Source organism: Onychostoma macrolepis, chromosome 25, assembly GCF_012432095.1.
Source record: "Onychostoma macrolepis isolate SWU-2019 chromosome 25, ASM1243209v1, whole genome shotgun sequence".
Taxonomy (NCBI): domain Eukaryota; kingdom Metazoa; phylum Chordata; class Actinopteri; order Cypriniformes; family Cyprinidae; genus Onychostoma; species Onychostoma macrolepis.
In genome coordinates this window covers 18,874,751-19,018,929 of record NC_081179.1, presented here as the reverse complement: position 1 = coordinate 19,018,929, position 144,179 = coordinate 18,874,751, and the positions used below count along the sequence as shown (strand labels likewise).

At 34.6% G+C, this 144,179-nt stretch overlaps 8 protein-coding genes and 1 long non-coding RNA gene across 11 annotated transcripts; 4 read left to right on the top strand and 5 right to left on the bottom strand.

Annotated features, from left to right (window-relative positions):
* The first annotated feature begins 47,545 nt into the window (after positions 1-47,545).
* zgc:172145 (Ferritin light chain, oocyte isoform-like) lies at positions 47,546-52,225 on the top strand. The gene is made up of 3 exons (XM_058767523.1): positions 47,546-47,949; positions 49,105-49,251; positions 51,321-52,225. The coding sequence occupies exons 1-3, from the start codon at positions 47,782-47,784 to the stop codon at positions 51,612-51,614; spliced, it is 609 nt and encodes a 202-aa protein (XP_058623506.1). The 5' UTR covers positions 47,546-47,781; the 3' UTR covers positions 51,615-52,225.
* A 1,532-nt stretch (positions 52,226-53,757) lies between these two features.
* Positions 53,758-55,738, top strand: myod1 (myogenic differentiation 1). Its single transcript, XM_058767769.1, has 3 exons — positions 53,758-54,272; positions 54,586-54,664; positions 54,843-55,738. The coding sequence occupies exons 1-3, from the start codon at positions 53,766-53,768 to the stop codon at positions 55,079-55,081; spliced, it is 825 nt and encodes a 274-aa protein (XP_058623752.1). The 5' UTR covers positions 53,758-53,765; the 3' UTR covers positions 55,082-55,738.
* Positions 55,739-57,338: 1,600 nt separating this feature from the next.
* tnnt3a (troponin T type 3a (skeletal, fast)) lies at positions 57,339-65,748 on the bottom strand. Its single transcript, XM_058766809.1, has 13 exons — positions 65,695-65,748; positions 64,410-64,584; positions 63,218-63,263; positions 63,084-63,097; positions 61,414-61,432; positions 61,280-61,325; positions 61,067-61,183; positions 60,891-60,968; positions 59,717-59,830; positions 59,515-59,627; positions 59,342-59,432; positions 59,168-59,208; positions 57,339-57,502 (listed from the first exon to the last, which is right to left on the bottom strand). The coding sequence occupies exons 1-13, from the start codon at positions 65,746-65,748 to the stop codon at positions 57,466-57,468; spliced, it is 945 nt and encodes a 314-aa protein (XP_058622792.1). The 3' UTR covers positions 57,339-57,465.
* A 9-nt stretch (positions 65,749-65,757) lies between these two features.
* prr33 (proline rich 33) lies at positions 65,758-70,647 on the top strand. Its single transcript, XM_058767729.1, has 3 exons — positions 65,758-65,916; positions 66,213-66,263; positions 68,473-70,647. The coding sequence occupies exon 3, from the start codon at positions 68,488-68,490 to the stop codon at positions 70,645-70,647; it is 2,160 nt and encodes a 719-aa protein (XP_058623712.1). The 5' UTR covers positions 65,758-65,916; positions 66,213-66,263; positions 68,473-68,487.
* On the bottom strand, positions 67,001-101,366 carry lsp1a (lymphocyte specific protein 1 a). Of its 2 annotated transcripts, none has more exons than XM_058767731.1 (13): positions 101,180-101,366; positions 92,883-93,029; positions 86,497-86,866; positions 86,266-86,405; positions 84,287-84,545; positions 83,546-83,686; positions 76,619-76,662; positions 75,706-75,787; positions 75,234-75,374; positions 74,477-74,575; positions 73,625-73,717; positions 73,380-73,485; positions 67,001-68,310 (listed from the first exon to the last, which is right to left on the bottom strand). In XM_058767731.1, the coding sequence occupies exons 1-13, from the start codon at positions 101,236-101,238 to the stop codon at positions 68,285-68,287; spliced, it is 1,707 nt and encodes a 568-aa protein (XP_058623714.1). In that variant the 5' UTR covers positions 101,239-101,366; the 3' UTR covers positions 67,001-68,284. The 2 variants fall into 2 exon arrangements, with proteins under 2 accessions (XP_058623714.1, XP_058623713.1); XM_058767730.1 differs by having other exon boundaries at positions 67,005-68,310; positions 84,287-84,548.
* Positions 101,367-112,775: 11,409 nt separating this feature from the next.
* LOC131533922 (uncharacterized) lies at positions 112,776-113,749 on the top strand. The gene is made up of 3 exons (XR_009269240.1): positions 112,776-112,931; positions 113,329-113,393; positions 113,483-113,749. It is a non-coding gene; the product is annotated as an uncharacterized LOC131533922 (long non-coding RNA).
* A 4,231-nt stretch (positions 113,750-117,980) lies between these two features.
* On the bottom strand, positions 117,981-121,341 carry LOC131534689 (troponin I, fast skeletal muscle-like). Of its 2 annotated transcripts, XM_058767710.1 has the most exons (7): positions 121,253-121,341; positions 120,582-120,614; positions 120,464-120,500; positions 120,208-120,336; positions 118,648-118,737; positions 118,345-118,521; positions 117,981-118,235 (listed from the first exon to the last, which is right to left on the bottom strand). In XM_058767710.1, the coding sequence occupies exons 2-7, from the start codon at positions 120,587-120,589 to the stop codon at positions 118,146-118,148; spliced, it is 531 nt and encodes a 176-aa protein (XP_058623693.1). In that variant the 5' UTR covers positions 120,590-120,614; positions 121,253-121,341; the 3' UTR covers positions 117,981-118,145. The 2 variants fall into 2 exon arrangements, with proteins under 2 accessions (XP_058623693.1, XP_058623694.1); XM_058767711.1 differs by lacking the exons at positions 120,582-120,614; positions 121,253-121,341 and having other exon boundaries at positions 120,464-120,508.
* A 553-nt stretch (positions 121,342-121,894) lies between these two features.
* LOC131534690 (troponin I, fast skeletal muscle-like) lies at positions 121,895-129,198 on the bottom strand. Its single transcript, XM_058767712.1, has 7 exons — positions 129,108-129,198; positions 128,209-128,240; positions 128,058-128,094; positions 126,110-126,238; positions 124,169-124,258; positions 123,881-124,057; positions 121,895-122,289 (listed from the first exon to the last, which is right to left on the bottom strand). Exons 2-7 carry the CDS (start codon positions 128,214-128,216, stop codon positions 122,203-122,205), a joined length of 528 nt encoding a protein of 175 aa, XP_058623695.1. The 5' UTR covers positions 128,217-128,240; positions 129,108-129,198; the 3' UTR covers positions 121,895-122,202.
* A 7,384-nt stretch (positions 129,199-136,582) lies between these two features.
* Positions 136,583-138,222, bottom strand: tnni2a.2 (troponin I type 2a (skeletal, fast), tandem duplicate 2). Its single transcript, XM_058767359.1, has 6 exons — positions 138,146-138,222; positions 137,629-137,665; positions 137,404-137,532; positions 137,235-137,324; positions 136,979-137,155; positions 136,583-136,900 (listed from the first exon to the last, which is right to left on the bottom strand). The coding sequence occupies exons 2-6, from the start codon at positions 137,656-137,658 to the stop codon at positions 136,805-136,807; spliced, it is 522 nt and encodes a 173-aa protein (XP_058623342.1). The 5' UTR covers positions 137,659-137,665; positions 138,146-138,222; the 3' UTR covers positions 136,583-136,804.
* Between the last annotated feature and the right edge of the window lie 5,957 nt (positions 138,223-144,179).

The following is a 144,179-nucleotide window of genomic DNA, read 5'->3' as shown; positions in this document are numbered from 1 at the left end:
TTTTCCTCTCATGTAGTAGTCATGACTCTCCTCATACTTCAGGCATAGAGTCATATCTAATGAAAGTGTGGATTACCTCACTCGATTTTGCATGGTGAGCAAAGCAGTGCTTGACGGAGACATTCTTTCCAGTTTAGTCTTCAGAAGATATTGAGCCCACCATCAAATGGAACATCTATGCCTCAACCTGCTATTATTCGCTTCACGTTGGCTTATGTCATTTATGATTGGTTATCCCTTATTCAGGGACACAAGATACATTTTCTCTGTGTAATGATAGCGCTAGAAATAGTGCGAAATTTGCAAACATAGTAGTAGTATTAGTATTGGTGTTAGTCTCAAAACTGCTAATACTAATTTTAAAACTTTAAATTAATGGGTAACAAAATCTCAAAAGAAAACATTGCTCTGGATTCACAAAAACATCAGTCTGTGACAATTTTTGCTTTGTTTCGGAGAATGTTAGGCCTTTTTTATTTTTGACTTAATTTAGGATGATTTAGTTATCTTTCAATGTCTTTGTCAACATTAGTCAGTAAAAACAAAAACAAAAAAGTTACTTTTAAAAGCAATACATTACAATATTGTGTTACTCCCTAAGTAACTAATGACTAACTTATTATGGAAAGTAATGTATTACGTCACTTTTGCGTTACTTTTTCTCATCTGGGCTGGGCTTGCTTGTATGTTTTTTGGAAAACATAAAAGGCCTTTTACAAAGATAAATGAATAAGCCTCAGGCTGAAGAAAATGTAAATTCATTTTGGATTGCATTATGAGTAGAACGCTGGAGAATAACGTTGAACACTACGAACAAAAGTGTTTATCTACAGTCATTTTTGCTTAGTATAGTTGAATTGGATCATCAACAGTTAGCAGTAAAGACATTGGTTAATAAAATTGGATTAAATACATAAAGGATATTTACATTATTTAACATATTTAACATCAAAACCTGTATGACTTTCTTTCATATGCATAACACAAAAGAAGATAAATCGAAAAATGTTTCAGTATTTATTTTTTTTGTCAGGACAATGAAAGTCAAAAACAGTTGAAACACTTGTCTGCAGAAGAAAGGAACTGATAAAAGTTTGAAACAACATGAGGGTGAATAAATAATAATAAAAAAAATCACCTTTGGGTGAACTATCCCACATTACTGTTGACTTATTCATTTTTGTCATACTGTATCAAGTACTTTTGCTTGCTTTGGAGTTACCATGCATGTTTCATAATGCATTTGAAACCAATATTGATATTGCTTTTCTACCAGCTTGCATATTCTATATGATTCAAACATGTGATAACATTTGAAAATAACCGAAACTTTAAAGAAACCAAGTTAATACATTCAATAAGTGTTAATTTAGCAGTGCACATTAATAAAAAAATAAAAAATAAAAAATAAAAAATCACAACAGCTATGTTTTGTTTGAGAAAATGAGCTCATTAGTGACAAAGTAATTGCTTCTCATGAGTGATGCAATCAGTGACAGATAAAACCACACCCAATGGCTTTAGACTGTTATTACTATACTATTACATGCTATTACATATTAATTACTGTATATCATAATTCAAACTAGTCATAAAAACAATGAAATGAGCTAAACGAGTGAGAAGCGAGCTAAGAGGACAGAAGTGGAGACTGTAGCAGATAATTGTGCTGCTGGGCTCACGCAGAGAGCTGTCTGTTTAGACCAGCGATTATTTATGAAAGCCATCCGGCTCCTGGGCCACAGTTGCCATTGGGCTGAAGGGGGATGAAAAGTTGGTCATCAGGTCAAGGGCCAAGGGGAGCATGCAGTGAACAGGTGGGGCATACAGAGGCTTCTGGAACTGACTCAGGATGGCCCACACCTGCCCTGACTGTCAATCAATGGCTGCCGAATGAAAAGAGACACTGAAGTATACAGTACTCGTACATGGTGTCCTCTAGAGTTTAGAAAGAACTTCTGTGGATTATACCTTTCTGCTGGTAAGTCTGACAGACTGAGAAAATGGATCCTTCTTAGATATTTTTATGGTCGGCGCAGCCTTGTCTGGTTATCTTGGAAAAGTATATCTAATGGCTAACATCCAGAGACTTAAAATGAAATAAGACTTGGCTAATATTGTGTTAAAAATGGCTTCCAAAACTTGGAAGCTGCCAACATTACAGGCTGCAGTTAGTTTCCAAAACTTGGAAAATTGGAAACTGACAATATTTGTGCCTGCAAACTTGATTTTTGGAGATTGCCTTTGAGGAAACACCTAGTGGTCAGAGAATATAACGTTGTGTTTTGATCAACAATGATATAAGTACTAACAAATCTACTAAAAACAATTGAACTCTACAAGAAATGAATCTGTTTCTGAAATTTATTTCAAAAATACTTGAAAAAAAATGCTCCAGTATGTGACCTAAAAAGGCCATTTAGAAATGATTATTATAACAAAATAAGACATGAAAAAAATTCATCAAGAAACCAATGACAATGTCAAAAAAAATCCTAAAAATGATGTTCAAGTGCCATTTTCATACAAGCATATCTTTAAAAACACAAATCCCTCATGGATCCTTTGGGCTACAAAGAGGTTATCACTTCATTAGTTGAATTTCCTCTCATTTCCCTTCCTTCTGCATCCTGTAAATCACTCATACATCCATGTATCATCCATCCATCAATGTGGGACATCCAGTCCAGGCCACGGTAGCAGTTCCCATTGGTTTCGGACAGCTAATGGCCCTTGTGAAACGGCACCAGCTCTTATAGCGTTGCGTTAGCAGCCGGCCGGACCCGTGTGTGCTGGGTGGGCAGCAGGTGCGAGCGTGAAGGACAGCTCAACTGCTGCACTGTACGACACACATACATACTGTACACACAACACACATACTGACTCTCAGTCGAAACAAACTTTCTAAGAATCTACTTTTACAATATCTAGGTAAATTATATTGTCTAAGACACACCGTTTAAAAGGAAATCAGACTGGAATCAAGAACACACTAATATGTTGGTATTCATATCATCACTGGCTAATATATATATTGTTGATGCACATTTTAAAATATTAAAAACTAAATCAGATTGGTTGTGGAATCTGATTTTATTCATTCATACATACATACCAGATCTTGGTTTGCAAGTGGAAAAAGCTCATATTTGTATTCTTAATGTACATATATACAAATTTATATATATTTAATATTTTATTAATATTACATTGATGTTGATGTTTTAATTAGTATATACAAATTATGTACAGTTATTACAATAATTGTACATAATGAGCATATATATATATATATATGAATAAATATATTCATATTTTAATGAATATATACAAATGATCTACAAAATATATCATTGTTAATTAAACATTGATATCAATGCAATGTTAATATTAATATTAATAAAAATATCAAATCTAAATACAGTTTTAAAAGTGAAATATTAGCATGTTTACACAGTATACTACTGTAATAATTATTAATAATGTTCTAATAATTGTAGATCATTTGTATATACAAAATATTAATGTTAATACTACATTTTGAGTATATACATTTTAAAATATTACATTTTTGTGTTAAAGTACATTTTAAAATGTATTTCACAATATCTAATTAATGTCAATATTATATTAATATTAATATACACAAATTATCTACTATTACGGTAATAAACTATATATGCGCTCGTGTGTGTGTGTGCAGTATATTATTTTAATAATTGCACATTATGTGTATATATGCAAATTAAATATTTTAAAATATGAATTACACTGCAAAAAAAATGCTTTTCTTACTTCGATTTTTTGTCGTGTTTCCAGCCAAAATATCTAAAAATTCTTAAATCAGTTAAAATTCTTAAATCAAAATTAAGTACATTTTTGCTTAGAACAAGCAAAATAATCCGCCAGTGGGGTAAGCTAAATAATCTTATTTCAAACAGAAAACAAGATTATTTTGCTTACCCCATTGACAGATTATTTTGCTTGTTTTTTTTCTGAAATCAAGACAATAATTTTTACTTGTCTAGAAAATCCTTCTTGATTTAAGATTTTTTAAATATTTTGACTGGAAACAAGACAAAAAAAAATCTAAATAATTTTTTTTTTTTTTTTTTGCAGTGTATCTTTAAAAACATTACAAATAAAAATATAATACTGTTAAAATATTTGTATACACACACACACACACCAATTACCATTCTCTACATATTATCAGCATAATATATATATATATATATATATATATATATTAAAAGTTAAACTAAACATGATTAGATTATTGCAGAACTCATTAAATTATTTATGTACATTTTATTCATTTTCTGTAAAAACCTTTTAGATGTTGTTAAATAAAACAAAATACTTTATATTCCCTATTTATGTCTTATTTATCTAAATGTATTATGTATCTAAACTACACACCCCTAGAGGGCGCCGTTCCTTATTTGTGTTGGCTGGTTTGAAGTCAGTTTGTGGTGTGGAGGCCATGAGGGACTTTGGGATTCTCCAATTGCAGGCAGGCAGACTGGCTGGCACCCCAAATGTAGCTTCTTCATCCTGGAGACAGCTGTTGTCTCTGTGACGACACTAGCGGCCAATGAAGTTTGGGTCCGATCTGGGGGTGGTGGGCTGGAGAGGAGGCTTATGGGTCTGAACACGATCAACTGCTGCAGAATCGGAGGGGGCAGTTGGCCGTGGACAGTAAACACCATTCCAAACCCTGCCGCGCACTGGAGCGCAACTTCACCCGATGCAAATATACATCTTGACACTTCCTCCTATGAGAATACACTCTATATTTTATCTATTCTCATCTTGTCAACGGGTGGTCCGGGAAGTTCCTGTCAACTCCTCACACTCTAAAGGCATACTTTGCTATATTTGTCAGTTACTTAGATGGGACTTCACATAGACTGACTAATAATAGGCTACCATTGAGGGATGACATTAATACAGATGGATATTTTCCATGTGAAAATGTATACGTCTTCATAAAGGTATAGTATTTTTTATAAATGTGTTTAAAATGATGGATACATGAGATCATATTCACAGCTCAAAAAAGCTAGTTTATTCTACATAAAGTGGGTAGCCCACTCATGGCAGTGGCCATTTTGAGATCACATGACCAGGCATGTCCTGAATGATTCCTGGTGTCTTGAGTTTAGGGATTAGTTTGGCATATTATGCTCAATAACCGATAAATGCAACACTAAAAAACTGCAATCTATCTGCCTTAAATTTGAAATGCTATTACATGAATTCAGGCATGTATGAACAATCGATTTTCATTTACATCCAATTAAATATCCAATATCAGCTCACACTGATAAATAAAAAAATCTCCAATAAATAGGCTGATAAGCAATAAGGTATCAATAATCAATATTGTGAATCCTACTTAAGTTAAGAAACACATACTAACGTGAAAATGTACTGAGGCTATCCAAGCTGTAGATGAGTTTGTTTCTTCATCAGAACAGATTTGGAGAAATGTATCATTCCATTACTTGCTCACCAATGATCCTCTGCAGTGAATGGGTGCCGTCAGAATGAGAGTCCAAACAGCTGATAAAAACATCACAGTAATCCACACCACTCCAGTCCATTAACGTCTTTGTGAATCCAAAAGCTGTCTGTTTATAAGAAACAAATCCATTATTAAGATGTTTTTTTTAACTTCAAACCATCACTTCTGGACAAAAAGTCCAGAAGTCCATCTGCTGTTGTCCTTCATATCAAAATCAGTTCAGAACTGTTTTGGACTGTTTTCACTTCTAAATGATGCTTGATATGTGCATATTTCTGATTTTTTAGATATCCAGACATTTTTTTAAAGACTTTACATGCCAAAGCGTTCTGAATTTGATAATATAATAATGTCATACAGAAGTCAGTCTGCAGTAACATGAAATTTAAGGAATGGATGCTCCAGGCCTGATGGGAGCAGCAGAGAGGCTGATTATGTGCCTCTTTTTTTTGTCAGAAAAAGAGAGAGAGAGAGAAAAAAAAGCAAATGTGAATATGTGAATGAGTTTGACTGGTAATGTGTCAAAAATCCTGCATCAGTGTGCAAAATTAAATAAACACACAGTGACACACAGTGACACACACACCGGTAAAGTCACTGAAACAATTAAATGTAATCAGTTGGATGTAGTGAATGAATTGTATAAATATGAGCGCATGTTTATGTGATTTATGAGGACACAAATATGTATAATGACATGGGTATTACACTGGTATAACAACATAACCATGTTTTATGAGGATATTTCCTGAGTCCTCATAATTAAAACAGCTTTACAAACATACTAAACAAAGTTTTATTAATAATGTAAAAATGCAGAAAGTTTTGTATGAGGGGTAAGTTTAGGGGTGATAAAAGATACAGTCTGTACAGTATAAAAACCATTACGCCTATTTCGAGTCCCCATAAAACATAAAAAACAATGTGTGTGTATGTATGTTGTTAAAGTTTTCTGGATAACATTTTCATAATTTGCCAATTATTTACTTTGGTAAGCAACATCTCTTTATAATATCACATTTATGAGTAAACATAAATATATTCAGCTGCCTTTATAATTTGGAGATAAGGATAAAGTGATATTTGGGGATTCATGGCATTAAAATGTTCAAACCCCCTTAAAATAAACCATTAATTATAAATAATCCGAAAGCAGTTCCAATGATGTTCTGAGATGAAATGCAGAGCTTGTTCCAGGGAACAGATCGAATGTGTGATCACCCAAGCAGCAGGTCCTGAGCTGCACCTGCCTAAACGACGAGGGCAGCGCTCTCCCGCACTCACGGCTGATGCAGTCCACAGACGCTCACTGTGCTCAGGAGTCCACACTGTGACTATAACAGCAGCTGCCTCAAAAACCTCAGAAATCTCATCACTGCAGTCTATCCACACAAAAAGAACTATATGATCTTCCTCTGATATGTACAATAACAACCCAGCATTCAACAGTTTACTGTCAAACCATCTTTACATAGTTTTACATATATAGCTTGGCACCAGCTTTACATACATGTAATGGCAGTCTATATTATAGATAATGATTTATTGGATATCTGTCATGATTAAAGGTGTGTGTGTGTGTGTGTGTGTTAATATAATATATAATATATAATATATATAATATAATATTAAGTATATAAAGTTGACAAAGGATGCTCTCCAACTCAAGGCTAGTAAGAAATTATGCAATTAATGAGAGAAAGAATTAAAGTTCTGTGAACAGTTTATTGCCCTTTATATAACTACATTACACACAATTACAAGTTATTTAGTTATAGTTGTAATTTAATAAAACACATGGCATAATGTATATTTTTGTATATATACTTTTGTATATATCATTTTGTTTTCTGTATATTATTATTATTATTATTATTATACCACCAGCATTAACAAACATAATTAAATTAATAATAAAATCTATAAAAATAATAAAATATAACATTAAATCATAATTATGTAATTCACATTTAAATGATATATATGTAAAAAAACCTAATAACAATAGATCTGAAAAAACAAAAACACTTATTATGGATATATTAACATAAGGGTTTATTATCAATAATAACAGAATAATGACCACGATAAAATTATTATACCACCAGCATTAACAGACATAATTAAATTAATAATAAAATAATCTATAAAAATAGTTAAAATATCAAATTAAATCATAATTATGTAATTCACATTGAATAATAAAAACAATAATTTACATTGATATTTACAGTACATATCAACTTTTTTAACATTCTCAAACAGTAAAAACAGGAAAATTATGAAATATCAATACAATTTACAATAACTATTTTCTTTTTAATATATATTTTGCTGCTCAAGAAATTATTATTATTATTACATATATTATAAAATGATTATTATCAATGCTGAAAACAGTAGTGCTGCTTTATATTTTTGTGGAAACAGTCACATGTTTCAGGATTCGATACAATGAATAGAACAGCATTTATTGGAAACAGAAAAGCTTGGTAACATTTTAAATGTCTATACTGTCATTTATTGGACTAATCAACGTGAATAACTGCATAATTAAATACCACAGCACATGCATAAACGTTCATGAAGTTTAGTTTGTTGTCCATGTAAAGCCAACAAGTGAAAAATCCCCTCAATGACAAGTCACTTATCAAAGGCCGCTTTCACAGACCCTAAAAGTGCGTGATTGGGGTCGTTTCCAGACGGGGGGAGGAGGGCTCAAGCGTGGGAACACATGCTAATGTTAGAATCAGGTGTAGCGGCTGCTTTAATGAGCTGAGCATGGACAGGCCTGCTGCTGTCGGGCCAGAGAAATGGACTGACCATGTGACAGGAAGGAGAGAGCATGACATCTGTCCCCCGTACACCTCTGAGGAAGTGACCTGCCACCTCTCACACACCCACAGGACAAGCTCCTTTTTGTGGAGGTCATCTTTAACGCACTATTTTGACAGCAGGAGAGGCAATGATGATCTGTGAGGATGGCCGTGGGCTTTTGATCTCCACGAGCTTTGTTTGAAGGCAAGTGGAAATCTGAAGGCCGCTGGACTGCTAGCGGCTATGCTAAAGTGGCTATGACATAAAAAAATAAAAGTGTGTGGATATGAGACAAAAAAAAAAGAAAAACATTCCCAGAAGTCTCTACATGACACATTATAATGAGTTTTGTTTCCCCTTATTTTTGTTATCAGCAATAATTTTGGTTAATGAAATATACTGTGCTAATACGCCTTCCTGTAATGCCTAAAACATTGTCACATTTTAATATTTGAATGTATTTGTTTTTTGTTTTGTTTATTTTTCTTCTTTTTACCTTTTCTTTATTTGTTTGTTTTGTGCTTCTGATATAACGACAAAAAATATCTAAATTAATTTTAATTGTCATTAAATGATTTGCAGGTCAAAGTTCACCAGACTTAGGGCCAGTTTTAATAAACAGGGCAAATTAGCTTTAGTGCGCAATTCCAAAACAGCGCTGATGGGTGTGGAAATTTCTGCGTGCGATTTACTGACTACATGCAAATTTAAGAACACAGACACAACTTCTAATTTCCATAATGACCAATGCAATACAGGTGCTGGTCATATAATTAGAATATCGTCAAAAAGTTGATTTCACTAATTCCATTCAAAAAGTGAAACTTTTATATTATATTCATTCATTACACACAGACTGATATATTTCAAATGTTTATTTTTTTAATTTTGATGATTATAACTGACAACTAAGGAAAATCCCAAATTCAGTATCTCAGAAAATTAGAATATTACTTAAGACCAATACAAAGAAAGGAGTTTTAGAAATCTTGGCCAACTGAAAAGTATGAACATGAAAAGTATGAGCATGTACAGCACTCAATACTTAGTTGGGGCTCCTTTTGCCTGAATTACTGCAGCAATGCGGCGTGGCATGGAGTCGATCAGTCTGTGGCACTGCTCAGGTGTTATGAGAGCCCAGGTTGCTCTGATAGTGGCCTTCAGCTCTTCTGCATTGTTGGGTCTGCATCTTCCTCTTCACAATACTCCATAGATTTTCTATGGGGTTAAGGTCAGGTGAGTTTGCTGGCCAATTAAGAACAGGGATACCATGGTCCTTAAACCAGATACTGGTTGCTTTGGCACTGTGTGCAGGTGCCAAGTCCTGTTGGAAAATGAAATCTGCATCTCCATAAAGTTGGTCAGCAGCAGGAAGCATGAAGTGCTCTAAAACTTCCTGGTATACGGCTGCGTTGACCTTGGACCTCAGAAAACACAGTGGACCAACACCAGCAGATGACATGGCACCCCAAACCATCACTGACTGTGGAAACTTTACACTGGACCTCAAGCAACGTGGATTGTGTGCCTCTCATCTCTTCCTCCAGACTCTGGGACCCTGATTTCCAAAGGAAATGCAAAATTTACTTTCAGAGAACATAACTTTGGACCACTCAGCAGCAGTCCAGTCCTTTTTGTCTTTAGCCCAGGCGAGACGCTTCTGACGCCGTCTGTTGTTCAAGAGTGGCTTGACACAAGGAATGCGACAGCTGAAACCCATGTCTTGCATACGTCTGTGCATAGTGGTTCTTGAAGCACTGACTCCAGCTGCAGTCCACTCTTTGTGAATCTCCCCCACATTTTTGAATGGCTTTTGTTTCACAATCCTCTCCAGGGTGTGGTTATCCCTATTGCTTGTACACTTTTTTCTACCACATATTTTCCTTCCCTTCGCCTCTCTATTAATGTGCTTGGACACAGAGCTCTGTGAACAGCCAGCCTCTTTTGCAATGACCTTTTGTGTCTTGCCCTCCTTGTGCAACGTGTCAATGGTCGTCTTTTGGACAACTGTCAAGTCAGCAGTCTTCCCCATGATTGTGTAGCCTACAGAACTAAACTGAGAGACCATTTAAAGGCCTTTGCAGGTGTTTTGAGTTAATTAGCTGATTAGAGTGTGGCACCAGGTGTCTTCAATATTGAACCTTTTCACAATATTCTAATTTTCTGAGATACTGAATTTGGGATTTTCCTTAGTTGTCAGTTATAATCATCCAAATTAAAAGAAATAAACATTTGAAATATATCAGTCTGTGTGTAATGAATGAATATAATATACAAGTTTCACTTTTTGATGATATTCTAATTATATGACCAGCACCTGTATACCAAACGCAGTGCAAATTAGCGTAGGGATATGTTCGGATATTCTAAATTTTACATCTGAAAGGGAAACTCCAACAAATGCATATTCAATGACGTCAGGCGCAAAAATAACTGTATCCGCGCCTTTTCAGCGCTAATTCTTCACTGCGCGTCTTTAGTAAATCCTGACAGTACTATTTTAACGCCAAAAGACAGTTTGCACTGTCACAAGCCGTTAGTAAATCTGTCCCCTTCAATTTTTAGTAACAGAAGACTACATTTTTTACTAATATTTATTAATATCCACTCTATTTGCACTGGTTTAAATTCTACATTGATGCCTTTTTCACTGTGATAATTCAGTTTTTACTATTTATTGAAGATTAGTATTTTTTATCCTATTGTAGCTTTTACTGTTATGGAAACAAATCTATTGAAGCTCACTTTACTGTGGTAAAACCACTGTAACACACAACCTTGTAGCAAATTGCATTAGCAAACAAAAATTGGCAAGTGTAAACCTTTAGCTTAGCATGAAACATTTCTCAGCTTCTGATAAAGTTCGATTTGGGATTTGAGAAACCCACACGGCCTAAAATGCTACAAATGTATCCTTTCATCTCGTAGAAACATATTTGTTGATATTCCAGAGGGCAAATCCCAGATCCATTTGCAGGAGGTCACAGCGTCCTGCTGTATGTGTTTCTGATGATTTGTGCAATTAGCTCACTGTCAGTGTTGACAGGCCTATGACAGACCCTGTCACTATACGCCCCGTACAGAGCTTTTCAAGAGCAGAGCGGTACAGGAGCACTTTAGCTGCTCCATCTGGTCCGTCTCCAACATCACAGGGAGTGTTTGCTTAAATTGTTAGTCCATTAAGGGAGCAGAAGAGAGAAATTTGAAACTAATGATGTAGGATGAACACTATGAAACGCTGGAGGCCACCAGGCAATATTTACAGATAATAAATAGAAAATCATGTATTTGATTAGCTGTATTAAGCATATTGTGCACTGAATTTGCTCTGCCCGGTACCATGCATGAGGCAATGAATGTCCTCGATAAAGAAAAAAAGTTTTTAAAAATCTATTTAAATATCAGTCTTAGAAATATACTATTTGTATTCATGTTGGTTTCATCAAGTTTAGATTTTCATCAAAACACATATTCCATACAATAATATCAATCCAGGACAAAGGGTGAACAGAAACTGATGGCTTATAAAGACAGGCAAACAAAAGGAGCAAACGAGATGATTAATCAACACAGGTGAAACAGAACTAATGATGATTAACTAATAATTAGAACAGGAACTAAACCAAATAAGGAAAAACAGGAACTAAACGGGAACATACATGTGACTGTAACATGGTGTAACCACATGTTACAAATAAGATGCATTATTAATTGATTAGTATAATTTTTAGAAAGTCACACCACATGACATTTGAAATATTACAACATAAAATATAATAAGCCTTGAAGCCTTTTTCCTAATAAATAATATGAAAGATATTATAATATGCTGTAATATAAAATATATTGGTAAACTACTTAATTACAGTAATTAAAATCTTGTAATGATTTTTTTAATTAATTAATTTTTTTTTTTTTTTTAAAAGACATAATTGTTTTTATCTGAGGATTAAAATTAGGATGAAAAATATCAAAATGATTATTTTAGTATATGTAAATACTATAATAGTATTTATTAATATTTTGAATTCTTACATCTTCATTGATTTTTATGTTTTTGTCTATTTATTTTTATTTTTAATACATTTCTATTAGCTATAATACATTTTTACTTCAGTAATTTGTATATTCAAATTTAAATAGTTTGTTTCCAAAAAAAAACATTTATTTCATCTGATATTTATATTTCATTTTATTTCTGTTAAATTTCAATTATTTATTTATAGTTGTAGTCTACGGTAACAGCAGTGGTTTAAATTTAAAAAAATTTAAATTGCGCTATTTAAGTCATCAATAGCGAGTTTATGAATAAGGAAAAAAGTGTGGGATATAAACTCATGACTCTGAACCGAGGGGAAAAGAGAGAATGATGAATTGTGATAAAATCTTGGAATTGCGAAAATAAAGTCAGAATCTTCAAATATAAACTCAATATAAGAACCAATATATTTGATGTTACTGACATTAAAAATGGTGTGATGCATCTAAATGCACCATATTTTACAAACATGAATGAGATTTTAGTTTATAATGAGTGATATGTCAGACAAAGTTATCATGTGGCTTCAGAAGCCATGGAATATTGAACACGAGTTGAATGAAGTACTTTCAAGTACTTTTTTTGTGGTTTTTGTTCCCATTCACTTCCATTATACGGAACAGAGCAGCCAAGACATTCTTCTAAATATCTCCATAAAATATGTTTGTATTAACTGCTCCTTAAACTTCTTTTCATGTGTTTAACTACCTCTGTAAAATTATTTCTTGCAAAAAAAAAAAAAAAAAGCTACAAATTTTACAATTTACACAAGGAATCCCAGTCTTTTGATTTTTTTTTTAACAGCAGTGGTTTAAATTGCATTTTTCATGTATTTGTGGATAAATTAATATAAAGGAAGGAAGAAAGAAAGAAAGAAAGAAAGAAAGTCACATCACTGACTCAAAAACATGATGAAATTAGTATGGACATTTTATATAAAGTATTTATTTAAAAGAAAAAATGTAAGACTTAGCATGTATTGTATTAAAAAGTACTGCATTTGTACAGTGAATAATGCAAGTTAACCAGTGATTAATTAGTGTAATGTTCTTTCTACACCAGTCTAAATCCAGATTTCTCCCTCATAACCCTCTGTACCCACAGCCAAACTGATCTCAGGTCAGTGTAACGGTTTAAGTGTTTGATGCTCAGCACATTTAAGCATGTAATGCATGCATCATGCAGAGATGCTAAACAGACTGTAGTGTTGGCTTTGGACCATCTACACCACACTGGATGTGATCTCACCTTAATCAGCATGACAAGATCTGAAGCCCTAAACCAGAACAAAACTCTAGCTTTAATGTATTTCACAGCAGTTTTAAAACTGGCTTTACAGTTGCACACTTCACAGTGCTATTCCTAAACATCAAAGAAAATATCAGAGGGTGCAAAGACAGCATGAATTCATCTGTACAGAATCTGTGACGTGATACCTTAATGTACTAGCTATTAAAGACTTTAATTGGAGTTTTAATTTTAGGCAGAGAAAAGTCTTAATGAAATCCACGACAGCTGAAATAATACCGTCACTGACCAAGATCGGATTTAGATCTAATAGAGTCATTAACGGATTCCCATTACTAATAAACAGGATTAAACAATAATGAATTTCAGCTTGTTTAAGCAAAATAACTGTTATGGAAAGTATGACCGAAGTGAGGCCTTAAAGAGACAGTTCACCCAAAAATTACAGTTGAGGTCAAAAGTTTCAGAATCTGCAAAATGTTAATTATTTTACCAAAATAAGAGGGATCATACAAAATGCATGTTATTTTTTATTTAGTATTGACCTGAATAAGATATTTCACATAAAATATGTTTACATATGTGGAATAAGAGAAAAAAAAATAAAAAATGTTGCCTTTAGATGTCAGAATTGTAATGCAAATCATTTTTATAGAATACTGTCATCAAAGATGCCATTTGAAGCTAAACGCAAACATTTAAACGGACTGACTAAGGATGAAAACTACTATGATTACGTTTAAAGCATACATTTGATTTAAACAATAGGTCTACATAATATTCACATATGCAGTTCATAGGGGACATATTGTATTAGCCCTACAGTTACAGCATGAAATACTGTTTAAACCTATTACTGTTAACATTTTACATAACATTTACCTATTTTATCTCACAATTCTGGCTTTTTTTCTCACAAATGCACATTTATATCTCCTAGTTTGGTCTTTATGACTCAATTTAAGTCATCAATAGCGAGTTTGTGAATAAGGAAAAAAGGCAGAAGTGTGGGATATAAACTCATGACTCTGAACCGAGGGGAAAAGAGAGAATGATGAATTGTGATAAAATCTTGGAATTGCGAAAATAAAGTCAGAATTTTTAAATATAAACTCAAATTTATGCAAACACCGAATTGGTCTATAAGAACCAATATATTTGATGTTACTTACATTAAAAATGGTGTGATGCATCTAAATGCACCATATTTTACAAACATGAATGAGATTTTAGTATATAATGAGTGATATGTCAGACAAAGTTTTCAACTTTTTTAGGTGCCGCAGGGCCGAAATTGTGCATATACCTTCAGATCACGCTTATCACTACATGTACCAATTCTGATCTGAATACGCTAAACGTTGTGGAAATTTTGTCTTATATAGTATGTATTTTGGTGTGTTTTTGGTCACATTTGTTTGAGAGTTATTGACTAATCAACTTGAATTCTATTATTTTTTTTGTGGGCATGGTCTGAAGATGATCTGTGCCAATTTTGGTGAAAATCAGACAAACAGCTTAGAAGGAGTTCGAAAAAATTATTATTATTTTTTTTTTCTTGGAAAATTCAAGATGCAAAAAAAAAAAAAAAAAAAATTACATAAAACATGTTTCATACTTTTTCATATTTTCTTGCAAGTTTAATATCTGCAGAAATCCCCCAGTTCAGCGTTTCTCCAACTTCCTGGTCCAAGGGTCATTTGTCAGCATTAACATGGATCATGTCAAGAATCAGACATTAGGGTTAGGACACAGCAGTTGAGTAAATAGTGGCTGGAATCATCACGGCATATCCATTTCCACACCTAAATCATGGAACGACTAGGTTTACCTAAAGATAAACAGAAAAGCCAAAGAGAAAGGAGAATATGTGTGCTCAGAATTTAATACAAATAATCACTATTTTAAAGTTGTGTAATATTGACAATTAAAATCTCTATCAATAGTCATATTTTGGGGCAGAACTATCTGTTTATTTGACCAATGGCAGACGACAAAAAAAAAAAAAAAAAAAAACATTGTTCCATTTAGTTTTATTGCGATTAAAACAATAATTACCATGACCCGAATTAACATAAAATGAGACATTAGTATCAACAAGTTTCTTTTGTTTCCCAGAACTCAAATCTTTAATACAAATACACAATTTGTCTTGATGAAGGCGTTTTCTGTCCTTGGACTTGGAGCTTGTTGATACCAGTGTATTTACTAGCAGAAGATTAGACTGATTATAAAACTTCATCCGTGTCTGGTTCCTCCCGGACGTCTGACCCTCCAACCCTGATTCCACCCTCACCGGCTTTCTCAGCTGCTGATATGTGTGTTATGTGAGTATGACTTGACTGTTCTTATTTTGGTACATCACTATCAATCAAACTTCTGGATGGGATGGCCAACTTGACCCCGATGCCCTGAGAAACCTGAGGCGTGTAGAACAGGAATCTCCCCATTTTTTAAAGCCAACTGGACCAATGAGAGTCTTGAAATAAACCGGAATGGACTGGTTAGGAAAGGTTTTGCTGGAAATGAACATTTCAGTAAATGTGTACTGGGGTGTTTCTACATCTATGAGCGTTTTTGTCCCTGAGGACTCTACAAAATAAACTCTTGAAAATAAAGGTTCTTAATTGGTATTGATGGTTCCATGAAGAATCTTTCACATTCATGGAACCTTTCAAATGCACAAAAGGTTCTTTATAGTGGGGGAAAAAATCAGTTCTTGAGATTTAAAAAATGTTCTTCACACTAAAATTATTATTTTAAGAACTGTTCACTAAAGGGTTCTTTGGGAAACCAAAATATGGTTCTTCTATGGTACTGCCATTTTTACCATTTTTCCATTGAACGTAATGAAAATTCCCGCAACATTGTCATTTCCACAACATCCAAAATTATATTTTGTATTTAATGGCATTCTGTGGTGGAAATGACAGTAATGTAAATGAGATTTTGAAAGTTTTTGGAATAAAATAGCAGACTTCTTTGTCTAGTTAAGGCTATTTTCGTACACTGTAAAAAGTGCTAAGTTGACTTAACTTAAAAAAATTGAGGAAACCTGTTGCCTTAAAATGTTTAAGTAAATGATAATTAAAAAAATAAGTTAAGTGAATTGTCAAGTTCACTTAACTTTAAAAAAAATATATATATATATATATATTTATTTAAGGCAACGGGTTTCCTCAATTTTTTAAAGTTAAGTCAACATCACTTTTTACAGTGTAGCTAAATAAACATTCCATTTTATTTTATTTTTGTGTAATCTCAGTTTGATTGGAAATGATGCACAGTAAACATTTCCAGCATATGGGTAGTGATATCAATTTACAGTACCTTTTTTTCACACATCACATGTCTTATATTTAGTCTAAAACATGTTTTTTTAACAAAGTCATTCCCTTGGTAAACAATTACACTAATTATTGAAGGGGAAAAAGTTTATTTAAACAATTGTTCACTGTGGTGGAAATGACACCAGAATTGTAGAATAGCCTTATTTAAAAAATAATAAAGTTTAGTTTTTACATTTTTTTTACACAATAAATATTAAAAATGTATATGATTATTTTTGATGATCATAGTTCTTATAATTTATATTTATATCAGAGAATCTATAAATATTTATGGTGTATGTATGTAGCATATTTATGGTGAATAATGGTGAAAACATTTCAAAAAGACATTTCCAAAGTTTTAATGTGACTTAAAAAAAAAAAAAAAAAAAATTTTATTAAATGAATTCAATTAAATTTTATTTATTATTATTATTATTTATAAATTACACTTTAATTTAAATCATTTTAATAAAAATCAACCCCAGGGATATGAAAGTTCCCACTTTTTTGTGGATTCACCACTTGCATATTCAATTTCATAGACAACTGTACAGAGTTTGTCGAAATATTCACATATGCTTGGATTTCTGTCAAGCTCTAAGCAAAAGTTGAATCTTGTTGCTCACACATTGGCCCAGATTATCACCATACCAGAATCTCAAGCACAAGCAATAAGGGTTTGGGCTTCATCACACCGTAACACACTCATGGGACTATTTATAATGTGTCTTGTGCCACAGAAGGTAACATTTTTTTCACACTTTCCTTGCAAGTGTTGAAAATGTCCTGCTTAAAATGGAGTAGCCAGACGGAGCGTTTAAATGGTGTTTTCATCAGGTTCCACTGCGTTTTCACCTCTCGGGTCCTCGCTGTTGATAGCTAAGAGGATCTTTAACTTTTTTGTTTGGAGCTAGACTGACTCAGATTGATGTCTTTGAGAAAGTCACTAGTTAATTAGAGAGAAAGCTGTGTAATGTCACGGTTCGCGCTATCCCGAGGGAACGGAGGGAGCGAGGGGTTTAAAGTTGAAGCAGAGGCAGCAGAAAAAGAAAAAAACATGGATATGATCATGACTGTCACGTTCATGCTTTATAATCCATTTAGACTCCAATTGCTCAAAAAAGTTTCAATGAAAGTTTGCATTTAGGATGTGTTGAGCCTATTGAAACTTGGTTATGTTTACGTGTGTTTGTCAGATTCATGGCTCAATTGAACTGAATATCCTTTGTGTAAACACCTCAATTGATCCAATTGAGCTTCAACCAAGTAAAATGTTGTTCAGATTGAAAAAGGTGGTGTAGATCTGAAATACCTAGAATTTTACTGACTTATCTCCCGGATATGATGTCAAGGCTTTGCATAACATTATATATCATAAACAGAAGAATGTTCCTTACTGCATGCTGCTATACATGTCATCCATCTCCATCTAATCATTCTTTTTGTTTTCGCTCTTCTGATGGTTTTCAGCTTTCTTTTTCTGCAAAGTTGTTTTATGGTGTATAGCGATAAGACGCAGCACCCAAAATATCATCAAAACACTCCAATGCAGCCTCCATTCTTCGCGAAAGATGAATAAAAAGGCGCAAAAACCTGGAAAAAATTATAAACGACCCTGCCAAATCATGGCCAAATCACTAATATTAATACTTGTATTATCACAGGACCTTCTTTGGCAAAGCATGGTAGGTCATTTGCGGGGGAATTTTTTCTTTACAAATTACAGACATGGCCGATTCGCATAGGATTATTATTACAAATGACTAGAAGTCACCAGGTAACATTAATCCCGTAAAAAGGCTTTAGTCAGATTCAAAAACACTTTGCGCACATTCATATTGCCAAGAAGTGGACGTTTACATGTGTTTCATTTGCGAAGTTCTCAGTGGAGAATGAATACTTGCTAAAAAAGCTATATGTCAGCTTTTTTTAGACAAAACAGCAATTATGGTCTTCTCTGGTGCTAAATATGACACTTAGGCACTAAGCATTTTGTTAAGAATACATGTAATGCACATATAAACAAATATGAGCATCGCATTGCAAAAGGATTCATTTAGATTGATGAAAATTAGTGCATGTATTGTGAAGTGGATTTTGAAAGTTTTTTTTAAATTTTTTTTACTTTAATGAGATTGATTATTCTAACACGTTAGATATATTTTGTCTTTTATTAATTTAAGAGGTTTCATTTGTGTTTTATAGATGGAAATATAGAAAGCAGCCAAAAATGTGTTTGTTTACAACAATATGGCACATTTACATATCTAACTTTCATGCGTTCAGGTGATATGTACAGATTATTTGCTTTTTGTCATGATTTCCCCACACTGATGTCACTTTTAAGTTATCATAGGGAGACATAAAAATAAAAATAAATAACTGTTAAATTCAAAATAATAAAATAAAATAAAATAAAATAATTTTTTTTTTTTTTTTTTTTGCATGAAGAATATTTTAATAATCTACAGAAATGATCATTATTAAAGAAATGTTCCATTATTCCATTATTAAGAACCTTTTGTCCAATGGAACCTTTTGTCATCATACAGGTTTTGAAAAGACATGAAAGTAACGTAAATGTTGACAGAATCCAAAAATCATTAGGATATTAAGTAAAGATCATGTTCCATGAAGATATTTAATGAATTTTCTACCCTAAGTATATCAAAACGTAATTTTTGATCAGTAATATGCATAGCTAAGAACTTCATTTGGACAACTTTAAAGGCGATTGATTTTTTTGCACCTTCAGATTCCAGATTTTCAAATAGTTGTATCTTGGCCAAATGTTGTCCGATCCTAACGACCCATACATCAATGGAAAGCGTATTTATTCAGCTTTCAGATGTTGTAGAAATCTCAATTTCGAAAAAAATTGACACTTATGACTGGTTTGGTGGTCCAGGGTCACAATTTATCTTTACTTAATTGCTCTCACTAAAATTTAAAGAAGATTTGAAGGAGCACAACAAATGCCCAGTGCAGAAGCCCACCTTAAACCTCTCATCCCCAGTCAGGGGCCACGACCGAGGCCCAGCTCCTGTCTGCAGACTCCTGGTAACTGAAACTACAGCACAGTTGGACAACACAGCATGATAATTGGAGAATTACAGCTGTTAGTCACACGAAATACACTGCAGTTGTAGGTCGGGGACCTGGAGGTCGAGGCACAGGAAGCTGAAGTGTAATTTAGAGGCAGCCAGTGCCAATTTCATACCCACAACCCCCTCCATCAAGTCCACCTGTTAACTAGAGCCTTGTCAGGCAAAGACTAAACATAATCAATGAATAATTCATAACAATTCATTTTTGCTACGGTGGCATGTCTCTCGTCATTTCTATTGAGATTAATGAGCAAGGCTTGTCTGATGTGTGCTATGAAAGAAACGTTTAATGTGCTGTAATAGCAGCTCTCTGAGCACTTTAGCCACAAAGAATCTGATCTCAGTTGACGTCTGTTTAGATGATGTGTAGTTACTGTTGGCCAGACACACTCTCAAAATCAAAATATATTAGAATGTTATGTATAATATTCTATTAAGTTTATGTAATGAGGATTTTCCTTCCGTCAAAGCTCAGAGACTCGTCGATCTCAGAACGCCAGAATAAAAAAGAATGCAAGGTTATCAAAATTGCAAAAAAATAAATAAATAAATAAAATGCATTAAAGGCACTGTAGAAAAATGGAAAGATCTGTATTTGTAATATTTGTAAATATTGTCTATACATACATAAACACATATGTGTTTGTAATTATTTTATTATTTTACTATTATTTTCTTTTTATTATTAGTTTATTTTATTAATAAATTATATTTATTTAATAATAATACCAGCAAATAAATAATTATGTTATATATTATGTAATTAATAAATGCATGAATACATATTATTAATACTCCTAGGACATGTTAGTTTTTCAATTTAACGTTTTGTTATTAACTTTTGTTGCACTGATAATATGATTATGAATATAAAATATTATTATGGTAATATGATTTGAAAAAAATTAAAATAAACGTATTTAATAAGATAAAACATTTAAAATAAAATGTATAAATTAAAATAAATAAATGTAAAAATTTTAATATTAACACATTGAAGATGTCAGATAGATGTTTTCAACATTGATAATAAAAATGCTTCATGAGCACCAAATCAGCACACACACACACACACACACATTGTAGTGTTAGTGTGTGTAGATAGATAATATATTATATTATATTATATTATATTATATTATATTATATTATATTATATTATATTATATTATATTATATTATATTATATTATATTATATTATATTATATTATATTATATTATATTATATTATATTATTCATTTTACCTTATTTATTTTATCACAGCACTTTCTCTTGGTCTCTGGTCCATTGGTCTGCCAATCATTATTAAAAAAACAAACAAACAAACAAACAAAGGAGTCAGATAACGTACATGATATTACTGAATAACCATTGCATCTGGGAAAATAAAAGTGTTGTGTGTGTGTGTGTTAGTTAGGTTGTAATAAAATGTGCTAATATGTCAATGCTTTTTTAATAATTAATTTTACTAAATGAACACATTAAATGGACAGGCGTCGCTGTGCAGTATTTCTGGTTTGTATGTGTTTTGCAGATGCTCAGTCAGAGTTCAGACCACCTGTTTGGTTTTCCTGTTTCAGAGTAACCTGTCCAGAAAGGTCATTGTGCTTTCCAGTGAACAACAAAGCACAATAGTGCTCAGGTCAAGGGTGAGGACAGGATCTGTAGACACATAGCCTGATAATGTCAAAACAATTCAATTTCAGAAGATTAGCAATACATAAACCAGAGAGTTATCTGTGTATTATAACAGTGGTAATAACAGAGAAGACAAAATATTTTTAAAAAACCAGCAAAAACTAACATAAACAAAGCAGTGCTTGGGGAAAATCCCAGCGCTCATATGGAAAGTTCATCTAAAGGTACCTCAGTAAAGACCCCTCGTTCAGCCGCCCCTCTAAAGACCCCCTGCAGGGGCAGGGCAGGGTGGGGACAGTCCAGCGTGATTAACACCCAGGCGGGAACAGCATGTTGGAACATGTCCCTTCCTGGCATCCCTCCCTTTGACTGAAACGATGATCTAGGATCAGCTTCCAGTCTGTTTGCTGAAGCGTGTGGCTCAAGAAGCTGAGCTCAGGTCAGAGAGGAAGGGACCGTTGTGACAAGCGCTTCTCAAGTCAGTGCTGCAGCGATTGGGAAGAAGCTGGAAGTGTTGGTCCCAGAGAACTCAACCTGTCGAAGCTACTGAGGGCGCCCTAATTAGGGTCAAAGATTTGTTTGCAGAGGAACGCAATGTGGTGGACTAATTCAGAGCAAACTCATGAGAAAGCAATGAATCAGAAGCTCTGAGAGTTGAGAAGTGGAACAACTCATATGAATCCACAGATCTGGAGAATTTCAAAGCTGATACTATAGCAAAATATATCATGGATTATCAGATTTTGTTCAAATGTGTGGAGTGCTTTTTCAGCTTTTTACTCAAATTGCTAATAATATGATTTGCCAAAAAACAAGAAAAAAAGATTATATTTTTAATAATAAATGAAATAGAATAAATAAATGTAATATTATAATATTTACAAATTTTAAAAAGTAGATTCATTTTTCTAGGGGTCTCAAACTTTTTTTTTTTTCAAATCCTGCATCGCCAAAACTTCTAGATTAACTTTTAACTTAAAATGCATAAAACCATATTTAATTTGAAGCTTGGAAAAGTGTAAATAGTTCTTAAGTTTGATTTTTGTTTGATTTAAATTTGATAATTCAAATCCCATATGATTTTCTACTGAAAGTGGTTTTGACTCATTTTTATTGCCGGGCAATTAAAATGACAAAAACGGAGAAAAAAAGTACTATGAAAGTATGGCAAAGTGATATACACGACTAATGCACTGCAATTCTAATGTTTTGAAGCCCAGTAATAATTTTGAGAATGAAATAAACCCAAGTCAAGCCCAAGTCAAATTTGACCTCCCCCATAACACTCCAAACTCATTTGCACTCAAATGTTCAAAACTTGTCACCTTAAGGTGCTTGAGACTGGTTTTACAGCAGTGATGTTAAATTGGAATTGAATTCAATTCAACAAACATGTGATTACAGCTTGTGTGATTACAATATAATAAAGGATAATATTTGACAATTTTGCATGTTGATCCAAATTTGGCGTTATCTGAAGTGTTCACAGGTGTTTGAATTCAACTTTGTAATTTGAAATCAAATGCCATTGGCTCTTATATTGTGACCAAGTTTGAATGCATCTTTATAATTCCATTACTTGTTCACCAATGGATCCTCTGCAGTGAATGGGTGCTGTCAGAATGAGAGTCCAAACAGCTGATAAAAACATCACAATAATCTGCAAGTAATCCACACCACTCCAGTCCATCAGTTAACATCTCGTGAAGTGAAAAGCTGTGGGGTTTTTTTTTCTTTACTTCAAAGCATTGCTTTTGTCTAAAATACAAGTTCCTATCCATAATATTGCTTTCTCCAGTAAAAAAAAAAATATATATATATTTTAATGATGGATTTGTTTCTTACAAACACACAGCTTTTGGCTTCAAAATACATTAATTAATGGATTGGAGTAGTGCGGATTATTGTGATGTTTTTATCAGCTGTTTGGACTCTCATTCTGACGGCACCCATTCACTGCAGAGGATCAATTGATGAGCAAGTGATGTAATGCTAAACTTCTCCAAATCTGTTCTGATGAAGAAACAAACTCATTTACATCTTAGATGGCCTGAGGGTCATTAATTTTCACCAGTTTTTTACATTTTTAGGTGAACTGTTTCTTTACAAACATCACTATAATAGTGTTAATTATACTAGTATATTTTAATATAATAAAACGTATTGCATTCATTTTACCCCATTCAAAGATGTAATATTGAGCCTAGAAAATTTCTAAAGCTTTGAGAGAATCCTCTAAAAAATGAGGAAACTGCCAGAAAGATCCAAACTGAAGAGATGAGCAAATCAAAATTTGTATACAGTCAAAAGAGAGAAAACTCTCTACTAACGACAATGTTTCCCACAGACCTTGAATGTCAAAACATGTCACATCTGGATAGTTGGTTGTGATTTTTAAACGGATTACAGCAACACAACTATATCCCAAAGTCCAGACCAACCAATTTACAACCCTGTCTGCCAACCAGACTAAATACACCTGGATGTGGCGCAATTATTCACACTCGCTCACATTCCAGCGTGCATGGGGCACAAGCGCTTTACCACGCTCTTTAGGAGCACAGAGCATACAGATATACAGGTTGATATTAAATCTGATACCCAATGGTGTTTATCCTGCCAGACAGGGCAATCCAAAGCTGTAAAACACATTGAGGTTTAACTACACACCATTGTTATCCAGTATGAGACTGTGAGAATGGCAAGGTTCAGCCTGTTTAGTCCTGAGCTCGAAAACGGTTTGTGTTTCAGCTTAATTAACTCTCTGTAATGGCAACGATCACAGTAAATCTGTGAAGTAATGAAGCTGACATGAAACTCACTTAGGATTCTGAACATTTGAATTGTAATACATATTTTAACAAATTCAAGAAATGATTCATGTAACATTTAGAATAAGAAGTTATTTAATAAATGTAAAAAAACTGATAACTTACTATAAATAATTTTCATTTGTCATAGCATGCTGTATATTAAAAGCATTGCATTATATTTTAAACATCATCATATTTTTTTTTTAATGTTGCAAACAAACACACATATATATATATATAATGATATACTGTATATATATTCTTCAGAAGCGAAATTCCTTAATAAATGTAAAAACATTTTGATAACATACATTATATATAGCTTGTTATAATTATTTTCGTATATTAATAGTACATTATATAGAATTATACTGTATATATAACTTTTATAGAATTTCCTGAATAAAAGTAAAACAATTTTATTAATATGTATATATATATATATAGCTTGTTATAATTAATTTTCACTTTTAATTGCATGTATTACTAGTATATTATATATCATTATATATTTTATTTTAGTTCATTGTTGTGCACAAAAATGTTTTAATATATTTTCATAATGAAAATATTTCAGTATTCTAATTTAAACATTTTTAAATCATGTTTAATTTTTTTCTTTAAATGATATATTTTAAGTGTTAACAAAAATGTGTAAAAAAAAAAAAACAACTATTACATATTAAACAAAAATGGACCACAAGACATTCTACACAAGGATCGGACCATAGGAATTTTCCCAAGTCATACACGGAAATTTATTGCTGTGAGAGATTAAGTAAATCAGAATGTATGGCACTGGGCTTTCTGCTTTTCTGCCTTCAAGACTGTAGGAGCAGACGGGCAGGAGGTGATCGCATGTTAATGGGCCGTGTGAATGCAGCGTGGAGGATGGGATTGGGCATGGCAAGGACCCTTGCAGAACGTCCACTGTCAACACCTCACAGAGCCTTTCCATGCCACCCCACAAGAGCGGTTAACTCTTTAAGCCATTGAGATGCATTGTGCCAAGCATGGTGGACTAGATCAGAGGACTCGTGCTGTTTTCCTTCTGCTGAAAACAGAAAATCACACGTTGGGTTTTACACTTTTAATTTAAGTTCAAATAAAAGCTTGTTAATGGAACAGAAAATTAATAAAGAATTTAAATTCAGTTGATATATATATATATGCAACCTCATGTTGTTCCATATGCAGAATTTAATTTAAAAGTAATTTAATTAAACATTTTATCAAATTTAATTAATGTATTAATTACAACCATAAAAGTATTAGTTAAAAAAATACTGAAAATTACATTTTAGCTTGTGTTCCACAGAAACAGCATTGAGAAAATGATTCTCGTTTATGGGTGAACTATTTCTTTAAAGTAGATCAAGCTTTGGGTCTCTGTCTAAACAGATATGAACACAGCCGTATCTCTTCCGTGGCATCAAAGCTTTTTTCTTTGTGCCCGGCCCTACTGGGACAGGGGTTGGTGGAGGGCCATGACCACAGCCCCTCGACATCTCTCATCGTTTGGACCCGATCGCCACTTCGTTGACATTCCTCCCTCTCCCGGCAGAACGCGTTCCCATTTTCCGAGCTCAGTGCCAGCGGCGCGGACCCCCCACCCTGACGCTGGCATGGTGCCCGCATTAAGTGCAGAACAGGCTGGATGGCGCCACTGGCGCTTAAAGAGACATTTAATGTTTCACAAGGCTGTAGGAGTCAGGATTACACTCCGCAGTACTTTAAAGCCTGCAGTGCGGGAAACAATCAGCACGCTGCTTTTTTGCCTCGGTACACAAGGGCACAGTTGGGGAATGGATCCAGATCTGGAGGGCTACACCTGCACCTGGCATGGGCATGAAATGACCAATAAAAAACGTTCCCAGTGCCGCCTGATATTTGATCTAACTGAATGCAGCTCATTGCGTTTACATTTTCAAAACGACTTCAGAAATGGTAATAAAACCTTGTTTGGGAAGGAAGGGGGCTTGAAAGTCTGGATTGGGTCGGACTACCCCTTTGAGACAATGGTTTGGCATTCAATGAGAACTGACAGGAGCACTACAGAATCTTTGGTTAATCTTCAAAACACAAGTTTAAATCTGTTCATCATATGAGGCAATCGTATCTCTTCACAAGACTTGGATTAAATCGCTCATTTCATATGGTTCAGTCTTATGATGTCTTTATGAGGTGTTCAATCCTGCTCCTGGAGGGACACTGTCCTGCAGAGTTTAGCTCCAACCCTAATAAAACACACATAAACCAAAGTAATCAAGGTCTTCAGACTCACTAGAACTATGGGTGAACTATCCCATTAGTCAGACCAGGCACTGAAGAACAGATCCAAATCTGGTCTGGGCATGAAATGACCAATACAAAAACAAGAAATTAAAGGGATAATTTACCCAAGAATTAATATTATCCCATGATTTACTCACCCTCAAGCCATCCTATGTGTATATGAATATATAATATTCTTCTTTCAGACGAATATAATCTTCAAAAAAACTATATATACAGTATATATATATATATATGTTTTAAATATTAAAAAATGTCCTGGCTCTTCCAAGCTTTATAATGGCAGTGACTGGGGGTTAAAACTGCATCCATCCATCATAAAAAGCAGACCATAAAATATACTTATTTAAAACTTTATAAACTGTGATCGCTAGCTTCCGCTAACTATCATGTGCACAATCACGAGAGAGTGGCGTTCCAACAGCGCAGAGGAGAAAGCAAAACAAAACAGCAGTCACAAATTAAAAGTACAAAATGAGGATTTGTAAAGAAAAATGTTAGAGAAATTCCAATAAGCCAAGAGGAGACTGGTTTTAATTTGTTGTAAATAAAACTCGGTTCCCGTGAGACTAGCATATTCTCACTGGAGCTCATGCTACGCCTATGTCCTGCGTCATCTGCTGGAACGCTACTCTCTCGTGAACGTGCGTACGATAGTTAGTGAAAGCTAGAGATTACTGTTTATAAAGTTTAAAATATTTTATTTATTTTTTTACACTAATGCATTGATTTGCTTCAGAAGGCCTTTATTATAATCATGGGGTGATTTTTATTTTTGGATGAACTATACTTTAAAAAAAAAAATGCTCCTGGTGTCACCAGTCATTTCATCTAACTGAATGTGGCCCATTGTGTTTACATTTTCAAACTGCTTCAGAAATGACAATAAAACGTCTTTGGGAAGGAGGGGGGCTTTGAAAGTCTGGATTGGGTCAGGAAGCCCCTTAGATGAGACACCCAGCATGGCATTCAGTGAGAAACAATGGAAGTGTTACAGAATCCAAATGGCACTGTCAGAAATGCACAGGAGTTTTGCCAAAGCACTCAAAATCCCCTAAAACGATGTTCACCCATTGCATGTTCTACTCAGGACATTAATCACATCATTTCCATTCCCGTTTTGTCTGTACACTTTTGTTTTGAAAAAGCAAAAAGCTCCTATTTCACTTCTTGGAACCTTAGTAGTGCCTCCAGAGTTCAGCTCTGCGCTTTAATGTGCAATTTGGTTTCAGACACTTTTGCTCCGTTTGACCGAGGCCAGTTGGGGAGATTTGGCAGAGGGCGCAAGTGCTGATAGGACAAGGTCCATAATGTTGCACACGCACGCCAAAGTTTTCAGTAATGGCAGAACTGACAAAAAGAGAATTATGAGGGGATGGCGTAGCTGAGAGTTTGCCAGAGGGGAACTAGCATTTTGGACATGGGGGATATTAGATCTCAGCATACCAAAACGACTGAATTCAAGCTGTAGTGTAATAGTGTAAACAGCTTTCCTGTAGCTCAAATAGTAGAGCATGGCGCTAGCAACGCCAAGATCATGGGTTCGAATCCCAGGGAAAGCAAGAGCTGATAAAATGTTAAAAAAAAAACTGTACCTTGAATGCAATGTAAGTCGCTTTGGATAAAAGCGTCTGCTAAATGCGTAAATGTAAATGTAAATGTAAATGTAATATATGACCTATACATTTAAAGGGACAGTTCATTCAAGAATGAAAATTCTGTCATTGTTTACTCACATTCACGTCGTTCCAAACCCATAAGGCTTTGGTTAAATTTTGAAACATAAATTGATATTTTTAATGAAATCGAGAGTGAACGACCTATGCCATTCACTGGAACACCAGTCTCTTGTGAATGTACATACGGCAGTTAACGTAAGGTAGAGATATAGTTTTAAATATAGATATTTTTCTTAAACAAATGCATCGATTCACTTTAGGAGGCCTTTATTAACTCTCCGGAGCTGTGTGGAGTACTTTTTATGATGGATGCAGTTTATTGGACTTCAAAACCTCAACACCCATCCACTGCCATTATAAAGCTTGAAAGAAGAAAAGTTTGCATTTAAGACCCCAAAATACAGTTGTCATGTAAATGAACGGCCAAAACACATACAAAGTAAATAAATTTTGGTCAACTGGACTTTAAATGGAGAAACAGAAAGTTATCTTAATTTGGGTTTAGAAGATTAACCAATTTTACAGATGTGTACCGATATGAAGGTGAGTCATTTTTGGTTGAACTGGCCCTTTACGGTAACCTGCAATTCAAAGATGGTGTTGATCTTGAATTCAGGTCTCATTTAAGAGTGTTTCTTCCACTATCTACACTTTTGATCCTGTGTAAAACTTAGACTAGACTTAAAACTTTGTCTTCCAATATTGTCCAGCAGTCAACATTCATACATCACAGAGGGATTATGTCATTTTCTGAATCAACAAATGTCATTTCCGCAACAGTGCCATGTATTGTGTTTAAAGGGGTCATATGCAATTTCAAGTTTTCCTTTCTCTTTGGAGTGTTACAAGCTGTTTGTGCATAGATAAGATCCTTGAAGTTGCAAAGACTAAAGTCTCAAAACCAAAGATATATTCTTTACAAAAGTTAAGACTCGACCACGCCCTCCTAAAACGCCTCGTTTAAACACACCCCCACATGTCTACGTCACTGTGTGGAAAGATTTGCAAAACACCGCCCAAACCAACCTGATCTCACAGAATTCCGTGTAATGACCACGGACTTAATTAACCCCGAATCTGTGGTGGCATCACGGAATCGCCGAAAATTCCGTGATGGGCTCACAGAAGGCATCAGCCGTGGTCCATGCACGGATTCACTGGTTCAACACCAGCGCTGCATCGGACCACGTAAAAAGAGTGACTCCGATGCAGTTATGCTTTCACTGGAGTACCTGACCCACCCCTACCCTAAACCTACCCAGTTCTGAACAATAATGATGACGATAAATTATCGCGTCGACATATTGAAAGTGTTGAACCAGTGGATCCGTGCGTGGAGCACGGCTGATGCCTGTCACTGACTTACATTGGTATCACTTCTGTGAGCCCATCACGGATTTTTTTTCTGTGAGCCCATCACGGAATTTTCGGCGATTCCGTGATGCCACCACAGATTCGGAGGTTAATTAAGTCCGTGAACATTACACGGAATTCTGTGAGATCATGTTGGCCCAAACGTACACACAAAGAAAGAAGGCTGAACTACTATTCTCGCTGTAGTGTTGTTGCTGCCGCTGGCGCCATGTCCTGAGACGCTGTGTTTCATTGTGAAAGTGAAACTACTTTGTTTGGGCTTCCAAAAGAGGACACAACTAGAAATCAGTGGTTAAGTTGTGTTTACAATACTGTTCCAGAACAGTTCAACCCAAATATTAGAGTGTGTGCAGCGTATTTTACAGAGGACTGTTTTCTGAACCTGGGAGTAGCCTGCCAGCTGTGCACAAAGGCTGTTTCTATAAAGTGTGTCAATTCCAACTTTGCAAGGACAGTCTGGAGCTTCTGACTCACAGCCTGTAAGTACGTTTTCTTATTTAAAGATTTTGCCACTGATGATTCAAATGCGAGTTTTGAGCGGTGTAGAGTAGTGCTTGTTATTTGTCGTTTCTCTGATCACAAATGCAGACATGGTAATGTTTATGCGACGCGATGCAATGTGACGCGTAAAAAGACAGTATAAGTCATTATATTCAGTAATTATGTCAAAAGAGGATGCAACAAATGCTTCGTTTATAGTGGGTTTTATTGTTTTTGTGTCGTTGCGCCGGGACACGGCATCACAACATGGTAAGGGGCGTAACATTTCCATCTCACGCTTGAGGTATTCGGTCAATCACAACGCACTGGATAGCTGGCCAATCAGCATACACCTCGCTTTTCAGAATGATGAACTTTGTAAAAATTGGTGTGTTTCAGAAAGGCGGGGCATAGAGAAGTAACAATAATGAACAGTATGTGGAAAATAATGTTTTTTTTTAACCTTAAACCGCATAAACACATTGCATTACACCAAATACACAAAATAATGTTCTTTTCAGCAACGTCATATGACCCCCTTTAATAACATTCTGAGGTAGAATACGTTTTAACAAAATTTTATAGCTTATTTCATAGTTAGCATTTGATGTCTGCTAAATACAAACAATTAAAAATATTTTCACACTTTTTGCATAATTTGATGAAATTGCAGCTTGACTAATAATAATCTAGTTAGGCAGTTATAATTTTTAAATTTGTTTGTTTTAATAATACTCAAATCCTGTGACATGCCCATAAATGTTATTTTATTGTTACTTTTGAGTTGCAATTTACAGAATAAAATGGTTGCATGAATACACACTGTTTCTAGAACAATTTCATACCAACTTTGAATTAGACTTCAGTCAAAATATGTGACCCTGGACCATAAAACCAGTCTTAAGTCGCTGGGGTATATTTGTAGCAATAGCCAAAAATACATGGGTCAAATAAATAAACATTTGGCCCAATAAATGGGTCAAAATTATCAATTTTTCTTTTATGCCAAAAATCATTAGGATATCAAGTAAAGATCATGTTCCATGAAGATATTTTGTAAATTTCTTACTGTAAATGTATCAAAGCATAATTTTTGATTAGTAATATGCATTGCTAAGAACTTAATTTGGACAACTTTAAAGGCGATTTTCTCAATATTTAGATTTTTTTGCACCCTCAGATTCCAGATTTTCAAATAGTTGTATCTCGGCCAAATATTGTCCGATCCTAACAAACCATACATCAATGGAAAGCTTATTTATTCTCAATTTCGAAAAATTGACACTTAAGACTGGTTTTGTCATCCAGGGTCACATATAACTGCAATAATGAGCAATGTCAAACACCTTGTGTAGATTTTTAGGCTTTAGGTCCCAAAACCTGAAGGCACCCACTGGCTATTGTGAAGTTCACCATCATGCTCATGTAACCTAAGCTAGCAGTATTACAGGGGTCCCGACACCTCGCATTAGGAGGGGAACTGCATCTCTCTGGCTATAAACACCAAGGTGGACTCATAACTGTCCACACCAAGCACATTCCAGAGCTTTTGTCACAGCCACGCTTCAGATTAGCATTAAATTATTTGAGCAGTAACTAAGTCACATGGGCACTGAGAGAGTAATAGCAGGAACTCAGGGAATTAAGATGTAAAAGTTTTATGATTTAGGTGATTGTGAATGGAGAGAAAATTAGGTTTGCAATCTTTATGCATTGCCTATTAAAAATGCATCAACCAGATGCAATGCATGTATCACTGATAGTAGAAATTTGTCAAATTTATTTTATTTTAAAATATTTAAACAAAAATTATATTTGTATATAATATTATTTACTGACTCAAAATCTGAAAAAAATTTACGTTTTTATTGTCATATTTGTAATAAAATGTCAAGAAGACGTATTGGTGCAATTAAACTAAAGGACAAAATCGGATGCAACTAAACAAAAGAACAGAAAAGTAGATTATAAATGTTTAACAAATGCAAAACATTTTACAATAGCTGAATTTATTTCATTATTTGAAAAAAGTTTGAATATCTGAAAGCAACGTGTATTTATACGCAACTTATTTCGGCACATTAACAATAAAAAAAAATTAATAAAATAAAATAAAATAAAATATTTTTTAGAATGTGACATTTTGTGTGAATTATTGTTATAACACGCCAAATAATAAATTATTATTTAAAAAATAATAATAATAAATTAATAAATTATTATTTAGATTTAACTAACAATGTTAACCATTTAAATCTGATTTCCTTTAAGAACAAAAGCCCCCAAAATGATTTATGTAAAGTCTCTTTAAGGACACACCCAATGTTAACAGGTTGTACCAAATGTTATGAAAGACCTTGATCTCAGGTCTTTCAAATGGTAGGTGACAGGTTTAAGATACTCTCTTCCTTCCATGCGATTAGTGACAGTCAGTAAACAAGCCAGGGGGAGGAGAGATATGCCCACCTTACTAATTACTGTAAATTAGTGTAATTAGCAAGAAAGCACCTTCTGTTTCACACAATCTCTTCCCAATATGCATGTGGCATCCATTTAGCATCAGACTGTCAATACTTAAATTAGCCTTTTAAGGCTAAAGGTGCCAACCATCTTTGAGGAGGGTACTGCACATTTTCAGTTTATGTTTTGTTGACTGGACAAGCATTCCTTAGAATTCTATTTTCAAAAAAGTCGTCATTTAAAAATACAGTAAATGACTCATTCGACACCATTCATAGCATTCCATTCCATTGACAAACAATTAAGACACTCAAAGGTGTGAATCTTGCTGAGTGAAATCGCCACTGGTAGCAGTACACATTCCTTACATCACCTAAAGCCTACATTTGGGCCACCATGCATCTCAAACCCTTCCACCATTTGCATGTGACAAAAAATGTTGCAAAATGGACCACCAAGACAAAAGCAACAAAGCCGTGGAGGTGACAGCAGCTAACTACAACAGAGACATCACTCTGGGCTATCACCTCCTCATTCTTGGCCTCCAGTAGCTAAATTTGGCAAAAGTCGGTGTGTCTTCAGGCTGGTTTTCACACCTGTCATCCCGTCACCATCCAGGACCCAAACTCTGAGCTGACGTTTTAATGTCCTGTTGTCGCAGGGCATAGTCTCTGTGTGTGTTCCCCAGGACTCTCACCATGGGACACAAGCTAACACAGGGAGATCAAAGAGAGGACACTATGAAAATATTGAAGTTCTGTGATCTTGGTCAGACTGTTGAAGGATAGACAGTGGCCCCAGCAGAGGGCCACTACTGCTAGAAACATCTTACGAGAGAATCGAAAGATGGAAAGATTGAACTGTTCTTTTCCTGCTTTTCTCTTACTGTAGATTTTCAGTACAACTGTGTAATATAGTTCATTTTATGCATATTACTTAATACTCAATCTTTTCATTGACAATAACATACCTAGACACAATTATTTCAAAATTTACACAATAAGACTGGTATGTTTTTGCCCACTGGTATGTTCATTTATGTTAGATCTTGGATGTTTCTTCAGTGAATTGCCTTTTCACAACTGCCAGTATCCCGCCACCCAGAATATTCCATAGTATAGGATATTCTGAAAATGCCTGCCTCAACACGGCCCGAAGTTCTGATTTTGCCATTTCCAGTTGTCTTAATTCTGATTTCTAATAACCAGAATCTTGGCTTCATTTGGGGTCTAGCAGAATAATGCATTCACATTATGCTTACATAGTCAGAATATGACCATACTAATATGTTAGGAAGAATATATTAAGGTTAGGAAACCAATAAAAGGTGAACGTGAAAACAAGAATATGCATCCTGCTTTGTGATCTGTATCTCTGTAATGTACTGATATTGCAAGTAAAATTAAGAAGATGTGCCTCATCTTCGTTCTTATGTCTAAGAACAACTGAGAGGTGAAAGACCACACAGAAAGCCCCCTCTCTCTTTCACACGTACCACACTTTGGAATGACCCCATGCCTAACCTATAATGTAACATAACTCTCATCAAAATATTCTGGATTATTTTGAGTGATCATGAGGGTGTATATGGAACAAAGTCCCTCTAGCCTTGTCCACTCCAGTGGTCAAGATTGGCATGACTGACATAGCTCATTACAGAGGACATCATAAAGTTATTCTGTCTGGCCAGATAAGTGAACCTGAGACTAGACCACTGATGTAATTGATGTACATTGACAAACATCTGATGCACATGATGTTTGTGTCAACAACTTGGACTCATTTATCTAAACTCAATGAACAGGAACACAGCAACCAAAATAACCCATGAAAGTTCCCAGCAGAACTTGTCTCTGGGTGGGCCAAACTGAAGGTATACCTTGATGACCACTAGTGTTGTTTTTATAGGGCTCCTCTTCAAAGCACATGTTTAAAAGGGTGCCAAAAATTGAGCACAGAACATCAGGGATTCTGACACACAGGGACAAACACACACCGAGTTAAGTAGGGCAGCTATGGACCCCATTCCCAATCCACATTTCTATCTATTCACATCCCCAAGTATTCAGTTTCCTCCCTGTATCTCATAGAGTTGAGTTTCCATTTAAAGTGCTACTGAATTCCCCTTCCCCCACCTAGTTCAAGTCCTCGGCCATCTGAAAAACAAACATCCACACCATGACACTTCATACACCTTTAATCCATTCATTATCATGTGTCATCCCTGTTGCCCAACTACTTTAGAGGCTAATGGACATAAGAAACAAGTTTTGGGCACTGACAAATTCTTGTTGCCAGAGGGAAAACATTTGCTGAAGTATGGTGTACTCTTGTTCAGCTGTATGACTGGATGTTGGTTACAAAAACAATGAGTAACTAAAAGTACAATCTCTATGTTATTTCTTTAAAATTTAGAGGGGTCTCAATTTTGAAAAGGCGTAACACATTTTAAGCTAGTGCCTACATGGTCACTAATAGGCAAGGTATAGCGAAACTCTTGAGTAGGAAGTGGGCAGCTTAAAGCCCACAATACACGTCGATGGAACAGCTATGAGGCCAAGATGACTTTCATATGGTACAGGCGTCATCATCACTATTCACAGAATCTCTACTGAAACATGAGCCTGTGATCAGGGCATCAGTGCCAGAGCTCTACCTTCCCAAACATTCCCCCCCGGCCCGGGCCAACTCTTGCCTTCACAACATTCGGCATGACTCACATTCTACTCAGCGTCAGAGAGCTGGAGCCTTCAACCAACTTTACAGCCAAGTGAACAGTGCTGTAGTACTTCTAACATGCAAACATGGATGTTTAACACCAGTGATTCTTGGTTATTGAATTTAACTCTCCATTTGTTGATATAGTGAGGCATTAACCTCAAGGTGTACTTTTGAGTTTACTTTGACTATTACATTCATTTGAATGTTATTTTTAGTAGTGGGACATGCTAAGGCAAACATTGGTATTAGAATTGCTTAGGGTTAGGGATTTGAGCAAATCCTTAACACTAGACATTAAACTCTGGACCGTAACTTATTCTGTACTGTATATGCTACAAACCTGAATGATACCTCCAATCATGTGGCTTGTTGAGGAGAGATATTCTATTACTTTTTGAAGCAATTAGGTGTTCAGTTTCCACCTGATGGGCAATAAAATCCAATAGACTTAAATTGAAGGGGAGATCCAAGAGTTTTACCTAGAGTCCAGAATATCTTAAGGGGCTTTCACACTGCATAGCTTTAGGAACTAGCCAGCATGGATGTTTCCTAGAGAACCAATTCTCCCTCGGGTCGTTTTCCTGCGTTTTCCTGAGGATTTTGTTCTGACAGCGACATCTTTATTCGTGGCATTTACAAACGTCAATAACCAGTGAATGGAGGATGCAATGGTTTTTGTTGTGAGTCGTGGGTTTTGTGATAACGGAGATGGAAATGCACAATTTACATGACTGAAAGAAAATTTAAATCTGACTAAATCTCCTATGAAAACTTGCAGTGTTACATCATCGAGGCTTAGAAAAGAACACAACGCTGCTGGCAACAGGTAGCTAAATGTCGTTATCGTTGTTTTCCATGTTCGTGGAGTAAATATTTTTACATTGCTCTTTAAAAATGCCGTTAGCCGGTGTTTTGTATGCGTTTGGATAATCAGCATACACTTATGTCACAGGTGGTTCCTATATAACTGTTTTAGACCCTACACTAAAGTAGAAGCTAATTTAGTTTCCCCAAATGGAGTTCCTAATACTAAAACCGTTCCTAGTTCCTGCGGTGCGAACACACCAAAAAGCGGGTATTTCTGAAATGATGGGAATTATGAAAAGGTTCCTCAGGTGCGAAAGCCCCTATAGAGACTTGGATCTTCAAAGAGGTGGGATTTTTCAACTTGGTCCAAAAAGTAAACACCTACAACACCCTAAACCAGGTGTGTCGTAACAGGGGGAAGGTTAGAACGATTCCAAGGGCCCGAGTCAATATGCTGTTCAGAGGCCCATAAATTAAAACAGCACCACTGCCCTAAACTGCCAAAAAAAGTCCTAAAATTTTACCTTTAGAGGTACTACAGCTTGTCACTAGGCAAGTACCATCAGAGGTACATCTTTTTACCTTATCCACCACTAAAGAGTGAATGTTGTTACATTAAGTATAGATAAGAGGTGGATAAGATACAAAGGTGTGCCCCAATAACAAGCAAAAGGTACACTTCTTGCCCAATTTAATGACAGTGTATCATGTGATAGGGAGTTTTATATAAAGTGTTAGCTTAGTTGTAACTGATAATGCTGAAAACAAGCAGGCATCTGATGACCTGAGCTCTCCTGCGGATCTACCGTCACCATTTATCATTTCTTAATTCATGGCACATAACGTGGAGGATTTCATTACATGCACCGAAATGCACTACTCTATATTTGTCTCTTTAATGAGGGCCCAGCATTCCGCAGAGCTTTCGGCCTAATCATTGTGTCTAGGACAACTATGCCTGGACACCCCCTCACTTGCACCCATATCATATCCCCATAACGCACGCTGGTCGTCAACAATACGGCATGCATCTGACTCACAGTGCTTTTAACTACACCTTTACCAGTGCTACAAACGACAGCCACGAGTTGGTTACGCACACTCCGAAACCCCTTACACAACCGTAAAGGATCCCATAACAGAGTCTTTCCAACGGGGATGACTTTAGGGACGGTGTCAAATGCCAGCTATGAAAGAACATGCCGACCGAAGGATTAGCTTTCGAGTGTTATGATCCACCATTGTATTTTTCTTTGCCCTTCTTTCCACCCTGTTTAGATGGCAATTAGTGAGCTGCCAGCTTGGGCCGAGTTGTGCGGGTGACGTTACTGAGTATTGTTTATAGACAGCTGCTGGCCCCGATAAAAGCTAAGGCCCATTGATGTATTCACCAGCTGTGCTTGTAAGCTACAGGCTGCCTCCACTACTCTGTCAAGAGCTGTCGAACCTGAAGAGTGACCCCTCGTATAGCTCGCACTGACAATTCGTTCGTTTTGAGTTCGAAACGGACACAGTATGTATCGGGGTGAACGTAGGGCTGATCAAAAACAATCACAGGGCGCTATGCCGGTACCTTTTCAAATGGTGCATCTTTGTACTTTATTTATCACGATAGGGTGATAAATAAAGCTTAAAGGTAGCTTAAAGGCAGAAATTAGTACCAAAATGATAAATATTAATACATTTTGAAAGGGTACCGCTCTAGTCACAGTTCTTGTATCTTTTTTCCGAGAGTGTATTAGTTGTGCGCTACTATGCAAAGCTAGCAGACAAGTTGTTGAGATGTTATGGGTGGTTTCCAGGGAATGCTAGCCAGTTGCTAGCAGTGCTAATTTTGTAGACAAAATTTCTGTCAACAAGGTTTGACATTTGGTTAACGACAACAAAGACCAAAAATGTCCATCCTGATAATTAAACTGTTTTAATTAAAACATACTCGCTGCAAGATCTTAAAGGGGTCATCGGATGCCCATTTTAGTAAATATGATTCTTTTGGGTCTTAATGAAAAGTCTGTAACATACTTTGGTTAAAATTTCTCAATGGTAGTGTAAAAAACACCTTTTTACCATGTCAAAATCAGCTCTGTTTTTAGCAAGCCATTCTAGTTGTTGCTTTAAATGCTAATGAGCTCTGCTGACCCCGCCCCTCTCTTCCCTGGAATGATGAGCAGTACTGTTTACTAGCACATTATTAGAAAAGGCGATTTGCAAAGATTCATAAAAAAAAAAAAAAACTTATACTCACTTCTTCTGTAGATGAAGCTGGATCACGAATGATTCGTACGAACATAAACGTAAAAAAATAACATAAATAAATACAATAAAATAAATAAATAGGCAGTAGGCAATTTTAAAAGGGAACATTATGAAAACAAATAATTGTAGAGAATCAATAAATTATAAATAATTTATTGCTATTGTGTGAGTAATATGTTATCATATAATCCATAAAAAAGTAATTAATGAATCATAATCCATAAACCAGATTACATGTAATCAGTTTCTACAGTTTTGTTGATATTTTGGTTATTGGATATAGCTTGGGTCCCTCCTTTAATCTAAATCTATGATTATGTTTTGTTTTCTTTTGTTTTTTCCTCTCTATATAAAGAGATTAAGAAAATGGGACCCACCTTATATTAGGTGTCCTTAAATATTATGTACTCGCATCTGATACAACATACCTGTTGTGTACATATATGTTTTTACATTGCACTTAAATGATATCCTGCAGTGTAATTACATCTGTAATTCATTTCTGAAGTTACATCTATAATTATAATGCTGACCCTATCTTTAAACCTAACCTTACTCGTGTCCTTTCAATAGCAACAGAAGTGTTTTGCAATTGAGCTCATTGTACCTTGAGCACATTGTACCTTTTGTGTAACAATTCATTATGTTATTATTAAATATATAGTATTTAAAGAAACCTAATATAAAGTGGGACCAGAAATAATGTAACAACATATCTGCATTTCCGCACTTCCACATTATGAATGCAGCCTGTAACAAAATAAACCTATAAATATACGTCACTTTCAAAGTGTTAATGCGTCTTCTCTGTTAAAAACAAGTGCCAAGGCACTGTGATAAATTCCTAAGTCTCAGATGAGTGGGAGTTACTTCTTATATTTTGAGTCGTGCGATGAGAGACGGGCATTAAAAGCAAAAGGCCACATTCCAATGCTGATGTGGTATGAATTTACACACACACTCCCTGATGTCCAGGATCAACAACCACAAAAATAGCTCCACAAATGAGATGGTAAACTATAAAGGAGCAGACACCCTCATTAATCTGAAATAAAACACTGGTGTGATTTTTTAAGAATGTATTAGAAATATGAGACAATATCCTTTAACAATTTAGACTGTAATTGATAAATGGGGTTGGATTTACATAGCTGGCATAATGACCCATCTGGGCAGCCCTTCCAGACATCTAAAGAGGAATACTTCGAAAGGACATCTCGTAATTTCTGTGGGAGTATTTGGGATGGTAGAACAAAACAAGTAGTATTTTTCAAGCTGCAGTAGTAGAGTATGGCTTGGCACATAATAATATACACTAGTATGTTTATGAATAAAAGATATATATAATTTTGGAATAATTCAGATTTTTAAAAGTATTAATGTTTTTAAAAGAAGACTTTTATGCTCACCAAGGCTGCATGTATGTGATGAAAAATACAGTAAAAAAAAGTAAAATTGTGAAATATTATTACAATACAAAATAACTGTTTTCTATGTAAATATGTGTTAAAATGTAATTTATTCCTGTGATGCAAAGCTGAATTTTCAGCATCATTACTCCAGTCTTCAGTGTTACATGATCTTTCAGAAATCATTCTGATATACTGATTTGCTGTTCAATTATTAATAAAGGTTCTTATTATTATCATCAATGATGAAAACAGTTTTTGCTGTGTAATATTTAAGTGTGACATTTTTTCAGGCTTCTTTGATGAATAGAAAGTTCATAAACCATTTACTTTTGTAACTTTTGCAACATTATAAATGTCTCTACTCTTACTTGTGGTAAATTGAATGCATTCTCACTGAATGAAAGTATGTTTCTTTATTGAATGATAGTGTATTACTGTTTTCACAAAACAACAAAAAATATTAAGAAAACACTGGTTTCAACATTGATAATAAAAATGTTTCATGAGCACCAAATCACCACACACACACACATTATATACAGTCATGGCCAAAAATATCAGCACCCTTGGTAAATATGATCAAATCTGCGTTGTTAATCCTTTTAATCTTTTATTTTAAAAAATCACAAAAATCTAACCTTTCATTGGATTATAAGAATTTAAAAGGGGGAGAAATATCATTATGAAATAAATGTTTTTCTCAAATACACATTGGCCACAATTAACAGCACCTTTTTATTCAATACTTTTTGAAACCTCCATTTGCCAGTTTAACAGCTCTAAATGTTCTCCTATAATGCCTGATGAGGTTAGAGAACACCTGACAAGAGATCAGAGTCCATTCCTTCATCCAGAATCACTCCAGACCCTTTAGATTCCCAGCTCCATGTTGGTGCTTCTTCTCTTCAGTTCACCACTCATTTTCTACAGGGTTCAGGTCAGAGGACTGGAATGGCCAGCAGAAGCTTGGTTTTGTGCTCAGTGACCCATTTTTGTGTTGTTTTTGAGGTTTGTGTTTGGATTATTGTACGGTTGGAAGATCCAAACATGGCCCATTATAAGATTTCTAACAGAGTCAGTCATTGATTTTTTATCTGATGGTATTTGATAGAATCCATGATGCCATGTGTCTAAACAAGATGTCCAGGACCTCCAGCAGAAATATAGGCCCACAACATCAAAAATACAGCAGCATATTTCATTGTACACATGGGGTACTTTTTATCCCTGTGTTCACCAAACCCATCTTGAGTGTTTGCTGCTAAAAAGCTCATTTTTTAGTTTCATCTGACCATAGAAGCCAGTCCCATTTGAAGTTCCAGTCGTGTCTGATAACTGAATATGCTGGAGTTTGTTTTTGGATGAGCTCTGAGAATTTTTCTTGAAACCCTCCCAAACAACATGTGGTGATGTAGGTGCTGTTTGACATTTTTTTTAAGGTTTTCTGACCCCGAGACTCAACTATTTTCTGCAATTCTCCAGCTGTGGTCCTTGGAGAGTATTTGGCCACTCAAACTCTCCTTCTCACCGTGCATTAGTACGATATAGACACACGTCCTCTTCCAGGCAGATTCATAACATTTTATGTTGATTGGAAATTCTTAATTATTGCCCTGATGGTGGAAATGGGGATTTTCACTGCTCTAGCTCTTTTCTTAAAGCCACTTCACTCATTTGTGAAGCTCAATTATCTTTTGCTGCACATCAAAAATGTATTCTTTGGTTTTTCTCATTGTGATGGATGATTAAGGGAATTTGGGCTTTGCTTTCTCTCCTATTTATATTTCTGTGAAACAGGAAGCCATGGCTGGATCATTTCATGTTCATAATCACCCTGGAGTGCTCAAAATTGTGAATATGAATGGGAATATACTTCAGAGATATTTTACTCATAAGAATTTCTAGGGGTGCCAATAATTGTGTCCAACATGTATTTGAGAAAAACATTTATTTCATAATGATATTTCCCCCCATTTTAAATTCTTATTATCCAATGAAAGGTTAGATTTTTGTGAATTTTTCAAATGAAAGATCAAAAGGATTAACAATGCAGATTAATTTTCACAGCCTTCTTTGATCATATTTACCAACGGTGCTGATATTTTTGGCCATGACTGTATATATATATATATATATATATATATATATATATATATATATTTAATTGTTGTCTATTTATCTATTTTTTTGTTTTGAGATATTGCATAATATATTCAAAATGGCGACAGGAAAAGGGGATGCACCATGTACCTCGGCAATAAGTGTTAAATAATTTTATTCTCAGAAAACCAGACAGGTACAAAAAATATTGTTCAGTTAATAGGATGTCAGAAATAGTTTCATCCAGATTTTAACAATATTTTTTCTTGTACATTGTTTTCTGTGACAGAAAATATACTTGTCCACTACAGTAGACGTCATGCACCAAAGGATATAATTCTGCCTATGGGCCTATATATATAGGTTGTGCCTTATTTTGTATGTTTTATTAAAATTATGATATAATTACAACTTGAATGGCTGTATTGAACAGAAATATTAAATAGTCCTCAGATTTTATCATTTATTTCAATGCTTACAGTCTATATTTATTTATTAGGTCATATAAAACTGTTGGCACGTATACGTGTATACTGTATGAGTGCAGATATATGTGTGCATGATTGTGTTCAAGTGTGTGGTGGGAGGGTGTGTGTGCTTGTGTGTGTTTGTATTTGTGCTCACATGTGTATGAATAGCCCACCACCCCCACCCACACACTGCCCCACACACCCCTGGCCCATAGACACATACTCTTACGTTTTGTTTGTTACACTTCACATTTCTGTGCCGTCATGACATAGCTTGTTGTAATTGAATGTTCTTATGTGTATTCATACCATTTTCACGTAGTAAATATTTTAAAGACGAGTTTTTTAAAACTAACCACTATTGATTTACTTTTTATACGTTTGATTCATGGTGTCCACTACAGATATGTAACTCCCTCAAAATATAATATATTGACAAAAAAAACAAAAACATTTTTGCCATGATTTTTCACTTGTTTAAAAGTAAAAAGAAACGTTAAAAAAAATATTACTTTGTGATTTAATAATTCATGCATCAGAGGGATATATATATATATATATATATATATATTAGTGCTGTCAAACGACTAATCGCGATTAATTGCATCCAGAATTTTTGTTTACAAAATATATGTGTGTGATATATATATATTATGTATATATAAATATACACACGTGCATTTATATATTTCAGAAAAATAGGTTATGTTTATATATTAAATATATTTATTTATGATAGAAAGTATATGTATATATAGACATGCAAATACATGTAATATATAAATGTAAATATATACTGTGTGTGTGTATTTATATATACATAATAAATATACACAGAACACACACATATATTATGCAAACAAAAACTTTTATTTTTATGCGATTAATCGTTAGACAGCATTAATAAATATAAATATATACATCAGCTTAAATAAAAATACAACACTTATATTTCCATGGTTACAAATAAATACTGAATGATCACAACTGGAGGATAATTGACATCACAAGCCCTACATAAGAAGCTTTAAAATAATTTAGCTCCACAAACGTTCATTAAAGTGTGCGTGAATCTTCTGCTCGGGCAGAAAATGATATCCCTTTGGGTTAAATAGCTAAGCCTCTGCTGCATTTGGGTAACGTGAAGGGGGAGACGTCTAGCCAGTATGAGCCAACCTAGACTATCAATAAGTAAAGACAATACTGCTGGTCTTTAACAAGACCAGACACTGCAGCTAGAGGCCTCGTCACTTTAAGCCTACAGAGCTGAAGTTAGGCAAGACAAACAGCGACTACGACTGACTCCTGGATGTCATATTCATAAATCTGTTTTTGGGGCTATAATCCCTGTAATTCTGCAACACGGTCGAGCCCATATGTCCGGCAGAAGCCTCTGTCCACTCATTGTCCATTGTGTAATCCATTGGTAATGTAATCTAGCTCTGGGCCTGTCCAAACACAGAGTGAGGGTTGTTGTAAAAATGTCTCGTCAGGGCAGTTCACCATCTTTACAGCTCAAAGCAGGTGTGGGAAGCGCTCATCCCATCACCAGCATGCATCAGAGCAGCTTTTGTATGCCTACGCATGTAAATATGTGAAATTTCAATAATAAGTACTAAAAATACACAGTACAGAACAAACATAAGCAAAATTTTATTTTAGGATAAATGTCACAAAAACAGTCCTGAAAAAGTGTAAAAATTCCCAAAAGTTGCCATTACAGAAATAAATTACATTTTAAAATAGAAAACAAAAATAGTTAGTAATATTTCACAATATTACTGTTTTTACTGAAATATTTAAATAATAAAAATGCAGAAAAGAAAGAAGTCATAAGAGACTTTCATAAGAGAGGTTTATATATACACACACACACACTCATTTTTTAATCAATAACCAGGACTAAAACCTACAACAAATGATAAAAATGTCAAAGAATGATTCAAGATCGAGAATGATCTTTTTTATAATGATTTTTTTTTATATCAAGTCAGACATTGTTGTCACTGGATTTATACAAGTGTATTAAGAGCAGTCAAAACAAACATTTTTGCAGAATGTTTGGAGAATATTTCAGGTGAGACGAGAAACAAAACCAGGAACAAGATTAAAAGTCTTGAATGTTTTTGGACAGCTGCACTAAGAAACTCACAGACAAAGACAAAACATGGACAAAAGGCAGGTGGTATCCTTGAAGGAGGTCTACAGCAAGCAGCCCAAATGTATGACAGCTCTGTTGCATCGTTATCTCAGGGCACACAACACATACCCACCACGATGTACAAGAGCCACAGGCTGTGACCTAAAATGTGGGTCACGCTCGCAACCTCAATTCCGAATTCAAACTGAAATTTAGCCTGATCCGGGTCTGTTTCCCCAGAGTGTGTGTGTGTAATTTGTTACACTTAAGTTCAGCTCAGGTCATTGTATATGTGTCTGAGAGGTGCAGAGGTCAAGTCAGGAGTGCAGGTCCTGTTGACCCAATGCTGGACGTACGCTGAGTGTTCCCCTTTCTTCCATCCAGACCCAACAGGCCCCCGGGGATCTCCCAGTCCCTCGTGTCAGTCATCCGCACTCGGGAGGGCGCAATGACACGGGCCACTGATGAAACAAGAGACGGGTCCACCAGGGAAGAAGGCAGGGGGGACCCAGCGAAGACCACAAAAGACAACCGAATCACTTAGTTTGAGTGGAAAAGGAGCATGTTATCACATATGTGACCCTGGACCACAAAACCAGTCTTAAGTCGCTGAGGTATATTTGTAGCAATAGTCAAAAATGCATTGTATGGGTCAAAATTATCGATTTTTCTTTTATGCCAAAAATCATTAGGGTATTAAGTAAAGATCATGTTCCATGAAGATGTTTTGTAAATTTCTTACCGTAAATGTATCAAAACTTAATTTTTGATTAGTAATATGCATTGCTAAGAGCTTCATTTGGACAACTTTAAAGGCAATTTTCTCAATATTTAGATTTTTTTTGCACCCTCAGATTCCAGATTTTCAAATAGCTGTATCTCAGCCAAATACTGTCCGATCCTAATAAACCATACATAAATGGAAAACGTATTATGTATAAATGTATAAATCTCAATTTCGAAAAATTTACACTTAAGACTGGTTTTGTCGTCCAGGGTCATATACATGCATGACTCTTTTTGGCAACTCCTATATGCCAGTGGTTGCGCAAAGTATTAAAGAGTGACCAGACCTGTCTATACAAATATGTCTGTCATGCAAATCACTTTACATACGAGTCAAATTTTGTTTTTCTACAAATAGCCAAAGAGAGACAATTTCTCTAAACGCATCAATCTATTGTTATCAGAGAAGACTGCTGTTTGCTTGCTTTTAGACAGTTTCGAAGAAAGAAAGAAAAACACATCTGGCAATGGCAGCTAAGAAGTTCAAGTGGCAAAAGAAAAAAAAAAACCCTATTGATTGGATGGTCAACGATTTTCATGGTTGAATGAATAAAAGCTGATAACTATAACAATTACTAAGTTGTAATCACCATTGTAATATATATATATATATTCGAATAGTAAAGTCCACATCACAGATATAATGAACGAATTCAGAATGATTCTTCATAATGAGCTGATCAATGGAATGAAAAAAAAAAAAAAGTACAGCCAATCATAGTCCATCCAATTTTAAAGAGCTTGAGCATTTAAAGCCACTTGTATACTTAATAGTAATGGAGTATACAAGCCAATCAAATCTAATGAAGTGCATCTGCAGAAAGCATGAGATGAAACTTCACGGAATATATTCTATTTTGAAGAAAATTAATCATTTAAATAAATGACTTTTTTTTTATATATATATAGTATTGGTTTATTTAAAAAAACGCAAAAATGTCATGGTGTTTCCAAACTTTAAAGTAACTGGTTACTTTTACATTTACTCTACAGTTTGGAAGCACCATGAAATGATTTTGCGTTTTTGAAGAAATTGGTACTTTAAAACAAATGCAAACTTTTTTTTTTTTTTTTAGATATTACCAAAACACACCACACATCCAAGGTAAAACCATGGATAGCTGGTCTTTTGGCAGGTTTTACAAGGGTCTAGGCACTTTTGAGCAGCTGAGCACCAGCTTGGCCAGGCAATGAAGACAATCTTAAACCAGCCTTAGAAAAAGATTTTTGCACACTTTTAAAAAGAGGACGTGTTATAGAAATAATATATATATATATATATAAACATACGGAAACACAAACTAAATGTGCCTTCGGACACTTTATTGCATATTATTTACAATGAAATTAGTAAAATAAAATGTATTATAATTTAAACTCATTAAATGTTGAGGAGTGTTTTTTTGGATCCATTTAAACTGAACTTAAGTACACCTTTATATGCAATTTCATAATTATTTCTACTGTCTTTGAAATATGTTTAAAGTGTACTGACAAGCATTTATGGTAAACTAAAATATACTTACTTATATAACATAATTCTATTGAAACCTGTATGTATTTAAATATATTTGTAATCACACATTTTTAACGAAGACGTTTCAATTTAGTACACTTAAAATAGGCTATATTCACTTAAAATAAAACTACAGTTTATAATAAAGAACTTTATATGTGCTTTAGTATGTTAGTCAACACATCAAAATTTAGAAAAGTAAAACACTGAATTATAGGCTACATGATTACAAAGTGCACTTTTAAAAGGTGTACTTAGCTAAGTGTGTTAGTCGTGAACTAAGCCTACTTATTTAAAGAATATGATCATTTCTGCAAGTACAGTAATATACTTAAGATTTAAAGTACATTACAATACAATTAAGCCATCTTTTTCACAAGTACAGCTAATAAAACAAACAAACCAGTTTAGGCTGTTCAGCAGGGATTAATTATATAATAATTAGATCCAGTCATTCTAGATAATTTAGTATCATTATCGTATCAATATTACATGTTCGCAGGGCAGGTTGCCCACATATGCATCCACCCACATAATACCGGATGAACTTGACAGAATGAACGGGAAACGTTTACAAGTTTCGTCCTCCCGCAGCAGCAGCCGTCGACTTTGAATTCTAGTTCATCACTATTTCATAATTTGTTCATTTATTTCTTCACAATACGGAAATACGACATACTGAGTCATGTGAAGTGTGAAGACATACGAAACGCGAGGACAGTATTGACGTTCAGTATTGATGTCCGTTACAGCGTAAACATGTCGGAACCGAGAGTAAAGCGAATAAAAACTTGCCTTCCCCTCTGTAAAACACATATATCTTCTGCTGGGAGTCTGGCGAGGCAAAACTTCCCGACTGTTGTGGAGGAAAGTCTGTGTGGAGTTTCCACTTTGCTTATGGAGGTCTCTTACAGACTGGAAGCGCTGGTAAGAACTTTTACTGTAAAACATGATGCGAAGTTATATAGCACCCCAAATCATCAGTGTGGCAGAATTAAACTGCTTTAATTTGCCACGTTGCTTTATAAAGATTTATATTTATAGAGATGTATGCTAATCTGCGTTGTATGGTAAAGTTTTGTATCATGGGTCTTTGTCAGCCTCCTGTAGGCTATAGTTAACACCCAGCCCGATCCAAATAAAGACGCCCTATATAAAAACACTGGACTTTATCACTGTATCGCTGTTTTATTAAAACATCATTGGGTAAATGAAAAACAAGTATGTCTGAGATGATAAACATAAGTAATCTTTTAAAAATGTACTTTTAGAAAAAGTGCATTCATGTTGGTTTATAGAGTTTTGAAAAACGTTTTTACCATTTTCAACAAAATGACAAATGGAATATCCAAATATCCAAAGCTGGCCAACTAAAACACTTTGCTTGCATCATTCCGGAATGTACACAGATTAATTGTTTTTTGTTTGTTTAAAAAAAATGAATGGACTTTTTTTTTTTCTTTATTTATTTATTTTTTTTTTTTACAAAGATAACAAATCACGATTATCAAAAACTTACTGATCCCAACACAGTCAAGGGGGTCTAAAGTGGTCCTCACTGTTAGTTCTTGTCACATGACAACAAAATGTCTTCTTATCACATGACCAGACACTTTAAAAATATATATATATATATATATATATATATATATTATTAACAATAATAAAGTATTTTGCCTCTTCTTTTGCCAAATTTCAGTGTAATTGTAACAGATTTATTGTTTATTTATAAAGCACATTTAAAAACAACCAAGACTGAACAGAGTGCTGTACAATATAACATTATAAGGTAATAATAATAATAACTAGAGAAAAACACAGTTTAAAGTGAAACAAACTGAAACTGAAAAAATAATAATAAAATAAAATATGCCTTTAGAGCAGGCTGAAATAGAAGGGGCTAATGTGATTATTATTATTATTATTATTATTATTATTATTATTATGTTTGAAATAAATAGAAAGAACATCCTGACGCATTTTCTTCTCTTACAGGAAACATTACAGGAAACTGTGGTTAGCAGAATCATTTTTGACTTAGTTTTGTTCTAAATCAGATCTGTCTTCCGTTCTGTGTTTCAGGCCAAAATCTTTGAGCAGAGTGATCTGGCTTTACCCAGAGTGTCTGCGTATTTTCATCAGGAATCATTAAAGGAACTAGATCGGGCAGAGGCAATGCTGCAGTATATGTCCCAGCGCGGAGGAAAATACTGCAGTAAGAACATCCAGGTAACTCACCCATCTAACCAGTTAACCAGAGCACCACCACAAGACTTGGCCAAAGTGCCCTGTATTTTTTTCTTAAAAGAAATAGCACCTAGATATGGAACAAAGAAGGTATCTCATTCATTTAAACTCATGTTTACTCAAAGTGTTATGATCATAAGCCTAGTTTTTCTTTTGACTCTTGTCTGTATGGGGCAGCAGCAGCTTTAAGGGGGATGGAGGGTAGAGAGAACGAGAGCAATGGGGGTAAACCAGCGGGGGGTTTTGCAGAGATCTCCCCTTTAATGCCTGTTAGGGTATACGTTTCCCCTGAGTTCCGGAAAATTGGCGAGATTAATGTGAAGGCGGAAGGACAGTGCATTAATTGTAGTTCCAGATGGATTCCATGGCACTCGCACTGCTGTCACTTTACACTGCGTCCTCTCTTCTTTCTATTTTTTTATTTTTATTTTTTTAACTTTCCAGCCTTCCCTGATTTTATGACTCGTGTAAAATTGATCTGGACTGGGACTGGTGAGAGTCCATCAGCAGCGATTTTGAACACCTTGTTATCCGCTCATCCGTCCTGGGTGATGGTTGGACACACTTGGAAACAACTGTGTGCTGTCTTAGTTAATTGTAGCTCAATTCAAATGTGACCTATACATGGACTGATCCATTTAGATGGTTTTTAAGTTGTTTAATAAAGCTTTTGCAGCATTTTTACAGCATATAAGTTTTTTTACATTATTTCAGTGATTATTTATTCAAAAAGTACATGTGAAAGATTTGTTATTTATGCTCACTAAGGCTGCATTTATTTGACAAAATATACAGTAAATGTTGTGAAATACATTGCAATTTGCAATAACTGTTTCCTATGTGAAAATATTGAAAAATGTAATTTATTACTGTGATCAAAGCTGAATTTTCAAAATTGTTACTGCAGTGTTCAGTCACATGATCCTTCAGAAATCATTCTAATATTCCGATTATGTTGAAATTTCTTATTAATATCAATTTTGAAAACTGCTTAATATTTTTGTGAAAAATTCTGATATGAATTGAAAGTTCAAAAGCTTTTATTTTGAATAGAAATCTTCTGTAACATTATAAATGTTTTTACTGTCACTTTTGATCAGTTTAATGCATCCTTACAGAATAAAAGCATTAACCTATTTTTAATTATGAGCATCTTTTTACATTTCTGAATTAAATTTTGATATTTGTTGAACATAGTGCTACAGCTTTCCTGTTATAGTATGAAGAAAGACGCAATTAAAAGACTTAAATTCTTGAAAGAAACCCCTTTTTAAGTAGTTTGACATAATATTTTATTAGGGGAAAATAGTTTAACAAAATATTTTCACTCATTATTATTATTATTATTATAAAAAAAAAAGAAAAGAAACTTTATAAAATATCAGATCATTTGTTTGTAAAATGTCATGTGGTGCGACTCCCAAAAGTGTAATAATATTTTGAATAAATAATCTGTGATATTTGCAAAAAAAATTAAACTTAAAAATGTATTCAAAAATGTTGTTCAAAATAATGATTAAGCACACTCACATCATGTATTCAAGATGCTAATATTTACTTGATGGTAACACCGCATGACATTTTTATAGTGATTCAAGTGAAATTTTTCTTTAAAATGTTAAATGTTTTAAACTATATGAAACCAACATAAATACAAAAGGTACATTTCAAAGTACTTTTTTTGTAAAAGTTTTAAAGAATTTTTTTAACTTTTAATTTTTTTTGGACACTTTTATTTGTCACTGGCCCAAATGTGACTTTCAGTGATTCTACCATGATGAATACCTAACCATTTAGACACCAAATTTAGTTTAGAAAATCATGTGTAACTTCAACAGCACTCAAGGCCAAGCTATATCAGTCCTGTCCCAAATGGCACCCTTGACACAGACTTCCTCACATGCGGGGACTCACGGGCTTCCCTCACATGCATCTGTGAGGGGCCTGTAGGGGCTATTAGATTTCAGAAGGGTGCTGGAACGCTGCATTCGCCAATCAGCATCCAGAACGGATTCATTTTATATTTAACCTACAATATGTAACATTTACAGAGGCCAGGCACTGAAGAGGTGTGCGCCGTCCTTCCTGCTCTGGAGATCATGCTTAACCAGTGGAAGGAGGAGATGAGCGTCATGCTGGAGCTGAATCAGCTGGCGCATGAGTATGGAGATCCACACACCGCCAGCGTAATCAAGAGTCAGTTCATTCAGCCCCTCGTCCCAAAGGTCAAACTCATCGGTGACCTCTTGACCAGTGCTCGCAGAGTGGGCTGCACCGGTGACAGCACGGGTGGCTTCGGCGAGTACCTCATTGACCAGCTACAAGAGACTCTGACAACCGCTTAGACTTCCTCTTTGTTAATCATTTAGGAACCATGTTTGCACTGTAAAAAGTGATCATTCAAAGTAATATGTAAAACAAAGATTATTGGAGTATCTTTTACAAGAATAGCCTATTTCATCTTAATATTTCAACTTAATTATTTCATTTCAACGAAATAATTTTGTGTTTAATTCAATGTGTTACTTGCCATTTCTTTGTAATTATTTGTGAAATTGACTAGCCTAATAATGGTTCAAAGTAAATCCTACACCTGATTTTTTGAGTGTGTGTCTTTGGCCCTTAAACAGATTACATATTGCATATGTCTGAGACAGATTACAATTGGTCCAAAAGGGGAAATAAAGTGCATAAATGCACTCACAATAGTGCCAGTTTTGTATGTAACAAGTCTCTCCAGTTGTAGATTTTTAATGTCATTCCAGTAAAATCAATGTATTCTTCAGTGACAGTAAGCCGAATAAGAGTTTAAACTTCATTGTCACAACTTTTAATTTTCCAAAACTATATTTTTTTGGAAAATTAAATATTTTAGAATATTTTACCTTGTCTTCTATGTTTTGACTTTTGAAAGTTATCCTGCACTGTTTTTAATAAACACAATTTATATGTGTACATGTGTATTTTTTTTTTTTTTTTTATAGTATAAAAAGTTCTGGTAAAAGAAATACAGTAAAATATGACTGTCACACAATTGTCAGGTTATGTGACAAATGAGTTTAACATAAAACATTTTAAACATAAAATCTTAGAATATATGTAAAAACAGTTTACAATAGGCTATTAACTCTAGTAGCCTGAGTAGCAAAACGTACTAATAGGAGAGACAGAGGAACTCTCTCTCTCTCTTTCACACACACACACACACACACACACACATATTTAGGGCTTTTCAAACATAAAAGTAGTTTTTAACTCTCATCTGGCTCTTTAACGCCCCCTATTGTTGGACTGTTGTGCGTCTAGCAGCTATAGTAAGAAAAGCAAAGAAAACTTGGCAACATCATAAATAGATCATGAAATAAATTAACTTTACCTTGTAGATCTTTCTGTAATAAATAAATAAAGTGCACCTTGTAAAAAGCATTTGTAATCTGTTGTGAGTACGTGTGTGTTTTGTTTTGTTTTGTTTTGTTTTGTTTTGTTTTGTTTTGTTTTGTTTTATTTTATTTTATTTAAAGCATGAGTAATACATAAGTGTATTAACATATAAGTGTAGCAGTGCTCCAGTGTTTCATTAAACAACTGATACAAACCAAACACGATTCAGAGTAGGTCTAGTTTTTATTTTATTTTTATTTTTTTAACAACACTGGTAAGCATCCATAACATTCCAATATATTTAAGCCTTAACTGCTATACACATGTGCATGTATTTCAATGTATTTTAACGATATTTTGAGTTATTTATTACTCGCGTTTGTTTTTCGACTAAGCATAAAGAAGAACATCTTTATGCGTGGAGCACTGGAAACCAAAACAAAATGTTAACAGCTTTTTTTTTTTTTTTTTTTTTCTGTTCTATTCTGTTAGGGTATATGGTTTGTCGTCTTATCAAATGCAAAAATAGGCTACAAACATATACTTATTAAGCAACAAATGATAGTTGAAAGATTACCTTAGAAAAGATAAAAGGGACGTCGAATGTTTCCTGTTAAAATTCAGGAAATTGTAATTAATTGTAAGCTAAAAAATCTGACTTGATGACAAATAAACAAATGAAAGAGATTTAAACTCAATAAAAATACGAAACAACACAGTAATAGCAACTTTTACCTTTATTTATAAATTAATTCATCATTTTAACATTTTTATTGCCCCATCATTAGCTGAAGTGCCAGGCCGTCAAAACCACGCCCTCTTTCTAAACGCACGTTCATTGGTCAATCTGTCTTCTGCAGGACACGCCCCCGACCAGCTGGGTTGTATATAAACAGGCCCTGATCTCTCACCAGCAACAAGTACCTGAAGGGTACAAGCAAAGAAACCTTTCCAGGATCTGCGATTTTTAAAGGTTGAAAGGTTGTCTTGAGCAACACATTGTTTCCGGATCGGAAGGAATTTGTCTTAATATTCCCAAATCCTCAAAAACTTTACCACTTGGGAAGCATTCAAGTGCAGGCCTTTCTATTTGATTTTTACCTTAACTCATAAAGATGGAGTTGTCGGATATGCCCTTTCCCATCCCGTCAGCTGATGACTTCTACGACGACCCTTGCTTCAACACAAACGACATGCACTTCTTTGAAGACCTGGACCCCAGGCTCGTCCACGTGAGCCTGCTCAAGCCCGACGAGCATCACCTCGAGGACGAGCACGTGAGGGCGCCCAGCGGGCATCATCAGGCCGGCAGGTGCCTGCTGTGGGCATGCAAAGCCTGCAAGAGAAAAACCACCAACGCTGACCGCCGCAAAGCTGCCACCATGAGGGAGAGGAGAAGACTGAGCAAAGTCAACGACGCTTTCGAGACCCTCAAAAGATGCACGTCCACCAACCCCAACCAGAGGCTGCCCAAAGTGGAGATTCTGAGAAACGCCATTAGTTATATTGAGTCTCTGCAGGCGCTGCTCAGGAGTCAAGAGGAAAACTACTATCCCGTTCTGGAGCATTACAGTGGAGACTCCGATGCCTCCAGCCCGAGATCCAACTGCTCTGATGGCATGGTGAGAATTCATTATACTATAGAGAGTATTGTAATTATGTTGTTTAATTTAGCATACTAGGCGATATTTATTTGTTAGCCTATAGTTCATTCATTCGTTCGTTCATTCAATAATGGTTTACTTGGTTTTAAACTTTAAAACTTGGTTTACTCGGGCAAAGTAAAATGCTGTATTTCCCGAATGATAATGTCACATTAAAAAAAAAAGAATATTTAAGCTTAATGGTATTTTAAGCATTCGCCTATTTAATAATTTGTAAAATATGCTATGCTTTAAATGTGTCTTTAACAAATTTTCTTTTTGTATTTTCAAGATGGATTTCATGGGTCCTACATGTCAGTCGAGAAGACGGAACAGTTATGACAGCTCTTACTATAACGATACGCCAAATGGTAGGTCATGCATCGAGAACTGTCATTGTACTAAATAAATAGCTAAACAAGCATTGCATGACTCAAAGATAAAAATGTTACAAAATTATAAGAATATTTGCGTTAAAGTTAAAATCGCTGTTGAGTTGATCAAAATGTTCTGTTTTTTATTTTTTTTATTTATTTATTTTTTTTACAGCTGACGCACGGAATACTAAAAGCTCAGTGGTGTCGAGTTTGGATTGTCTGTCCAGCATCGTGGAGCGAATCTCCACAGAGACCCCCGCGTGTCCCGTGCTGTCAGTATCGGAGGGGCACGAAGGGAGCCCGTGTTCTCCGCAGGAGGGGTCTGTCCTGAGTGAAACCGGGGCCCCCGCACCGTCCCCGACCAACTGCCCTCAACAGCAGGCTCAGGATCCCATCTATCAAGTGCTTTAAAGATTCGCAACATTGCAAAACAAATTGAAAAGGACAAATCTGAATTGAGAAACATTCAGCAGAAAAAAAACCCGACAAATCCGATCATAACGACAAAAGAAAGACTATTTCGATCCACTGCTGGAAACTATAGGAACGGATGTTCTTTCTTTATTTCTTTCTTTTTTTCTCTTTCTTTCTTTCTTTCTTTCTTTCTTTCTCTTTCTTTCTTTCTTTCTTTCTTTCTTTCTTTGCTGTGGAAAATGAATTCCATTATGAAAATGGCTCAGCAGATCAGCAGAAGTGAGTTTCTTAACTACGCTTATTTATGTTATTGTATCCACGTGAAAATGTGACCATATTTTTTTTTTTTCCCTTCGTGAATATATTTTCTGTCACCATCACCTTCTATTTCCTAATTATTTACGAGAGAATCGTAATCCAGATACGAAAAGTAGGACCATTTTTGTATATGTGTAAATAAGATCTGTTTTGTTAAAGCGACGAAAACGAACAAACATATTATTGTATTTAATGATGCCTGTTTGAAACACTAGCTTGTTGTGTCTTGTGTTAAACTTTATATTTATACTTCTTAAACGAGTGAATGACGGATTAATAAAAATATAACTATTTATACTCGAATGTTTGGATGGAATGTTTTGATTTATTCCATGAATTAAATAATGACACAATGGAATGTTAATTTAAAACAAAACTGTTTTAGCGGACAGAAAACAATGATGAAAGTGAAGGTTGTTCTTAATTCATAATGGTAAAACTCATTCAATACAAAAATGTATCATAACAAATTACCAACTTGGTCTATAATATTTTAGATGTTTACATTTTGTCCATTGCCAACGAACTCTGGCAACTTACAGTTGATGAAACAATGTTTTTCTCGAAGATTTCCCAAATTATTTTGTTCTAGTCTCGTGGACCATCTCAATCAAAGTAGCTAAAAGCAAATAGCCGTTTATGAAATGAAGTGAAATGAACGCTGGCTTCACATTAATCGCGATTCGATAACACTTGAAAAGCGGTAGCCCATAGGTCCATAATCTATAAACGTTCATTCATGTGGCTACATTTAATTATAAATGCATCCAAATATCGAATGATTTACATGGCTATAATGATAAGCTTCCAATTTAATCTACAGGGAAATGTTCGGTGATGTTAATGAAAACTAGTGATACTATTTTTATAGATAGATAGATAGATAGATGTATTATTTAACATCGAATATTTCAGGGATGATCATCCTTTTTTTTTTCCCCTAATAGAGTTCTAATAGAAGACAGACATGATATAGGCTAGCAACAGCACCATCTTGTGTACTGAACTTCATACATCATTAATAAACCGTCACCTATGGTAAACATATATTTGCATAATGTTAGCGTTTTAATTTTTAGCCAACTGATCATCAAATTGTGCATTATCATGCCTATCATGTGCTGTTGTAACCCACGCTGCGTGCATGCTCAATGTGCAGTTTGTAAAGATTTTTCATAAATTAATGCATTCAGGAGAAGAAATTCATATGGCAGATCTAGGAAATTTATGTCAAATTTATTAAACAAAAGTTAAGCTTATTGACAGTATCTGTGACTGTCGGTTACCACAAAATATTTTCGACTGGTTCTTCAGGGTGTAAAAACGAAACCACTAAAACAATGCTTATATTAATTCTTGCTTACAAAGAAATTATTTGAGCTAGAAAATTGGAATTGTTGGGACTATTGTTGAAGGCGGATGAACTTCTGGATACGCGTGACAGGTTGACACTGTAGGTTGAGTTTTCACTAAAGTGGCAAGTTACTTGGTATCCTTCCGCCTGTCACTCGAAAATTAGTTTACCGGCGTGACAGAGTTGAAAATGGAATAAAATTTGCAAAAGATATGGTAAGAATGCGATTTTGTCTCACGAGTTTCATCACTTACGATGTTTAAATCTTGTGATTATACGAGACAGTGTTACAATATTTCGGAACCGTGTATTTTAACGTTTTTCAATAAATAACGATGTAATAAAAACCGCGAATTTTATCAGTGATAGCCTAATCTACAGCGTTTTTTTCAGATGCTGTATCAATACAGCTTAATTTATCTTAAACTTGGAACATGTTTATCCACTGGTAAACTTAAACAAAAACGGTCTTGCATGACAATATCTAAAAACAACTATTTTATTGATGTTTCAGTAGGAACAAGTAGCTACTGACAAAGGCTTTAAGTCACACTTTATTTACATGACATAAAAAGGGAACTAAATAGCAGTCCAAGACAAGGAAGAGTTGGTTGATCAACAACTACGGAGTCCTGTGTAGTCAGCACAGATCGAGAGGTGTATCTTGTCCATCTTCATTGTGGTGGTCTTGGCCTGCAGGACGACCCACTTACTTTCTGCGACGAGAGGCGGCGCCCTTCTTGCTGCTGCAATGCAGGAATTCGAATAACATAACAGGTGAGCAAATTATATTTTTATTTAATTCTATCTATCTATCTATCTATCTATCTATCTATCTATCTATCTATCTGTTTGTTTAAAAAAAAAAAAAAAAAAACCTGAATGAATATATTATTTACATTTCACACCACAGCATACACATACACCAGGTTGTTCAAAGCAGGCCTTACTTACTGTCACGGTATCAAAATGATATGTTTTTGGCAGCTCTAATCAAAGATGAATCCGAAATAAAATTAACCAAAACTAGTTTATCTCTCTGCCAGATAGACAACTGCTCAAATACTATTAAAGAGTACATTTTTTTTTTTTTTTACATTATCATTGTTGGAGCAAGTATGGAGTATATTCCTACTGTCCCTTCATCAATAGTTAGAGTATAGAGAGTCATAGAGTATTTGTAATTCTATTACAAATATATTTTTGTTACTGTTTTTCATTTTTATTTCTTTTAGTTTTACAATTTATACTTTACATTTCTTATTACTGCATCTCCCCACCCCTCATACTTTATACTATACCATTGTAAGTGAATTATACTAAGAGTTATTATTAATTAATATTAATTATGAATAATAATAATCTTATTAATTACAGGTTCTATACACTGCAAAAAATATATATTTTCTTCTAGTAAATAAAACAAAGGTTACTGGAGTACGTTTTACAAGAAAATACTATTAGTTTTTTTTTATTTTTATTATTATTATTAAAATGCAATGTTTCATTCAATTTGTTAACTGCAGTAGGCCTAACTGTTTGTGAAATTTATTAGGTGAAGATGATTTCCAATTTAAAAAAAGAAAAGAAACAGAAAGAAATAAGAAATGTGAGTTCCAGATGTTCAAGACAGTACACTGTCCCCACAGCCCTATTTCTTGACAAATCACCTGTTATTTATGTAATTTATTCACTGGTTTTGAACTGCATATTGATAAGTTAACAATAATTTTATGAAATCCTAAAATTTATTAGAAATGTTTCCTTGAAACTTTCAAATCTATTTCTGTTACTGTTCTCAGAAAGTGAGTGCAGTGTTCTTGCTTATTAAGGCTGAATCCCAGTTCTATTTTATACCTTTCCCCCTTGTCCTTTGAAACTGAGTGTCAAGGGGTAGGGGTGAAAATATTCCCCTAAGAATTGGGACCACTACTATACCGTTACACACACACACACCAGAGATCGCGCAGCTTTACATCCAGGAGCGAAGAAACTTGTCAACGCTGCCCCACGACTTTTATTAAATGTAATTAAATGTAAGCATTATTAATGACAATAATGCTTACATTTATGTATCTTTTTGTTTGCTCGGGCAGCCATGTTGCCGCTGTAGCCGGTAACGCTGAGATAATTCACATCCCTTCGTTTGAAGTGTTGTCCCGAAAAATCTTAGTTTGAAGGGCTATCTGGCCCTTCCCCTTACCCCTACCCCTCCAACCAAAAGAGAATCGAGACACCCCTACCCCTTCACGTGAACACGCAAAACAGAGGAGTAGGGGAAAGGGGAAGAGCTAAGGGGTAGAAATGGGATTGGGCCTAAGTTTTCACCATCACAACACACTTGTCAAGCAGCCACATGAAGGCCATGCACAGCAAGGGGCGCCATAACATTCATGAAACCTGCAACTTACAATTTGCTGAGCTCCTCCACTCTCATGCGCAGTGTAGAAACCTGAAGAACATCAGAGATTTATCAGTGATCTCTAAATTAACCTCAAAGAATCAAATACTGGTTGCGACAGTGGCATGTATAAGTACGTAAATGTTTCTTGTCCTCTTGTCTATTTCACTATTCTTTCTCTCACCTCATACTTCTGTCTCTTCAGCCTCTCCATGTGCTCAAATTTCTCAGCCTCCAGTGTCTTTATCCATTCAAACAGCTCCTGTGCTTTGTCCCTGAAGTCCACGAGACATAAGTAAGTGAGACCGTCCTGTCAGTTTACTTGGCCACTCAGACTCAATATAGAAAACAACTCACTTCAGTTTGTCCTCGTTGAGATGGTCGACGTTGAGTGGTTTGCGTCTCTCAGCCAGGATCTTTTTCTTCTTCTCTCTCTCTGTTTGTTTCTTGCCACCTTTCTTGGCATCGGCCTGAAGGACAACAGAACTTAGGGTTTCAGTCACAGTTGTTTCAATTCATACTCGTCAGTTCATTTTAAATGTTTGAGAGTTGAGTTGACCTTCTGCAGGTGGCTGCTGTAGTTGGAGCCCATACCAGACAGAGCTGACTTCTTCTTGGCGTCTTCCTCTGCCCTCTTCTTGGCATCTTCCTCCTCTTTCCTTCGCCTCTCCTCCTGTAGGAGTTATCAAAGTCAGTGTTTTCATAGAAGATGGACACGTTCTAGACTGTAGCGATTTTGTCAGCTGTTTTTTTTTTTTGTTGTTTTTTTGTTTCGTCTTAGTCCTCAACCTATCCGTTTTCTTGTTTTGTCAAATTTTGGTTGACAAAATAAAATTGGGAATTTTACTAATTTATTCATGTAGTTTCCTGATATATTAAATCATCGTATAAATTAACACACACTACATTATGACAACTGGTAAAGAACAAAAGCTTCTCTCAGATGCTAAAACTGTGAAATTCCTAATATTAATTCATTAATTCCAATTTATGTTGTTTTTCTATTAAAACAACAACAAAAAAAGACTTTGAAGTGTCACATAAAAGTTGCGTAAGTTAATTTATTCAGCAACCACAACTACAAGCAATATAATCGAGATCCATGCATCACCAAAGTCCATGTTCATCATGGACTTTACCAAAATCTTTTTCCATGTGCTCATGGTTGCCAGGTTGCTAAGAAAAGTAAAAATAAATAAATAAATAAATAAATAAATAAATAAATAAAATATATATATATATATATATATATATATATATATATATATATATATATATATATATATATATTTTTTTTTTTTTTTACGTGTACTCATGCTAAGAAAAGTAAAAATAAATAAATAAATAAAATAATTTTTTTTTTTTTTTTTTTTACGTGTACTCATGGTTGCCAGGTTTCTAAGATAAAGTAAAACACAGGGCAGAAATGTATCCTTTCAAGAGGCAAGCTCTAACTGTTGACATCTGGCAACCCCAAGTATGAAAACTTGCGGAGGCTATTTAAAAATGCTTTTTCTTTTCTTTTTTTTTGTTGTTGAAGATATATCGATTTTTGATAAGTTTTTATTTTTAAACTACATCTTAGTCTCGCATGTTAAACAAGTCACAGTTTGTGTTTAATGATGTTGTATCATCTTGTATTCATTATGGGGAAAACGTACATGTATTTATTTTGTTTTGTTTTTCTGAAAAGGAATTAACACTACTAGATTTGCAGGGTCAGTGATACACACCTCACGTCTGGTCTGGCGCTCCTTATCCTTTTCAGCTCGGACCCTCTGCTGCTCTGCCCTCTCAGCTCTGCGCTTCTCCTGTTTGGAGACAGAAAACACATTTTTATTTAAGACTTTTATTTCTGAAGAAGATCAGGTTAGGCTAACATTTTATTTCTCGAGGGACGTTCCCTTACCATTCTCTCCTTGAGGGTAATCAGTTCCTGCTCCTCCTTCTTCCTTTGCTCGAAGTGAGTATCGATGAGGCCCTGCAGCTCAAGAGTATCCTTGTTCTGACGTTTCTTCTGAATGTCCTGCGTTGAGACATGCGAGAAACAATGTTGTCATCCCATGGACAAATACATGGCTATGTGTAATTTAAAGACTCCCAAAGATACATGAACTCTTACATCAAAGTCCACTTTCTCACCATCTGGGATCTTGGGTGCTGATGGCCTGTAGTGAAATAATTAAAATGAGCATCATATCTTAAATTTTTTTCAAATAGTTTTTAGTGATGCGCAAATTCTTAAAGACTACTTACTTGAACTTTGGCTTTTCTTCTGTATTAGGAGTAAGAAGAGACAAGTACATGTTATTGTGTTATTGGGAAATCCACACAGGGTAAAACAGTTAACAGTACACAGCAATATTCAAACAATGGCATAGCACTACCACATAATTAGTATTTTGTGCCCACAATATTAGAAGGAATGAAAAATGTAATTATTTCATATAGATATATTAAGATAGATTGTTTATATATATATATATATATATATATATATATATTCCTCTGTAACCAATTAGATTTTTAATCTACACTGAAAAATCGATTCATTGAATTTACTCATTTTTTAAGGTAAGTGGTTGCAATCAATTTATTTTAGCTACATTTAAATAAACAAATTTAGTTGACTAACTTTCAACATATATATTTTTATTATTATTATTAAATGTAGCTAAAATAAATTGTTTCACCACTACCTTAATTTTTTCAGTGTAATTATCAATGTAGATAATTTATTAAAATAATAAATAATATTTTTAAATAAAATATTATTAAAATGCATTCTAAAACTTCAAACAAATGATTAAATAGTATATTAAATTATTATTAAAATATAAAAATGTTTAATTTGTTTTAAAACATTAAAATATTGAAAGTTTTCAATGACCATGAAGAGCTTAACATATACTTCAGTTCCCCCTTCCCCTGTCCCTGTCATTAGGTATATGTTCTTCTTCTGACATTTAAAATAGCAGCTTGTCCGTGAAATGAGTGGTTCAGCTTTCAATACAAGCCATGCAAAACAAAATCAAACAACATGTCACTGCACAGTTGTTATCATTTAAAACTCTTTCACCCATTTCATTACATAGCCTAATCTGTGGATAGATTATTGCACAGATTTGTACGAGCTATGGTTAGCTTCTATATTTTTTTGGATTATAGGCTCCAATGTGCCACCCTTGACTAGAAGGGACAGCATTATAGATGTTGTCCACTAGGAGGAGACTGCAGACAACTGAAACAAGGGACACAGCTGTCCATTCAACAAAGTAAAGTGGAATACATCTGTAATCAACATACCTTCTGCTTCAATGACAGCAAGCATTAAACAAGAACAGAAAGCAAGAACAGAATGGATATTATTAGCAGCTATAATAATAAGGGACCGAATCTGCCAACGAAAACATTTTTAAAAAGAAATACCTGCCTTATACATGTTTTATTGAATTTATCTATACATTTTTATGTCTGTAAGATAATGTTATTCACATTGTCTGATGTATGCACTACAGATTCAGTGTAAATAAGAAAAAAAAAAAAAATGATATACCTTATTGTGTAATAAAATCGATCAAATAGAATGTAAAAATCAAAGCTCAAAGAGGGAGAATGGAGAACAGGATGTTGTACATTTGTAGGCATATACAGAAGTAGAAGTTGTTACTAACAGATGAAATCTGCATTCATACAATAATAATTTTAGAAATTATTTTATCACCAGTGCAGCAGTATCATGGATTGCATGATTATTACATTTAAATCTACACAATATCTCATTGTGATTGCCTACATTCATCATTTTCTTAAAAAAACAATGAACATGGGGGAAATGATGACCTAATACAGCACAAATATTTATATTGTTTAGAATTTAAAAACAAATGAGATTTTACAAGAAAAGATCGAAAAACTGTACTCACCCTCAAAATGCTCGCTGTAAAAAACAAATAATAAACACAAGCCTGATTATGCTCGGTTCAGTTCAGTGCATGCATAGAAAAGCATGTTTTAAAGTTCAGTTGGACTACAAAATGACAAACTTTATGATACTTACACGTCCTCTGTGTCTGACATGGTGATAGTGGACTTTGAGACTAAAAGAAAATGAAAGAATGATGCTCAGATCAGAACCTCAAGGCAAGACTGCAAAGTGTCTAATGAACACATATAGTGATTCATAAAACTGTCATGAAACTATCTGTTCCCTTTCACCTGTTGACCCTTTCATGCTGAACTAATCGGCTTTTTGCCAAATTAAATAATCAAGATTATCAGTGATAACTAAGAATGTAGGGTGCACATACTTAAGTTATGTTGACATATACCAGAATATGTATTACATCTTAAGGCAACCATAAAATTTTTGTTCATAGTAGTCTGCAATGTTTTTCACTTTTCAGTTTCTCACAAGATTTGAAGTAATTTTAGCTAAGCATTGACTGAATTGTATTATTAGCTGACCTGTGAACTGGCTGACACATGATAAATGAGAAGTGCCCTTGCTCATACTCAGATTTATGTGGAAGTTTGTTTTCCACTTTGCCTGGTAGATTCAAAGCCTTGTCAGGAACGTTGAAATGATCAAAATACAGACAATTTCCTTTAGAACATCTTTAGTGGACAAAGTGTTGTTTCCTAATTTTATAAGTAATATTTCTTTATATATTGCAGGACTCTGATTTTGTAAAGAATCAATACAAAATACTACACAATCAGAAATAATTAAAGGGTTGATGAATTAAAATATAAAAACAATCAATTGTTAACTTCTGAATAACAGGCAGGAAATAGATGCAAGCAATCCCTACAAACATCTCAGGTCAAAAAGAATGTGACGTTGACAAGACAGCTGCACTTTATAGACCCAAACATTGTTCAGGATCCAGTTTCCAAGTTCCAGCTCAAGTTTTTTTCTTCTTTTTTTTTTTTCTTCTATATTTGAACATAGGAAATGTAGATAATATGGATTGAATAGATTATGTAAATGTAACTGTATTTTATATATATATATATATATATATATATATTATATATATAAATTTTAAGGAATCAATAATTGACCAAGCTTTTGATGCAACTAAATGCATTAGGCATAAGTTTTGATGCAACTAAATGCATAAGTTTGCACACATTCATTGTCACAAATTGTCTTAGTATAAACTCACACAAAACAACACACAATATTTCCCATTCTCATAATTTCCTCACCCGCTGCACTTGTGCCCTCTTTCACTCTTACCTCAGAAAATCTGAAAGAAGTGAATTCCCTGCTGGCAGAGACTGGTTGTAAAGTTCAGCAAACATGCAGGCATGAAAAAGTCTTTCTGTTATAGTGACACTTGATCTGTGAAAATCTCCCATTGGTGGAGATTCCGTAGTGGGAAGGGTTAAGAAGGGAAGGTCCAGATCTTGGCCCAGGCACTGAATAAGGAGATGGACGAGGGTTTGAGGAAATGTAACAGAGGCATAAGTTTGGAGGAGTGGGCCGAGACACTGTTGCTATATTTGCTGTGGTACTACGTAAGCACAATTAACACATTTTCTGAATGGGATGAATGTGAGTGTGATCTGCTTGCCTTTTGGTGTTATTTTCAAAATAATGGATAGATGCCCCAGACAAGGTTTTGGGGTGTTCCCCAGGGCTCACTCCCATGTCCGCATATGTTGTGTTAGGAACTCCTCAGTGATATGAAACTGTGAAATGATATGAGTTGTACTCCAACTTACTCCCACTGGTGTAAGTGTTTCCTACAGGTCACTAGTATGGAAATACATTTCTAAAATTGAATTTAAATGCCATTCAATAATTAGATATGACTTAGTAACTCTAAGCTTAATTTTACATTGTTAATGCACATTCATTGAAGTACAAATTGTAGTGATTCCAGCCTGTCAGGAACAATGCATAAATAATCATTAATTATATTAAATAGTATATATGAAAATGTAAATAATATATTTACATAAATCAGGGAGTGGTGAAACTTGTATATCTCTTTACATACAACGGATTAATGAATTCACCAGTTACATTATGCACATGTACCATTCATTTGAGTTGCATGCTCTTCTCTTTTATAATATAAAAAGTATAAATGTCAGCTTCATCATATATGCCTGGAAGACTGATCTGTAATCAAATCAGATGGCTTTTTTGTTACTCCTTGTCAGAGGCTTCCGTAAATATTTAGTTAGTTCACAGGATTAAGTTTCAACTAAATCTAATCACACTTAGTGCTCATTTACACAACAACTATACTCAAAGTTCAGCTGCAACACTGGCAATCAAGATGAAATAAGAAAAATCACTTTTATTTCTTGTTTAAAGTCCTGTTTGGCATTTCTTAAGAAAAGTCTTGCAAAGACAATTCACAGTGGACTACTGTAAAGATTTGGCCCGCAATAGAGCTCCAAAAGAAACAACTGCTTCTTCTTAACTGTAGGGGGCACTATGCTTATAGATTGTGTAAATGAGGGTGTGCATCTGGTGTCATGGGGGAGGGGGGGACACTTGGTGATATCTAAGGTGACCTGGATCCCCCCTGCTTCGCTGACGGTTCCCTCTACACCGTCACCACTCTCCATGCATTCTGAGTAACGGACTCAGGTTTTTATTTTTGGACTGCTATGGAGCCTGTGCCTTCCATTTGAAGGAAGGGGGAATAGTTGAACTCAACATGAGTGTCCCGTTCTGACAGTCCAAGCTGGGACAAGCAGGCAGCCGCCGGACACCCCTGAACAGCAGACAAACAGGTATAAAACCAGAAAAATCTGCTTGAAATTTGATATTTTTGTCTTCTGGATATTATTAAATTAATTCCTAGTGGGGAAGTGCATGCCATGTCTGTCCTTTGGGAAAAGGCTTCAGAAGTTTGTTGCAGGCTAACTTGACAGGTTTGTGCAATAGGGACTGTTAATATAGCACTGTAAAACTGAAATTAATAATACTGATATTGGTTTCCTTGTCACCATATATTATGTCTTTATTAAAATGCAGTTGCTTATTTTAAAAGACATGAAAAATAAATCATACATGTTTATATTTACAGGGGACCTTGTCTGAAGTGTCTTCAACTGTCTTCTGTTACAGTCATCTCTTGGTAAGACATCTTTTTTTAAGCACATATTACCACGGAGCATATATTTTTACATGTACAATGTCCACTTTTTTCACCAGGTGGTTGCTAAGAAGCAATTATGCTGTGCATGATTTTACTGCTTTGCTATTCTTGCCCTTTCCTCTTTTGAACTTGCATCTTGGAAATTTTCCAAACTGCCCAGCCTACCAGGGCCTTAAAAGGAGGACCTCCTCTCATATGGTTCTTCGTGTCACTTTGGGCTTGGGGCTTCTTTTACAAGCTTTTACAGGGGGCCTACATTTGCACTATTGCAAAAAGATTATGTGTTATACGGACACAAAATAAGTCATTTTGCTTAGTAGTTTATCCTTAAAAAGCTTTCCTAAATCCACTGGATTTAATTTGTAGTCAGTTTTTGTATTGTATTGTCAAATATCTAAACATCCCTAAAATAAGATGAAGAAATTGCTTATACTAAAACTTGTTTTGGGAGAATATATACTGAATTCAGTTTTTCTTCCCTAATGGCATGTTTTTAAACTTATTTTTAGCACAAATATAGCTAAATTTAGTGAGATTTATTCTTATATCAATATACTCTTGTATTCTTCTTTTATACCGGAAGAAGTGCCTTGGATTCCTTTCTTATAATAGATTTATTCTTACATTTATGCTTTCCCCAAAATGCTTATGAACCCACCGATTCATAATCTAAATTTTTGCATAAATGAGCCAGGAAAGGTCCATAGGTGTTTCAGTCCAGTCTTGAAGCTAATTATTATTTTAATGTTTTATAGTAGGGTAGTTTAGTAAATATATCAATACAGTATGAAAAACTTAAAAGCAGCTCTGTGATATGTGATCTTAGGTTGTGCGTCAACATAAACCACTGAATCTGATTGGTAGTAAATTTTCTGTGATTTATTATGTAATTTAATGTAGCTGCTCCACCTATGGCTAAAGCAGCGACTGCTTGGCATTGGTTTATGGTGAGGGTGGAAAGTGGCACCACACTCTGTGACATGGAGCAGATGACTTGCTCATTTGCTTTCACCCTAAAATTAGGCCAAGGAGCTATCCTAGATGTGTAGTGGAAGTTTACTGCATGGGAACATGTCATTAACTGAGACATTGTATCAAGTGAAAACTATTCTGAAATTTCCATTTTACATTGAGAATAAGCAGCCAAAATCCAAATTAAGAACCATACAAAATATCAAATTTATTGAAAATAAAAGCTGTAATTGCCTATAAATGACATTCTTATTTTAACCATTCTCAATACCATTGGGTAGCATACCTAAACAAACATGTTTATTTTAATATTATAAATATGATAAATGGAGTAATTCCAGTGTTTTCATGAAAACCAAAAAGGAAAATCAATGTCATATTTGTAATAAAATATAACAGTAAAAGATTGGTTGTGGCTTAAAATGCATAATAATCAGCTGCAGGAATTTTGGAATATGTTTTTGGATTATTCTACTGTTAATCTATTCAAGTCTATATAAATGAAACAATGTGCCATAGTATAAAAATAGCATAGATAATCAATATAAAAACAGTTGACAAAAGTCATCACTTTTATCTATTTGACATTCACATTCAGTTCATACTCATACATTGTTAGAAGTGGGCATAATATCAGCACAAATGCTGCAGATGATACTGAGGAAAAAGAAAAGAAACTAAGACCTTTTATTCTGTTGCAATCAGTCAGAATTCTGAGAATAATTTTACATTATATATATATATATATATGTATATATGTGTGTGTGTGTGTATATATATATATATATATATATATATATATATATATATATATATGAGACAAATAGATTGTAGAAAGACATTTCAAAGCCATGCCATTAGAACAGTCAAAAATGGAACAATCATAAAAAAAACAACACAAAAGCACATATAATGTAGTGTAATTGTTTCTTCCTTATGTTTTGAAAAGTTGATTGAAATATTGTACTACATGTCAATTAATGTGTTCTTGGTGAATCAGGAAAGATGTTATTGCTGAATTCAATTCCTCACAAGTGATCGCTGGAAAATTCACCTGAAAAAAATAGAGAAAACAACATTATTAGCGAGCAAATCTTTTTGCCAATTTATTTTACGATGCCTATTTTTGGGATTGTTTGCACCTTTTTACCATTATAAGCAAGAACATTCATTGATGTGTTCAAAGTAAACAATAACTGTTATTTATTTGTTTCAGGGGGCTGAAGATTTAATGGCTGTCAATATTGGCAATGTTGCCCAGGCAGGCCTGCTTTCCCAGCAGTACCCCCCACCTTTGTTTCCCAAACCTGGGAAAGAAAATGTCCGGCTCCAGAAACTACTCAAGAAGACAGCGAAGAAAAAAGCTGCAGCCCAGGCCTCACAACCGTCGGTCCCCTTCCGCTCAAGCCTCTCTCCAGTAAATGAAGCAAGCCCTGACCTGGAGCACAGTGATCACTCAACTCCTCCTAAGACTCCAGAGACACCTATCTACATTGGCACGGTACACCCACGCTTCAACGTCAGACCACTGTATCAGCATGTGTCGTCTCCTTATCCTCATCACAAAGAATTCACTTACGGCAAGACAGCAAGGTTTTCACCACAACCATATGCGGCTCCCCAACGCCTGTCTCCAGCATTTCCATACACAGCCTCATCAGTACCAGGACTTGCCACACATGCAACTGTTCCAGTCACTATTCTACAAACTTCACAAAGAGTGGAAGTCAGCTCAAATCTTACCAGTCATGTAACCTCTAAATCTCCAAGCCCTCAGCCAGCCACTTTGAATGTTTCTAGAACAGCAAAACCATTGTTTGAAGTTCCACAAATCACCAATTACACAGCAAAGACAGTAGGTGTGAGAACACCTCATGCATCACCAACAAGGAGTAAAACACCTACTGCAGAGTTACTGAAAGGCCCAGTGCCAACATTTGAGGTTAGAAGGATAGTGACACCAACATCTGAAATAAGAAGAGAAAGAACACCAACCAGAGAGATCAGAAGGGTTAAAACACCAACATTTGAAGTCAAGAGGATTACAACCCCAACTTCAGAAATTAAGAAAAGCCAAACTCCAACTTCTGAAGTCAAGAAAGAGACAATTCCATCTTCAGAAATGAAAAGGGTCAGTACTCCTGCTTCAGAGACTAAACAAAATGCAATACTGACACCTGAGACAAAACGGGGTACAACTCCTACGCTTGAGGCAAAGGGGGCTACAACACCAACAAGAGTAAAGACACCAACATTTGACTTTATTTCAACAAAAACACCTTCAGGGCGTCCCAAGACACCTTCAGATCATGTGTCACGTGTTAAAGTAAATGTGATTGAGATTTCAAGACCAAATCCACTTTTATTTGCTGTGTCTCCTGTGCACATGGAGGGCAGAAGATCCAAAACGCCAACCTCAAGTTTGACTGGTCCACACGATGAAATGTGTAAAATATCAAATCAAGTGAATGACACCAGTCATACAGAAATATTACAAAATGGGGACATAGATGTCAAATCAACTGAACCATTACAAGAAAAGCTGGATAAGGCCACAGAAAACCTGTCAAAACTTGAGTCATCAAAGCCAAAGACCCAAATACAGGAAAGCCCAAATGAGCAGCCAAAGCCTAAAACCCCAACGACACCCAAGATTAAACCTGCACAGCCTGCTTTATCCTCAGTTGGGTATCAAAAAACGTTATCTAGAGTTCCTCCATTTGCAGGTCAAAGACCCAAAACACCAACAGCACCTAAATCCATAACAACTTATTATGGATTGACTCCCTCTGAATATATTGCCCATGGAGGAATAAAGAGTTACACACCCAGTTTTAGCATTTCTACACCAACTGCACCACCAAGTGCAGAGACGACTCATCTTCCAAAACAGGAACCAGTAGTACCTCAACCTGATGTAAATGTGACCATGACGAATGACAAATCTGAGGTAAAGCCTAAAGAACAAGTTGAAGTCCAGCCACCTCAGGTTGGTGTTGTTAAAGAGGAAACCGCTGTGGTGGCTCCACCTCCAGAGGTTTCAAAGTTAGCATCTGAGCCAGAAGCAAACTCTGTAAGGCACATTCCCAAGTCAACTGTGCCAGAATTAAAAGCAAAAATTCCTGATGTTAAAATTCCAACTATTGTGGTATCTGTAGCTGACACACCACCATCAAAAGCAAAAGCAGAGCCAATAAGTACCGTGACACCAAGAGTTAGAACTCCAACCTATGGATCTCCCAGACTTTCCCAAATGACACCAACCCCTCTAACTGTGAAGGTAACTCCGAAATCTGATAGTAAGGCTGTGCCATTATCTGACCAAGATGTGGGAAAGCCAGCTCTTCAACGGTGTCAGAAGGTAAAGTTAATGCCGAAACAACCAAAGTAACAGAGAAGCCAACAGAGGCAAAAATGTCTTTGTTAGAGAGAATTAAGAAGCAGAAGCTTGAAGCTGCTTCTTCTGAAAAAGGAGAGGTTAAAGATGTGGTTAAGCCACTGGCTAAACCAAAAGAAGACCAAAAGAACCTTGAAACAAAGGCCACTGAACCTGAAAAGGTTGACAGAGTGGAGACAAAAGCTATCCCCCAGCAGGAGATCAGGTCTGCAGTGGAAAAGGAGAAGGAGAAGGAGGGTGAGGAAGGCTCCTCCCTAACTGCAGAGCCTCTCTTGAAGGTGATGCAGAAACCAAAAGGCATGAAGTCAAAACTCAGTGGCTGGTCTCGCCTTAAAAAACATATGGTGGTTGAAGCAGAGGAGCCCAATTTTCCAGAGGCAGAGCCTGCATCAAAGAATGATGTCCCTGCCAGCGCTGATCAAAATGTAAGTGAAATGCAAAATAAGTCTGAAGCCGAAGCTAATCCTACTGACAGCCAGGACAGTAGAGATTCCCCAAGGGCAACAAAAATGTGGGATGCTGTCCTCTTCCAAATGTTCTCCACCAAAGAGAATATAATGCAACAAATTGAAGCCAATAAAACCGAGGAGCAAAAGAAGATGGAGGCAGAACAGAAAATGGCAAAAGAGATTCCCACATTTGCGCATCGTTTGCCAGTTCTCTTGTACAGCCCGCGGTTTGATGCCAGACGACTAAGAGAGGCAGCTTCGCGACCAGCAACAAAGATTGCAACAGTTTTTGAAATGGGACTCATAGGCCGCAAAAACAAAGATGAAGAACCAAAAGACTTTAATAGAACAGCCAAAGGCTTCAGTACTTAAACCACTGACGTCTAACTGGATAACATATAAATAGTGGGCAAGGATGTTGTTAGCTTTCATTGCGATGATAAAGTTCTGTTTATTATCCAGTCCAATTATTTACATATGCTTTTATAACTTTATAACAGGTCAATTGGCAAGTAAACAAAAAAATGACTATGTGTCAAATGCACAGTAACTTATTTGCAGTAGGTAATAGCCCACTTGTCAACTGCCATTAGCCATTTAATCTAATTAGAATATTGAATAAAGAAAAATCATATCGTTTTGAAGCTTTTAAATTAAAGAGTTTATTGCTTAAGACTTCCAAAGCTCATCTCGGCATTTTTTATGAGCATGTTAAATATGGTAATAATTTTGATAATACTTACATCCCTGAACACCTTCATCAAGAAATAATAATATTAATAATTTAAATGATTTAATAATGCAGAAATATCACTCCAGCCTGTCACAAGAGACAAAATCTAAGCAAAATCAAGAGTGTGTTTTGGGGTATGAACATATAAAATATAATGCAGGTTTTAGGTATCGAAAATTCTTTTTTAACATTACAATAAAATACACCACACCTTTTTCTCAGCAATATTTTTCTACAGCCAGTATTCTATGGTGCTTAATGGGGCGTAAAATTATTTGTGAGGATGAGATATATATACAAGATAACATGGTGTTAAGGGACAGATTGCTATTGTATGTTTTTTAAGGTGTAGGGACAATTGAGAGTGAGTTTTAGGTGGGTGGGCAAGTGGAACCAGCGGAAGAAAGAATTAAGAGATAGTATAAGAAAGAGATGTATACAGTAAGTATGCTAAATTTTGGAAATCTGTTCTAAGCCTTATTAGTACAGAAAGCAAGGCATGGCACACTCTGCTTGGTGCTTAGTGTTGACAAAGAGCTTTCACTGATGGAGCCACAAAAGGGGCTTTCCAAACCTTTCATATAAATGCTCTGTTTGCTTCAGTATGATTAAATGAATAACAGTGAATGCTGATTGTCAACTCCAACTCATGCATGTTCTTATTTCAGGCTTAGGTAATGTTAAGTTTGTAGGCTTGGCCTTTTTTGCATGTTTGTTGCAGAAACCGTCAGACTGAGAATACTTTCTCTGTACTGATGCTGATGTGTATAATGCTTTGCACTGTACTAGATTTAATGTTATTTTATATATTTTTGTAATAAAATACCTGTTTTGAGAGAGGATATTTTGTATGACTACTTTTATGACACTAGCCATTGAATGAAAACATTTGCATTGTGTTAGAAGCTTGCTGTGATTTGTTTGAGATATTTATCAATGTATTATCAAACAGGTGTATGAAAAATCTTTAGACAGCGAGATTTAAAAATGTCAAAATTTTCAGGTGTTTTCAATCTATTTTAAAATGAATTATATTAGTTCTTAAAAGTTTACTTGAGGTAGCATCTTAACTTTTTATGTGATATTTTTATTTCAAGAATGTTTTGAATTAGAGCAATGACATGAGTGACATGACTTTTTAGAGCTCTCATTTATGTACTTGGGGGAAATGGATATCATCCCATAAGGCACTGGAAATCGAGTCGCTCTGGGTTTTTGTGTCTTTTCAAAGTATCCTAAAAGCATATTTTATGCTCTAATGCTACAACAGTCAGTATTTTAAAACTAATCTTAGCTAGCTTGCTACGTAGCTAGTTTGGTACTAGCCTGGTAGCTAGTTAATATTAGATAACATTACCTAGCATGCCTCTGTTGGCCTGCAAAAAGGCATCAAGACGTATCCATATTGTTGTTGTTTTGTTTTTTTTTTGGCATTTTTATTTAAAGAAACATATTTTAAGCTCTTTTACTCATTAAACAAACTAATGTACTTGTGAACTGTTTTGTTAGCTTTAAATGATGTAAAAGAGAAGAAAGCGCCTCACTTGTTTTTCCATTCGGATAGACACTGTAATGATCACCATCAGTGGAAATCTTCTCGTATTTTCCGTGGCCTGTCACAACAAACTTGTACCGTTTACCCGAGGAGCCCTACGATGTAAAAGGTGAGTAGAAGAAATAGTGAGAGTGGCATTAAGCAAGAGATTCATTCAACTTTTTTTAAAAATTTTTAATCATTTTAAGGTTATCAGTACAAGATTTTTATTTTATTTTTTTTCTGAATATTTACCTTTTCTCCCAGTCCTGGCCTCTCTCCTGCAGCACCTTCTCCAATAATTTCCCACATGTTCTTTTTGTGCAGAACATCTCCAGGTTTAACATCCTGGAAATAAACATTACAAAGCATTTGTTAAGAGTGACTTTGTTTTCCTAAATCTGCCGTGGTACTCCCGTTATCCTTTTATGGAATAGTTGACCTAAAATCTAAGTCATTATTCACTGATTAACTGACTAAATCATTGAGTCATTGAGTTGAACTCAAGAACCAGATAAGCCTGATTCTTTGAGTCATTAGGTTGATATTGTGAACCAGATTAAGAAACTCAGAAGACTTGGAATATAGTGGAGAAGTAGTATAAATTACTTTTAATGGTGCTTTTTTATCCTTTTTAGAAATTCGAAAGCATCAGTCCCAAATTCGTTGCAATTGCATGGAAAGAGAAACCAGGTCTTCCTGGTCTTCGAAAGCTCTTTTGATAGAAATAATGTTCATTACATCTGGATAATGCTAACATTATAAACCACATACCCACATCAAAGAACATTGCGGTTTATTGGACATGATGATTGATTAACTGGATTTTGGGAAAATAAGTGAAGTTGCAGTAGCTCAGTCTACCACAAGGGGGAAACATAAATGTACCTTTTGTTGTTTTACTGTACATATATATATATATATATATATATATATATATATATATATATTATTATTACAAAGTATATTTATCTCAGTATTTCAAAAAAATATGCCAATGAAATTATTAGTTAATTTTCCCATTTTCCATTGTCCACAAATCCATGTATCTCTCCCCAGCACATTGGTTACCATCTAAAGATTTTCAAAGTTCATTAATAGACTTACAGATGGTGTGGAAGAGGAGTGTCTGTTCCCGCCTTCTGGACTTCCTTTCACCCAATGGTTGATCAGGTTTGCTACACCCACTTTCACACACTCTGTATCCTAAAAATATAAAACCGTTGCAGAACAGCATGTATAACAAAACTGAATTACAAATAATCTAAATGATTTGCTTTTTGGTATGTTTTCGTTTTGGCTTCGTGGTGAAGCACAGTTTATAAGGTTATGAATGATCTGGCAAACATTTCCCAAGAATTCCTACACAATAGCTTCCCATTGACGGTTGTTCATGTGCGTCAGACTCTGGCACATTAATAGTGTGGGTGTGAATGTGAAAGTGTAAAGAGCAGATGTTGTTCCACACTACATGACTACATGACCTATCTCAACGCTGCCGGCGCTGCAACGCTGGAGCCACCTCGTGACCTCCAAACTTGCACAATCTGAGACTCATTCAAAGCTATAATAGAAGTGCCCTGACATCACTGTTTTCCCTCATAATATTTAAAGGGGTGATATGAAACAGCTGATTTCTTATTAGTTTGACATTTTCCTGAAAGCTTCCTCCACTATTACTCCCATAAAGACTTGAAGTACAGAACACAGAGCATTTTTGTGATTTTATCATGCTTGAAAGGTTTAGCACTCTTTGTAAGAACGACCAGTACAGTATTCAAAATGTTTGTTTTTCTGAAACAACGCAAAGGTAAGTGAGTGATGACCGAGTTTTCTTTTTGGGTGCGAGTTAATGATTTCTGACCTTTAAAGGCGTTCCTTTCGGGCTGCTTTGACTCCAAGCCTCTCCTGCTTCAAACAGGGTTTTTTTGGAGGCCACCGGAGCAGAAACACTGGGCATGTCCACTGATGCTGACTTAGTCAATTTTGCTTCTTTAGAGGAGATCTGCAACACATTAAGACAGTTAGGCTCAGTGAGTCAGAGCTATAAATTGTTTCTAAAGAAATATTGCAAATGTAGCAATAGACTGTCTCAGGAGGTGGCACAAAAAGAGATCCCATTTAATCACTCTAAATATAAACCATCTGATCCATCAGTTTAAATGCTGCTAGAGACAGGCCTGATTTCTCTTAATAATGGTTTGACTAAGAAATTGTTCTTAAACCAGACATTAGATAATAAAATAAGACTTTACCGTCCACACTTTGACTATAGATTAACATATATCAATACATACAAAGCATAACATAACAAGATGTAAGACAGTAAATTGAACCTCAATTGCATGAGTGTATTGTTCCAGTTTGTCATCAATCTTGGGCAGAAGTACAGGTCTCTGGGTCTTCTTGAAACTGTTACTGTTTTCGAAACAAAGATTTGTATGAACCAGTGCCGTTTTTGTTAATTAAAAAAAAAAAAAAAAAAAGTTTTAAAATGCAATGTACATATTAGATGAAAAACTAATAAAATAATAAGACAAGTAAAAGTTAGAAGTACTAACATTACTAAAACTGAAATAAAAAATAAAGCATATTGTATGTATTATTTAGTATATGGAAATATAAAAAAAAAAAAGAAAAATGACAAAAGCACATTACAAAATTAATCAAATTTTAAAAATGAAAATGAATGGAAAATATAAAAATAAAAGCTAAATAAATACTATAATAATAATAATAATACTAAAATGTTCGATCTTACAATGTTTGTAAGGCTACCATATATCGTAACAATACACATAATGCATATTTACATTTTTAAGAACTTACAAAATTGCAACTATCTAATATGACATTTACCAAAAAAGTAACAAATAAAAAGACATAACTTTTTTAAAAATTATTATTATTATTATTATTTCACATAGTGTCCTGAATGTTTTGTATGTATAGATAAGTCTAATTTCGATCCACCACAATATCTCCACAATAGCAGACATCAGGAAAAGTGTACACTCCACATCTGGTTAAAGTTAGCCGACCCATAAATCACTGCTGACAAGGCGATGGACTAACAAAGTATTACAGTGACCTATGCCACCTATGTCAATATTTACTTTTGGACAACAAGTTTTTGTCAAGAATCTGCAATTTATAGCAAACTCACTGAGGCCAAGAATGTCTAGCAGATTGTGCACTTTCTCATTTGCTGAGTCGTATTACTAATTTTATGTTGATGAATGAACTCACCTCTTCTTTAAAGATCGATTCAAGGATTCTGTTCTCTCTGTGATCTGGAATTAAAAGAAAGTTACATTTAAAAAAAGTTACAAGCAGAGTTTGAAAAAAAAAACTGAGAGGATTCCATGTCATATTTAATTAAAGGTTGTGTTTTTAGCAACACAAGACAATAGTTTTCCCCTCCAGTGAGCTGTTACCTTGAAAACTGCTATGACTGGTTCACTGAGTCAGTGAGCTGAACTAAAGAATCAGACTAGTGAATGAATAGTTCTTTTGAACTTATTCTTTTCAGTGAATTGGTTGATCCAGCTGAAATGACTGATTCTCTGCATGAACCAATCACAGCAGCTTCACTGGTGGAAAACAAATATATATAATTGAATATACTTAAATTTAGGTCATGATATGGCTTCAGAACACAGAAAATATATATACATTTTCAAACATATTTGCTGAAATATGAAAATAGTTTCCAAAAAGTGAATTGAATGAAGTGAGTATTTTTTTGTTCATATAATGAAAGTCACTGGTAACCAAAACAGCTTTGTTACCAACAGTCTTCAAAATACCTTCTTTTGTGTTGCCCAAAACAAAGGTTTGAAACGACGTATGAAGGTTTAAAAATAAAGTAAATTGTTTTATTGGTGCAAAGATGAGTGGTGGTGATATTTATTTTGCGTAACATTTGCAACTGCGTTTTATCACTTAATTAGAAGCACCACAAATTAAATTGTGTCATGTTATAGGGACTACTGAACAGACATTTAGAAGCTGATTTTAAAATGCAAACTATTTAAAATTAAAATAAAGATATGTAAACACTTGCATTTTTACAACACTATAAGTGTGTGTCCCATCAGGTAATGAACAGTTCTACAGACACTTGTGGTCTTTATCCTCACTTAAACACCTGGGCCAAATACAGGAAATACGTCATATAAATAGTCACGTGCAAAGACCGCAAGTGTGGGTATTTGGACAAGGGGATTAGCTCTCTTTATTAATGGGCTTTTGAATCATTGGTTCACACGATTCGTTCAAAACTTGGATTCATTCAGAAACTAAACACAGCGCAACAATTCTGCTATGGCTTTAAAGGTAATATGTTCTCTGCTAAATTGAGCACATGATATTGTGTTAAAAATATAACACAATTTCAACTTCTTATTTACTGAACTGTTAAATGTATAAAATCACATTTAAACTCGTGATATTCGGGACAAAATCAGCACTTGTGTAATATTGCTCTCCCTGCTTGCATGATATTGTATGATATAAATATGAGACACAAACTCATACAGGGGCGTTCTTTGCACCAATATCTTGAATTTTAGGGCATAACTTTATTTATGGAGATGTTTCCCTGCATCATATATGTCAACAGTCAACTGTATGAAATGTAAGATGATGTACAGGTCTGGGGGCGGAGCCAATGTGTTAACTGCATTAAAATATTCATTATTTTTCATAACTAATTAAGTTAACGTGTTAAACTGACAGCCATAATATATATAAATAAAAATAAAATAAAAAATAAAATAAAAGTTTTTGTTTACATATTTATATGTGTGAATACTGTGTATATTTATTCTGTACTGTATATACAAATACAAACACATGCATATATTTAAGAAAAATATGTTGTTTTATATTAAATATATTTATATATAATATAAACTATAGGAATGTAAATATATAAATGTATATACATGTAAACATTTTCTAAATAGATACAGTATGTGTGTGTATTTATATATATATATATATAAATATATAATGTATATATAATGTAAACAAAAACTTTTATTTTGTATGCGATTAATCGCAATTAATCAATTGACAACACTAATACTATATACAGTATATATATATATATATATATATATATAGAATAGACCACTTTTATGGTACTTTTTGGTCTTTTTTTATTTTATTTTGTGATTTTGGTCACTCTGAACTATCATTATATTGACAAGACCTGAGTAAAACCTCTTAAAAATATCTATTGTAATAATTTGTAATAACCAGAGAAATCCATACTGTAGTTCCGTTCAGTCTTTTCTCACTTCCTCAGACGAACATCGTACATGTTAACAAGCTCCTTTTTCAGGCTCACAAAAGGATCCCTTGTGTTGCTGTTGGGCCCGCTGGCTTTTTAACCTCTGCTCACTGAGAATGTACTTTCAACTGTCAATCACATCTGTTTCTTACGTAAATACACAGACAAGCACTGGAAAACTCAGGGTCCCCAAAACACAGACTGCAAATCCCCACATAATAAACTACTTGGCTGGTCTATAGGTGAGGTCACACTTTTGTTGTTTTGTGGTCGATATACAATAATTTAAACCATAATCTGTGCAACTGAAAGTTTGTTTGAGGGTATGTTGCTAACCTTATTTTTGTGGTGTCAGCCATTTCAGATTTATGAGAATCTTTATGAGACATTATAAGTCTGATGCCATTAATACAAGCATGATTCATGCATGAGTGTTTTCCTAACATATTGTTGTATTAAGCCATTACAGAGTCGGTTTCATATTTTGGGTAGATAAAATGCTATATCATAGCAGTGGATAAACACAAGGAATAGATACAATAACAGAAACACCTAACCTTATACTAGTATAATAAACTTAATAGCAGCGACTGGGGCTTCATTTGTAATCTTTGCACTCTTGAGAGGAATTGCACAACTCAAGAAGAAACACCTCCTGTTGTTTGCAAGTTTAGGATGTGTACATCTTCTTTGTCCTCAAGAACTTTCCATAAAGGTTCAAGATGATCAGATACGGTCACCTCAGATCTTGTAATGGGATTTAGGAAGATGATGTTATATTACTTGTTTTTTGTTTTTGTTTTCTTTGCCCAGGTTTTGTGCTCCACTATGTTCTGCATCTTTGTGGGTTGACCTGGGTTACCAGTGGATAAAAGCCAGCCAAGCTATACATTTTATTTTTGCTAGGCTCATGTCCTTCAGTTTGTGTTTAGACTGAGTCACGGGCCTGAGCAGGGCTGGACTGGGACAAAAAATCGGCCCTAGCATTTTTTGGTCCAGGCGGCCCACCACCACATACATATATATACTTTTGAATGGTAGTGTGTGTGTGTGTGTGTGTGTGTGTGTGTGTATGTATATATATATATATATATATATATATATATATATATATATATATGTATGTACACTACCATTTGAAAGTTTTTGAACAGTAATATTTTTTATGTATTTTTTTAAAGAAGTCTCTCCTGCTCACCAAGCCTGCATTTATTTGATCCAAAATATGGCAAAAACAGTAATATTGTGAAATATTTTTACTATTTAAAATAACTGTTTTCTATTTGAATATATTTTCAAATGTAATTTATTTGTGTGATCAAAGATGCATTTTCAGCATCATTACTCCAGTCACATGATCGTTCAGAAATCATTCAAATATTCTGATTTAATGCTCAAAATACATTTTTTATTATTATTATTATGTTGAAAACAGCTGAGTAGAATTTTTTTTCAGGTTTATTTGATGAATAGAAAGTTCAGAAGAACAGCATTTATCTGAAATAGAAATGTTTTGTAACATTATAAATGTCTTTATCATCATTTTTGATCAATTTAAAGCATCCTTGCTAAATAAAAGTATTAATTTCCATAATTTATTTCCCAAAAAACAAAACAAAAATTATACTGACTCCAATCTTTTGAATGGTGTATTGTATAATGTTACAAAAGCTTTTTTATTTCAGATAAATGCTGATCTTTGGATCTTTATATTAATCAAAGAATGCATTAATAATAATAAATATTTCTTGAGCAACAAATCAGCATATTAGAATTATTTCTGAAGGATCATGTGACACTGAAGACTGGAGTAATGATGCTGAAAATTCATCTTTGATCACAGAAATAAATTACAGTTTAAAATATATTCAAATAGAAAGCAGTTATTTTAAATAGTAAAAATATTTCACAATATTACTGCTTTTGCTGTATTTTGGATCAAATAAATGCAGGCTTGGTGAGCAGATGAGATTTCTTTAAAAAAAAAAAAAAAACATTCAAAGTCTTACTGTTCAATAACTTTTGACTGGTAGTGTAGATATGTATCATTGCATCTAGTTGTTTTGGATAATAAAAAAAAACGTCAGGTCTGACAATATCGTGTCTTTTCGAATTTAAATCTAGATTTATTCGCATGGTCCATGGAAACCTCTATGAACACACTTGACATCACTTGGCCAAAAAATCGCGGTGGACAAATTTACGTTTTATTAAGAAGTGTTTGCGTATTCTGCACTAATGGCGTGCACACACAGAATAGATGCCTGCCTCCGTCGCGAGTCCGAATCAAGCACTTTACCGATTCAACTGCTCTCCTCTCCTCCTCCTCCTGGCTCTTTACGCCACATCACTCACCGCAGAGCAAGCATGTTCTTGATAAAGCTGCTGTGAAAACGTGGGAAAAGCCGACGAGGAAGAAGTTGGAGTGAAGCGTTCTTTATATAGGAGGAGCAAAACACTTCATGGCTCCGTCTATAGCGTTTTGTGATTGGGTGGTTTACGCTGTCAATACAGGAGACAAACCAATGGGCCACTGGCTGCTCGTAGTCCCTGCGTGATGGTCCTTGGCAAAATAAAATAAAATAAAAAATTATGTCGGCCCCTTAAGTGCGTCGGCCCACCGGGAAAATGCCCGGTATGCCAGATTACCAGTCCAGCCCTGGGCCTGAGTAATTTTATTTTATGTTGGAAAGATTTGGCTAGAAACGGTATCCCCTTTGACATTAAAGAGTCTGCAGAACCATGCAAACATCAGCACCATAATGCTGTGTAGTTGCCAGTGCATCGCCAAGCAGTTGTTAAGATGTTTTGGTTGGTTACTTGGTGGTTACTGGTTACCTATTCCACAACTCTCTCCAATACTCTGGTCTCTTGTTATGATTAGGGATTTATTTGTTGTTGTTATGAACTTACCATTATGGTGTTTACATTTTTGTCTATATGTACGTTATGTTTTTTAGGAAATTTAGGCAGTTCATTAATGAATGCAAATGCTCGATAATCATAGAATGTCATGTAAAATTTATTAAAAAGCCTCTGAACGTGTTTTTTCAGTAACTGAAGAAATGTCACTCGCCAGTGGTCTGAACTGTTGAAATCACTCAAATGAGTGGTGAAACATCTTCAAGAAATGGACAAATGAGTCAGTATTAATATTTACAATAATGAAAGTCCTATAAGTGCATATATAAAAGCACAAATCCTTGCACACACTGTAAAGCAAGTGCAGCAAATAAACAAATTACACTCATCAAACAGTTTTGGTTGTTAAACTAAATTAACAAAAACATGCCCTAAAAATAAATTACATCAATTTAAAGGAATATTCCAAGTTGCAAAGTGAGGTTCTAATGACATGCAATTTAATTACCAAGTTACTAATTTTATTATTATTATTATTATTATTCAATTTGTTTGTTTTTACTAAAATGCAGGTCATAATTATTTTATGTAATATTCAAAAACATGTTAATTTGTTCTGAACCAGGAATATTCCTGTAATCCCTGTAATCCTTATCTGAAGACCAATATATGAATATGCATGCTTGTTACTTGACTCAGAAGATGTGTTCAACCACTTATACACTGCAAACATGTGCTGTGAACATACATACAAGAAGCACAAGAAACTTACTAAATAAAATGGAGCTTGTATTCTGGAAAAAAAATAAATAAAGAACAGGATTATTTGTCATAATTCTTCAATGTCTTAGAAATGCTTGTTTGTTGTGATTGATTTCTAGGCTGTAAAGTCCCCTTTAAAAAATAAAATTTTCCAGATGTTTCATAGTGATCCAATTGAAGAACCATTTAAGCAGTTCTTAAAAGATCATTTTTTCTCTTGCACTCTTAAACATAAAGGTACCTTATTGGCATTGATGGTTCCATGAAGAAAGTTTAACATCTATGGAACCTTTCCACTGCACAAATGTTGTTTATATTGGAAAGGGTTCTTTAGATTTTTAAAATGTTCTTTTAAGAACTGTTTGCTGAAAGGTTGTTTGCAGAACCAAAAATGGTTCTTCCATGGCATCATTGTTAAAACCCACTTTTGGAACCTTAATTTTTAAGAGTGTAGTGTGAAGAACATTTAATTAATCAAAAGAACCTTTTGTGGATGGAAAGTTTCCATGGATGTTAAAGGTTCCTCATGGAAACATTGATGCCAATATAAAAAGAACCTTTATTTTTAAAAGTTCCCTATACTATGGAACTCAGTTCTAGGAACTAGCCAGCAGGGTCATTCACCAATTTCTCCTTCGGGCCGTTTTACTGGTTGCATTCGCACCGGCAGCAGAAACTCTGATGCAGCTGACCACGACGTCTTTATTCGTGGCATTTACAAACATCAACAATCGGTAAATGGAGGACACTGTGTTCGGAGCTGTTTTTGTTGTGTGTCGTGGGTTTTCGTGAAAATGGAGATGGAACGTAAACACACAATTTACGTGATTGAAAGAGCATGAAAATCTGACTAAATCTCCTATGACAACTTGTAGTGTTATCTTCGAGGCCTATAGAGTTCCTATAGAACTGTTTTAGACCCTACTCTGAAGTAGGAACTAAATTAGTTCCCCCAAAAGGAGTTCCTAGAACTAAATAAATTCCTAGTTCCTGCGGTGCGAACATGCCAAAAAGTGGGAACTTCCGCCAATAGATCTAGGAACTACGAAAAGGTTCCTGCGGTGCAAAAGCACCTATAATAACCCATTTATTTTGGTACCTTGGAGTACCATGAAAAACCATATGCATGGTTATCAGTCAGTACCATGGTGTTTGTCAAAGTTTAATGGCATTGATTACTGACACCATCACTATACTATGGTACTTTTTTGTAAGAAAAGGTTGAGAATGTTTATGCAGATATGTATAGTTACCTTGAAAGTTGGACTTATGGGGTTTAGAGGGTTAAATGGATCATCACCATCTGTAGGTGTGATGTTGAGATTCTTTATTCTCTTCTCCGCTGCTTCCATCCTCCTCCTCTCAATGTCCTCCTTCATCTGTCTCTTGTCCTCCTGCAATTAATACAAATGAAACTGACTGTTATATAAATGCCTCATTCATTCATTCATTCCTAATAAATAATATTCTATTACTGGAAGAAACATAGATAGATTAAAATTCCCACCAAAATAGAAAATTCTATCATGACAACTCTCGGAGGGATTGGCATGGTAATGTACATGGCAGTGTTAATGTGTTTGGTCTTGGTGGAATAAATCTGCTACGCTGCTGCTGCTGCTGCTGCTGCGGCAAAGCAAGTACTGAGACTTGCTACTGCCCATACATCTACAGACCTGCTGCTGTGTGCATGTAAGAAATACAGCTGCTGCACATATAACACATATGAATAATCCCCATATACATGAAATCACCCTGTAGCAGATCTATACAGGTGGAGCTGGGGGAGGTGGAGGGTTTCTAAACCGAGCTGCAACTGCTACATCAAGCACTAGCCAAGTATTTGAATGTTAAGCAACAAGCTCATTGGCTGCTGATACAAAAAGAACCAATCAGTTGTGCCATGTGATAATGATGTCATTATGTCAGACTGTGCTATCTAGAGTTTCATGCCAGAACTTTGGATTTAGACGAATAGAAATCAGCTCAGCCACCTCTTTTTTGGCTAGTTTCTGCTGTTCCTCTTCCTCTCTCTTCTGATCCTCCTCTTCACGAGCCTTGCGTCGGTCCTCTCTCTTCTTCTTCAGTTCCTCCAGCTCCAGCTCAGCCTCGGCCTGACGCTGCCGTAGCTGCTCCATTTCCTGGCTCTCCTTCTCCTGGTGGCTACGTCTGATCTTCTCCAGCTTCAGCTCGGTCTCCAGACCAGCGTGCATTTCCTTCTTAGTCTCAAAGACCTGATCAACATCTACAGTCCTGCTGGAGAAGAGTGGAGAACAGGGAAATGGGGTTAGGCTCAGACGGCATGGTGGTCATTTCTATGAAACAATCAGTAATTATTACTATTGGACCAACACATATTCTGATCAGTAACACATTACTTAATTATTTTTCCACACAGTCTATTATGAATCTATCTCAGAATCAAATGGCACATGAAAATAAAACAAATTGTGGTTGGTCAGTTTACTTCTTAGTCAGACTTTGCGAAGTGGATAGTTCTTGGCCAGAATAAGCAGTAAAATGGTCCGGAAATGATGGTATTAGTTAAAGGTCTGGCTATACGTGACTAGATATTCACTAACTCCCTTAACAGCCATTTTAGAAACTTACTGGCACAACTTTTTTGGCAGCAACAATATTAGGTCACGTCCATAACACATATGACGTAAGCCACTAATTTTAACAAGGCCAAATTCCATGCTTATTTTTCCCTCTAAAGTCAACTTAAAATGTTTGTCCTTTCCTCAAATCATTATTATTATTCAAAAATAATAACTGTCATCAAAACAATTAGTGTGTGAATACATCATTTTCCCTTTCTTTGACTCTTATAGTTAAACTGGCTGTATTTTAAAAATAGTGTCTAATCATATAATTTATTTATATTTATTTATTTGCATTCTCATTACTGTAATGCACTATAACAACAAAGTGACAGTAAAGGGATTTATAATGCTACGAAAGTTTTGTATTTCAAATAAATGCTGTTCTTTTCAACTTTATATTCTTCAAAGTATCCTGGAAAAACTGCATCAAGGATTCCACAAAAATATAAAGCAACACAACAATGTTTTCAACATTGATTTTAATCAGAAATGTCTCTTGAGCCGCAAATCAGCATATTAGAGTGATTTCTGAAGGATCATGTGACACTGAAGACTGGAGTAATGATGCTGAAAATTCAGCTTTTTAATCACAGGAATGAATTACATTTTTTATATTGTAATAAAATTTCACAAAATTATTTTTACTGTAAATGCAGCCTTGTTGAGCAAAAGACACCTTTTTGGTGTTTTTACACACACGCACACACACATATATGTATATGTACTGTATGTGTGTATATATATATATATATATATATATATATATATATATATATATATATATATATATATATATATATATATATATATATATATATATATATATTAATGCTGTCAAATGAATCGCGATTAATCACATCCAAAATAAAAGTTTTTGTTTACATAATATATGTGTGTGTTGTGTATATTTATATGTATATATAAATACAAACACATACAGTATATATTTTGAAAATATTTGTAATGTATTTACACATATATATATATATATATATATATATATATATAAATATAACATTTTTCTTAAATATATACATGCATGTGTGTTTATATATACAAAATAAATATACACAGTACACACATATATTACGTGAACAAATTTTTATTTTTGGATGAGATTAATAGCGATTAATCGTTTGACAGCACTAATATATATATATATATACATAAACACACATATACATACATTTATACACACATACAAAATTTTAATGATCCTAAAATAGGCTTCATATTGATTGATTGATTGATTGATTGATTGATTGATTGATTTGTTTGTTTGTTTGGGGGAAACATGTGACCTAAGCATATCTTCATAAGATTTCCCCAAAAACCTACAGATGAGAAAGTGCACGGAAACAAGTTACCTGGGTGATCTTTTGGTTTTGACCAGATGTGATGTAATTTCCTCTGCAGCTGCCTCTCCATTGCCATTAGGCATTCTGTCTTGCTGTAGGAAGACTTTCGACGTGTATGACACCTTCACCTCCTTCCTCTCCTCTTTCATCTGTGAGTGATGGTATTGATTTAAACATAGTAACATGCATGATATGATGTTCTGTACTTCTAATATTGTACTGTATTAAGTCTCGTGGCACCTTGTTCTCCATCTGTGGTTTTATTTCCTGTTGTCTTCTTTTGCTGTCATCATGCCATTCCTCTGGTCTCGGGCTGCTCACCTTCTCACTGATCTCCATTCGTCTTTCAGCACTCCTCCTCCTCTCTGGTCTTTTCTCCTCGTCCTCTCTGTCCTGTATTTGCTGATACTGTATAGAAGTGGTGAAGCTGTTTTTGTCACTTTGTTTAGATCTCTCATTCACGTTTTTCTCCTTCTGTTGTAACTGTTCTCCACTGCCGTTCTCAGCCATTCTGGAGCGTGTTCTCTGTTCCAGCTTTTGGGTCCAGTCACTGAAACCTTCATCCTCATCCACAGCGGTCGGACTGCTAGGTTTGAATTCACTTTCATAGCTGAAAAAGCAACAACACATTATATACTTGTGTACATATAAGTAAATGCAATATTACATGAGCTATGGCTTAGCAGTTACAGCATGTGCATTGAGCTGTGGTGTTCATGAATGAAATGAAGATTTGAATCTTGCTTTTAAACTTAAACTAAAAATAAGTTTATTCTTAATCACTATACAATTTTCTACAGCTTGCTAGAACTTTACTGTAAAAAGGTAGCAACATTTTACAGGTTGCATATTTTACAGATTAAAAGTGTAATTTACAGTAAAAATTGTTTCATTAACTGAAATAATGTTAATGTACCACATTACTAAAATTGAGGTAACCTTTTATCTTGAGGAAAATTCTATTCTGAGGCTATATGTAGAATATAAACAGTGTCATACGCACAAAAGACCATCTACCTTAAATTTGAGCTGTCGCAGAGAATTCAAGGAATGTCAATTTATGTTTTTTTTCACTGTAAATTTTAAGATGACTTTTTCTTTTATGCAACCAAAAACATTTTACAGTAATTTACATGAAATATCCCATTAGATCTATTACAGTTTTTTTAGAGTAAGGAATCTTTCTAACATGTTTTATCATATTTTTACAGTCTTTTACCATTAAAATTGCAATCATTTTAGCATTTATATATACATATATAATTAACTTGAACTCAATTTGCAAAATAGGTAAAATATGCTTAATCATGCCCTTCCAAAATGAACAGGCTTTATAAAGACGTGCATAGAATTTTTATAAATGTGACAGTATAACAATTTCAGAAATATATAAACAAATATGAAAACGTCCATATACACACAAAAAATATCCTGAATGCATTCCACTTTATAAATCTTTACATCTTTATTACATAATGTGAGCAAGCACATCAACTCCATCTACAGAATGCCAACAATACAGTTAGAAAATCATGCTGTATATAATTAATCAATTAATTTTAGTGACATAAATATCACAAAGCAGTTGCTCATTTGCGCATTCATTAATGGCTATTTATCTTTACATTTTTATTTTAAAATTTATCTTACAATTATTTTAATTACTGGTATATACAAGTACAAAAAAAAAAAAGTTTGCACACATGCTCTTTAGTTGCTGTATGCATAACACGTTAGTTTTTGTCTTTATAAATCCTGAATTGTTCCTCACTTTTGACATAGGCTGAAATCTATGGAATTTAGAATCAAATTAGGCCCCAGATTTTTTTTATACTGTATATACTGTATGATGCAGACTCCATTACTTTGGAGCGAGACACAGGACATTCTTAGAGGAATGAGAGGCAGACCTATATAATTACATTCGTAGGGAATCTGGGCAAGTTAACAGTCAGTCAGGCATGAACGGCTCCAGTCAGTGAAAGCAGCACATGGGCCCACGCACCTGGGATGGTGTTACTTTGACGAGAGAAACTATGTGCTGAAGTCACTGTGCCAGCCTATTAACACCAGAGACCGACTTCAAACATGCAAAACAGATGTGAACAGAGGTGCGTGTGATGATCTGACAGGTGCTAGTTTGTTGATGTTTTCTTTCATTTACCAGGGGCGACCAGAGGATTTTGATGAAGTGCCATGAAATGTTGTTGCATAATGCTAACTATTTCACATAATATTTGGGAAAACAAATAGTCAGTATGCTGTGTAAACTGCACAGTATCCAGAGTGCACAGATTTCGCAAAGGGCTAAAGTTTGTCATGTGAATTCACCAGGTTGACTAACAGACAGCTGATTGGTTTAAAAGTAACACATCTTTATTGTACACGTATTTATAGTGGCCACAACTTAAGAAACTTTTGTTTCCTCATTTTTGTAAATTTTGGCCACAATTTTCTAGTTGTTCCCTCATTGTAATTAAATCGTGGGCACAAATTAGAAATTTGTTCCCATGACTTATTAATTTTTTTCACTCATTTTAGGAAATCTTGGCCACATTGTACAAATTTGTTCCAAAATGAGAGAACAAATCAGTACAACATGGCCACAATTTACTAAAACAAGGCAATTAATATTAATTAATATTTTTGTTAATACAGCGTATATCACTAGTCAACTAAATGAATGTAACATGGAAAAGATGAATGCACTTTAAGAAGTTGAATGTAAGGGAAATGTCATTTTGGAATTTCTGTGGTCTAATGTGATATTGTTGTTCATGCCCTTAGCAAAAAGTAGTATACTTCAAGTTTATTTTATTAAGTATACTTAAGTAAAGTTCAAGTATATTTTAAGTATACTTTATGAAGCAAGAATACAAATATCAGTGTACTAGTAGTATACTTGTATGTGTACTATTTCAATACTCCTTGCCCTTGGGACTAAATTGGCCCACTTTCTAGTATATAAAAGTATACTTTTAAGTATACTTTAAGTATAACAGTAGTAAACTTTGAGTACACAACTAGTTTACATTAAAGTTTTTAGCTTGTACTGCAACTATACTAAAAGTGAAATTATAGGTATACTGATATTTTACTAATTAAATACTTGTAGTAGCATATTTAGTACACTTTGAAGTATAGTATTCAGTAAACTACTGGTTTAGTAGTTTTATACTGCAAGTATACTCGTAAGTTTTCTTTAAGTGAACTTTACATCATACTTTAAGTATACTACTATGTCCCTATATAGGTATTAATTTTTATATATTTTGTTGTATGAATATCTGAACATACAAAACATCAAAAGAAAGAACAGGGTATCTGCTTGTAAACAAAAACATTTTATTCTAGCTTCATCCATTTAAAAAAAAAAAAAAAATTAAACACTTGAATGTGGGTAAGTTTCATAAAAAATAAATGAATAAATAAATAAATAAACAACATTTTGAACAAAAAGCTGAAAATAGACTAATTGGAAAAATGGATTCAGAAAATTGGAAAACTAGAAAATTGGATTCAGAATGATAATCAAAATGTAGATGGAGTCGATCAACACCCCAAAGCTTGACAGTGAATATTACTTCTTCATTGGTCGACATTTTATTCCATAACGTTACACAGTTTTGATGCTGTTTTAACACGTGGAAGCATCTGTTGTTTTGGTTTCTTCTTCACTTGCTTTTGGAAATTCTGTATAGAAGATGTGTACTAGCGCCCCCTACCACATAACAATGAAAACATGGATTCTCAAAGCACAAGTATAGCTCAAATATATTTAGACTTTTTCTAAGTATAAGACAAGTATACTTAAATGTAATTTTAAGTATATTTCTGAGAAGTATAAAGCCCATTTCTGAGAAGTATGTAAAAAGTAGACTAAAAGTATACTTTCCTATTTTAAGTTTAAAAGAAATATACTAATAGCACACTTGAATAAACTTATTTTTCGTAAGGGTGTTCTTGTTCATGATTTTCTTTTATTGTTGTAATTAATTTATAGCATTAACAAGATGACCTGTTGAATTTATTTTGGGAGCGATGACTGATTGAATGTATTTTTAGTCCAGTGCCTGTATATAAGATTAGTATTGACCAAGTTCAGAGGCTGTCATATGTGGATCAACTTACTTTGTTGTGTATATTCAGCAGTTCCAATATGCAAAATAACTTTTATATTGATTCAATGGATTTATTGCATTTTGAAAAAAAAAAAAAACGTGTCATGGATTTATTGCATTTTGGAGGGAAAATAATCAGTTTTTATAATAAATCTTTGAAAATCAAAATCTGGATTTGAATTTTTTATGTTATTATAACCTAAAGATGCTATGTGAAAGTTTGAAACAGAAAATAGTGGTTTTCATCTTGCCACTTTCTTGGTAAAGAAAACCAAACTCTTCATATGTTTATTATTAGTGAAACCATTAATAGCGGTTCACTTCCGCGATTTGGTACAACTGCGTTCACATCAGCAGCAAACCGTATCGGAGTTCACATGAACCGTACCCCAGACCACCCTTTTTAAGCGGACTCGGGTACGGATCGCTGGTGCGCACCCAAGTTCAGAAGACAGCGTTCACATCATCCAAACGAACCGAACTCTGACGTCAATCGAACCCGGGTGCGCACCAAAAGTGCTAGTGTGAATGCACCCGTTTGGGCAAACCCTAAAGATTTGTCGCTAGGCACTTTTTGAAGAAAAAAAGTCACTAAAGGGCTCTGAAAAGTTGCTAAATCTAGTGCACAAAGTCGCTAAGTTGGCAACACTGTGCATCTCCATTTCTTCAACTACGGGCAAGGTCACGGGTCAAACAGAAGAGGTGCGCTGCGTTAATCACGCGTTAATAAAATGAATGCCATTACGCGTTAATTTTGACAGCCCTAATTAAAATATATTTCGACATATTGCCATTGTATGTATGAATTGCAATTTAAATGTATTTTTATTTAGATTAAATGAACATCACTTCATCACTGACCCACATACACCACTAACTATTGTTACAAGGGTAAATTTATGTAAGGGATTACTCAACTGCACCTCTCACCCTGTTCATTGCAAAGTCTTGAATTAAAATCTATTTCATCTACCCAGGAGCTGCCGGAAAGGAATGCAAAGCAAATTCCGCAAGACTATTAAGCAGATTTTCAGCAAAGCATAACGACTGAACATCAACAATCAGTCAATACAGTTCAATTCAGTTATACATCTCAGTGCTTATTTACTACACCCAAGCTTACTGTATGAGCCCAGTTTGAAAACCTCTAAACGGGCATTACTAAAAATGGGCATTACTCTTTCCGTGTTGAACCGATCTAAAAAGTCTTGAAAATGATTCAAGTGTCTCTAAGCCAAGAGCGAGCCTTTAAATCTTCTCTGATCAAGGATAATTATAAAGTGGCCCTAGATGACCTATTTCTGCTTTAAACAGTTTGACTCAGAGAGCTGTGTTTAACTTCACACATATAAAATATGTGGGATGTGAGGTCTGTAATGTTTCTCTGATTAAAAACAAGGCGCTGTGGTGTGGGATATGACATAAACCCTGCTCCAAAGGCATGCTTGCTGAAAATTCTTCAGAGATTAGGTAATGATGAGAGAACAGCTGTGCCACTGTATATGCACGTGTAGGTTTAGCTGAGAGAAAAGGAGAGAGAGAGAAAGAAAACTAAACTGACCTTTTACTAAGACCAACCTTAAAACCATAATCCTGACACTAAAAGACGTGTGATAGGGTTAATCACATAATATGAATCATTTTTTTCCTCCACATCTGTGTTCAAAAATACATAAAAAATGCAATTCATACATGCAACTGCTTGTGTATTTATATATTTTAGCATGTTTTTAATTTGTGATTTAATTTTTAATGTTAAAAAGTCAAAATTGTCAAATTGACCTATCTTTAATAAAGAAAACAGTCCTGAAAATAAACCTCATTAAGTAGTTTGGGACAACACTTAATATTTTCTCTAAACATAATAATAATAATGCAGTGAAATTTTAGTATTTGCAAAACTTTTGTCTGCCAAACATTGTCAAGTGGCGTGACCAACGTGCAGAAACATGCAAGAAAACAATTCAAAACTAAAAAACAGAAATTGTATAATGAAGAGAACTAATTAATTAATGTCAAGATTGATAAGTCTCTTAAAATATCAGATAATTAACATTTTTATGATAAGCAAAGGTTAGTTAAGATTGTAAAATGTCATGTCGTGTAACTCCCAAAAAATTTTACTTTACATTTTTTATATTTACTCATTTCATGAAGTGTCTGCTAAATGACTAAATGTAAATGTACTTGTCTTGAGAATGAAACCAACATGAACACAAAGAGTACATTTCGCAGAACTTGGCATATGCATTTTAAACCAGATTTTTGCTTTACTTTATCATGGACACTCTTATATTTGACCTTAAAACTATAGTTGCTTTGCATGTCAGTCAGACGGTCTCCTTCTGTTGAAGTGGACAGACTTTGGCCAGAAAAAGCGGTAATGAGAACCAGACATGTTGCAAGTCTGTATTTCCATATTTCACAAGGAAATCTGCCAGGCAACAAAACAAGCCTAACAAAAGCCAGGTGAAGTGCGAAGAATAGAATGGCGTTCACACTTACAGGCCGGTCTCAGGTGGGTTCACACTGTCCTGAGGGGAACTGGCAGATCCAGACATGCTTTGTTGACTGCGGAAGGCCTCCCGGGCCCGACGTCGCCTTTCTCTCTCGATCTCCTCAGCATCTTCGATACTTCGCTGAGCCGTCACTCTGTAGGAAGAGAAGCGAGAACGAGCCCCTTGTTACACCAGAAGACAATTGTTTTTCTTTCGTGACCCATGTGAGAGCCATGGTCAAATGATGAATGACCCCGAGCCCAGAAGAGTGCTGTTGACTGATACATGGACCTCTTCAAGAAATATGTTTGTTTAGTCCCTTGCTTGAGATTCAGAGCCTGTGGAACATCTGCTCTGGCATTCAACACCACCAATGCTTGAGTGACAGAGACCCTGCAAACTTACACTCAAGATTCTGAAGCATCTCTATGTTTGTCTAGCTTGAAAACACACAGATATGCTCTTCATGTCTTTATATGCTGGAAAAAATAGGCCAAACAAACTAATTTCGGTTGCTACTTGAAGCTGTATTTACTAATGCTAGTTCTTGCTAAATGTTCATGGTAGCACGCATTAACTTTGGTGGATGTTCAACCGAAAATCATTTACACACGTTCTAAACTTGTATGACTTTCTTTCTTTTGTGGGCCACAAAAGAAGATATTTTGAAAACACTCAGTGGTTTTGTTCATACAATGGAATTCAATGGGCTCCAATGTTATTTGGACCCCAAGATTCTCCAAAATATTTTGTGCTCTGTAGAAGCAAAACCTTCACACAGGTTCGGATGGACAGAGGGTTGAGTAATTATTTTGGGGACTTTAGGGACTCAGTCTAGATTTTGGGTCAATAAAAGGTGAACACAGGTCACCAATGACCCTCAGAAGAATTTCAGGCCAGGTTACAGCTGAGGTCACAGGTTGCTATGATGAGTTTACAGCTAGCCATAAAAGCATGTTGACAGATCAATACTCATTCATCAACATCAATAAAAGTTCCAGTTAGAAACAGAAAGGTTTTTCAGACTGATGCCATAGGTAAACCTTTTTAGGTTCCACAACTTTTTTTGAGTTCTTTATCAATGATAGTAGTGAAACCGACACGAAGAGCCTATAATGTAACTCCAAAAACTTATTTTAAATTGCTAAAGAAGCAGATAGCAACTGAAGAACCTACAGACCCCACAAAACTCCTTCAATTAACTTATTGGGCAAAGAACCATCTTTAAAGGTGATTTGAGATGTATATGAGTTTGTTTCTTCATCAGAACAAATTTGGAGACATTTAGCAGACTTTTGCTTCCAGCTAAAATATGACTCATCTATTTCATAATATTGCTTTCTTCAGTAAAAAAAATAAATAAATAAATAAAATAAAAAGTTGTCTTGTCTGAATTAGGAGAGATATGCACAGATCTACAACTGTTTACAAGCAAAAACAATTCTAAACAAATGTGTTGGTAGGTTTTGATGTGAGAGGACAACAGGAGACAGACTTTGTCACTAAAGGAAGCATTGTTTTCAGTTAAAATGCCTTAATGATGAATTTGTTTCTTGCAGATGTTTCTTATAGAGGTTAATTGATGGAATGGAGTGGTGTGGATAACTTGTGGATTATTGTGATGTTTTTTATCAGCTGTTTGGACTCTCATTCTGACGGCACCCATTCACTGCAGAGGATCCATTGGTAAACAAGTGATACAATGCTACATTTCTCCAAACCTGTTCCATAGAAACAAACACCTCTTGGATGTGGATGTCCTAAGGAGTGATAATTTTTCTTTTGGCATGAACTAGACATTTTTGTTGTCACTGAGTACATTCATTGAGGAACCTTTAATAAAGTTTGCTAAATTTGTTCTGAAACAAGTTATTTTATAATGTATTTAACCAATGTAGAAAAGTGCTATCATCATTGTAATCTAGATGTTCTGAATATCAGCACAGCTGCAGTTACCTGTAGTGCACGGCCTGCGGCAATAGTGTTTTTTTTAAAGTACAAACCAGTTTCTACTCATAACCCAGCTACAATAAAAAGAAAAACACACATCTGAAACCAACCATACAATTTCACAAAGGGCTTATGGCAAGATCTGATGTGTCACACACAGTTCCCGTGCCTCTGATTATTATAGGCTGTTAATCACCCAGACAGGATTACTTCATTTTTTGGCAGAAGCCACGTGAATGATGTCAATCCTGCCAGTGATGTCATTCAATATCTGATTTATTTATCACTATCAGTCCGATTATGTAGCCTGCTTTTCTTTTTCCTTCATGTCTGGAAATACAGTTTTCCAAGAGTTATGAAAGTGAAAACACATTTTCAGTCATGGTGAGCATATTGTCAAACGCATACTGACAAAATGTTTCTCAGGCCCATTTCTGAATTAAATGGAAACAATAAAGTGAGAGTGAGAGTGAGGGAATGGGAAAAGAAAACAAGAGCCTGGCTTATATTCAGCATGTATCACCTCCCCTGACAATGTGTTGACTAAATTTCCACAGCCTGGTGCCCTGAGGCTGAAAGGATTTGGAGGGCTTGACAGATTGGGAAATGTTTTTCACCATTGTTGCCTGCCCTAATTTGCCACAGCCAAGTCTGGTCTTGCAAAGCACCAGCTGAGCTAGATTGGTCAGTCTCAAATGGGTCACATAGAAGTTGACCTCCGACCTGAGTTTCCCTTTCCAGCTCTTAACCTTAATTATTAAAGTGAAACTGCTCAGTAAATGTCATTTGTCTGATATATGATATCCAGACAGGGTGTTGTTATTAATGCTGGAAGGCTGAAAGTGATTGATCACCCAAAAATGAAAATTCTCTCATTATTACTCACTTTTTACCCTCGTTCCAAACCTGTATGACTTCAATATATATTTTGAATAAATATTTGTAATATATGTAAATATTTTTATGTTCCACAGAAGAAAAAAATGCATACAGGTTTGAAACAACATGAAGGTGAGTAAATGATGACTTTTTTGTCTTTTCTTTTTTTTTTTTTTTTTTGATTGATTGAACTACTTTTAATCACTTTTTACACCAGCAACATTCATCAAGTTGTCATTGTAATGTGACTTACCAACATTATCGCACACTACCAACTCCTCTCCTGTGGCCTCAGAATAGTAAACTGTCCATTGGTTGTACACTCCAGAATCCAGAATACTCTTTTCACACACTTGTTTTCACCTGCTATGTATAGCGCATATGATATTTGGATGAAGCCAGAGATTTAATTTTTTTTTTTTTTTTTTTTTTTTTGCTGTGCCTTTAAGCCCTGTTTACACTGACAGCGATAAAGCAACTAGAAGCCGTTCCTTCAAAAGAAGACAGGACAATACAGAAGCACATGGTAAGTCTTGTGTGAAATACGGAAGTGTCGAGCCAACAGGTAAATGTTACTGTGAGGAATTTATATATGTCTACATAAAAACAACGCGTGTAAATCGTTTATCACCGAATTCAAACAATAAATGACGTTTTGGCGCTCTTTTATTTGGCGCTCTTTAACTCGCGCCTCGGGTTTAAACGGCAGCGCGAAGCACACGTGAGCAATCATCTCTTCCATTTCACTGCTGGTTATTGTACGAATGAAACAATGAATGAAAAGAAAGGTATGTTTCAACTTACTGAAATGTATGAGCTTTCATATAATCGCCTAATCTGCGTTTTAGCCGCGGAAAGTCATCAATACAGTGTGTAGCATACACATAAAGCAATGTTACCTCAGCAAATCATTCAGTCCTGTTTATAAGCTAGAAAAAAGAATGGTACAGTAAATCATATTCCTAAATTCATTATTAAATAAGCACAAAATAAGGTTTAGATATTGTAGAGGAAATTTCTACCACAGCATCCAGAGGTTGAAAAACACAATTTATGCAACTGGTGCCAGCTGCAATTCCAAAAACACTCACATCCATTAATATTGTGTTCAGCTTTTCCATCTCAGACTAAAATGTGAAGGGTAAAAAAGTTCCTGCTGTACCACCTTTTTCTTAACTTTACTCTTAAGAACAAGTCATTGTTCTTAATTGAAACCATCTAAATGTTCCATTTGTTCTCGTTTATAGGGAAGCAAGTCCTTGTTTTGTGCTTGTTTACAGGGAAGCATATCCTGCTCTTTGAGATCTAATTGATGGATGCTGTTATTTGCTCCTCTCTTATTTTGTATCTGCATTGAAGGGCAGCTGTGAGGTTTATTGACTCTGCGAGTCAAATGATGTCATCTTAATGACAGATTTAAAGAGTAAAGGAGAGTTATTTCCCCAGACATGTGTGCACTTCCTGCTGTCAGTGTGTGGTCACATCACTGCAAACCTCACATACGTTTCCCAGTGTTCCCTGAACGGCTGACGACATTTCAAAGCACTGATCTAAGCTGTGGAAAGTGTAGCGTTATGAATCATGAGAACTGAAATAGCTATAATTATGTCATTTAATGGGAGAGCTCTAAAAATGGTTTATTTCCTGGCACACTTCAAAGAGAGAGGAGAGGTTCATAAATGACCGTGCATAATTTGTTTTACAAAAAAATGATCACTTTATCAAAAAAAAAAAATTAATGTGAAATATGATTTTTGAATATGAATTGTTTGATTCACTGTATTTCTATGGCCCAGGAATATATACTAATTTTAGTTAATTGACTGATATATTCATATACTAACCCTAATTTTACCTCTGTCTCATTGCCTATAGAAAATATTCTCTGTGGCACATCTTACCCCCGCCCCCCTATATACTTCTCTAAATACTCTTGTAATGCTTAACTAAACATAACACAGTGCCCTCAGTGTTTATTTTACTCTGCTGCCGAAAACCTTCAGAAAAACACTGCCACAGGGATGGTAAAGTTTATTCCCCCGTTCAGTCAAATGGCTAAACCCCCTGCATTCCAGCAGCTCTTATCAGAGTATCGTAAATAGAAGAGCTGCTCACGTAAAGTCCATGGATCAGGGGGTCATGGCTTAGACCACAATGAGAGAGAGATTTTTCGAGCAAGTTAAAAACAATGGTGTGAGATTTTTACATTGCAGAATCAACACCACAAAACTAAAAATTGACAGCCTGCCAAATCTACAGTGAGAAAAATGGCGTAGAAACAGTTTTCATTCAGAAACTTTTTTTTTTTTTTTTCACAATTGCACGTTTATATCTTACAATTTTTACGTTTTTTTTTTTTGTTTTTTGTTCTCTCAGAATTGTGTGATGCAAACTCAGAATTATGACTTTTTTCTCAGAATTCCAAGTTTACATCTCAAAATTCTTTTTTTAAATTTTTTATTTAATTTTATTTTTCTTTATTTTTAGTTTGGCTTCAGAATAAATGTAATAGGGAATTTCTATCTCACAATTCTGACTTTATTCTTAAAATTTCAAGTTTATATCTCACAACTCAGAATTTTCTTCTCAGAACTGCAGTTTATATTTGCAGTAAATTCGCATTAAAATGTTATAGTTATTATTCATATTTTTCCAGATTTTTCTATTTTGTATCTTGAGTTAACAGCTCACAATTTTGAATGTTTTTTCTCAGAATTTTGCATAATAGTGAATTTTTCTTATCTTTGTATTATTTACAACTTTTTTTTTTTTTTTTTTCACAATTGCACGTTTATATCTTACAATTTTTACGTTTTTTTTTTTTTTTTTTTGTTCTCTCAGAATTGTGTGATGCAAACTCAGAATTATGACTTTTTTCTCAGAATTCCAAGTTTACATCTCAAAATTCTTTTTTTAAATTTTTTATTTAATTTTATTTTTCTTTATTTTTAGTTTGGCTTCAGAATAAATGTAATAGGGAATTTCTATCTCACAATTCTGACTTTATTCTTAAAATTTCAAGTTTATATCTCACAACTCAGAATTTTCTTCTCAGAACTGCAGTTTATATTTGCAGTAAATTCGCATTAAAATGTTATAGTTATTATTCATATTTTTTCCAGATTTTTCTATTTTGTATCTTGAGTTAACAGCTCACAATTTTGAATGTTTTTTTCTCAGAATTTTGCATAATAGTGAATTTTTCTTATCTTTGTATTATTTACAACTTTTTTTTTTTTTTCTTTTGGGAAGATTTTTATCAGCTGGTTTTGCGGTAAGTGTCAGTTTAACATGTGTACTCTACAATCTGCAGGAATTGTAATGGTTTTCAAAATACTGCAACAAGTGTTTACAAAATATTGTATACACAGCATCATAACTGAGGTATCCGGTATGTGTCTCAGCAAACCACACAATGGTTCTGATGAATGTAGGCCGTTAATAGAGAATGCAGCTTGCTGAGTGTGAGAAAAGGCTGTTTTTGGCAGCTCTGAAAAGCCTTGGGGAAATAAATCCTGTCTGCCATTAATGCAACCTGTTTGTGTTTGACAAAGTACACCTGATCCATCTCAAATCCTCTCCGTAACGAAATGAACACAGCATACATATCCACAGAGGTTACGCTATTTGTTTAGTCTTTCGCTATATGTGTGTATGCTATTAAAAATGAAATCTCTGTCATCATTTACTCATTAAACCACTCCTTTTGTGATCCACGGGAGAAAGACAGCTATAGGGGTTTGACATGATGGGTAAACAATGACTGAAGTTTAATTTTTAGTTGAACTAAGCTGTTTCTGGATCATTTTAGTCAAATTCTGAACAGACACGTTTGTGTTTGTGGAAAAACACAGTCGGCTAGTTTTAGGTATTTGAATTGGTATATTGCTTCATTGTTTACAGTAAACAAACTACAATCTTCTACCTAAATTATAGTTGGTTTGCAGCACCTTTACAGATAACCGGTCATATTACTGTGTGTCACAATGAATGTCAACAGGTCACATGTTTAATTAGGGGGCCTGGGTGCCCTCAACCTTCCCTTCCTCCCTTGTCCTGCCCCATCATCCATCCACAATCCCGCAGCACCTCTGGAAGAAACAATAAACTCTCATCTGGAACGCTGACAACATTCCAGCTTATAAAAGTTACAGTAAACTATTTCTCTATAAAGACAACAGCGGATGAAGGTGCAACAAAGTAAAATGTGCTATGTATTAATTATTGTATTTTTTCAAATATATGTAAATTGATCTTAGTACTTTTTTCAGGTTTTGTTTCGGTCTTCTTTAGGTCGTTTGTTACACTGTAAAAAGTGATAAGTTGACTTAACTTAAAAAAAATTGAGCAAACCCGTTGCCTTATTTTTTGAAGTAAATGATAATTAAAAAAATAAGTTAAGTGAATTGTCAAGTTCACTTAACTTTTTTTAATTATTATTTACTTAATCATTTTAAGGCAACGGGGTTTCCTCAATTTTTTTAAGTTGTCAACTTATCACTTTTTACAGTGAGGTGTTTGCCTATTTGTTAAGCAATTAAAACAAACAGAATGCTGACAATTTCAAATTTTCTTGTTAAAAAATATCTATGAAGATCGTAAACATGAACGTGTGTAAACAGGCACACTGCAAGAAAAATAATGAAATACAAAAATACAAGAAAATACTATTTTAGTCTTTTTGCGTCAAAATTCTGATCCCCCCCCCCCCCCAGATTTTTCTAATTTATATCTTGAGTCTCACAGTTTTGTTTTTTTCCTCAAAATTTTGACTTTTATATCTCAATTCTGACTCCCCCCCCCCATTGTAAAAAAAAAAAAAAAAAAAAAATTAATTTTGAGATAATTACTTTTTTGTATTTTTCATCCTGTGGCAGAAATAAGCTTCCATATTCACAAATCACAATGTATTACTTGCCATTTCTTTTTTGTTAATTTATTGTAAAGTTTATTAGTTTACTATTGTGGGAATATTCATACTGTTCAGTTTATATTGATGCTCCACAAACCCATTTTAAACTAATAACAATTTTATGATTAAAAATGACTCAATATAAAATAATTATAATAAAAGGTCATAAAAATATAATTTACAAACAAAATGATTACCAGTTTCCTTCACGTATATGCAAAGTTTAAACTACAATCTTAATGTTTAATGTCAATTACCCCAAAAGAGACACATTCATTACTCAAATGCAAAAAGTTCTGGTCTTCTCATAACAAAGGATGACAGGTTCTTAAAGAACACAACATGGCATTGAAATATAGGCTGTGATGACATTTAGTGCATTAAATATTAACATGAATCCCATTTCAAACAAGAATAAGCAATGTTGTATCATTACCCATAAAACTGACATAGCAATTGCAAAAGAACAAAGAAAACAAAGCATACACCCATCATCACACCTGAAATCCTATCTGCAAGCCTTAAATGATTTGATGTGAAAGTCTGGCACACAAAGTCCTCACCTCAGGAGGTTCTGCAAGCCTTGCTTGCTGGAGCTTCGTCTCATGATTGCACTTGACATTGTTCTTTCTTCTGCGAGCTTGGAATTCTTGGAAGTTTGGTATTCCGTGGAATCTGATTCACAAACGCTGACGCTCTTTCCTCGGACGCTCAGCTTTTGAGGAGAGATCCACGCGGCACTCGGTCTGGTTTCAGAGACTGGCTTTAGTCACACTCTGTCCCCTCCTCCTCTCCTCCCTCTGTTTTTTTTTTTTTTTTCTCTCTTTCCTGCATGTGGTTCTCATTGAGAGAGCTCAGACCATAACCTAACATCTTTTCCCCCTCCTTTTCCCTCTTTTCCAGGGTCATGTGGCCATCCCAGGGGAAAATGTAAGTTGATACCCCCCACCCCATGCTATGAATCCATCCCCCCACAAGACCCCCGTCCCAAACCCAGAACTCAGTCTTTCTTTAACTGTGTTTACATCGGTAACAAAGCTCTCAGACACGCTTACAAACAAACTTCAGCAAGTATTTTGATACTTCCCATTGTTTGTCTCCTATACCTGCAGTATTAATCATACTAGACAACAATTACACTACCGTTCAACAGTTTGAGGTCAGTAAGATTTTTACTTTTTAAAGAAAGATTTTAATATATTTATTCATCACAGATGCATTTAATTTATCAAAAGTGACAGAAAAGATGTTTATAATGTTACAAGAAAATTATATTTCATATAAATGCTATTCTTTTGAACTTTGTTTACATCGAACCTGAGGAAAACATTTTTATTAAGCAGTTTGTTTTCAGCATTGATAATGATCAGAAATGTTTCTTGAGCAGCAAATCAACATATTAGAATGATTTCTGAAGGATCATGTGACTGAAGACTGGAGTAATGATGCAGAAAATTCAACTTTGCATCACAGGAATAAATGACATTTTACAGTATATTGACATAGAAAACAGTTATTTTATATAGTAATAATATTTCACAATATTACTGTTTTACTGTATGTTTGATGAAATAATACAGCCTTGTTGAGCAGAATAGACTTCTTTCAAAAAATATTGCAAAATTGTACCCGACTTTTGAATGGTAGTGTATTTCTTACAAATTGGCCATACTTTACATTTATGATTTATGTTTTCTATCCAAAGCAACTTGCAGTAGATGAGCAAAATAAATTTGTCAAGGAGTCACATCAGACTTTCAAATGAAGATAAATATTTAGGATAAATATATAAAATGTGAGATGCAATAATACCTTTTAGCAAGACAAAGCATAAGAAGTTTTCCATTTTTGAACGACTACATGAAATATTTGTTTTATTTGTTAATGATCTAAAAATGGTGAAAACACAACAAATTATGACCAATCACAGAACATAAATATTAGATTTCCCTAATTAATTCACCTTATTAAACTCTATACTCCTTAAACAAAATATTGCTTGATACTTAAATATAATTAAAGGTGAAGTGTGTAATTATTCCATTGATTGGTCAAGCAGACTGTCTTCGTCCAGTGTCTCTCAAACAAACAGAGCAATGTTTTGTAACCACCATAGACGCAGTGTTTACACTTTTCAGGAAATCAACCCACAGATTGCTTATTTATCTCTGCATATTAAACTGACATTTTAACCAGGAAAATAATTATACAATTTGTTTTTAATTCTCAACCTCAGCAACTGAAGCTAATCAGTTTCTCATTTGTTCAAAGCAGATTTCCATATAAACATGTTTACACCATCTCTGCTCTCATTTTTCACCACACACAGGCACATTCACACACACAAACACACGGCTGTCTCAATCCACCGAAGCAACTGCCTCGTTAACCCGGTTACTATGGTAAACTACACAGCATTCAGGCCTGTAGACTGTTTGGGTCTCTCTCCAGACAATACCAGTACTCAGCACGGCAGTCCTCAGCTCTATACTGAGCCTTGTTTAACAAGTCCAGCCCTCGCTTGAACACTGGCCCACCGGCCCACACAGAAATACACCAGGAAGAACTCAAGTCATTCAGTTGAGTTACAGCTGAACTTTCTGTTTGAGTTTCAGTTGCAGATTTAGTGGCCTTGTTAATATTTGTAAAGGAATGATTTAAAATTCCCCAAAGAGATCTATCTATCATTGCTAGAGGAAGCTCGAGAGTTTGATATTTACCCTCAATACTGATTAGTTTTGAAGTTTAATATTAAAAGTGAATCATAGTAATGGAAATGTTAACATATTTGGTAGCTAATATAATAATAATAATAATATATCTAGAATTAAAGTTACCAGTGTAATTTTAGTATTATTTATATAAGCTATTTTAGTATTTATAATTGTTGTGGATTAGTTTATTTTTACATTTTTAGTTTTCATTTTAATATTAGTTAGTTTTAATCATTTTATGATGTGCTTAATATTTCTATTTATCTTTAATTTGTTTGTTTAAATTTAGATTAAGTTATGTATTTCTAGTTTTTTTTCAGTATTAGTATTTTTAGCAAGTTTTAAAAACATTTTAACAAGATTTTAATTTTTGATCTAATGTTTGTATTTTATTTTATTTCAGTTAATAAAAACTATTATTAATATTATTTATTAGTGTTTCTAATTTTGTTTGTAATTTTATGTTTTAGTAATTTTAGTATTTCTTACTTTTAAGAAATCATTTTGTCATCTAATATTTATACTTTTCAGCTTTATTTGAGTTAACAAAAATGACTTAATAGTTTGCTTTTTATTATTATTTTTATTATTTCTAGTTATCTTTCATTTAATTGTAAGTTATTTTAACATTTCAACTTTTTAAGTTTTTAAGCTTAGATTTTTAAATTATTTTTTTATTTCAGCTTTATTTCAGTTATTTATTTATAGTGCTGTCAAATGATTAATTGTGATTAATCGCATACAAAATAAAAGCTTTTGTTTGCATAATATATGTGTGTGTTCTGTGTGTATTTATTTTGTATATATAAATACACACACATACAGTATATATTTTGAAAATATTTACATGTATTTACATGTCTATATTTATATTCATATAATTTATATTATAAATAACTATATTTAATATATAAACATAACATATTTTTCTGAAATATATAAATGCATGTGTGTGTATTTATATATACATAATAACACAGTACACATACATATATTATGTAAACAAAACTTTTATTTTGGATGCGGTTAATTGCGATTAATCGTTTGACAGCACTAATATATATATATATATATATATATATATATATACTGAAATAAAGCTGAAATAATCTAATCTAAATTAATCTAATCATTTTAGTTTTAGTTAACAACACCGAAAGGTACACAGTGCTGCATGAAGGAGTTTTGGGGATTTTTAACTGCTGGGGTCGTGTCAGGACATATGACAAAACCGGTCGGGAAACTCTGTAGTCTAGACCATGACAGTTTTACTGGGTGAATCATCTGATAGTGAATGTGATTGCGAGTAAGTCAAAGCATATAATGAAGAACTCACGGATCTCCATTAGTGCTCAAACAAGATATGCTTTCCATGTGATGCCTGTCTTTCTATAATGTGAGACTGATATCTCTTCATTGGGGAAAAATTATCACTTTAATCTGGATTGTTTCTCCTAGACAGTAATGAGATTATAAATGGAGAACAAATTGAGACTTTTGCTGAGAAACATCTGAGACAATGATGGAACTTACTGTAACTAAAAAGTTAAAATTCCTGATTTTTTTTTCTTTTTTTCTGTTGTTATTGGTTTTCATGTCAGTATTAAATATTGTATTTGCATATGTACTGTATGTAGTGACATCAACAGAAATCAACACACATAATGACACAAAAGTTAGGATGGGTTTCAGGATGTTGGCCAAGATCTTGTCAAACATGTCAATGCTCTCTCACTCCAACACAGCTGTGCTAATGACAGTTCAACTCACAGACTCATAAATATGAGTCATGTTATGTGAAACATGAAATTACTCTTTGACGAAAGAAGCTCAAGAGGATAATAGTAAAGTTGTGGGGCAGAAATCAAGTCATTTGCAGCCTTCAATTGAACCTGTAAAGTGAAAAGGTACACTGAGTATGTACAGTACATTTGATGACAAACTTATTTCGCAATCATGAAATTAGTAGAGAAGACAACAAATTTTTATTATACAATAATTATTTCCAGTCCTTGAATTGTCTGTGCATTTGTGATTTGAATTTTCAATGATTCTTTCTACAGGTTACGCCTATGCCAGAAAATCATCATGCCAGGTGACAACAAGTCTTATGAGTGAGACATCTGAATCATTAACCCATCTGATTCAGTTAAAAAACGCAGGAGTGAATTGTGGAGTGAATTGTGACAGTATGAGTGAGTCATTGAATTATTCGTTCAACCAATTTGTTAAAAAAAAACCCCACACTGATTCATCCAGGAATGTAACACCACTATTGTGAGTTGCAGCAATTCAGATTTTGCCTTGTTTTGTTACTATTTTTGTTCATACAGCAAAAATTGAAAAAAACCAACTAGCACTACTGTGTCTCAATATTAATTTATTGATTATAGAAATGTTCTGTAACAGCTTTTAGAATTTGTGGATACATGGATATCTCGAAAGTATAGAATATTAAAGGAATACTTTACCCAAAATGAAAACTTACTTAAAAAGTACTCGCCCTCAGGCCATTCCAAGATGTAGATGAGTTTGTTTCTCTGGAACAGATTTGGAGAAATACATCATTACTTCACTTGCTCTCCAGTGGATCCTATGCAGTGAATGGGTGCCATCAGAATGAGAGTCCAAACAGCTGTCAAAAACATCACAATAATACACAAGTAATCCACACCACTGCAGTTCATCAGTTAACATCTTAACATCTTAACATCTCGTCAAGTGGAAAGCTGCATGTTTGTAAGAAACAAATCCATGATTATGCGTTTTAACCATTACTTCAGATATGAGCTCATAATTCATAATAACACTTCCTACAGTGAAAAAGTCTATCTCCCGTTGTCCTTTCACATCCAGATCCACCCATGTATGTATTTAGTACTGTTTTGAACTGTTATCACTTTTAAATGGTGCTGGATCTTTGCAAATTTCTCTCTAATTCAGACTTTTTCTTGGGAGAAAGCACTATTATGATAGAAGACATTCTTTAGCTGAAAGTAATGGTTTGATTTGGATTACTTGTGGATTATTGTGATGTTTTTTTGTTTGTTTTTTATCAGCTGTTTGGACTCTCATTCTGACAGCACCCATTCACTGCAGAGAATACATTAGTGAGCAAGTCATGTAATGTTAATTTTTTTCAAATCTGTTCTGATGAAGAATCAAACTCATTTACATCCTGAACAAACTAAGGGTGAGTACATTTTCAGCAGATTTTCATTTTTGGGTTAACTATTCCTTTAATTCCATGAAGGCAAGAACTTATACATGTTTTCTTACCACCTCATGCTCAGCATGATGTCTAGTTTTAGTGAAGCTGAAGCACACCAACAGCAGTCTGACATTAATAAACTGCTGCGTTGAAACCTTTGCGTCTCATAATGCTCAAAGGGTATGTTAGAGACTTCAGCACCTGCAGCCATCTGCCTCCCTCTCCAAGATACAACTCCACAGAGAGAAATATTCAGAGAACTTAGTCTAGATTCTAGACCACAAGCCATCCCTGGGAGAGCATGCACTGTAGTGCACAAAAATTTCTCAGGACACCTATTTCAGTGATGTCTGCCTGGTGAGAACACTGTATGTCTATTTATATACATATATACACATATCTGTTACCACATTTGAAGAATTGTAATGGAAGATCATACAAATTGAGCTAGTGGTGCTATGGGTTTAGTGAAAGGGCTGACTGGGTATTTCTCGCTCAACCTTTAACTTTGTGCTTGTCTCAACTCACAGATAAAAAGAAAATGCTAATGACCACAGGAAATAGACCCTGTCATTTCGCAGGACTATGCGCTGACCTATGACTCACCAGGGGAATGCAGAGTCCTGCACTCCCTCACACACATTCACACGCAGCAAGTTTCAAGACACTACCCACATTCCTGTTGTCTCCCACTTACACAGTCCTGCCCTCTCAAATACAAAAAAACAAAAAAAAAACACACATCAACTAGTCTTTTGCGTAGATTAATAAGTAACTACCTAGCAACCACTCAGAATACCCCTAGCAATACCCTTACAACCATCTCCACAGCAACACATTGGCCATCACCAGGAATACCATTGTGACTGTGCACGGGCTTCAATAAAGGAAAACAAACCATATATTGAATTTTTAAATTCTATAATAATTGCATTTATCTTTTTAGATAATTATGTGCCAATATGTTGCTCCATGTACTTTAAATTTTGAGTTGTGGAGAGAATACAATAGGGCCCATAACATAACCCTGGGGGACACCCATTAAAAAAAAAATGGACTTGCCAATTGTGTACTGCTAATCTTGGCTGTGATTTTACAGATATTATGCTTTCACTTACATATGGAGAAAGTCAGGTAAAGATAAACTGAGATGGGAGAACCTTCAAGAAGAACAACCCTTCCAGCAGGACGTTATCAAGCAGCTCTTTATGGCGGAGTGGCTAGATGAGCATTACTTTTAGAGGCTAATGACAAACCCACTGGAGTTTGACAAATGGCTTTTATAGGACCCTGAGAGCAAGAGGAAAACATTATCTGCACTGATGAGACAAGAATTGAGGTCTTCAGAGTAAGAGATGACTCAGAAGATTATATTACTCTTTCTATTGCTCACAGGTCCCAGTCCTGCCATAAATTCTAAGGTCAGAGAGATGTGTGGCACTGCCCTGTGAAGTGTCCATTCCTGTCAAAGTTATTTGACTAGCAACAACTGTTTATTTGTGCTAATGCAGTTTTGTCCATGTTTAAGAAATATTTTTGACATAAAAATGTTTGATACATGAAGTAATTTGTTTTTGTGACTAACTGATTAACCTTAATTATTTGGCTTTTTATCTCATTTATGTTATCTCAAGTTTTCAATAGGCCTATATGCTTAAGATATTAACCAATTCTGCTGGTGAAAGAAACTACTCATGACACTGATAAAGATTATAGGTAAAAAAAAAAGAAAGAAAGAAAATAAATGGTAAAATATGCCATTCGTTACATTGCTTGTAAACAAAATAAACTGTTTCATAAGACTTTTATCTGTTACTATTTTAATCAAGAACAAACTGTGAAATTGCTTGAGAGGCAAGTTACCAAAAAAGTTCTTCTTTCAAATCTACACATCATTTCTTCAAAAAAAATAAAAATTCTTTAATTTTAGAACTAGAGATATAGTATATAAAGTTTGTACAGTAGAGCATGGCTCTAGCAATCACATGTTTGTGGGTTCAGTTCCCAGAAAATGCATGATAAAATGTATACTTTAAATGCAGTGTAAATAATGTAAAAATGTTAATAAAATTACTAATAAAAAAGCCACTATCTACAAATGGCATTGTCACGATACATTTTTCAGCAGGAAAAAAAACAAACAATAATTTGTGCCTCTGAAGCATTTTTATTTTTTATTTTTTCATTAATTATGCATGACTCTTACATTCTAATTTTATATATTTTAAATTTTATCGATATTTATGGGTTTATTATTTGATTATTTAATGGACACAATTGGGCATTTGGTTTTCTGAGCTACTGAGCACCTCCTGTATGAGCTCAGTGGTTCATTCACTGTCTTGAGTTCATTGAAATCATAAATTAGTGGTCCGATGATTGCTTTGCTTTGATATCATATAGGGAATTCTGAAAGAATTTTCTCCAATTTTGTTTTCTCTATAAGTAAGATGGTTCTTCATCTGGTTTTGTTTTAGGATTCTGGCAACATTATTTTCAAAAGGTTGCAATCTTTTACACATTCAAACACCATCTCACAAACTGACATCAACAGAACACAATGTCAAAGTATCAAGATTGGAGATCTGCACAGTGATGCAACGGAAAAACAAAATACGCTTTTATGTTCAGTCATTACTAAGACTTCACATACTTTTTAACAACTATCATTTTGATTCACAGTACCTAGAGTTTTACCATAGAAGGGGGGGAAATGCAAAACAGGCCTCTGTTTATCTGTTTATTATAAACCCTTGATAAAGCACAATAAAACCAGCCAGTTTTGATGCCAGTCATTTATTAATGAGATACAAACACCAGAAATTTCCTACCCTTATGAGCATGTTTTTTACACTAGGAGATGAAGATTCACTGATATTTGAAGTGACCTTCTGTATATTTTTATTATAGGGACAATTAGTCTGGGGTTAGTCATCTTGCTCGAGGCTGGACTGCTGCTGTAGATGAAGCAGGGATTGAACTAGCACACCACACTACCACTTCACCATCACTCCTAGCTAAAATGCATCATGCACTTTATGTTCAGATTTTATGGGCCAATATCATGACAAATTTCACATGAGCTGCTCTCTATTTTTCCATAAATTCCAGCTTGTTTGGACAAAGCTGCAGGACAATTTTATAACCTTTTAAATGGAGTGAAAACCAGAGGCCATGCCATCACGTTAAGCTGCAATCTCATTAGAGCCTCCAAGCATAACACAACTTTGTGTCAAAGCCATACTCTAAACATGAAGAATAAATGAGAAGATAAATACTCTAAATGGTCAAACATAACTTTGATTCATTGAATAGAAAACGCAGTTCATACAAATACAATTGCTGGTTTTCAGCTCTAAAGTTAAAATGACCAAAATAAACAGGTTTATAAAGAAAAGAAAAAAAGAAAAAACGGTAATGTACTGTAGTCTGAATTGTTGAACTTCTAATGCGTTCCATCTGTTCACGCGCATGTGCAATGCGAAATGTGACTGTGAGATTTTCCTGGTGTTAGGAGTTCAGATGGCATTATGCAAAATGTAAATACTCATGAATTTCTGATATCTGCAGATGATGATATAAAAGTAAAACGTAAACTGTGCGCTATAGCGAAAACAGCTCTCAAACGCATTGCAAACAGCACACGCATTGTTAAAGCACCTGACAAGGTAAACTAATGCTTATGAGTTTACTTGAGAATTTAATATAAAGCATGTTTGGAACAATTTGTATTGTAAACTTTTCCCTCATAAGCGCACTCTGTTATGTTCATAAAAATGGCTGGTCAAAACCACAGAGGTGGATTTTCGTGCGCAAAGAACAAACTTGACTAATCGATAAAGAAATTCGTAGTCGATTATAATCTTCAACGGTTATTAATATGATTCAGTTATCGATAATTATTGTCACATTCAGGGTATAACACTCACTGTTATCTTATTCAGTAGCGCAAAAATCATGTTAAACAGCAATTTTGTTATAATTATTGTACCTTTTTTATTAGTTGTTGTCTTATCAGTGGTAGTCCATTGCATTGTCTTTGTTTCTAGCATTGCCTCAACGTAAAGCTCTAAAGCACAAAGGCATAGCATCAAGTCCTGACAGACTAATGCCCCAGTAATCTGTCCCCACTATGAGGAATTGAGTTTCCAGAGGTTGTTAACCCTGCTGTGTTTTGGGAATAGGAACAGCATGCAGCACATACCAACAGACTGAGATAACAGCTCAGAGGTGATAATACCTATTTCTAATAGGGTAATCACATGCCATGTGGTTCACTTCTTACAAGTGGGCGATTGGGGTTGACGTCAGTGGATGTTTACAACAACGTCTGCTTGCTGATCAAGGCCAAGGTGAAACCTTTGTATGAAAATTGGCAATTTAAAAAGCCAGAATTTTGGTGGAAGAATAAAAACAACCATATTTGGCTTGATGGAGTCTGTTCTAAGAGAAGAAGAGAGCATGTTAGGTCATGAGGCTGGGTATATTCATTGTCAGATCCAGGAGGTTTGATGAGAAACATACATGTTTGTAGTTCTTGGCGTAGCAAGGTGGTAAGCAAAGCATAGGTGTTTTTAATTACATTTTGTTCTGATTTACACATATGTATACCTCAAAAATGACATTTTGTGAAATGTAAACTCATAAAAAAACGTCCATTTTTCACATTTGCTTGTTCAGTTGGAAATTCGCTAACTGAACTCAACCAAAGACATGTTGAATAATGACTTGGATTCCCATCATAGGGCTTAGATAAGTTTTAAAAATGTCCCATGACATCTCAAGCCCATCATTCTTTCTCAGACCCTCTCTGAATGCCTTCAAGTGTTTATCATTCTTTGATACCCCAGTTTAAACCATGAAATATATTTATAGTCTGAGACTTAGTCTGAGGAAATGTATTTGTTCTCTTATCTAGAAATGAAATTTTGAAGCAAAAAAGATAATGTTCATTATGCATTTTCAAGTTTTTTTGTAATAATATATATTTTTTAAATGTAGTAAATTGAAATTAACAGTTAATACAATTAGTTTTAGTTTAATTGATATTTCATAACTAGTGTTACCTCACAGCAATGACAAAAGCCACTACCAATTTTGTTACCTATTAGCTACCAGAGAGGTCATCAGCTTTTCATTTGTTAACTATCCAACAACCTAAAAATAAATAAAAAATGCCATCAAAACTTCAGACAACAGAAAAAAAATGGAAAATGGATATCAAATTCTGTGTAAATGTTAAAAATATATTATATAAAGTGAGAAAGAAAGACATATCGGTAGTATAATTATGTCATCACATTAATTATGAAGAAATGTAGTTACTATTGCTGCCAGTCTCCTTTCTGTCATTTGTACTAATCTTGTATGGACTCCTATATGTGGTAAAGAAAACACAGAAATATATGACTTAATCTGCCCTCTAATGGCCAAATATACAAACACCAGATGAGACCCATGCACATTCCTGTTGTGCTGATGTAATCACAGTCCCTGGCTCTTTCCATGGGAACAGAAGTGCAATATCCACAAGCAAGACACAAGGTGACGTTCTCATGGCCTGGACAATGGCACGCTCAGGACTGCACAGAAATATTCTGGATTTGGAGTAATGAGGTTTTGTATTAACATGGATTTGCCTCTGACACTGGATTTCCAGCGAATGACCAGATGGTGGTAGAGTTGACCAGCAGTCCAGCGGAAGCTGAAACCCACAGCCAACGCCAACACTGCTGCTCGTTTGCACTGTTAGACATTTCTGTAATTTCCACAGTTATTTACTGTATATCACCCAGTGTAATACTGCAAATTACCTTTACAGTAAATAACTGTAATACCCTTTGCATCATGGGAATTTTCTTTGACGTCAGTCCCCACATACAGAGACTTACTGTATTTTTTTAAATTGCTGTATACTACTGTATTTGCTGTAACGGTCTCTTTGGCGCCATTATACTGAGGTCGTTTTATTTTCCTCATTTCTTACATTTGGATTGACACAATTTGCCCTGCACCGTGTCTACAACGCCGCAACAGCTTGGGACTGACTACTGGATGTGTTACATCGCTTGTAATGATTGGAAAATCTGTTTGTACTTTGTGTCAGAAACAGCGGAGCGCTTGGAGTACATCTGTACATCAGAAATATACCGGGGCATCACATTACTGTCCACATCCACTGTAGATAGTATTTATAATGGGTTCTATATTGCTTTTTTTATCGAGTCGCGCCTCGCCACTCGCGTCCGAGGAAGACACAGAAGACAGGGATCCAGCGGGGCAGCGCCGCGGGTCTTTCCCGGGGATGAACCTGTGAGAGTGGGAGATCTCCGGAGAACATCTACGCTGTGTGCCGATGCACCTTACGAAAGAATAAGACCAGCAAGCAAGGTAAAAATATATGTACATTTGTCTGTGTGTTTGTGTCAGATTTTTGCACACCAGTTTAACCCATAGTAACATTTACTCGTCAACATGGCGGTTACAGAACTTTACCATGGTAAACTGCACTGTCGTTTCAAACAACTTTTGTCAGCTTATTGAATTAAGTTACCGAATTAAAATTGTTTTTAAGGAGCAACGCTTATCTTATATTAACATTAGGTTAACTAATGTGAAATTTAGTTCAGGTGTTATTAGTTAATGTTGGCCAGTAGCCTGAGAAAATAAAATCGTATGTTAGCTAGGTTAAACAAGTTTTATGGCTAGCTGCCTTTCTAGTTTTAGAATTAGTTTGTTATAGTTTTTAATGGAATTTAAGATTTACTGCTTTTTTTTTGTTTTAAAGGCAACTGCAATGAAGCATCAAGAAAGACATGAGCAGGCCAGCCAACCTGAGACTGATAATTCATGGTAAGAGAACAACTATGGTTTTGAGAGGTGTGTTTTCTATATGAGGTTTGCCTTTTAAAAATGTGCTATTTCTTCTACTTGTTTTTCAGAGAAGACATTTCTATCAAAGTGGATGGTGAGCAAAGATGGTGGCCACGTTTTGGAGCAGCACCTGGGTTTTGCAGATGGCTATGTATTCTTTGGCTGCTTGTCTTTTTCCCCATTATGTTTCTGTTGCCTAAAGATTCTTTGTGAGGATGAATCCAGAGGACACAACATAATGCACTGCAAAACGTCCTAAGACAGGAGAAATGGTGAAGATGCACTGTTCCAGCATTGGAAGTCTGTATTTTTAAGTGTTATACATGCAATGTTTTAAATAAAGAAATTGATATTTTGTAATTATTGTGTCTGTTTTAATTGAATGCCAGTAGTACCTATGTAGAGTAAAAATAAAATGAATTCTATATAAAAATTATAAAATCTAATGAAATCTATATTAAAATGAATGAATTGCAGTAGTATACTGATAAATCAAATACAGTTTGCTACTGTAAATCTTAATTACAGTAACTAAGTTACTGTAAAAACCCTTTGAAATGTCTAACAGTGTGCAATTCTGTCTGCAATCCAAAATCTGTTCTCTCTCTTAAAAAATTCAAATTAAACATAAAATTTAAATATTTATATAGGCATAAATTAAATTAAGTTTATAAATTACGTGTAAATATGAAATCTAAACACAACATTAAAATGTATATATGAATGTATAAAATGTATTGTTTGTCAAGTCACATTCGCTTTAATGGCCAAGTTATGCAGAAATAGTTCTTCTCCGATCTCATGAGAAAACGTAACTTTTGTACATTTTAGCGAATTGATTGTTAATTTGTATTAAATTTTATGATTTGAGTCATACAAAAAATATATATGATGGCCCCTCGTTCAATTTAAGTTCAATAAAAGATTTTAATCACCTATTTTATTGTTCTAAAAGGTAAATTGATAGCATAGAGTTCAAGTGTATAAACCAACAACTAAAAACGATAACTATATACTGTAGCATCCACGTTAACAGATGTTGGTACCAGAAAAATATTGTTCTGTTTATTGTAAGCACGCACAACCGTTATGTCATCTTCAGCTTAAAGCGCTTAAGCTCCTTAAATTCATGTGGATTCAAATTCTCTGTCAATGTTTTTATCATCGATTAACTGGAAAAAATATTCTGAAAGTGCTTTCATAAATCATAATTCATGAATGATCATGAATGAAGTCATAATTATGAGTAACAAGGTCAAAATTAAGTCTTAAAAAGCTGAAATTATGAGATAAAAAGTCATTCATCAAATTCAATTTGGACATAGACATCCAAAATTTGAGATACCAAGTATAAAATATGAGGTAAGTCATAATTATGACAAAAAGTTGAAATTATAAGCTGAAAACTCAAACAGTTGAAATTATATGATACTGAGTCATAATAATTTGAATAAAAAGTCTAAATTTTTAGATAAAAGTTGTGGACCAACAAAAAATTTAAATTATCAGATAAAAAGGGAATTATCAAATTCAAAAGTCAATTTAAGACATAAACTTTCAAAATTTGAGATATGAAGTTTAAATTATGGCAGAAGTCATGTTAATGACAAAACATTTCAATTATGAGATGAAAAGTCTTAATTATGACACGTTCAAAATGATAAAATACTGAATCATGATGATGAGATTAAAAAATTGAAAGTTTGAGGTAAAAGTTGTAACAGTCCCAGAAAATTAAAATTATGAGATAAAAAGTCAATTATCAAATTATAAAGTCAATTTGGACATACGATTCAAATTTGAGATACAAAGTCAAAATTATGAGAAAAGTCATGTTTATGACAAAAAGTTTCAAGTATGAGATGAAAAGTCATAATTATGATAAACATTTGAAATTATGTAATACTGAGCCATAATGATAAGATTAAAAATTCAACATTATGACATACCAAGTCAATTATGAGATAATTTCATACAGTAATTATGAGATAATAATTAAGTCAACATTAGATTTTAAAAAATGACAAAAAATGATGACTTTTCTTCTCATTTGACAGGAATAGGCTTCCAAACCTGTCATTATCATTATACTGTAGCTGTGGTGTGAACTTCACAATTCTTACTACGTGATTACTGAAGCTTTACCACTATAGTTCTCGTCCTTGGTGTCAACGGATCTTAACACTCTACAGCACTGCAATACTTCAGAGCAGTAGCTGTGATAGTCCTGTGTTAAACCCTGGCTTGTGCATGTTGGCTTTACGTGTCAGTTAAAAGCAGCTGTTTCTCATAAGTTCATGTGACGGAGCAAGGCCAGAGACCACAGATGGGTCATGACATTACTGACATCATAATGTGTCACAGCAGTGCATAGAGCAGAACTCCATTAGCCATTGAAATCTCTTACCATTCATACCATTTGCATTTGATTCTAATGCAGTACCCAGAGGGTTAAAAAAAATAAATGACGACAATGCTAATAATATGTATGTAAATGGTTGTTTTTAACCTGAAATTCAATCTCCTAAATGGACCCAAAGGACATCAGATCTCATGGTGGCAGTTTTCCAAATGTTATAACCCTTGTTTTAGGTTTCTAAGTGCCTGTGGAAATTATGTGCCCTCAACATAGTTTGGCATCTTCTTGCATTTGGTGCAGCGGGGTCAGGAGATATACTTAGCAAGTCAGCTCCTCACAGTTCAACACTTGAGCTCTTGGAGAAATCTAAGAGGGTCCCTGAACATGGCCGGACCACACAAGCTATTAAATCCAGGCCGGCCTGACCTTACATGGAGGCGATGAGAGCCCTGGATCCAGAAAGAGGAGCTGATGGGTGGGCTGGGTGTGAAAGTGCAAGGCTGAAATGGTGCAGGGTCCCACAGTGAAAGTGCTGGGGGTTCCTGTGTTGTCTTTGTCAAAAATGAAATAGTCAGGCCCAATATATTTGTTTGAGATGGATAGTTTATTTTTTTAAATCTAAATATTTGCTGTAAGTTCTCATTCAAATGTGTCAGGTTTTACAAAGGACCCTAGAAATATGCTTTTTTATATTATTGCATACATTTAAAATGTTTATAATCAGTTACAAAATCATGAGATATTCTGAAATTGTGAGATAAGTCTTAAGTATGAAAAAAAGTTTAAATTATGAGATATAAAGTCGTAATTATGAGAGTCAAAATGATGTAATACTGAATCATAATGATAAGATAAAAAAGTTGAATTTTTGAGATAAAGTTCATAGTAGTCCCATAAAGATCAAATTCTGAGATAAAAACCTCTATTATCAAATTCAAAGTCAGTTCAGACATAAACTTTCAAAATTCAAGATACGAAGTTGAAATTATGAGAGATGCCATAATTATGATAAAAAGTTTAAATTATAAGACGAAAAAGTCCTAATTATGACAAACAGTGAAATTCTATAATACTGAGTCATAATGATGAGATTAAAAAGTTTAAATTTTGAAGTAACGATGAATAATAATTGTGAAATTATGATAAAAATTCTGTGCTAAAATTCGTTATGAGATGAAAAGTTAATTTATAATAAGTTACAGAATCAAACATTATAATTATTATATATATTTTTTTTAAAAAGGTCATAATTGGATGTTACCAACTGTACAATGGTAATTAAATTTCATTCCAATGTAAATTGCATGGTTTACCATCTGATACCATTACAGTACCATGGTAGCAAAGTACTTTTTTAAAGAATCATATTTGCCTATTAATAACCAGCTGTCTCAGCCATTAATGTTTTAAACCTATAATTAGAGTATTATGTGAATATGGTACTGGAATCATTTAGTAGCATTTCATTAAAAAAAGTGCCATGGTTTTTACAATATGATACTATTACTGTATAGTGGTACTACTTCAGTATAAGTTATTATAACTTTGTTAATACAGTCATCTAAAATAAATAAATTTAAGTCTTCCTTTATGCCTTTTAAGATCTTTCATCAAACATGCTATATTAAATCTGTTTTATGTACCATTCACAAGATTTTTTCCCCCCATAAGAAAATAATACTTTTCTTCAGCAAGAATGCATTAAATTGATTAAATTTTTTTTTTTTTTAAGTTACATTAAATACGTTTATGTTTCCATTTTAAATGTTTTTTGTTGTTGTTTATTCATCAAAGAATCCAGAAAAAATGTATCAGTTTACAAAAACTGTTTTCAGCATTGATTATAATCAGAAATGTTTCTTGAGCATCAAATCAGTATATTAGAATGACTTCTGAAGGATCCTGTGACACTGAAGACTGAAGTAATGATGCTAAAAATTTAGATTTGATCACAGGAATAAATTACCAGTATATTTTAAAATACATTAAAACAGAAAAATGTTATTTGAAATTCAAATAATATTTTACAGTATTACTACTTTTACTGTGTATTTAATCAAATAAATCCAGCCTTTGTGAGCAAAATAAACTTCTTTCAAAAACATTAAAAAACTCCTACAGACCCCAAGAGTTAGTGTACATGGTAATATAATTATTAGCTGGTCAGTAGTGCTGTAATTCTGGGCAAAAACACAAAGGCAAATACATATGTATACACTAATCTTTAATGCCATGCCATTCAACACTGGAACAACGTACAATGTGCAAAACAGTCCAGGAAAAATATTTTTATTGGAACGGGAGGTTCACAGGATAGAAAGATGTTTACCAGAGAATTTTTAAGACATATGGGAGAATAAACACAATACATCTTAAGCCTCGGACTCAAACATTTTCTTCCTGCCGTCCATACCAGCCTTATCCTCAATGTTCTTACGCCAGTCGCCGACTTGTTCTGCAGACTGTGGAAACACAAAAAACATCAGACATGAGCACAGGAGGATCCAGACCAAACACACTGGGTAACACGGCCAATCAAAGACAAGAAACATTTCTGAATCTGCAACCCACCTCCTCTTTGACCTCCTTCTTGACTTGTTTGAGGTTGGCTCTCAGGTCCATGGAGACCTTGTGTTTGGAGCCCAGCAGAGCCTGAAGCATAGCGTCAGCAGACATGCGCACTTTCTTCAGCGCAGGTTTCTTGAACTTGCCCTGCAGGTCGACCACCTTGATCTTCAGATCCTCAATCTATACACACATTAAACAGGAGTCAAATAGGAGCTCGGAGAACCAAATAGTTCTCTTTATTTGTTTCTTTGTAGAAACAAATAAATGGATGAATCACTGAACAAACAGAGGTTTCACGATTTTTACCTCCTTGTTTGACTTGGCAACCTTTGCCTCCAAGTCATATCTCTCCTCATCAACCTTGTCGATCTGTTGGTGAAGCTTCTTGCACAGGTCCTGGAAGACCAAAACAACATTATACATATCTATCTATTTATCTATCACTGTAAAAAAGTGATAAGTTGACTTAACTTTAAAAAATTGAAGAAACCGTTGCCTTAAAATTATTAAGTAAATAATAATTTAAGTGAACTGTCAAGCAACGGGTTTCATCAATTTTTTAAAGTTAAGTCAACTTATCACTTTTTATCTATCTATCTATCTATGTACAGTATATTACATAAATACATAAGTATGAAATTGTGTAATTATATTCAGGGTTATTATAGTTAACTAATACTGAAACTAAAATTAAATCCACATTTTCGTTACTTGAAATTAAGGAAATATTGCGTTTTTGTTGTTGTTGTTTCAGCTATTTCTACATTTATTATTTTTAGTTTTACTTCATGTACTAAATTAACTAAAATATAATGAACTGAATTAAATATGAACAATTAACTGAAATATTAAGAAAAATTACAAATGACAAAAACAGCACATGGTTACACTTTATTTTAAGGTGTCCGTGTTACAGTGTAATTATACATTTAAGAACTGAGTAATATTAATTAACTCCATGTACTTACTATATGGTTAGGATTGGGATTAAGGTTTGGCTAAGGGTTACTTGCATGTAATTATGCATGTACATGTACATGCGTAAATACCTTAAAATGAAGTATTACCCAACACATTTACTAAAAAGTTCACAAAATTAACAGAAAAGTATAATAGTATCATAATGATACTAAAATAAAGTATATTAATATGTTTTCATTAAAATATTTATAATACAATTTTTGAGATTTTTGAGATTTACACATCATCTGAAATAAATAAGCTTTCCATTGATGTATGGTTTGTTAGTATCAGACAATATTTGGCTGAGATACAACTATTTGAAAATCTGGAATCTGAGGGTGCAAAAAAATCAAAATATTGAGAAAATCACCTTTAAAGTTGTCCAAATGAAGCTCTTAGCAATGCATATTACTAATCAAAAATTAAGTTTTGATACATTTACGGTAAGAAATTTACAAAATATCTTCATGGAACATGATCTTTACTTAATATCCTAATGATTTTTGGCATAAAAGAAAAATCGATCATTTTGACCCATACAATGTATTTTTGGCTATTGCTACAAATATACCCCAGCGACTTAAGACTGGTTTTGTGGTCCAGGGTCACATATATATAATGTAGTTATATTTGTTAAATGTATATTAATATGTGGTAATTTAACTATATATGATTGTATGTTTGCTTGTGTTTATGTGTGTGTGTGTGTGTGTGTGTGTGTGTGTGTCTGTGTAAACACACATATATAATACATAACATAATACATACAAAATACTACAAAAAAGGTGAAAATTGATACAATAGTATTGATATAATAATCAATACAATAATTATGTTATTTAACTATTATTATTATAGTTGTTGATGTTAATAATAATAATAATAATAATATAGCATTGGCACCTGCAGGTCTTGCACGGATCCAGGCAGATCGAGAGCAGGGCAGTGTTCATTCATATGAGACTCCTTATCAACAACAAGCTGCTTGGCTTCAGCTTCCATCAGACCGAAGGCAATGGAGAGCACCAGGCTCTGACGACACAAACAGGCAAACGATCATTTTTATTTTTTTTAAACATAGTCATTTTAGCCAGATTTTACATTTAAAATCTGCAATTTATGAAATTACGGTAAAAAAAAAAAAAAAAACATGTCTTACCTTCAGATGATGCCTACGGCTGGAGGTCATTTTTTTTCTGTTCATGAAAACAAGTAAACCATGAGACACACTGTGCTAGTGCTGGATTACTCAGTAAAGAACAAATCAGAATACTTACTCTGACATCTCGGCGGTTTAGTGTGTTCTCACCCTGGATTTGATAGAAATCAATTATTAGTTAATCAGCTAATCCAGGACAAGCACTTCAAGAAATACACTCAATCAGAGACATCTGAGTCTAAGTTTAGTCCAACAGTCTTGAGACGTCCTCATGGGCAGTTCATTTGATACATTAAACACGATACCAGAGTTCAGCTGCTGTATTCAATTCAAATTCAAGATTATTCAAAGACTATAGTATATTATAATTACACTATTACATCAAAGATACGTATTTGCATATTTATGTCACACTGTAAACTGGTTGCAAGCATTACTTAGCAGATTGTATTAATAAAAATAACAGTCCAGGTCATGTGATTTATACAGAATAGACTGTCATATCAAATATATTTAAATTATATTCAATTGAATATTAATATTCAAGAAATAAAATATCACTTCTTTGTGACACTCACCTATGAGAGAAATTGAAAACATAGCAATTAAATTGTATACTTTATCTACTAATTCATAACTCACACATAATAAAATCACACTTATTAACATATTCTAACTGCTCATGAATATATATATATTTAAAAAAAAAGCAATATGTGTCTAGACACATATTGGACACTGTTTGTCCTTTGCATACAGATCTAGAGAGAGTTCTGGATTGACACTCACCTATGAGAGAAGAAGAGGGCAGCACACACTTGAAGAACAACTGGAAAGACTGGTGAGCCCCAGAGAGAAAAAAATTAAATAGGATATATATGTTGTGGTCTGATGGCTCAGCAGATCCTGGGAGTCCTGTTTATGGAAGTGGATTCCTCTTCAGACCAATAAGCCATGAGCTCCTGAAATATCCCCAGCCCATCCTCGGCAAGCCTCATAAATTTCCCTTCCTTCAAGACGCGCGTGTGTGTGTGTGCTGTGAATGGAAGCAATGCTTAACACACCAAGATACAAAAAATATAAACCACTTAAACAATACAGAGGGCTATAAACAAAAATAATAAGAGATATTTCAGCAAAACAATGTTAATTGTAATTGAAGTTACTTACCATACAGCAAAAGTGTCCATAAATATGATCTGATATGTCACCCATATTTCTTCTGGACGTCGTGTACCAAATTAAATTAAATTAAATTAAATTAAATTGAATTAAATTAAATTAAATTAAATTAAATTAAATTAAATTAAATTAAATTAAATTAAATTAAATTAAATTAAATTAAATTAAATTAAATTAAATTAAATTTTAAATTAAATTAAATTATTTAATTTAATTTATAAAGATGAAGCAATGAAGTTGAGAAAGACAGAAGAAACGACTGCTGTAATAGCAGCACTACAGTATTTATTCATTAAAGTCAAAACAAACCACTAGTCAAAGGACAGAATGTGCGTAATAAAACCAACGTGAAAAAGGATTTTCCTCAGAAGCATTTGTTTAATGGTAGTGGCTCTGCAATGATACACAATTCCCTTTCAGGACATACATACTGCGTGAAACAAATTCTCTTTTGAGGCACTGAAAGCAGAAAAGACATAAAACTATGGCAAAAAGATAAATGATTGTGCAGCTCTGACAAATTCCTATGATAATTAAACAAAGAAACGTCCGGGAATTTAGGCCTCGCCCTCGAACATCTTTTTCCTGCCGTCCATACCGGCCTTGTCTTCAATGTTCTTACGCCAGTCGCCGACATCTGAAGCCTGGATTATGAGAGAGGGATTAAGTGTCAAGGAACGCTACTCATATAAAACATATATAAATGTTTATATATACACTAGTGCTGTCAAACGATTAATCGCGATTAATCGCATCCAAAATAAAGGTTTTTGTTTGCATAATATACGTGTGTGTACTGTTTTTATTTATTATGTATATATAAATTCACACACATTCAGTATATATTTTGAACATACTTCCATGTATATACATTTATGCATTTATATTATTATATTTTATATTATATATATATAAATATATTTAATACATAAACATAACATATTTTTCATAAATATATACATCATGTGTATGTGTATTTATATATACATAATAAATATACACAGTACACACTCATATATCATGTAAACAAAAATTTTGTATGCGAATAATCGTGATTAATCGTTTGACAGCACTAATATACACACATACAGCATATTATTTTCTATCAGGGTTTATGCAGATTTCATTAAGGTAAATTTATGAGATTGTAAGACTAAGCAAAGAAAATTTAAGGAATAAATTAAATGGAACTCAATACATCAATATGGTCTCTAAATAAAAATATAATTACACACACACACACAAATAACTTATGTCTTGAATAGCTCTTCTTCTAAACACTACAATATGGAAATAACTTTTACTGAACCTTCTCATTAGACAGTAAAAAAGTGATTCTTCCGCAGTTTTTTTTTTGTTTTCCAATGCAAATGAATATAGATTCTTAAATCAAGATACATTTACTAGAGAAGCAAAATCACAGTAGATAATGTGTCTTGTTTTGTGAGAAACTGATGGAAATAAAGTGCAAGAACAATTTATCTGCCAACAAAATCTCGAAAATCAACTTAATTCAAAGGCAAAACAAGTTATCATTCCCCATTTTCAGATGCTTGTTCTTATTTTAAGCATACATTCAATTTTGTTCAATTTCTGACTTATGTTCATGTATCTTGATTAAAGGATGTTCAGATATTTGTATTTGAAAAGAAAAGAAAAATATTGCGGAAGACATTCATATTTTCTTTTCCAATTTCAGAGCTTTTGTGGAAGGAAGGATGAATTAATACTTACTGTATGAAGACCTTTTTAAGAAAAGCAGAAACCCTGTATATTATTAATTATTTATTTATTTTATGTTTTAATTATATTTTTCTCTGATCCAATAATGCCAATACATGGACATTGTTATTGAAATAAACTGACCTGAATAATGACACTATTATTTTCTGTTGAGCTTATTTGCAGCTGAAATGTATTATTATTTTTTTTTTCATAAGTGATGAATTTTTCACTGTTTATTCCTGTGAAGCTGCTTCAAAAAAATCTATATTGTATATAAAGTGCTAAATAAATAATTGTGACTTGACTTGGCATATAAACCAAAGGGTCACTCACATAAAAACACATTATAAACCGCTAATTATCAATATCTTTCAAATATATTTATCGAAGGAGTAAACCATGAGATGGTTTTCATTTTGTTGATTTTGTATCCAATCAGACTTCACAGCCATAACTACTCATATCTGTTCTCTGCATAGGAATAATGTCACAATATCATATTTCACCCACCTCCTCTTTGACCTCCTTCTTGACTTGTTTGAGGTTGGATCTCAGATCCAGAGACACCTTGTGTTTGGAGCCCAGCAGAGCTTGAAGCATCTGATCGGCAGACATGCGCACTTTCTTCAGCGCAGGTTTCTTGAACTTGCCCTGCAGGTCGACCACCTTGATCTTCAGATCCTCAATCTATACACACATTAAACAGGAGTCAAATAGGAGCTCAGAGAACCCAGTATATAGACTCATCAGAAACATTGTCACCATCATAATAAGGTATGTTTGAGTATCAGACGTTACCTCTTTGTTGGCCTTGCCCACTTTGGCCTCCAAGTCATATCTCTCCTCATCAACCTTGTCGATTTGCTGGTGAAGTTTCTTGCACAGGTCCTAAATGGAGATGTTTAAATATTCAGATTCTGTTTTCGAACCATCTTTTGCAACATATTATTTCAACTTCGATCAGCCCCAGGTGTACTCTACATATGCCACCGAAACATCTGCAAAACATCTGGAACCTGTTCATTTACAACAGTGTTGGGCAGTAACTAGTTACTAGTAACTTAGTTACTGTAATAATATTACTTTTTGCAGTAACTAGTAGTGTAAATAATTACTAATAAGATTTCAGTAATAATATTAGTTACCATCCATAAAACAGCTTACTTTTGATGCTTCAACCCCGCTCCAACAATCCAACAATCAAATATTTCCTAGATTTATTTTCATAATTCTCACGACTCGCACATGCATGTGATGTCCCCAGTGCAGCAGGCAAGCTCGGAATATGGAAAAGCTTACATTCAGCAGATAGAAATACTGCATTATATTGATTTTGTCAGGAAAAAGATGATCTGAACACTGTTGTGTATTACTTTACTGGCATTACATCCCACCCACATCCCTCTGATCAGCATGTGGTACATTATATTACTATTAATAAAAAATATTTTTGGAAAATTAAACAGTTTCTTACAAACTTATTTGATTTGATAAAATACATAATGAAATATAATCATATATGGGTAACGGAGAAATTACAATTAGCTTCAAGTTACACATGACAATTAATGAGATTAATACAACACTTATACTTGAATGTCACTATCAATCACTATTGAGTGTTTGTAATAACTTCTGACTGCGATTCAATGTGGATTTTGGTCAAACAATGAGACAGAAATATGTTGTTAGTAACATTCTAGAAGAATTTTATCTGGAAGATACAGTTACAACTTCTGTGGGCGTGAAGAAAAAGTAACGTAACTAGTAGTGTAACTAATTACTGTTGCCAGAAAGTAATAAGTAAAGTAACAATATTACTTTTGAAAGGAGTAACTAGTAATGAGTAATATATTACATTCTTTGAGTAACTAGCCCAACACTGTTTACAACTTAGTATATATATATATATATATATATATATATATATATATATATATATATATATATATATATATATATATATATTAATCACATCCAAAATCAAAGTTTTTGTTTACATAATATTTGAGTGTGTACTGTGTATATTTATTATTTATATATAAGTACAAACACATGCATGTATATATTTAAGAAAAATATGTTATGTTTATAAATTAAATATATTTATATATAATACAAAATATAATAAAAATATATAAATGTATATACTGAATGTGAGTGTATTTATATATACATAATAAATAAACACAGTACACATAAATATATTATGTAATCAAAAACTTTATTATTAATCGTTTGACAGCACTAATATATACATACATATATATATATATATATATATATATATATATATATATATTATTATTATTATATTATTATACTAATATATTATAATAATAATTATATGTATACATACATATATATATATATATATATATATATATATATATAATAATTATTATTATTATATTATTATACTAATATATTATAATAATAATTATATGTATACATACATATACATATTTCAATTATGTATATGTTAAAAATTCAGGTAAACAAAATGTTTTTATGGCTAAGTTTTAGTTTAACTACAATAACCATGGAGTTTAACCAATAACCATGGAGTATATATATATATATATGGTTATTACTGTTTTTGTAAGGAACATATTAAAAATAATTACACAAACATTCCATCTTCCTGGTGAAAATGTATACAAATACATATCTAAGTGACGTACATGTGACTTTTAATTGCTTTAGCCTTCTGAACAGATCGTGAATGAGAAAACAGACCTGCAGTTCCTGTGTAGATCCGGGCAGGGACAGAGGAGGGCAGTTTTCTGTCAGGTAATTCTCCTTGTCTACCTTAACCTGAATGACTTCTTTCTCCAGAATGCCCTTCGCAATGCTGAGCACCATACTCTGTGGACAAATACATCAGAGACCCTAAAACTCATCCAACACCATTACAGTGTTGCTTCCAGCTATAAACACATACAAAAACAGAAGCAGTCAGTGAAAAAAACACTATTATAAAGACCCCATGTAATCACTAAGATTATTAGTTACATCACAGCCAGTTAGCCAGTTGCAGATGGTATTAAACAAGGGGTCATTCTCTTCCTACTGAGCATTTGATTGGACAAAGTCATATGTTTTTTGCTCTGTATTTGTAGAAGAGTAAAACTTGAAATGTATGTATATGGTGAAAGTTTATTTAAGTAACATTCAGGAGCTAATAGGTAAAATAATGCAAACAGACATCAACTAAAAGCCACAAAAGTCAAATATTATTTTGATGTGGTTATTAATAATTACATTGTTATATTGTATTATATTTATATTTTAAAGGCCACAAGTTAAATATTAAAGGTGCAATAGGTGATTGTCTTCAGAAACATTATTTGTTATTCTGGTTGAAAGTCTCTTCATATCCCGATAGCAATCATTAAGTTGAGTGGTCTACATGTATTTATCTGTATTTATATATTCTGTGGAAGGCGTAGGACCAAGAAATGTTCGTCCAATCAAAATGTTCGGTCCGAACATTGTGAGAGGCTTTCCTACTTGCCTGTCAACATATGAAGAGTTTATTTGCAAAAACAGATAACTCAAAAATCATGTTTTTTACTATGTTATCATGTGTTCTATTGTGTTAGTTAGCTGTATTTTTTAGTTATTTTTTAACCTAATCAAAATAATCAGAGTTATCTCTGCGCACCCGGTTCGCGCAGACAGGATATGTCATCAGCGTGTTCACGCACGCTGTGCAGACAGAACGAGAATGGCAGGCAAACATCAACAACCTGATCTTCCTTCCTAGTTAGTACTTTTACTAACTGTACCATAATGTTTTCTCACCGGTGAATAGTAGTAATGTTGTCTCTGGTCGTCTGGTCTGTGTGCGCATCTGCCTTCAGGAGGCGTGGCTTTGGACGGAGATTTGCAGGGAGGGTGGGACGTACGCTTTCAGTGCTATCAGGCTAAAGTTAGCATTTTCCAAGATGTCCTACTACACCTTTAATTTAATGTGGTATTTAATTCTATTATACAACGGCGTTTTAGTGCCACATTAAAAAATTAAAAAAATTCTAAGATTACGAGATTAAAGTCATAATATTTTGTGAATAAATGTACAAGAATAAAGTCAAAAATGTTTGAGAACTAAATCAAAATTATGAGAATTAAGGTTATAATATTTTGAGAGTATAGCCTATTTTGCAGATGCAAATGACCTGGATTGGGAGCACCAGGAGAAATTCCAGTGGCCTGGCAACTGATTTCAATATACAGTATGTTATTATTAGCAGAAATCATACCATGTGTCATATACTCTCAGGGGCAGTAATGCTTGGAAATAATATTTCACATTTCTGCGAATGCATTCATTATTTGGTACTTTTCACATAAAACCAAGTATCAGCTTTCAAATTCTGTCAATTTTATAGCGAAATGCAAACAATATGTCTTAAAATAATGTTTTTCACGCTCTTTAACGTGGCACTCTTTGTATTCGCCTCATCTTTTCGATTACAGGACATTCGTTTCATTAAATTATGTTATTCTAAAGGCCACAAGTCAAATTTTGATTTAATACATATATTATATTATGTTATATTATACATTTATTTTAAATTATACTAAAGACCACAAAGTCAAATATTGAATACATGGGGTCCTTAATACATATATTATGTTATATTATATTATATTAAAGACATCTGTGCATTATTTACTCTACCTTGAGATTGTGCCGGCGGCTCGATGTCATCTTTTTTCTGTCATGAGAAGATGGAATTACAATTTAGAAGGAATTACAATTTAGCAAAACAAGAACAGATTCCCATTTGTTTGATATTTAATGTAAATAACTGATATATTCATATACTCACTCAGACATCTTGGTCACCTGTTTTCTTCACCCCTGTACAGAGAACAAACAACTTTGATATATTGACTTGACAATGGTATACATTACTTAGAGGTCCTTATGTAATATAAGCATGTAGAGAGAATCATATGGCGGGAATCAGTATTCATTTGCATCATATAGAGTGGGCTATATTTTCTGCATTCCTAATTTGAAACCAGCACTTGGAAACATCTTGTAAGTGTGCCCACTGCGATCCACCAGGAGGGGTGTGAATATCCCCCTCTGATATCCAGTATCCCAATTTCCCAATCTCCCTACTTCTAGAAAAATCTATGCAGATACCAACAATACAACCAATCTGAAACCCTGTCAGCTGCATAAATCACACAGATCGGATTTTGCTGAATTCAAAATTCTTACATAAATATAACAGATCCTTTCAAAGTGGTTCAACAGATATCTAGGAGGGCGTTTTAATGTTTCTTTTGTTTGTTTGTTTGTTTTTTCCACATATGCATTAGTGCTATAATCAGAATGCATTAGAAATACAATTCTGTCACCACCTGATTGGCATTTTAGCAAACATATCATGCATTTAAAATATGTCATTTTTGTGCCAAGCTCATTTTGGCAGTCCAACATACAATGCAATATATCAGAATTCAGCAGCAAGAAAATAAAATTTAGGTTTAAATAAGTTAAATAAAATCACTTAAAAAAAAAAAAAACATAAAATATGTAGCTATTTTATAGTTTTGGATAGCTTTAAACTGCTTACAGAAATATGTTTGTTATCCAAAAAATAAAACATTCGTAAACATTCCATAATTTCCAAGTGGATAGTCCCTCAAAATGTTGAGCAACAAAAAAGAGGGACAAAATGGAATCAAACTCTGAAAAGGTAGACGTTCTCCTCACCTATTTGAGAAAGTTAGGCAGCCGTGCAGACCTGAAAGAAGAATGCCTGAAGGAAGCAGAACACTAGCAGCAGAGCTGCGCTCAAGAACCGTATATAAGGCTGGCATCATCATACGGCTCCCCTCTTTATGGTAAGGCACTAAACACAGTTTGTTTGCCAGGCCCTTGAAATATCCACTTCTAATGTCTGCCAATCAGATTGCTTAAAATAGATGAATGAGAAAGACAAAATTTCCAGATGTCGGTAAGATTAAACTAAAATGAAGAAGTGGGGGCCGAGGCGGATGTTGGATGTGATCTGATGTGGGGGCCGCCAGGAGTCGTTACTCTGCCAGCTGAATTTATTAACATCCAGGGTGGTGGAGAATAACACTTCTTTTTTGTTTCTTACATTTGCTGTTGCAGTTTTGGTTATAACTAAGAAAAACCTCCATTGTTTTTTTTTTGGATAAGACAAAGTAGTGGCTGAGCTGAACTTCTGCTTTGTAATGAGTTTTTTATATGTTTAAATCATAGAAACCACTTATTTATTGTGTTTCAGAGAGGTGCTCCCCCTGCTTCGACTTAATATGATCCTGCATAGTCAGCAATGCTGACTAATAAACATAAGATCATTTACAAATACTTACACAGTTGTTAAGCTGGTAGCGTACTATTTTCAGACACTCCTCAGAGTGCATCCTTGTGCTGCCAAAAGGGTATGATATATATTACGCAATGCTTTATGTTCTTGTTTTGGTCAAATTACAATTGAGGGTTGTTTTGAAGTTATTTTCAAACTCAGTCTGTAAATATAGATGTCAATAGCATGTTCAGCAGACCCTAAAACCTATATTTTTATGTATAGATCTAGCTTTATGTACACTGCTGGCTAAACATTTGGAATAATTAATTAAGTAAAAACAGTAACATTGTGAAACTCAGTAAAATAACTCTTTTCTATTTGAATATATTGTAAAATGTAATTCATTCCTGTGATGCAAAACTGAATTTTCAGCTTCATTACTCCAGTCTTCAGTGTCACATGATCCTTCAGAAATCTTGATGAACAGAATCACAGCAGCTGGTTATTGGGTTGTTTTTGGCTGCTATCTCTTTAAGAGCTGCCGCTGCTGAACATGACACGGATCTGACACTCATCGTATTTTCTCTCAACTCTCATCACCTTTTCTGACTCATTTCAGGTCGGACCCATTTCAGTCTCTACTAATGAACTGACAAATTGAATCAGGTGTGTTAGATGAGGGAGACAGTGCAGGGCTGCTCCAGGACAGTTTTGAAAACCATTTCAGAGACATGTTCCTAATGTAACTCGTATATAATATATTACATGCATGCACAGTTTTATGGCAGCTTTAATCGTCTTTTTGATAACTTCATACCTTAAAGGTGCAGTAGGAGATTTTGATGCTCAAGAAACAATTGTTATTATTTTAGTCGGTTCTGCAGTTACATTTTAGTCAGTTAAAAAAAGGTTGGTTGTTTTAAGTAAACATTCGAAACTCATTTGACTTCTATAATGTGACGTATTTCCCTTTGAAATTGGATATTTAATGAGAAAAAATATATATAAAATGGGGCTTGACTTTTTTCCTTCAAAACCTGACTGGATCGTAAAAAAGGAGGGGTTACATTTATAAAACAAAGAAACAAAGGGACATGCATGCAGAATGTTATTTATTATAGTCAACATACATTAAGAGTAAATTCATTAAGGGCATGATAAATTAATTTTATTAAGACAGTGATGTCTAATACCAAAATACCATACAAGTAGGTGTTATATTCCAAAATTGATGCAAACCTGAATCCAAGTTTGCTCAAACAATATCTGAATTGTTGGCTATTGGTTGGCATTACCAAGTGACGTCATAGAGTAGATTTAGAGAAAGAGTGAAGATATTTTTTTAAAACTCTAAAATAATTTGAGGTTGGATTTTCTTAATTAATTACCATTGGCTCTAAATACATTTCAAATCACAGACAAATAGCAGCAGACTCAATTAACTTACCATCAGCTTCAAGGCGTCTTACAGAACCTTGGATTTAAGAAAAGTGGAAACATGGTTTCTTCTGACTATTTCCACTGATGAAATCATCTTCCCCTCCTCATTTGCCAACCATCATCAGTTCTGTAAAAGTAATGGGGGTTGTATGCAGTGCATCCGGGAAGTATTCACAGCGCTTCACTTTTTCCACATTTTATGTTACAGCCTTATTCCAATATGGATTAAATTCATTATTTTCCTCAAAAATTCTACAAGCAATACCCCACAATGACAACGTGAAAGTTTGAAATCTTTGCAAATTTATAAAAAATCACATGCACATAAGTATTCACAGCCTTTGCCATGACACTCCAAATTGAGCTCAGGTGCATCCTGTTTCCATTGAACATCCTTGAGATGTTTCTACAACTTGATTGATGTCTACTTGTGGTAAATTCAGTTGATTGGACATGATTTGGAAAGGCACACACCTGTCTATATAAGGTCCCACAGTTAACAGTGCATGTCAGAGCACAAACCAAGCCATGAAGTCCAAGGAATTGTCTGTAGACCTTCGAGACAGGATTGTATCGAGACACAAATCTGGGGAAGGGTAGAGAAAAAACTTCTGTAGCATTGAAGGTCCCAATGAGCACAGTGGCCTCCATCATCCGTAAATGGAAGAAGTTTGGAACCAGCAGGACTCTTCCTAAAGCGGGCCGCCCGGCCAAACTAAGCGATCGGGGGAGAAGGGACTTAGTCAGGGAGGTGACCAATAACCCGATGGTCACTCTGACAGAGCTCCAGTGTTTCTCTGTGGAGAGAGGAGAACCTTCCAGAAGAACAACCATCTCTGCAGCACTCCACCAATCAGGCTTGTATGGTAGAGTTGCCAGAGCGAAGCCACTCCTCAGTAAAAATCACATTCTGGGGGGAAAAATACACATTTCTGGCGGGGTTCCACTGGTTAAATTAGCATTTTAGGGGCTAAATAAACCCGCAGACATGAAAATAACCCACGGCAACAGTGTTAAAGTAGCCCAATTCCGTGGGAAAACCGTGGACTTGGCAACACTGATCATACTCAAATATACTTGAGGCTGTAATTGGTGCCAAAGGTGATTCAACAAAGTATGGAGCAAAGGTTGTGTATACTTATGTACATGTGATTTTTTTTTAATAAATTTGCAAAGATATCAAACAAACTTCTTTCATGTTGTCATTATGGGGTATTGTTTGTCGATTTTTGAGGAAAATAATGAATTTAATCCATTTTGGAATAAGGCTGTAACATAACAAAATGTGGAAAAAGTGAAGCGCTGTGAATACTTTCCGGATGCACTGTAACTTTGTTCACTGAGTAAAAAAAAGTTTCTATTTCCAGTTCTGAAGAAATAGTAGTTTTGTATGTTTATTAACAGGAGATGAAAACTCGAGACGCATGAGTAGCTGTTTATTGTGCAAGTGGCAGGTCGCCCCCTCATGTTGGCTGCCATGTTGAGATCAGATGACCACACGAATACTACTTGATTCTCATTTACAGACACTTTTGTTTGCAGAATAAATTACTAAAAAAATAATGAAAAAACTTGTCTGTGACTAGGATAACTCAATGCAGGCATCAGTGACTGCAAACTTATACTCAAAACTGCATCCACATCAACAGATGGCAATATAAAGTGCAATACCACTGTCGAATCAACAAGTGAAAAAAATAATAATAACTAAAACAAAAAAACATTATTTCATACCAAATTACTATTAATATATACTTTTTAAATAATTCATTACAAATTATTTAGACTGAGGATACACTATTTCTCTAAAACAGTTTTTTTTTTTTTTTAACTAGATGTAAAATATATTTAGATTTAATAACGACCAACTGATGTCAGGCATATTTTCGCTCACACTTTATCACACTGGCTATGATTGGAATAGCACACTCAACAACACTCAATATAGAATTCTCAACATAATTTGAACATATACTGAGCCAAATATGCACATTTTCTGTATGCATACCCGTCTTGGATTAAAAAAATAACCATACATTTCACTGAGGTAATAGACTCCATTGACATACTTGTCAATGTGACAACAAAAATACTAAAATTGAAATCAGTATCATTGCCTACTGTATGGCGTTGAAAACAAACAAACAAAACAAAAACTACTGGTCAGTATCCTGTTCTATCCATTTCAGTTATGTATTATGCATTAAAACACACGATAATGTGAATCTATTTAGGGTTTTTATACATATTTAGGGTTGGATGAAGCGCATGCACTATTACCTGCGGCTCCCACTATGACCAGCAGATACCGCTAGAGACTTCACCAACTCTCCATCCATCCCTCTTCTTCATTTTTAGTCCCTGAAGAGAAGCATCAAACCGGAGGTTAAAAACACAAACAAGTGCTCCAAGCATACGGTGAGTGATTAAGTCATATGTCAACCGACAGATGCTTTCAAGACAGGTTACACTTCTCCAGTTATTCGACAAACACGATCCCGCCTTCAACTGACGCAGACTGCCAAGCGGTCTGATTGGTTAATACACGCAGTCAGACTCAATATTTCTATATATATACTATACATATAACTCTATACATTCTATATTCCATACATATACTCAATATTTAACAAACTTGTTAAACCAGTAAAGAGTTCTGATAATACATATACACATGTATATCATTTTGAATACACATTTTTCCATTGCATAAATACATTTGAAGAGTTAATTTGCAAAAGCCTCTAAGAGCCCTTAGAAATGTTCTTCTAAAATTAGCATTTTTATCAGGCTCCTATGTGTAGGTTCAGTTATTTCACTTTAATGGCAATGAATAGGTTCTTTTCATTGCCATTAAGGTGAAATAACTGAACATAAACACAGGAGCCTGAGGGGAAAAAATGCTCATTTTAGAAGAAAATGTCAGACGGCACTTAGAGGCTTGTGCATCTGAACTCTTCATTTGTAAATTTTTAGGGCATAATAAATTAATTTCCATGACAGATTTGATGATCTTTCTTTCTTTTAGTAACAATTCTGGTGAAATTTGGCATGGGTCGTTAAATAAGGTATACTTTTCATACTATGGTGTGTAGACTATAAATCAGGGCTATATATCTACTGTACTTCAGACAATTTGATATGTTTGTCTTGGATTTGTTTCGACCCCCATGACTTGTTAGCAATGCTGCCATTTGAAACTGATAATGACATAATCATTGCAAGTACAGCTTTGACTACAGCTTTTTGTTTCTTAGGCATTCTTGATATTAACATTACCTTTAAAATAGTTTTAAAAGTAAAATACTAATAGGAACACTATGGAAACTAAACTGCATAAACCTTGTATTGGATTTGTATATGCAATATGTATATATGATTAAAAAATGCCATAATGCAGATAAAAAAAAACTGTCTCCTCATATCAGTTTCATACTTAAGATGTTAACAAAGATAGGCTACATAACTGCCTAGTTTAGTCATACATGCTGTAAGATCCTGGACAAATGTATATTTTTCACTTTACAAATAATAGTGCAGTGAAACAATCAGTTGTCACAGCACATATATTATCCCTCTTATTGTGTTAGAAAATGTATGCTTGCATACATAAATTTTGAGCAAATGCAAACCAAGTGAAATCATAGCCCAAATAAGCCCCTCACAGTGGGATTCAGTTTCTAAGCTTCAAATCATCACTTCATAAGTCATCAAGCAACATGCGAGCCATACTGAACAGGACCATGTTTATTCAATGTAAATGAGAGATCAGTTTCTTACATTCATAATTCATAACTATTAAAAATTGTATTATATATTAGACTTAAGAGTAACTAGAGTCACAATGGCACGTTAAGTAATGTCATAAGGCTTCACAATATCAGATCACTTAAAATCCAAACACACATTTGAAATGCACACATTTCCAATTGCAATAATAAAGGACTTATTATTGCAAAATTAGTATATCATTACAGGCCTAACTACTAATACTGCAAACAATTTGACAGTTTATAAATAAACTTGCTTAGATTGCATGTCAATTATGCTATTCTCAATAGTGTTAAATAGATTAATAGTGGAATTACAGGTTTAATCCGGAAAGCAGGTGTTCACAGTTAGATCCAGTAAAGAAAGAGTGCGTTAAATCCTTCAGATCCAAGGTAAGATTGAGGGGAGTCAACCGAGAGTTGCTCACGACCCATAGAAGAAGGCGGCGAGCAGGATTCACACGCTGTTGACAGGCAATGAGGGTTTTTAATGGCATTCTTTGATGGCTCAGCAAAACCTCAGATATCTCTTTAAGGAACACTGCTGCGTTGCTAAGAGCAGTGGATCAGAGGACACATCTGAAATTCACACCACAAATACTTTCCATGTTCCCTTCTTAAAAATAACTTAACCTTTAAATATGTCTTTCTTAAAATTTGCTTATTTAATTGGTGTTTTTAAGAGACCTATGCTTGTTGTGGTGCCTACTTAAAGAGAGAGTTCACCCAAAAATGAAAATTGTGTCATCATTTACTCACCCTCAAGTAGTTCCAAACCTGTATGAATTTCTTTGTTCTGCCGAACACAAAGGAAGATATTTTGAAGAAAGTTTGTTTGCTGTTTTGGGGCACCATTGACTTCCATAGTAGGAAAAATAAATAAATACTATGGAAGTCAGTGGTGCCCCAGAACTGCTCTGTTTCCCACATTCTTCAGAATATCTTCCGTTGTGTTCAGCAGAACAAAGACATTTATACAGGTTTGGAACTACTTGAGGGTGAGTAAACTGACACAATTTTCATTTTTGGGTGAACTATCCCTTTAAAGTTATTAAACTAAAAAGAGAGACCTATACAGTTTAAGATGAAGAAATACACCAGCAAATATAGGGAGGTGTTGCGGGTCTTGACTTTACTCACCCAATAATCCATCAAGACATAAACAGGACATCATTCTGCAAGAATTAAAAAGTATTCTAATTATATTTTAACCTCATGCTGAATTTTAACCTTATAAAGACAAAAAATTAGGACTCTTACCTTGAAGGTAAAACGAGCAGTACTTGATTTGATTTAGATTTGAAGTTACACCGAATTATGATAATTGTGTGTAAAGTCAAAATTATACCTTGTTTGTAACCCATTTCGCTTTCATAATAGTGGTGGATTTCAGAGTGAAATGGGATATTCAATGTGAAAAAAATGTTGGGTGGGTCTGTGAGATATAAAAAAATTGTATCAGGAGGTTTGAGGGACTGAAAATAAGATGTCAACGGAAAAGGAAAGTAATTTTAACATCAACAAATTGATCACAACAAGACAAGGAATGTCTATTAAGAAAGTAAATAGGGTTGCTTTTGATTCCTTGTTCGCTTTAAGCAATTCAAATAAATAAATAAAATACAACAAGGTAAAGGCTACAATTACAGTTTAAAAGGTTATGAAATAAAGAAAAAGCAGAAAGCAACGATTATTACAGTTGGATTATTTATTTAGAAAAAGCATAATTGTGACAGTCAATCTGTATAGAATTACAAACTGAACACTTCATTGTTCAAGACAACAATTCAAGTTTTGACTGGCATTTTTATGGATTATAAACTGAACTGTCCATTGAACAGTTCCTGCAAAATCTTTAAGTAATATTTTTTATTCAAATCCAATCCAATAAAAAGATCATGGTGGAATACTCATCAACATCTTCAAGCTTCAGATTCAAACATCTTCTTCCTGCCACCCATACCAGCCTTATCCTCAATGTTCTTACGCCAGTCACCAACATCACGCAGTTCTTTATCCTGTGAATGAAGGTGAGATTTTCAGCTTTTGCAACTTGGAATTCTTGACCTTATCATGTGAAAATTTGTTGTACTCACCTCCTCTTTGACCTCCTTCTTGACTTGTTTCAGGTTGGCTCTCAGGTCCATGGAGACCTTGTGCTTGGATCCCAACAGAGCTTGTAGCATAGCATCCGCAGACATGCGCACTTTCTTCAAAGGAGGCTTCTTGAACTTGCCCTTCAGGTCGACGATCTTGATGTTTAAGTCCTTAACCTAAAACACACAAAAAAACAATCTAAAGAGCACCTTGATCATGGACCACATAGAAGGAGATACATGTGAAACATCTTACCTCATTGACAACCATGATGGCTTTGTGCTCTAAAATATATCTCTCCTCGTCAACAACTTCAATTTTTTCATGTAACTCTTTGCAGAGCTCCTGTTGACAGAATTTCATGCTTCAGCTTTGAATGTCCGAAAATGTCCAACTTCTAGTTGTAGTAATAATTGAATTGGACCTGTAGTTCTTCTTTGGAGCTTGGGTATGACAACGTAGGGCAATGCTCTTCCATGTAGGTCTTCCTCTCCTCTTTCTTCACAATCTCCTCTGCCTCCAGTAACTCTTTTGCAACCTGGAGCATCATGCCCTACAAGCAAATGTGACTCATTAAGACTCATTATTCTTTTACTTTTATATGTAACTGTTTGATGTTGGATTAGTTCAATAATGCATGAGCTCTTACCTTCAGGCTGTGTTTTTTACTGCTAGACATTCGTTTTCTAATCAAGAGGAGAAATAAGGGCATACTTTACATTAGGATTTTGATATCTTTGTTGTGCCACCATAGTTAAATTGTACTTTGTTAGGAATGCAATCTACAATATTTACAGAGTTTGTAAGGCAGCACAGCACTAATATTCCTCAAGCATTCTGGTTAGTGTTTGTTTTCAACCATGAAATCAAAGTTTTAAACTTCTGCAGCAAATTCAGCCCAAACTGCGTAAAGTACAGAATTTGGTAACACTTTATTTTAAGGTGTGTGATGGCCATGTATTGAGCCACACATAACTTCTACAGAATATCTTTGTACCGATTAATAAAAGCAAGCACATTGGTACAATTGGTTTAGCACGATATCTTTATTGTCATTTTTACTGAGTCAGTGCACGGGCTTGGTTATTTGGCTTAAGGCTAAAATGTTAAAATTCTCTTAACTTGAAGATACACATTAAAAATAGGATTTAGATAATAAAATGTACCTGTTGTGTTGTGTGCCCAAGCCAGACTGCTAACAAAGGGGTTCAAACAGGAAGTTGAGCTGTTTTATTAGATTTCTGAAGGAAGTTGGAATGTACCAACTAAGTTTAGTTGGAGGGAACATTGAAAATGTGATGTCTTGATCAATGTGATTTTTGTCTAGCATAATGCTATTTACATTAACTAGCCACCTCCTTTAAATTCAGTGTATGTCTTGTCTAGAGGGGAGATGGTGATATTACTTGTACTAGTAAAGTTGTGCTGTAGTTTGTCCTCTGTGTGTTTGAGAGGCTAGAGCAATGTAATGTGATTCGTTCTTGTTGAACATTTGATTGATCATATTTTTGTCATCAAAATGATGTCTGAAGTCACCTTTGTCCTTGCGTGAGCGAGAGTCATTAAAGACCATCACAATTTCACACTGACCCCTGGTTGTGGCTATGGACTTATTTTTTATTTTTTTTTGTTGTTGTTGTTGTTGATGTGATTTTGCTAATGCTTATGGCGGATCCATCACAACTGGTGTCAGAAGTGGGATGCCACAAGGGGCAGTAGTGAGTTGTTTTTTTCCCTTTTTGCCTGCTGCTGTACATCTGGATTTTTGTTTTTTTGCCATATTTCATCATGGGGCCGAAGAAAGCTCAGACAAGTCAAGCTAAGGAGACAACAGAAGGAGCTATCGGAGGACAGGAAGGTACTGAGGTGGAAACTGGTACCTTTTCTCAAGATGCTTCTCTTCAGGAGCTCAGGGACATGTTCCAGGCACACATGGTAATGCAAAAGGCACGAGACAGTCGCATGGAACAAGCAGCGGACCGTCAGGAAGCCAGATGGAAGTCTCTGCAGCATCAGTTTAGTCTCCTTCAGCAAGAGGTGCATGTTCGCACTACTCCTGTAATCAATCCCGGGCTTAGTAGTAGCCATGATGATTCAGCGTCTCATCCTTCTATTCAACAAACTTCTCAAGTATCCCAGCCAATTCCTTGTAGTAGACAGCCTGTAGCATCACCAGTTCCCCCATCAGTATGTCTATCCTGGTTTAGGACAACTGGTGATACAAAAGGAGCCACATTTGCAACAGCTATCAGACGTAGATGACATAGAGCACTACCTCACTACGTTTGAAAGGATAGCTGTGGCGTGTTGGGCAGTTAGACTAGTGGCCCTGTTAACAGGAAAAGCTAGGAGTGCCTATGTACATATAGATATGACTGAGTCTCTTGACTACCAGAAAGTCAAAGCTGCCATACTTAACAAATATGACATCAACTCTGAAAGTTATCGTTTGCAGTTTAGGTCTTCAGATGTTGGAAGGGAGGAAACCCCAAAAGAGTTATATGTGCGACTGAAAGAACTCTATCACAAATGGGTTCAACCCCAAAATCGAACCAAGGAAGACATTGGTGAAGTGATTGTGTTGGAACTAGGGCTGTCGCGATTACCGCAATATCGCAATACCGCGCTATTGACGAGCATAACCGCAGAGGAATGCAACAACCGCAGCAACCGCGATATTTCAGTGTTTTCTTTTTCGTAAGGTTACGCCCTTCTCGTTTTACACTTCGTGCATGTGTACTGAATATTACTAATGATAACAATGTGTATCATGCTGATTTGCACAGAGGCTCAGTAAATTTGCACTTAACAAAGCCTAAACAGACAGCGAATGAAAGAGAAATCGACTGATCGCGTGCGATTACCTGCGTCTGTCCTTCAGGCCGAGTCATGTATATCTGTGAAAACAGGTTGTCATGTCCAAGGAAAGCGAAATCTGTCTTAGCATCGACGCTCTGCTGGTCAGCTGAGCCTTTAAAAGTGGCGCTCAAAGTTCAAATGATTGAAACAGCGTGTTTCATTACAAATCTCTGAATGAATCAGCGCTTTTGAACGTGTAGTTGAATGAACGGTTTAAAGGCTCAGTTAAAGACAGTCTCTTGCCGCCACCTTGATGCGAAACAATGAAGCTGCACTGACTGACAGCCAGTCTAGAACACGCAGGTGAAATATCAACCGAAAAAGTATCTTGTCAGTCAGATTCGAGGATCAGAACTAACTGTTATATATATAGGCTAACAATATACTAATGATCTTATTGTCAGGTTTAAGTTTTGTTATGTGGACTGTTATTTTGTCATTCTCTTCTGTTTACTTCACTTCCTGTTTCAACGCGATTTAGTTTCGGTTTTATTGGTTTCTGAATATGACCTCCTTACATCGTAACACATACACACACAGATTATATATATATATATATATATGCGGTAATACCGCATACCGCGCTATTGAGCCACTCAAAATTACCGCAAGGGAAATTCCTTAACCGCGACAGCCCTAGTTGGAACAATTTCTACGCATGTTAGCCCCTGACTTACAGATATGGATTAAAGAACGTGACCCAAAAACTGCTTCAGAGGCTGCCGCTTTAGCCGATGTTTTTATGTCAGCTCGACGAAAGAACTCTGTATGGACTTACAACCAGTGGCGGGGGTCCAAAGACTCGAAGAATCAAGCTAAGATGTCTCCCGCCAAGACCAAATCCACAAGTGAGGGTAAGTCTGTGGGTGATCGGGGTGGTCCGGTTAATCATAGCCCTATCCAAAAGTTTAATAGTAGAAAGGGTGTTGTGTGTTATCAGTGTGGACAGGAAGGTCACACTAAACCAAAGTGTCCCAACAATCCTGTTGCTAATGCAAATTTGTGTTGTGTACCAAGACCTGTTCACACTGAGCAGAGACATGTTCCCTTACATTATGCTACTGTAATCCTAAATGGTCGGGAAGAAAGAGCCTTAATTGATACAGGTAGTATGCAGTCTTTGGTTCGTACTGAGCTAGTTGCAGAAAACCTTAGAGATTCGGTTGTGAAGGTGCCTATACGGTGTATTCATGGAGATGAGAAATGCTACTCTACAGCTAATGTCCATATTGAAGTACAGAAGCAAGTTTATTTGCTGAATGTTGGGCTGGTTGATGATCTTCCACACTCAGTGCTTTTAGGCCAAGATTTACCAGTGTTGTTTGATTTGTTGCCTGGTAGTCAGGAATGTAATATAGTCCAAACCCGGTCTATTGCTAGGAAGAGAGAGGAAGACACCCATTATATTAGTGCATTACCTTTCTTTGAGTTAGACCTAGACAGTCAACCAGGTAAAATCCGTAAGTCTAAGAGACAAAGAAGACAGGAAAAATTCCACTTTGTTGCAAATGGTACTGATGAAGAATCTCTTTCTGAACAACTTAAATCAAACTTTAAAGTTCCAACATATATAGGCCAGTTGCAACAAGATGATTCAGAAATTGGGCCTATATACAGGGAGGCACAAGAGTACTCGGGCCAGAGTAGTCAAGAGGACCATCAGAGTAAGTTTTGTATGCAGGATGGAGTATTATATAGACAGCAGGGTGCAGAGACAAAGATGGTGGTGCCACAAAAGGTTAGAGACTTGGTGCTTCATTTAGGTCATTCAGTCCCCTGGGCAGGCCATTTAGGGAGACAAAAGACAACTGCTCGTATAAGCCGTCATTTCTTTTGACCCAATTTGAGAAGAGATGTGGGTGACTTTTGTAGGAGTTGTCCAGAATGTCAGTTTACAGCTATTAGAGGACACCCTAAAGCTCCCTTAGAACCCCTGCCTGTTGTAGGTGTACCGTTTGAGCAGTTGGGAATGGATGTGGTAGGGCCATTGGAGCGGAGCAAGACAGGAAATCGATACATGTTGGTTATCACGGATTATGCCACTAGATATCCAGAAGTCTTTCCTCTTAAAACAGTGAGAGCTAGAAATGTAGCTCTTTGTCTTGTTCAACTGTTTTCTAGAGTGGGTTTTCCCCGGACCATAGTGACTGATCAGGGATCTAGTTTCATGTCCAAATTGTTAAAACAAGTGTATCAGTTGTTAGGGATAAAAGAGTTAAGGACCACACCCTACCATCCACAGACAGATGGTCTGGTTGAAAGATTCAACCAGACCCTGAAGCAAATGCTACGTAAATTTGTCAGCGATACTGGGGCTGATTGGGACCAATGGCTCCCTTATCTGTTATTCGCATATAGGGAGGTTCCTCAGGCTTCTTTGGGATTTTCCCCTTTTGAACTGTCCATGAGGTCAGAGAACCCCTGTCCCTTCTGGAGGAAACCTTGAAAGGAAGCCATAAGATACCTGATCCCCAAAATGTTGTTGCCTATGTCCTCCAAATGAGGGAAAAGCTGGAGAGTATGTCGGAACTTGCTCGGAAGAATCTGACTGACTCTCAAACTCGAGAGCAAACTTGGTATGACAAAAAGGCGAGAGCTAGAAGTTTTCAGACAGGAGCTAAAGTGTTGGTGATGCTGCCGAGTGACAACAGTAAGCTATTGGCTAAATGGCAAGGGCCTTTTGAGGTGATTCAGAAACTTGGATCTACCACGTATGAGATTGCCTTGCCAGGGCAGATCCAGTCCAAACGGATACTCCATATCAACTTGTTAAAAGAATAGCATGATGCAGGGGTGGAGGTTCTAATGCTCCGCAGGGTGGAAGGTGAAGAGGAAGTTCATGAACAGTACCTGCCTATTTCATCAAGGGCTACTTTGGATCTCCGGCACCTTTCATTGTACCAACAAGCTGAGCTTCAAGATCTTTGTAGCCCAGAAGTGTTTAGAGAGACTCCTGGAAGAACTAGTTTGGTAGAGCATGACATAGTACTCTGTGAAGGAGCAATCCCTTGGCGCAGGAGTTATCTTGTCCCTGAACGTCTCTTGACATCTCTAAAAGAGGAATTGGATCAGATGCTGACTATGAACATCATTGAACCCTCTCGAAGTGATTGGTGTAGTCCTGTGGTGTTGGTCCCTAAAAAGGACGGTAGTCTTCGTTTTTGTGTGGACTTTCGATATCTTAATTCTGTGTCCAGATTCGACTCCTACCCAATAGATTGATGAATTGATTGATCGTCTGGGCAAGGCTAAATTGATTACCACTATCGATTTATGTAAGGGTTACTGGCAGGTTCCCTTGAGCGTTCAGTCAAAAGAGTTGACTGCTTTCCGCACCCCCTGGGGGTTCTTCCAGTTCTCTGTTATGCCTTTTGGTTTACATGGAGCCCCAGCTACATTTCAAAGACTTATGGACTGTGTTCTATCTGGCCTGGGTGATTATGTAGCTGCTTACCTGGATGATATTATTATTTACAGTGTATCCTGGGAACAACACCTCCAACATTTAAAGAATGTGTTTCGGCGTATTCAGTAAGCAGGTCTTTCCATTAACTCCTCTAAATGTGCCATAGCTAAAAAGGAAACGGAGTACCTAGGGTATGTTGTTGGTAATGGTGTCATCCGACCACAAATTCAAAAAATTGAGGCTATTCAAAACTGTCCTCTTCCACACACAAAGACCCAGATTCGATCATTCTTGGGGATGGCAGGTTGGTACCGAAGATTCGTACCAAACTTTTCTATTCGTGTGGCAGAACTGTCCTAATCAGATCTTCTGGACAAATGAAGCCAAAGATGCTTATGTAAGGACCCAGTACTTTATTGCCCCAAATTTGAAGAACCATTCGTTTTGCAGACCGACGCCTCTGATACTGGCATAGGGGCAGTGCTCCTTCAGGGTGAGTCAATGTCAATGTCAATGTCACCTTTATTTATATAGCGCTTTTACAATGCAGATTGTGTCAAAGCACTTAACAGTATCAAATTGGAGGATAGAGTGTCAGTCATGTATAATGATAAGATTAAACACTCAATTTTCAGTCAGACAGTAGACATCCAGTAGCCTAAATCAGCAGGAAGCTGCATGCGAGAGAGGTACGGTACTCTACTACTGAAAAGGAGTGCCTAGCGGTGAAATGAGCCTTAGATACCTTCAAGTACTATCTTTTAAGTAGAGAGTTTACCCTTGAAACGGATCATCGGCCATTACAATGGATGGACAGAATGCAAGATACAAATGCTCGAATTACTCGCTGGTATCTTTCTATACAGCCTTATAAGTTTACTATCCAGTATGTTCCTGGGAAGACTAACGCTGCTGCCGACTTCCTCTCCCGCTTA

Bases quoted from the DNA above. Each gene is read 5' to 3' on its own strand.
- LOC131534690 (XM_058767712.1), bottom strand. The intron at 126,239-128,057 runs GTAGAGTAAATA...ATTTGTCCACAG, and splicing joins GCCGCCGGCACAATCTCAAG to AGTATGGTGCTCAGCATTGC. The intron at 122,290-123,880 runs GTGGGTGAAATA...CTCATAATCCAG, and splicing joins AGAAGGAGGTCAAAGAGGAG to GCTTCAGATGTCGGCGACTG.
- LOC131534689 (XM_058767710.1), bottom strand. The intron at 120,337-120,463 runs GTAAGACATGTT...TTGTGTCGTCAG, and splicing joins GCCGTAGGCATCATCTGAAG to AGCCTGGTGCTCTCCATTGC. The intron at 118,236-118,344 runs GTGGGTTGCAGA...GTGTTTCCACAG, and splicing joins AGAAGGAGGTCAAAGAGGAG to TCTGCAGAACAAGTCGGCGA.
- myod1 (XM_058767769.1), top strand. From the start codon at position 53,766: ATGGAGTTGTCGGATATGCCCTTTCCCATCCCGTCAGCTGATGACTTC. The intron at 54,273-54,585 runs GTGAGAATTCAT...TGTATTTTCAAG, and splicing joins CCAACTGCTCTGATGGCATG to ATGGATTTCATGGGTCCTAC. The intron at 54,665-54,842 runs GTAGGTCATGCA...TTTTTTTTACAG, and splicing joins CTATAACGATACGCCAAATG to CTGACGCACGGAATACTAAA.
- tnnt3a (XM_058766809.1), bottom strand. From the start codon at position 65,748: ATGGAGAGTGGTGACGGTGTAGAGGGAACCGTCAGCGAAGCAGGGGGG. The intron at 63,264-64,409 runs TTCTGAGGTAAG...TCTTTCATTTTC, and splicing joins GAATTCACTTCTTTCAGATT to TTTTAGTCTCAAAGTCCACT. The intron at 59,209-59,341 runs GTGAGAGAAAGA...GATGTTCTTCAG, and splicing joins TGAAGAGACAGAAGTATGAG to GTTTCTACACTGCGCATGAG.
- tnni2a.2 (XM_058767359.1), bottom strand. From the start codon at position 137,658: ATGTCTAGCAGTAAAAAACACAGCCTGAAG. The intron at 137,533-137,628 runs GTAAGAGCTCAT...ATTTGCTTGTAG, and splicing joins GTAAAAAACACAGCCTGAAG to GGCATGATGCTCCAGGTTGC. The intron at 136,901-136,978 runs GTGAGTACAACA...CTTCATTCACAG, and splicing joins AGAAGGAGGTCAAAGAGGAG to GATAAAGAACTGCGTGATGT.
- zgc:172145 (XM_058767523.1), top strand. From the start codon at position 47,782: ATGTCGGAACCGAGAGTAAAGCGAATAAAAACTTGCCTTCCCCTCTGT. The intron at 47,950-49,104 runs GTAAGAACTTTT...TCTGTGTTTCAG, and splicing joins CTTACAGACTGGAAGCGCTG to GCCAAAATCTTTGAGCAGAG. The intron at 49,252-51,320 runs GTAACTCACCCA...TAACATTTACAG, and splicing joins ACTGCAGTAAGAACATCCAG to AGGCCAGGCACTGAAGAGGT.
- lsp1a (XM_058767730.1), bottom strand. From the start codon at position 101,238: ATGTCAAGTGCAATCATGAGACGAAGCTCCAGCAAGCAAGGCTTGCAG. The intron at 84,549-86,265 runs GTAACTTGTTTC...ACTCTTCTCCAG, and splicing joins AAAACCAAAAGATCACCCAG to CAGGACTGTAGATGTTGATC. The intron at 75,375-75,705 runs GTTCAATTTACT...AATGTGTTGCAG, and splicing joins AATACACTCATGCAATTGAG to ATCTCCTCTAAAGAAGCAAA.
- prr33 (XM_058767729.1), top strand. From the start codon at position 68,488: ATGGCTGTCAATATTGGCAATGTTGCCCAGGCAGGCCTGCTTTCCCAG.